The sequence below is a fragment of the Vipera ursinii genome, assembly GCF_947247035.1.
Source record: "Vipera ursinii genome assembly, chromosome: 1".
Lineage (NCBI taxonomy): Eukaryota > Metazoa > Chordata > Lepidosauria > Squamata > Viperidae > Vipera > Vipera ursinii.
In genome coordinates, this window is record NC_139512.1 from 188668219 (window position 1) to 188810556 (window position 142338).

Consider the following 142338-nt stretch of genomic DNA (forward strand, 5'->3'; position numbering starts at 1 on the left):
CAAAATGCTCCTTGTTTCTTTTACAAAGCACTAAGCAAAAGTCCCCTTTGTATCATACATACAACCTCTGCAACCTTCACAATCGTTTTGTGCAAAAGGACTTGCCAGCTAGCCATGCCCACTGGCATTTGGGGGAAAAGAAACAATGCCGGGCAGCTGATTAACCTCAGAGCTGGGCCCTCCTGCTGCGCTCTCTGCAGAAAGAGGCAGCTCTGCAGGAAGTTCACGAGGAGTCAAGTGCTAATCGGACCATGTGATCGCTGTGCCCGATTAGAGGTTTGTTCTGGGGAGCTCCAAGCTAGAAGAGAGGATCGGGGAAGTCTAGCGCGGGAAGCATGTGATAAAGACTTTTTGTGTGCGTGTGTGTTTTTACAGGATTTACAGCAGGAAATGGACAGAGGTCTGGGCAATACCCTGCCAACAGAGCTACTATCACCAGGTAAGAAAGAGAATCGGCCCGCGTCAAGTGAAACTGCTGTTGGTTAAAGATGTTTGCCCAGTAGAACTGAGCCTAGGCGCGGGGGATCGAGCGAAGGACTGGGCGAGGAACTTTCGTATCCTTTTTCCTCGGGAACCGAGGCTAACTCTGAGATCCTCGCACCAACTGCAGTATTACACTTGGCAACTAGTATTGTTCTGTGACTTTAGGATCAGAAAAAGGATTGCCCCCTTTTAAATACAGATTTCAGCCAAACGGGGGCATTGCAAAGAGTATCCAGGAGATCAAAAGTCGCAGATGAAAGAGCACCAGCTCTATCTGCTCATTTTCTTTTCCGGAAATGAAAAACATAAATTAACTATTATTTTGAATGTCCATTGTATCAGTCATTTCCAAAATCACTTGATTGATCAGTGCAAACCATAGAAGCAAGTCTCTCAAAAGCTTTATCTGAAAAACTGGCCAAAGTGCTTAAAAAGGCCATCAGCAGGTCGGCCCTGCCGATTTAGGAATTAAACAAGAAAACTGATAAATTAGATTCACCTTCTGGAAATACTTAATGGCAAACAGAAAACTGAGAGCTAATAAATGTTTGCAAATCTATTCAAATCCAGTTAGTCTGAGCAAATGGCCTGCAGATCTAGTACTTTTTTAAACTATCATAATAACAATAATTAACAGTAAATTATTTTAGTAAAATTCAATAATATTTTATCTTGATTATGTGTTGCAAGTGGAACTCCGCTCTAGAGACTCATTCAAGTAGTTTTCTTGGGAATAAGATGGAAGTGGTGTGCCATTGCCTTCCTATGTGTTGTGGATTTTGTTTTTCCTTCTAGACTTCCCATTGTGGTCTGAGCTGCTATATTTTCTCATGGTCTCCCATCCTAGTACCACCAAGAACAAGTTACATGTTACTGCCCAACTGGGCAGAGGGAATCTGTGGCACTTTGGGTTGAAGTGTCAGTGGCATGGGTTCATTTCTTCTATTCACTTTTGATTAGCAGAGAAATTGAATAAGATGAATGGTTTCTAAGACTCCAACCTAGCTGGCACAGTCTCAGTATGTGCATGCTTTACTAAACATTGCAAGGATCTATCCTGAACATGGTTCATGTGAGAGTAGAAACTTCCTCTGTATAGCTTGGGACAAAAGCAAAGTTCACTGCAAGTTAAAGAAAGAATTCACTGTATTTCAGTTACACTACTAGATTAAATAGAAGTGAGTAACTACATATTTTCCACTGTAGTTACAGGATGATTTGGCAATCCTTGGCAAGGAACAGGGTGTTTGCTTCACTGCATTGAATTATGCACCTGAGCAGTGATGGACCATTGAACTCCTTCTTTTGCATCCATTTATAAATGGATATCTAAACCATCTTTCTGCATGCAAATCCATTAAAATAAATATTGAAGATGAATATAAAACTAATCTTCAATTAGTTTTCAATTGGGTGTTGTAAATAAATTTTGGATTGATCTTTTCCTTAAAAAGAATAGGCATGACAATATTTTTATTGGATATAGAATGATCTGTTAAAGCTCTAAAATGCCATTCTTGGGAATATTGTGTAGAGTATATATTACAAGCATCTGCAAATAATGGCATATTACCCACATTTTTAATATGCATGACAGCTGTACCACCAAAATCATATTTAATATGTTTTGTGGGATTTGGACCCACAAATCTTCTCTTATCCATTATTAACTAATTCTTATGTTCTGTGATGGGTAGGCCCTGGGGGGGAGGGGGGCGCAAGGGACTACTAGACACTGTACTGTTTTTTTTTGAGAGCTTGAAATCCCTCCCCCCCATATACTCCAAACAAGACCAAAGTGTTAAATCTCTTCTGGTAAATTGAATGTCATTGTGGAGCATTTAGAATCTGACAGATGTTAAAAGATGCAAAGGGAAATCTGCAATATATTAAACAAGGTTTCCTCTTTTGAGGAAAGTTCTGTTCTAGGACAAATAAATGCCATTTAGTTATTCCATATAGTTTTCAGGTCCAGAAATGTTCATCAAATTAGGAACAAACTCTTGATATACAGTATATTGTCTGAGGACTGTGGTATTACAAGTCATAATGATTATTTTTTGTTTGTTTGTTTGTATCCCTCCATTATTACTTTTACCAATAGTTCAGGGTGGTGAACATATCCAACACACCTTCCTTTTCCTATTTTCCTCTCAGCAACAACCCTGTGAGGTGGGTTGGGTTAAGAGAGAACGACTGGGCAAAAGTTATCCAGCTGGTTTTCATAGCTACGACGGGACATTGAACTCACAATCTCCCACTTTTTATCCTGGTGCCTTAACCACTAGACCAAACTGGTTCACCTTTGCTGTGAGAATGTATTGATGTAACACACGGACCTGACTGAGAGTTTTAGAGTTTGCCTCATTCTCTTTGGACTGATCATTTTGATATCCAACATTGGATGATGGCAAATGGCTGTTTTCTTTTTGGTTTTATTCAGAAAAAATGGAATTAACTTTGTACAGATAGTCCTCAAATTACAACTGTAATGGAGGCTACCCATAACTGCCATGACACGACTGACCAAATTTTAGGACCTTTTTATGGCAGTTGTTAAGCTATGTATCAGTTTTCCTGAAAAACCGAAACCCCAGTTTTTTGCTAAAAAATTGACCGTGTATGAGGGTAGAAACAGATATAAGAACAGGCTGGTTGCCAAGTGTCCAAAGTGCGATCATGTGACTGTGGTGGGGCAACCATTGGAATTTTAAATTTGGGTTGTTAATACCTTCCCAAGAGATGCATTGGAACTTTGAATGATGCCTAGGTGACTGGTTGTAAATTGAGGGCTACCTGTAGACAGACTTAACTTGTATGAAAGATCCATTAATGGGGTCTTCTGAGCTTCTCACCTCAAAACTTTTTATTAAAGTGTCTTAATTTGGTTATTTCAGGAGAGAATTCAATAAAATGTATGTCAAAGTGTGTATTTATTTTTGTTGTTGTTAGTTGCGAAGTCGTGTCCGACCCATCGCGACCCTATGGACAATGTTCCTCCAGGCTTTCCTGTCCTCTACCATCTTCTGGAGTCCATTTAAGCTCACGCCTACTGCTTCAGTAACTCCATCCAGCCACCTCATTCTCTGTCGTCCCCTTCTTCTATTGCCCTCAATCTTTCCCAGCATTAGAGTCTTCTCCAGTGAGTCCTTCCTCCTCATTAGGTGGCCAAAGTATTTGAGTTTTAGCTTCAGGATGTGGCCTTCTAAAGAGCAGTCAGGGTTGATCTCCTCTAGGACTGACCGGTTTGATCGCCTTGCAGTCCAAGGGACTCGCAGGAGTCTTCTCCAGCACCAGAGTTCAAAGGCCTCAATTCTTTGGCGCTCAGCCTTTCTTATGGTGCAACTTTCACTGCCATACATTGCAACTGGGAAGACCATAGCCTTGACTATACGCACTTTTGTTGACAGGGTGATGTCTCTGCTTTTTAGTGTGCTGTCTAGATTTGCCATGGCTTTCCTCCCGAGGAGCAAGCGTCTTTTAATTTCTTGACTACAGTCCCCATCTGCAGTGATCTTGGAGCCCAGGAAAATAAAATCTGTCACTACCTCCATTTCTTCCCCATCTATTTGCCAGTAATTGAGAGGGCCAGATGCCATGATCTTGGTTTTCTTAATGTTTAGTTTCAACCCAACTTTTGCACTCTCCCTCTTCACTCGCAACAAGAGACTCTTCAGTTCCTCTTCACTTTCTGCCATTAGAGTGGTATCATCTGCATATCTTAGGTTGTTGATATTTCTTCCAGCAATCTTAATTCCAACTTTTGATTCATCTAGCCCTGCCTTTCTCATGATGTGCTCTGCATATAAGTTAAATAGGCAAGGCGACAGTATACAGCCTTGCCGGACTCCTTTCCCAATTTTGAACCAATCACTGGTTCTGTGTCCAGTTCTCACTGTTGCTTCTTGGCCCGCATATAGGTTTCTCAAGAGACAAATAAGATGTTCTGGTACTCCCATCTCCTTAAGAACTTTTGTTATGATCCACACAATCAAAGGCTTTAGCATAGTCAATGAAGCAGAAGTAGATGTTTTTCTGGAACTCTCTAGCTTTCTCCATGATCCAGCGTATGTTGGCAATTTGATCTCTAGTTCCTCTGCCTCTTCGAAATCCTGCCTGTACTTCTGGTAGTTCTCGATCCACATACTGCTGGAATCTAGCTTGTAGGATTTTAAGCATAACTTTACTAGCATGAGAAATGAGTGCAATGGTGCGATAGTTTGAACATTCTTTGGCACTGCCTTTCTTTGGAATTGGAATGTAAACTGATCTTTTCCAATCCTGTGGCCACTGTTGAGTTTTCCAAATTTGCTGGCAAATTGAGTGTAGCACTTTTACTGCATCGTCTTTTAAGATTTTGAATAGCTCAGCTGGAATACTGTCACCTCCACTAGCTTTGTTGTTGCTCAGCTTTTCTAAGGCCCACTTCACTTCACATTCTAGGATGTCTGGCTCAAGGTCAGTGACCACCTCATTGTGATTATCAGGGACGTTAAGCTCATTCTTGTATAGTTCTTCTGTGTAATTTTGCCATCTCTTCTTAATCTCTTCTGCCTCTGTTAGGTCCCTGCCATTTTGGTCCTTTATCATGCCCATTTTTGCATGAAATGTTCCCTTCATCTCTCCAATTTTCTTGAAAAGATCTCTGGTCCTACCTATTCTATTGTTTTCTTCTATTTCTTTGCACTGTTCATTTAAGAAGGCAATCTTATCTCTTCTAGCTATTCTCTGGAATTCTGCATTCAATTGGGCGTATCTTTCTTTTTCTCCCTTGCCTTTTGCTTCCCTTCTTTCCTCAGCTATTTGCAAAGCTTCCTCAGACAGCCATTTTGCTTTCTTGCATTTCTTTTTCTTTGGGATGGTTTTAGTTGCTACCTCTTGTACAATGCTGCGAACCTCTGTCCATAGTTCTTCAGGCACTCTGTCTATCAGATCTAATTCTTTAAATCTATTTGTCACCTCTACTGTATATTCAACAGGGATATGATTTAATTCATACTTGACTGGCCTAGTGCTTTTCCCTACTTTCTTCAGTTTAAGCCTAAACTTTGCAACAAGAAGCTCATGGTCTGAGCCACAGTCAGCTCCTGGTCTTGTTTTTACTGACTGTATAGAGCTTCTCCATCTTTGGCTGCAGAGCATATAGTCAATCTGATTTCTGTGTTGACCGTCTGGTGATGTCCATGTGTAGAGCCGTCTCTTGGGTTGTTGGAAAAGAGTGTTTGGTATGACCATTGTATTCTCTTGACAAAATTCTATCAGCCTGTGCCCTGCTTCATTTTGTACTCCAAGGCCAAACTTGCCTGTTATTCCAGTTATCTTTTGGCTTCCTACTTTAGCATTCCAATCCCCCATGACGATAAGGACATCATTTTTTTATGTTAGTTCTATAAGGTGCTGTAGGGCTTCATAGAACCGGTCAATTTCATCCTCTTCAGCACCGGTGGTTGGGGCATAGACTTGGACTACTGTGATATTTTTTTTTTTATTGAAAAGTTTTAAAAATACAGTTTTCCTTTAAAAAACCCCCTTCCCCCTCCCTCCTCCCCTCCCTACCTCCCCCCTTCCTCCCCCCTCCCCCCCTCCCTCCTCCCCCCCCTACCTCCCCCCAACCCCCCTCCCCCCCGGACTTCCCAGAGCTAAATACAAGGTATATATATATAAAAAAGCAATCATAAACAACCATATGCTAACAACTATAAATTCAAAAATCCATCACTCTCTAACTTATATAGGATCAAACAAAACTTAGCATTATTAAATATATATAGAAGACTAAAATAGAAAAAGAAAAAAGAAAACGAAAGAAGACTTATTCGAATGCTACATAAAACTTCTTAACCCTATACTTGTTCTGGATAAACTCAATCCATTTTCTCCATTCCATAATATAATGTTCTTGCGAGTAATCTTTCAAATAGGCCGAAATCTTCGCCATCTCTGCCAAGTCGGAAACCTTTAAAATCCACTCTTGTATAGTCGGCAGTTCATCTTTCTTCCAATATTGACCTATCAAAAGTCTTGCTGCCGTAACTAAATTCAACATCAACTTAGAGTCCACAACTGTAGCGTCAACAATTATTCCCAACAAAAAAAATTGCGGACAAAACTTTATCCTCCGTTTAAAAATCTTCTGCATATTCCACCAGACTTTTATCCAAAAAGCCTTGACCTTTTTACATGTCCACCATATGTGAAAATATGTTGCCTCTTCATCACCACACCTCCAACATTTAGGCTGATAATTCGGATACATACTTGCAAGCTTTTTAGGATCTAGATGCCATCTATAAAACATTTTATAAAAGTTCTCTCTTAGATTTTGAGCTTGAGTGAATTTTACATTCCTCACCCAGATCTTTTCCCACGTATCCATTGTAATAACTTCCTGAATGTTTTGGGCCCATTTTATCATACAATCCTTAACAAGCTCTGTTTCTGAATCGATCTCTATCAATGCAAGATATATCCGTTTAATATGTGCTGGTCCTTGATTTCTAATTTGCTTTATCAAATTTTCATCAGTCGTTGCAAATCCATTTTTTTGGTCTTCTTTCCACCTGGCCCGTAACTGAATATATTGAAACCAAGTCTGAACAACCTTCTCTTCTCGCAAGAAGCTATATGATTTCAAACACCAAATATTCCTTTCCAAACTTAAAATTTCCTTGTAAGTAGTCTCATCATGTTTGAAACCAGCATGTATATTTTCTATTGCGTGTTTTGGGATTGCCCACAATGGTATCTTGCTGCTTAACTTATGTCTATACTTCTTCCAGACTCTCAGCAGTGCCTGTCTTAAAATATGCATCCTAAACACAGTATCTACCTTCTTATCATACAACAAATATGCATGCCAGCCAAACAACAAATCATGGCCCTCAAGATTTAATAACCTCGATTGTGTCAAATTAATCCAATCACTTATTCCTACTAGTGCAGCAGCTTCATAATATAATTTAAAATTAGGCATTTTAAGGCCACCTCTCTCACGAGTATCCTGCATAATCTTAAGTTTAACTCGTGGCTTTTTCCCTGCCCACACAAATTTATTGATACCACGCTGCCATTCCTCCAAGTTAGAATCTTTCTTAAGAATCGGTATCATTTGAAATAAGAATAAAAATTTGGGCAGGACATTCATTTTCACTGCTGCAATCCGTCCCAACAAAGACAATTGCAATTTTTCCCAACTCTCCAGTTCTTTTTGAATTTTCCCCCATAACTTTTCATAATTATTTTTATATAGCTTTGTATTAGAGGGCGACAAAATCACCCCCAAATATTTAACCCTTTTAACAATCTCAAATCCAGTTAATCCTTCTAGGAGAGCCTTCTGCGAAACTGTCATATTTCTAGCCAAAATTTTAGTTTTCTGTATATTTACTTTAAATCCAGAAACCTTCCCATATTGTGTTATTATCTCCATCAGGTCCACAACAGAGTTCTCTGGCTGGGTCACTGTAACAACCAGATCATCTGCAAATGCTCTCAATCTGTAATCCTGATCTCCAACTTGTATCCCCTTAATTTTTTCCGAATTCCGAATCTTAACCAATAATATCTCTAATGTTAACACAAATAACAAGGGCGATAGCGGACACCCTTGCCTTGTGCCCTTCTCAATATTACATACTGTTGTCAAACTATTGTTAACTATAATTCGGGCAGTTTGTTTTTGATATAATGCCCTAATCGGTTGTAAAAAATTTTCCCCAAAATCCATTTTGTCTAAAACTTTCAACAAAAATTGCCAGTTCAATTGATCAAAAGCCTTTTCAGCATCTAAAAAAATTAGCGCAGCAGAGATCTGGTTGTGCCTTTCCAAAAACTCTAACACATCAACTATATGTCTCACATTAGTTTTCATTTGTCTTCCACTAATAAACCCCGTTTGGTCCCCATGAATCACCTGTTGCAGAACCCTCATCAGTCTATTAGCCAAAACCTTAGCAAATATCTTATAATCTGTATTTAAAAGCGATATCGGTCTGTAATTTTTAACTAAAGTAGCATCCTGGTCTTCCTTCGGAATCAAAGAGATAAAAGCTGTTCTCCAAGACGGGATATTGAATGGTTTGCCTTGGATTCGAACTGAGATCATTCTGTCATTTTGAGGATTGTATCCCAGTATTGCTTTTCCTACTCTTTTATTGACTATGAAGGCTACTCCATTTCTTTTGAGGGATTCTTGCCCGCAGTAGTATACCTGATGGTCATCTGAATTAAATTCACCCATTCCTGTCCATTTTAGTTCGCTGATTCCTAAGATGTCGATGTTCAATCTTGTCATCTCTTGTTTGACCACGTCCAGCTTGCCTTGATTCATGGATCTTACATTCCAGGTTCCTATGGAGAAAAAATCTTTACAGCATCAGACTTTCCTTTCACCACCAGACACATCCACAGCTGAGCGTCCTTTCGGCTTTGGCCCAGTCGCTTCATTCTTTTTGGCGCTACTAGTACTAGCCCTCTGCTCTTCCCCAGTAGCATATTGGACGCCTTCCGACCTGAGGGGCTCATCTTCCAGCGTCATATCGTTTTGCTTTTTGGTATTGTCCATGGGGTTTTCATGGCAAAGATACTGCAGTGGGTTGCCATTTCCTTCTCCAGTGGATCACATTTTGTCAGAACACTCTGCTATGACCTTTCCGTCTTGGGTGGCCCTGCACGGCATAGCTCATAGCTTCATTGAATTACGACAAGGCAGTAATCCATGAAGGGGGTTTATTTATTTAGCCATTTATTTAACCATTTTTTGTTTGACCACTTTGTGACAGGAACCCCCTGTTGTGGGGAATACCCTTGCTATTATTTTAGATAAATTTTGAAGGCTTTGGCAAAATAAATTACAGATAATCCTCAATTTAGAACAGTTCATTTAGTGACCGTTTGAAAGTACAACGACACTGAAAAAAGTCACATGACAATTTTTTATAGTACAAATTGTGGCAACCCTGTGGTCACATTATCAAAATTCAGATGCTTGGCAACTGATTCATGTGTATGATGTGTTACTAACTTAACAATTGCAGTGATTCACTTAACAACTGTGGCCAGAAAAGTCATAAAACGAGGCAAAACTCATTTAACAAATGTGTCACTTAACAAGAGAAATTTTGGGCTCAAATGTTGTTGTAGCTGAGGACCACTTGTACTCATCTGGAGTGATACCTTATCCTGATTGTAATAAATTGTGTATGTACATGACACACCATAAAAGAATAGTTGCACTATCCGAAATTTGGATCACCAACAAATACACATAACACAATAGAAATGATTAAAACTGAAAATGTAATGGAAGCACACAATACTTTAATGATAGATGAGAAGTATTTGCTGGAGGCTAGAAAAATCATTGTGATGATCTTTTGGTCAGCGGCCAGAATTCTTCAGCCCTCATGGCTGGTTGAGGAATTCTGGGAGTTGAAGTCCACAGGTCCTGAGCTAGCTGGTTGGCCCTTCTGAGCTCTTCCACAGTGTAGTAAGAATGCACCCCCAATCCCTTCCCTGTACCCTTAAAGGCACAGGAATCAAGTGCAAAGCAAGAAAATAAAGAAACACAAAACTCCGTTGTTTTTTCTCTAAACTGCCCCAGGCATGTCACATTTCACGATGTTGTTATCCAAGACAGAAATGCTCCAGCAATTCCGAAAAGCTTTAGCTTTAAATTTCTAAAAGCCACAGAGACTCAATTAAAGGAGGTGAAACTAATTACATTTGTTTAAAGGGATTAAACCTTTCCTGTTGTATTTTTCCCCTTCGCCCACTCAAACCATGTTCTTTTATAGCCTCTCCTCTCCCCCCCTCCTTTTCTTCAGTTCACCTCCAGCTCCAAGCTGCTTCTGGAAGCGCCAATCAGCTGGAGCCAATCAGCTGGAGCCCTGCCAGCTCCTGGGGCTTCTGCCGAGCCCAGACATTCCTACAGCTGCCTCTCCCTCTCCCTCAGGCTTGGCTCGCTTAGGCTCATTCCCCTTCCTTGCTACACTTGGCTAGCAATCACGTACCACCTGCCATGTGGCAAAGTACCACAAGTGGTACGCGTACCACCAGTTGAAAAGACCTGGACATAGATTATCACTATCATCTACAATATTTTTTTTAATTTCTTTTGAACAAGCTATATCTTCTAACTGTTGTATTTCAGTTATCCCAAAACCTATATCTAAGAAATCATCTTTGTTTTCCTATAATGATATTTAGGACACATTTTATCTACTTCAGCATTTTTTATACTCTGAGCTGAAAGGCCAGCTGAATAAGCCCAACCAAGCAAACACTAGAGACATGATGAGCTCCAATGTTAACTTTATTAGGCATAAACAATCTGGCAAATTTGAAGAAAAGCTAACTCTGAAACTATGTTGGGAAACAGATAATTAAAAGACTAAAACTTTCCCTCCCCTCTGACATTTCAGTTCACATTGTCCAATAAATCTTCCAGCAATTGTTATGAGAAGAAACTTCGGTCCATCAAAACATTCTCTCAATGGTCTTCAGCTCTCATGCTGATAGGGAGCACCTATGAATCCCAAACTCTTCCCTCCTCCCCCCCCCCCAATAACTGTTGGCAAGCTAGCAGCAGTCCTAAAGACAGTAGAGTTCGTATCTTGACAATTATTATGTAAAGACAAAAGACATGTCTCCCTAATTTTTCATAGAATGTTTAATAGATCCCACTATAGCTTCTCTTTCACTTCCTTTGGTAGTTCACAAGTCCTTATCTGAAGTTTAATTTCCATCCCATGCAGCATTCACTCTTAAAGAAACTCATGTTTTAGTTAACTGTAGTATTTCTGAGAAGTGCATCATATGCTAGCCATCCATCCATCAACCAGGTAATACAGACCTTGGTGCTAGAAATTGAAATCTTTCCTTTCTTTACCATTTCTGTAGCTATTCATTCATCTGCAGCATTCTATTTTTCCTTTTCAATCCTCTTCCATGGACTAGAAGAATGGATGAAGACATCTGAGTTCCTATTTCTTCAACTTCCCTCCTGAATTTCAAAACATAATCAGAAAAGATTTCCAGTCTGTAGACTTTAGATCTCTTTTGCAGTTATTCTGTCATATCCTTGATCCATACTCCCAGAAAACAGTATACTTCCAAGCCCAACCAACATATATTTAATTCTGTTTTTCATACAAAGGAGTCATAGAAAAGAGTCATCAAAAGACTGGACAACCACTTGTCTGGAATGGTACATGGTCTCCTGCTTGAGCAGAGCGTTGGACTACAAGAACTCCAAGGTCCCTTCCAACTCTGTTAATCTGTTACTGATCATTAAAATTCTTGTTTCCTCCCCCCTCCCGGAATGTAACGCCAATTCATCTTATTTCACATTCAGCAGGGGTCTAGTTACTCTCCTTTATTTCTTCTTTAACTAAAAGCTTTCCTTCACTTCCGGTTTGTAAAATAGGTTCTGAATCTGTTTCTTATTTGTATTTGTTGAGACTGTACCTGTGTTTTGCTCTTTTTTGTCACCTATACAGATAGTCCTCGACTTAGGACCACAGTTGAGCCCAACATTTCTGTTGCTAAGAAAGACATTTGTTAAGCATGTTTTATCCCAATTTACAACCTTTCTTGCCACAGTTGTTAAATGAATCACTGCAATTGTTAAGTTAGTAACACGGTTTTTAAGTGAATCTGACTTCCCTATTGACTATGCTTGTCAGAAGGTCACAAAAGGTGATCACATGACCCTGAGACACTGCAACTATCATTTGAATTTTGATCATGGGTTGCTGAAATAGTCATAAGTGTGGAAAACAGTCATAAGTGACTTTTTTCAGTGCCATTGTAACTTCAAATGGTTACTAAATGAATTGTTATAAGTTGAGGACTACCTGTATCTCAATCTTTCTTTGGTCTTAAAGGTCTCTATCCTCATTTATAGCTGATATACAGTCATGGCCGAAATTGTTGGCACCCCAGAAATTTTTCCAGAAATTAAGTATTTCTCACAGAAAAGTATTGCAGGAACATATGTTTTGCTATACACAGGTTTATTCCCTTTGTGTGTATTGAAACACAACAAAAAAAAGGGAGGAAAAAAAGCAAATTGGACATAATGTCAAACAAAACTCCAAAAATGGGTCGGACAAAATTATTGGCACCCTTTCAAAATTGTGGGTAAACAAGATTGTTTCAAGCATGTAATGGTCCTTGAAACTCACCTGGGGCAAGTAACAGGTGTGGGCAATATAAAAATCACACCTGAAAGCAGATAAAAAGGAGAGAAGTTCACTTAGTCTTTGCATTGTGTGTCTGTGTATGCCACACTAAGCATGGACAACAGACCGAGGAGAAGAGAACTGTCTGAGGACTTGAGAACCAAAACTGTGGACAAATATCACCAATCTCAAGGTTACAAGTCCATCTCCAGAGATCTAGATTTGCCTTTGTCCACAGTGCGCAACATTATCAAGAAGTTTGCAACCCATGGCACTGTAGCGAATCTCCCTGGTCGTGGATGGAAGAGAAAAATTGATGAAAGTTTGCAATGCAGGATAGTCCGGATGGTGGATAAGCGGCCCTAAACAAGTTCCAAAGGAATGCAAGCTGTCCTGCAGGCTCAGGGAGCATCAGTGTCAGAGTGAACTATCCGTCGACATTTAAATGAAATGAAACGCTATGGCAGGAGACCCAGGAGGACCCCACTGCTGACACAGAGACATAAAAAAGCAAGATTACAGTTTGCCAAAATGTACTCGAGTAAGCCAAAATCCTTCTGGGAATATGTCTTGTGGACAGATGAGACCAAGATAGAGCTTTTTGGTAAAGCACATCATTCTACTGTTTACCGAAAATGAAATGAGGTGTACAAAGAAAAGAACACAGTATCTACAGTGAAATATGGTGGAGGTTCAATGATGTTTTGGGGTTGTTTTGCTGCCTCTGGCACTGGGTGCCTTGAATGTGTGCAAGGCATCATGAAATCTGAGGATTACCAAAGGATTTTGGGTCGCACTGTAGAGCCCAGTGCCAGAAAGCTGGGTTTGCGTCCGAGATCTTGGGTCTTCCAGCAGGACAATGACCCCAAACATACGTCAAAAAGCACCCAGAAATGGATGGCAAGAAAGCGCTGGAGAGTTCTGAAGTGGCCAGCAATGAGTCCAGATCTGAATCCCATTGAACACCTGTGGAGAGATCTTAAAATTGCTGTTGGGAAAAGGCGCCCTTCCAATAAGAGAGACCTGGAGCAGTTTGCAAAGGAAGAGTGGTCCAAAATTCCGGGTGAGAGGTGTAAGAAGCTTATTGATGGTTATAGGAAGCAACTGATTTCAGTTATTTTTTCCAAAGGGTATGCAACCAAATATTAAGTTAAGGGTGCCAATAATTTTGTCCGGCCCATTTTTGGAGTTTTGTTTGACATTATGTCCAATTTGCTTTTTTTCCTCCCTTTTTTGTTGTGTTCCAATACACACAAAGGGAATAAACCTGTGTATAGCAAAACATGTGTTCCTGCAATACTTTTCTGTGAGAAATACTTGATTTTCTGGAAAAATTTCTGGGGTGCCAACAATTTCGGCCATGACTGTACATATATATACACATACACACACACACACACACACACACACACACACACGTGTGTGTGTGTGTGTGTGTGTGTGAATATTTTTGGATTGCTAACAAAGAATTAAAGGGAAACTTTGTTAGCAAAATTGTTAGCAATCCAAAAAAATTTACACAAATATGAGCTGTCACTGCTGTGACTACTGCCTGTGGATGGCCTTGGGTTAGGCTGAAACAGAAAATAAGATTTGTGGTATGCGACCATCCTAGTAAAGTGGTGGGGAGGGGAATGAGCTGAACCAGTGGCAGCACTGCACAAGCCTGAGCGAGAGATGGCTGGAGCTGTAGGGCTGTCAGGGCTCAGCAGAAGTGCCAGGATCAGTGCCGCTTTCCAGCTGATCAGTGCTTCTTCGGGGCTGTCAGGGCTCAGTGGAAGCGCCAGGATCAGCGCCAGGTTCCAGATGGAGCTTGGTGCTGATCTTGGTGCTTCTGCTTATCGCTGAAGAAGCACCAATTAGCTGGAATGTTGCAGCATCTCCAGGGTCTTGTGATTTACATTCAGATGCTTGGCAACTGATTCATCTTTATGACGGTCACAGTTTCCCAGGATCATGTGAAGTGACCAAAACCTGCTGCAACCACCCAGCAGACGGGAGGAATAAAAACCAAACAACCCCTCCACCCCATCCCCACTGCCAATCTTCAACAGAAATGCTCACAACAGTGAAAACCTTGGACAGGAGGAAGAGTGCCGCTGGGGGCAGGTGTCTTGCTCAGCTGTGGCTTGGGGGGCACTTTTTTCAGTGCCATTGTAACTTCGAACAGTCACTAAGTGAACTTTTGTAAGTTGAGGACTACTTGTACTTTATCACTTTTTTCCTTTTTTTTTGTTCATCAAGTTTTTGATACCTTGCTAGGTGACTGGTGGTACTTCATTCTTTCAAGATAAGAAAAATGTTCCACAAGTTTTATTATAATTATTATTTATTATAATTAAACTTATATACCGCCCTTCTCCCGTAGGACCCAGGGTGGTTCACAAGGCAATTAAAACAACATTACAATACAAAAATTAATAACAATTAAAATAGATTAACTTTTCCTTAATTAAAATCTAAAACCCCTATAACCCTAATTAAAAACCCAATTACGGTACAATAAGTTAAAAAATTAAAAAATCCTCACTCCTGGCCGGAAAGCTCAAAGAGCCAGGTCTTCAGGTCCCGGTGGAACGAACTAAAATCGGGCAGTCCTAAGTTCTACAGGTAACTGGTTCCAGAGGGCAGGCGCCCACAGAGAAGGCCCTCCCCCTGGGTGTTACCTGCCGGCAATTCTTTGCCGGCGGCTCCCTGAGAAGGCCCTCCCTGTGGGAGCGCACAGGACGAAGGGAACTTGATGCCGGCAGCAGGTGGTCCCTCAGATATCCCGGACCCAAGCCATTTAGGGCTTTATAGGTCATCACCAGCACCTTGAATCTCACCCGGAGGGCAACCGGAAGCCAATGCAGCTCGCGGAGCAGAGGTGTTATATGGGAGTATCGGGAAGCCCCCATCACAACTCGCGCAGCTGCATTCTGCACCAGTTGAAGCCTCCGAGTGGTCCTCAAGGGCAGCCCCATGTAGAGAGCATTGCAGTAGTCTAACCGGGAGGTCACGAGCGCATGAGTGACTGTGCGCAAGGCATCTCGGTTCAGATAGGGCCGCAACTGGCGCACCAGGCGAACCTGGGCAAAAGCCCCCATGGTCACGGCTCCTATATGATCTTCAAGGCTGAGCCGTGAGTCCAGGAGGACACCCAAGTTGCGAGCCCTATCAATGGGGGGTAACACCTCACCCCCATCATTAAAGATGGAATAGAATGGTTCACTCGAGATGCCTGTACGCACAGCCACTCAGTCTTGGCAGGATTGAGTCTGAACCTGTTTCTCCCCATCCAAACCCGAACCGCCTCCAGGCAACGGGACATCACGTCGAGGGCATCACTGAGTTGGTTTGGGGTGGAAAGAAAAAGTTGGGTATCATCGGCGTACTAATGATACCCCACCCCAAAACTATGAATGATCTCACCCTGCTTCATATAGATATTGAACAGGAGGGGAGATAGGACCGACCCCTGAGGAACTCCACAAACGAGAGACCTCGGGGCGGACCTCTGCCCTCCCGTCAACACCGACTGCGAACGGCCCAAGAGGTAGGAGGAGAACCACTGCAAAACGGTGCCCCCCACTCCCAACCCCCTGAGACATCGCAGCAGGATACCATGGTTGATGGTATCAAAAGCCGCTGAGAGATCTAATAGGACTAGGACAGAGGAACAATCCCTGTCCCGAGCCTGCCATCAGGGCGACCAATGCCATCTCTGTGCTGTACCCGGGGCCTGAAACCCGATTGGTACGGGTCAAGATAATCAGTTTCCTCCAGGAACAAAGGAAGCTGATGCGCCACCACACTCTCAACAACCTTCGCTAAAAAGCGAAGATTGGAGACTGGACGATAGTTATTCAAAATAGCTGGATCCAGGGCAGGCTTCTTGAGAAGGGGTCTCACCACCGCTTCCTTCAAGGCGGCGGGAAAGACACCTTCACTCAAAGAAGCAGATATCACTGCCTGGAACCAGCCTCGTGTCTCCTCCCGAGCTGAATAAACCAGCCAGGAAGGGCACGGGTCCAATAAACAGGTGGTAGAGCTCAGCCTCCCCATAATCCTGTCCACCCCCTCGGGAGTCACAGGATCAAACTCAGTCCATATAATACTCTCAAGACCGCTCGATTCCTCCCCGTCAGACTTTGCCCAGTCAGAGTCCAAACCGGTCTGAATCTGAGTGATTTTGTCCGCCAGATGCTGGCTAAACTCCTCGGCCTGCCCCTGCAAGGGCTCCTCCCTCACCTCCTGAGAAAGGAGGGAACGAGTTACCCTAAACAGGGCGGCCGGGCGATTATCTGCGGACGCGATGAGGACGGCGAAGTAATTAGACTTCGCCGTCCTCATCGCCACGAGATAAGACCTATTGAAAGATCTTATTCGCAAGCGGTCAGATTCAGACCGGCTGGATTTCCAACAGCTCTCCAGACTCCGTCTCTGACGTTTCATCTCCCATAGCTCCACAGAAAACCATGGAGCCCATTGGGATCTGCGCCGGATCAGGGGTCGCAAGGGTACAACCCGGTCAAGTGCCTTGGTGGCAGCCCTCTCCCAAGCCTCCACCAAGGCATCAGCCGGGCTGTGGGTGAGGGAGATAGGTATAGACCCAAGCGCCGTCTGGAACCATTCTGGATCCATTAGGCGCCTGGGGCGGAACCACCTGGTCGGCTCCGTAGCCCAGTGGCGAGGGGTATTGGAAGACCAGCCGTAGGAGGTGATGATCGGACCATGACAGGGGGACAGTATTTGGCGTACCCCCTCCCAGATCATGAAACCACTGTCGAGATAGGAAAACCAGGGCGAGAGTGTGACTCCCTCCATGGGTCGGGCCCTGAATTATCTGGGTCAGGTCCATGGCTGTCATGGAGGCCATGAACTCCCGAGCTAACTCTGACGACCTGCCCAGGGATGGAAGGTTGAAATCACCCAGAACCATAAGTCTGGGAAATTCAACCACCAGCCCTGAAAGGGTGTCGAGAAGCCCGGGCAGAGCTGTTGCAACACAGCTGGGCGCCAGGTATGTCAGCAACAAACCCAGCTGAACCCCAGAGTCAAACTTCAGGAGGAGCGACTCACTCCCGCCAATCTGTACGACAGTGGTCTCCCAAGGGTATAAGGTCTCCCGTATAACCACCGCCACCCCCCGCCCCTACCCTGAGCCAGTGCAGCACACAGAAACCTGGAGGGCAGAGCTCAGTCAGAGGGACACCTCCCTCTGAGCCCAACCAGGTTTCCGTAATGCATGCTAGATCCGCGCGTTCCTCCTCGATCAAATTTCAGACGAGGGGAGCTTTGTTCACTATGGATCTGGCATTAAAATACACCAGCCTAAGCTCAGGGGCCCGATCTCCCTCAGCCCTGGGTAAACGGGTATCAACCGGAGGGTTGGAGCACGCCACTGCTTGAAGACAGCGGGGGCGTGATCCCGGATGTTGATACGGCCCTCCGTGCAACCACCTGCTACCATTCCCAATCGTCATGGGGATTTGAAACCCCACCCCACAACCGGAGGAACCAGAAATCCCTAACCCCAAGCTCGTCTCGCCGGGAACCATCTCCGGCCTGGACTGACAGCCGGTTGATAAAATACCCTTATCCCTCCCACCCCTATCATTCACTCCCCTCCCTAACCCCCTAAAACAATCGGCTAAAAAACATAGTAGGGGCTTTTTAATCTGCTTCAACCAGCAGCCCCTATCTATGCCCAACCATCTCTCAGGGTCCCAGCAATTGGGCCCGTCCTCAAGGGAGATAGAGCACAAGGCGGCAGGTTGTGCCCAGGCGGCAGGAACTCTCCTGAGGGCATATAAGTCCACAAAAGAGTAGTATAAGCGGGCCATATGCCAGAATGTCCACATTGGGCTATTTGTAGGCAGCTAGATAGTTAAAATAAAGATGTTAAGGAACATTGTTGATGTTATCAAGTCAGGGCGGCAAAACAAAAACTGTTAAGCCAAGCCCGTCCAAGCCAAGTCAAGCCAAGCCAGCTCTACTCTCACCCGAGCTGGCTGCAGATATAAGAGCCATAATAGTTCTCTCACAACGAATGGCAAATTAATCTGGGCAAAACTTGGCTAAAGACAACCGGGATAAATCCACCTCAGCTGATCTCTCACATCAGGGGTGGATTGATAGTTAATTTTGTACATCATAACTGCAGAGTGCCATCCAGTCATTTTCTTTCCTGTCTTCTGTCTTGTTACCTTAAATGGAAATTTCTGAGATATCTCATACTTGAGTTTCCATGCTAATTTTTTTTGTCAAAATCCTATTAGGTCTCCATTTACTCAGTGAGTTTATTCCCAAAAAATTGGCTTCCATATATTTCTTCCAAAGTGTCTGCTTGCTCTGCTAGAAGTAATCACTCACAGCAAGCAAACAGCAACTCTCATTATATACACCTTTTAAAAAGTAGCTACTCAGGAAATTCCCCATATAGAGGAATACAGAGTTCCCTGGAATATACAGCATTTTTGCTCATTCTCTTTGCTTCAGCTTTTTATTCCTGATTGTTATTCCTGATTAACTGAATTACATTTATATATTGCAGCCAAAATTATGGCAAAACCTGCCCAGTGACAACTCAAATTTCTTTTTGGAAAATGTCACCAACTTCGTTTGGAAGGACAGATTCGCTATATTGCTGGAACTAAATATTTTCAATCTTTTTTTCCATTTTCCCATCCATTTTCACTACAAGTGAAAAAGTATATTTCCCCCAAAAAAGTATATTTCCCCGAAAGTAAGACCCAGCCCAAAAGTAAGCCCTACCTTGATTTTTGAGGGTGGGCCTAATATAAGTCCTATTCCCAAAACAAGTCCTAGTTTTGGGGCAAGGGGTATGCCTAAAAATCAAGCTAGGGCAGGGATGGGGGGGTAAAAGTACCCCTCGCACCCTGTACCCATTTGCCTCACCAGTAGGACCGCTGCAGTCAGGCCTCCCATGCCCCAACACTTGTTAAGCTGTGTGATTTGTCATGCCAGTGCCACCGCAAGTGGCAGGAGGTTGCATAGCACTTTGGGTCGTTTCCTCTGCTCACGACAGGATGCCGCATGGTGCTTTGTGCAGTTTCTGCTGCGTGGCTCCTTGGGCTGTTTCTACTGGAAGAAACAGAAGAAATGGCCCAAAGAGCCATGTAGCGTCCTGCCGCGAGCAGCAGAAACAGCCCGAAGAGCCATGTGGCATCCTGCAAGCAGCAGAAATGGCCCAAAGCTGTGAACAGCAGAAACAGCGCAAAGCACTATGCGGCCTCCTGCCATAAGTAGCAGCAACGGCACAATGCGCCACATGGCATCCAGCTGCAAGTGGCAGTAAGCGGCTGCAGAGGTCAAGCAGTGGGGTGACAGCTGTCGGGATGTGGGAGGTCCTAAGGTAAGACATTCTCCGAAATTAAGACCTAGTGCCTCTTTTGGAGGCAAAAAAAATATATATATAAGACCGGGTCTTAATTTTGGGGAAACACAGTAGATTTTGGCAGTCTCTGTCTTAAGAAGACAGTTTTTTCTTTAACTCATCCTAAATAAAAACTAATTTCTGTATTATTCAGAGAAAGCACTGTATGTATCTTTATAGAATGGATGCTTCCTGTAAATCTAAACAGTTCTAAACAAAAAATAAATGTCAGACCTGCCCCAATCTGATCCCTTAGGAAAGAAAGACGCTCGACTCCATTTGATTAAAGCAAAGGGTTCTTCAAAAGTTACAAAAGCCTCACCCGCAGCCTATCCCTCCCCCCCCCGTGACCAGCCCGTTTCCAGCCAACTGAAGCTCGCCAAGACGTTTTGAGAATTCTGAGATGTTTGGGGGTAATCCGCATATTTCTCAGGGTACCTGGCCGTGGTATGCTGGCACAAACAGGATCCAGCTGCTCTAGTCTTTATCACCTGTTATTCCCCCTTCCTGATTTCCCATCACATACACACAAAGTTTTATTGTCCTTCCATCTTCTTCCCCTTCCATCCTCCTTCCCTTCTAGCCTTTGATGGCAGGATGCCTGTGATGCGCCAAGCCAAACCAGATAGAGCTGACACTAAATGTGCCTTGGGAAAAAATATATCTGTAGGTATGTCTGATTTGATTACATTTATCTTCCCTTTATTTCAGTTTTAGGGGTTTTAATTTTCTAAAAATGGGAAAGAAGCTCGATCTTTCCAGATTAACAGATGAAGAGGCCAAACACGTCTGGGAAGTAGTTCAGCGGGACTTTGATCTCCGCAAAACAGAGGAAGACCGTTTAGAGTGAGTATTTAAAACATAGAAATGCTTGGTGACTTGTCAAATGAAAATGCAAAGTGGGTTTTTTAATATGCAATGCTTTCAAGCTGTTTTTTATTTATATTGAACCATATAAAACTTAAGATCACAGAATATAATCCAAATTATATAATCACAATTGTTTATTCAGATTTATAATCTTGCTCATTTAATAGGCTGCTCTCCATCTTTTTTCTTTTCTTTTCTTTTTTTGAGAATATAAGCAGAACTGCCAAGATTGAATGATGAAGTTGGAAATAACTTTTAGCCAAACATGAAATACTCAATTAATACATTTGAATGTTGGAAAGATCTGTGACAGCCATTGCCTTTTTTGTTTGTTTCTGAACCCTTAAAAGAGGAATGTGAGGGAGAGTGGAGAAGAATTTGAATGACTTATAGTAAGGTTTGATGTGTAAAAGCCTTGTTTAGTCTGATAGAGACTTTGCCATACATCACAAAATATATGCTTTTCAGTGCTGGGCTTTGTCTTGAAAAGCTGACATAAGTATGGGAAAGAAGAGGGACAAATATTAAGGAGACAGGAGAGCCCAATTCAGTCTTGTTAAAGGCTTTATTTTGTGGGAAGAGTCTGCAAGTGACTCATCAAAATGGGAGGCTCCTTAAAGTATACATTGATATTAATAGCTCTACAGTATCCATAATCAGAAAAATAATATTTTCCTATGACCATGGTGAACAGACTGTACTCTGAGTGGTTCAGGAAGAGGAACATTTTGGCAAAAATTGAGAGAAACATTATCGTCTAATCACTCTAAATCTTTCCTAGAGGCAATTTAGACTTTGTGTGTTCACATTGCAGGAAAATTCAGAATGGCTTTTTGTACTTGACCTCATAGGCCTTTCTCAAAAACGGATGGATTATTCTACCTATCTGGAACTCTTTGGGCCCCTAGAAAGCTGCCCTGTTTTCTTCTACTGTCCACTGACTTTCAGTGTTAACATAGGCTCCTGCTGTTCCTCACATTTTTTTGAGAAAAGCAGCAAGCTGAATTATAGACCCCAGGTCTTGTATGGAATTCAGCCAATTTATTGATTTACCATATTTTCATTTATAAATAAAATAAATAAATAAACCTTTATTGTCAAAGTACAACATGTGTACGTTGAGATTAGCTGAGCCTCCCCTCATGCTCTCTCCCCCCAACACACAGTGACAACAAACCCTCCATCCTACCACACCATGTGAACCAACTACACCACACACCGGCCTCCCAAGTCAATTCTGCATAAGTTCACAGAGATTATGTCCCATTTAAAAGCCTAACAGCCCACGGATAAAAGCTATTTTTCAGCCTGTTGGTACGGCTGGCTATACTCCTATATCTCCTACCGGATGGTAGGAGAGTAAAGAGATACCGTCCAGGGTATCTCGTACCAGAGCCATCAAAATAGCTTACTCCATAGAATATATGCAATAAAATCATAACCACAATAATGTCACTACACCGTGCTTAGAATGCAGCATTGCAGGCTACTTCTGCTGACTGCTAGCTGCCAGAAATTCGGCAGTTCGAATCTCCCCGGCTCAGAGTGGACTCAGCCTTCCATCCTTCTGAGGTTGGTAAAATGAGGACCCAGATTGTTGGGGGCAATATGTAAACCGCTTAGAGAGGGCTGTAAAGCATGTGAAGCAGTATATAAATCTAAGAACTATTGCTATTACCATGTTTCCCCAAAAGTAAGACCTACCCCCAAAATAAGCCATAGCTTGATTTTGGGGGGTGGGCCTAATATAAGCCCTACCCCAAAAAGAAGCCCTAGTTTTGGGGTGAGGCGCACACCTAGAAATCAAGCTAGGGTGGGGGGGTGCAGCTGCCCCACACGCCCCGCAGCAGCTTACTTTGCAATCAGACCTCCCCTTGCCAGACCACTTTGCAGCATCCCCAAGTAGGCTTTAAACAGAGGCCTTTCTGGAAGGCCACTACAGCTGAGAACCAAGCTATGGGTTGAATGCATAACTCGGTTCTGCAAGGCCTCTGCAGCCTTGAACCAAGCTATGGATTAGCTCGGTTCTCAGCTTCAGTGGCCTTCCAGAATGGCCTTTGATTACGAAATGCAGGTTGGAGTTCCATTCTCAGATGCAGAATGAAACTGGTCCTTCAGCCCCAGAGGAAGTGGGCTGGCTGGGCGGGGCTGTTGGTGCCGGAAATGAGTGGAAAAGTCACCCCCACCCACCCCTGAAAATAAGACCTCGTACCTCTTTTGGAGGGGAAAAAAAGTCCAAGTCTTATTTTTGGGGAAACATGGTAGTATTAAAGAGACAACAATTAATACCAGTGCCACATGTAGAGTGCAAAAGTAAAATAATTCAAAAGTCTGCTGAAATAAGAATCCTTTTAACTGTTGGCCAAATGTCTTGGGATGGCTCTTACACAGGGTCCCCAAAGGCTTCTTTCTTGTGTGAATGGAGCTGCGCGTGCGCCAACCCACCACTCACATGGCCCAGTTCCCCTCTCCCTCTCCCCACCCAGACCACCAAGCCACAAAGGTTGGGGACCGCCATTTTAGGAAATAAGTATCACTTCAGCTGTGCCTCAGAATAGACTAGATATCCACCAAAATCTAGTTCTGATAACTGAGGTTCCCAAATACTTTATGAGGACAGTTCTACTCAGAGTATGTTGCATCCAACCTGAATTAGTGATTGCAGCCAGATCCTCAATTAATTATAAGCATTTAGAGCAGGGGTGTCAAAGTCAATTTCACTGAGGGCCACGTCAGGGTTGTGGTTGACCTCGGGGGATGGGGGGGCGTGGTCAGCTCGACGTTTCTTATGTTGGGGGGGGCACCTGTGTGGTCCGGGCGGGCCTGGGAGGAATCCACTGTCTCTAGTGGAGAAAGGCGAGACCAGGAGGAGCGCCAAACTTTTGTCCAACAGAAGAACCTTTCTGTCCCTCTCAGGCCATGTGGAGGACCCCCAGATGGCAGTGCAGGCTGCCTGGAGCCCTGGACAGTAGAGGGCAAGCGCCCAGCCTAGTCCTCGACCTCCGAGGGCACTGGGACCCCATAGCCCAGCTCAGGCCAGTCCTGCTGTCCCAAGAGGGCGCCCTGCTGCGCTTACCTCCTCCTCAAAGCTGCTGCTGCTGTTCTTGCTCTCCTTGGCCAGATTGCTCATGATGTGTGTGGGAGGGCAAAGGTCAGAGGGAGGCCCACTTCTTCTCCATGCGAGGAAATCTGGCTTTGTAACTAAAGCATCCTCAGCAACAGACCACCAGGAGAGATGAGGAGGAGACAAGAGGATGGCAAAAGGGCAGCAGCGTTGCTGGTGGCCAAGTGCTAAGGCAGAACTTCCCTCAGACCCTCCCTCTCACTCATTGTAATATCCTTCCTTCCTTCCTTCCTTCCTTCCTTCCTTCCTTCCTTCCTTCCTTCCTTCCTTCCTTCCTTCCTTCCTTCCTTCTTCCCTTTTCTTCTTTTTCGTTCCCTCTTTATTCTCTTTTTTCCTTCTTCCTTCCCCTCTTTCCTTCTTTTTCCTTCCTTGCTCTCTTCCCCTCTTTTCTTGTCTTTTCTTTGTCTTTCCTCTTTCCTTTCTCCTTTCCCGTCCCTTCTTGGATACTCAGATGCAAAAGGGGAAACATTTCTCGATGCCTCCTTGCCTTGTGATGAAATGCCACTTTTGCTAGTAGTTTGTGGCCACTTAAAAGACTAAGAACAAACCAGGCTCAGTTTATCCTATGCTTGCTTTTAATGGGGGCGTCCACAGACAACAGTACAGCAAAACTGTCACAATGGTGGCTGTGATAGTTAATCAGAGCACATCTGTTTTTTATGTGAACAGCTTTAGCTTTTATGAGCAGAGGTAGGTTAGTTGTTTTTCTATTAATACATAATACTTAAAAGGGCTGTCCTGTCGGGAGCCTGCCTTGGTCTAATTCAGACTGGAAATATACCAAAGGAAAATATTTTTCCCCACTCTGCTTTGTCCTGCTTTCCCCGCTGGAAATGGCTGTTTGCAACATATAAGGAAGGGATGCTCCCCTTCAATTCTCTCATCTAAGTCATTGATGAAGATATTGAAGAGTACTGGGCCTATACTGTATAAATGCTTCTATAGTCAACTTCTATAGATGACTTGTTGAGCCCCTAAGTTAATCTCCTTTTTTGTCTGTGTACACAATATATTTATTTGGTCATACTTCCAGACATTTGCGAAAACAGAAAAAGCAAACATCTCAGTGCACTATTGCTAGTTAATATACCACAGGAGCAACATTAATAACTATGTATATGAAAATTTTCCAGTTATACTTTCCAGTCCTACCCACCTGGAAATAAGCCATCAAGGACCTATCCTACAATACAAATACTACATTCCTTAATAATTGCCCCAAAGGCAAACAAAAGATGCTGTGTATGTGCTGAAAGCAAACAAAAGTCATATCAGAAACCTGGCAGATCTGTGCTGATAAAATCCAGCTTAAAGTGTATATGAGATATTGATTGGAATATATTTTTAGTTCCTACAAACTGAGATTACTATTCCATATTACTTACAGGGAAACATACTGACTTCAGCCCAAGGCCAGACTGTTAGTTGAATAGATTCCTGTATATAGACTTTTAATAATAAATCAGTTTAATTGAACCTTCATATGTTGACCTGGTCTTTCATGCAAGACCATTCTTCTGGATTTGTGCTGAAAATACTCTACAGATGCCTAAACCACAATAAGAAAGAAACTGAGCTACCCATGTCTAGTGCGTCTAAGTAACATTCAAATTTTGTGACCCAGGCATATTCTCATTTAGCAATTAAAAACCATGAAGAAGAAGCCCCTGATTTGAATCTGATTTCTGCTAATATGGCCTGGGAAGCTGAGTTTCTTTAGCCTTGGCCACCCACCAACCCTCAGTAAACAAGACACAGTTGATGATAACAATGATGATTGATGATGATAATAGTTTATCACATAGGGCTATGATGACATTAAGAAAGTTTATGAACTTCTAAGTATTTGTTTTACAGGGGAAGGTCACAAAAGACAAGATTTGCCAGATTTCTTCAGAGGATGTCTGCTTTATACTTTGAGATTTGTAGTTTAGAGTATGATGTAGATGGTGATCATGTTCCATGGGAAACCCAATTTTTCCCTCCCTTAGTCTAGATGACTAAGCTAAATAATGAACGTCATTTCAAAATAATACCTAAATGCAGTCTCTTGTTCCCACACATTATTTGATGTGCTATAAGCCACATAGTTGACATCTAACAAGTTTAAAAAGCAAACATAAATGTCAGACAAAGTGGAGGGATTGTATATCAATGGCTTCATATACCTAAGTGTTTCTCACTCTTAGCAATTTTAAGAAACATGGACTTCAACTCCCAGAATCCCCCAGCCAGAAGGAATTAAAATCCACATACTTCAAAATTGCCAAGGTTGAGAAATGCTAATCTTTCCCTTCTAGTGTACTGAAGCCAAAGCTTAAAAGTAATTCAAAATCTACACAGAATTACATCTATGCAGATTCTCTGTGATTTTGAGAATTCAGCTTTATATGCGCAGCTTGGTGGTACCTGCCCAACGTTTGCAAATCTTAGAAACTTAAATTGAACAGCAAATGCTGTTGTATCCTTCTTATTCAACGTTGCAAAAGTGAAGATACAGCTAACGGAGCAGGTTTGGAAGGCCTGATGTTATTTGTCATGTGGCAATGGAAGGCCAAGGCACAGAGGTGTTGTGAAAAAATGCCTGACCATAGAAATGCTAATGTTGGAGGGAGGAAGTATGCTTGGACAGTGAATTGGACTGATGGTTTCTAGCATTTGCCCACCCCACCCCCCAGGAGGAGAAGGCAACAGGAAATGGCTAAAGAGCAGGGGCTCAGACAGAAGGATAAGGTGAAGGGGGGGTATTTGGCGAATAAATAAAAGGAGCAATTTGCGGGAAGTAAATTTAATAGAGGGTGGCATGAAATTGATTTTCAGTAGAACTCAAGGAAAGAGGGAGACAACCTTTTCATTCTTCTTTTTTAAAAAAAATCCTTACAAATGTAGATATAATATGCACAGTATAGCTTCATATACAGAGGTCAGAAAATCCTGGTCCTATCAATCTGAAAATTCTGATCTTCTCTATTTAAGGGGAACAAAGAATAAAATTTAAACTGTAGATCACAGACAGCTACCCACTGCTGATCTGTTTCACATAAGGAATTTGAATTTTAAGTGCCCTGTTAAGAATGAATAATTCACTTTCTCTCATATTTTTATCTGATTAAACATGAGAAACCTTTTTTGACACCATTTAATTTAAATATACAATATGGACATTATTAATTTTATATTATTACTGATTATATTTATTACGGCCACTCACTTTAGAGGGCTTGCAGTATTCAGAAATGCATGCATATATATTTGAGTGTGAGCGTGCTGGTGTTTGATAAGCATATGACATGGTTTATTTATTTTTCCCCAAAGGGATCTAAAATGCAAAGTTGAAAAAGAAAGCACTAAGCGGGAGCTACTGTCCAGTCAATCCCACCTCAATGAAACCCTCTGTATCCACTGTCTGCAACCCTTTAAGTTTCTATTAAACAGCAAACGCCAGTGCTTGGACTGTCACTTGTACATATGCAAAAGCTGCAGCCAGTACAACAAAAAGGAGCAAGGTTGGATGTGTGATCCATGCCGCCTAGTTAGGTAAGTGGGCTAGACAAGAGTTTTGTCATCTCCTCTCTTTATTATGTTTCTGACTGGACATTAAACAGTAACATTCTTAAGCTTTTTAATTTCTCATGTGAAGTATCGCTTTCATGACTTAGCACATCTTACAAAGAATATTGTGTTTAGTTTGGTTAGTTTTTGTTCATTTGAATCTACCTCCTGTTAGTAATACCCTAGATCTAGAACTGAAAACAAGTCATGATGAGAGATAAATGATGTAACCTGCATGGTGATGGGTTACAAACCATACCCTTTTATCCTTGTGGCCCAATGCTGAATGCAACTATTTAAATTTATGTCATGCTGTTACAAAGTATGTTTGTTATCTCTTCTCTCTGTGGACATCTATGAGAGTAGAAACTAGAGGAAGGAATGGATTGTGGGTGGGGGGAAGAGAAAGATGCTAATACTGACTTTTTTCATTATTAAAAGAAGGAGACAAACTATAATCCAGAGGGCATAACACATGATATGCTGAAAGATAGTGATTCCTGCAAAGATGACAATAAATTCAGACACCCTTTCTTTCTTTCTTTCTTTCTTTCTTTCTTTCTTTCTTTCTTTCTTTCTTTCTTTCTTTCTTTCTTTCTTCCTTCCTTCCTTCCTTCCTTCCTTCCTTCCTTCCTTCCTTCCTTCCTTCCTTCCTTCCCCATATACTCATCTCTATCAGCTTGAAGCTGCTTTCTTTCAAATTCTTAGAATTCGAGAATTTGATCCACTTTCCAGATTGGCAAATATTTAAGACTATGTTAAAAAAATGTTTAAAAAGATATTATAATGCAGTATTTTTAAAAGTTAAATTTGCAAAAATAAGAGCTGTGCTTTGTCTTTGGTCTTTTAAAATGCTAAAGCAATAAAGGTGTAAACTTTAAAAACCTATTTTTCATGGATTTTCCACTGTTGCTTATGGCCATTACTTCTCTTTTACCTGCATTTTCTGTTATAGCAGAAAAAAGCAGCCATTTTTTGTTTCTTACTTCCTTGATCATCAAAAATTAACAACACTAAGTAACTAGTCAGATTTACCCTAATTCCTACAGCAACATCATTGCCATGATAGTCCTTAATTGATGAGGATTATTCATATGATCTGTATAGAAACACACAGATAATATGAATAATCCTCGTCAGTTAAGGACTATTCCATATGTAAAGAGTCACCAAATGTGGGACATTGTTTAGAACTTTTTGGAACAATGGCTCCTACTTTCTGACACAATACCACATTATCTTATTTCAAAACTAAAGGCAATTCTCTTTACTTAGAATAATTTTGAGAAAATAAAGCCTTATGCTAGCATTATTCATACACAGGTAACTAATGCATTGAATTAAAAATACTTAATATTGATACATGTTTATTGAGCCAAAATTGTGAAGAAAACTGAGTAACTGGTTCTTTAAAGAGGTTTCTCTTCACATGAGAACAGTCAACATGTGAATGTTATATATATATATATATATATATATATATATATATATATATATATATATATATATATATATATATTTCAAATGTTAACTATTTAGATTACCTTGCTAGGCCCCAAACATGGGGCAAATCTTTATTTGATACAATTTTCAGTTGTATTATTCTTAGAGGCAAATAACACTGCCTTGTATGCAATCAGCCCAGGTTCGAATCTCAGAAGGGTATAGCTGGCTGAGGACGACTAAGGAGTCAGAAATGCATCTCAGTTTCCCTTTAATTCTTTGTTAGTAATTTACACACACACACACACACACACACACACACACACACACACACACACACATATATATATATATATATATATATATATATATATATATATATATATATATATATATATATATATATATATATCATATCACCATCTCCCCTATAAGAAAATTCTGGGTGGCTTACAGGTTATGTTGGTGTTAGAACAGCAGAGCCCTGGTTTTTCTATCTAGATGATTATCCTGAATAGGAGTAATGTATCAACAGTGCTCAGATTTATTAGTTATATTTAAAAGCATTATCATTTTATCAGTCTTCCTCACTGAAACCAGTGGGAATATTTTAACTGAATGAAGAATACATCCTGGCTAACGTGTATACTGTCTCTCATCTCTTGGGCAGGACTGTCAAAACTGGATCCTTGGAATGGTATTATGAACATGTCAGAACTCGTTTCAAGCATTTTGGAAGTGCTAAGGTGATTCGATCTCTCTATGCAAGGATGTCGCATGGACAGAAAACGAAATCTACTTTGCTTGGTATGAGCAATGGTCTTAGTAAGATCTTCTCAGTAACTTTCTTTAGAAAGCTTGGAAGATTCTACAAACCACTGGATACTGAGTTAAATAGCACATCACTGTAATTATCTCTGAATAACTGCAGTCTATTTCCACATATTACATTACTCTCAGGCCAAAGAATGTGGTTTTCCAGCTGGTTTGATCCCCATCAACTTTGTTTTAGAAAGTTAATCACCACTGGGAAATGGTTTGGAAAAAGTGAATTGGAATGAGTAACTGGATAGTTATTTCATTCAAAAACTTAGGGATATCCATTTGAAAGTAAAAAAGACCCATTTTTCTAAAGATAATAATATGAAAAATTTGAAAGAATAAGTTGTTTGTAAGAGTGAAGTGTTTGACTTTTATATTTTCCAGCATCCAAATTTGGTATTACGTGCCAGGAGAGGTAATGATAATATATGGAGAGATAATGTAGTAATTATTATATAATGTAACTTTCTTGATTGCATAAAATAAAGCTTTGTGACACAGTCACATTGCCTCCAATATAGTAATTGAGAGTGTCTGTGAGCTTCCAGTGTTGGCTCTTACCTGTCCATTTGATTAGAAAAACTAGGAACATTCTGTTCTAAAGAATCATTGATTTCTACCATCCTTTTTTCGCAATGACCACAGAATACTCACCAGAAATAATACAACTGAAAATTGTATCAAAAATATATTTGATTAATAAGCAGGAGTTTCTAATCAACAACATTGCAAACCATAAGAAGTTATCATTATTATGGTATGCTGTTTTCTTGAAGTGAAATACTTCTGTTGTAAATATAGTAGTCCTGTGTATGGTACTTCAGTTGCCAAGGGAAGAAAATGCTTCAGAGAATATAGCAGTGCTTATATAGCTCCATCGTAGAAGCTGCACAGTCCCAGGGAACTGTATCTTAATATTTAAGAAACTTAAGATAGGTCTGTACATTTGAGAGCATATTTTTCCTTGAATCCAAAGTATTGCACAGCCCAATTGATAATACATATGTTTTTAGAACTATGGTATGGTTTTAGAACTTTATAGATTTAGAACTGGAAATGTCACATTGTTTTACAGTTAATCAGGGTTTAAACTGAGTGATAGGGTGGTAGGGATATGACACTGTTAGAAAGCAACCTAGTATTACGGAATTGGATTTTATTCTTCATATAATGTACTTCATATTATATACTTAAAAAATATCTGCTTCTGAAAATGCCTTAAGGATTTGTACCCTTTTTTTGTTTAAGTAGCCACAAAAGAATTGTCATATATCTGTGTACAAGCATTTATGGAACTTTGCTTGTGGTTATTTTCTTTCCAGTTATGGCTCTTTGGATCCAACTCAGAATTCCATTCTCTTAGTCAGAACGCATTGACTTTCTGCTGGTTTCTTGGGACCCATTAACTTCCAGTCTCTTTCCTTTAACACAGTCTTTAGCATGGCTAGAGTTTTTTCAAAGCTACATATTTGTGTTTAGTGAACATCCTATTTCTTGTTTGGTGCTTGCTTGTTGTACTCACCACCTTTCATGCCACAAATAAGCTTCATGAACATTCTGATAGTTTTCAGATACCATTTATTTTACTATATGTAGTTTTATATATTTATGATCTTAGAAACTCTAAAATGAATTAGAACAAAAATATAAAAAGAGTAGAATCTAAATTCATGATTTGGCAATACCAGTCCTAAGGAAATAAAAATGTCACAAAAAATAAGCAGTTTTTAGAATCCATCAGTATGGAACTGTAGAAAAAAAATAAAAAGTATGATCTGGAAATTGCAGATATGAAATACTGCATCTTTTGAAGAGGGGGGCATACATATTTTACTAACTGAATAACAAACCAATAACTAAATATTACTAAATAAAATAAATGAGACCCAGTTTGGAGTAGTGGTTAAGGTATCAGGCTAGAAACCAGGAGACCGTGAGTTGTAGACCCGCCTTAGGCATAAAGCCAGCTGGGTGACCTTGGGATAGCCATTTTCTCTTTGCCCTCAGATGCAGGCAGTGGCAAACAACTACCAAAAAACCTTGCCAAGGGACTTGACCTGGCAGCTTCTGACAGTGGGATACAATTGAACAGAAGGGTGGGGGGGGGAACCCTACAGACTCAGCCAGGTTTGAAGTTGAGACAGAATATGAAAACCCATATACAAGCATAAGGCTGGTTAAACTGACCCTCTTCCGTTGTCCTGTATCTTCTCCCTCTTTTAGTATCTGTATTAACAAGGATCAGCATTTAGGTCTGATAAGATGCTGTATTCTCATTTACTTGAATGCAGGTAGAACACTGTTATGGTCAAGGTCAGAAAGATGTATACATTCACTTCCTTTCTATATGGGTGAAATTGGTGAAATCACTCCTGCCTTATCGTAGCCATAAGGCAGGAGTGTTGGGAAATTATACTACAGTCTGAATGAAAATTTAGCTGCACTCCACCTTGACAACAAATATTTAGGGAGAGAGAGAGAGACTTAGAAATCTTGAGGAAATTCAGCTAAAATTCAACAAGGTATTCTGATTTGGATTAGATTTACAGCTGTATCCTTTATGACACAGTTCTTAAAAATGACTTCACAATAATTTTATATAACAAACCTGGTGTCATAGCCAAGCCTTAATCATAATCATAATAGTAAAGTTGGAAGGGGCCTTGGAGGTCATCTAGTCCAACCCCCTGCTCAGGCAGGAAACCCTATACCATTTCAGACAAATGGCTGTCCAGTCTCTTCTTAAAAACTTCCAGTGTTGGAGCATTCACCACTTCTGGAGGCAGGTTGTTCCACTGGTTAATTGTTCTAACTGTCAGGAAGTTTCTCCTTAGTCCTTGACTAGTTTCCATCCATTGCTTCTTGTCCTGCTTTCAGGTGCTTTGGAGAATAGCTTGGCTCCCTCTTCTTTGTGGAAGCCCCTGAGATATTGGAACACTGCTATCATGTCACCCCTATTTCTTCTTTTCTTTAGACTAGCCAAACCCAAGTCCTGCAGCCATTCTTCATATGTTTTAGTCTCCAAGCCTTTGATCATCTTAGTTGCTTTTCTCTGATTTTTTTCCAAACTCTCAACATCTTTTTTGTGATATGGTGACCAAAAGTGGCTGCAGTATTCCAGGTATGGTCTTACTAGGCTTTTATAAAGCTGTACTAATATCTCGCATCATCTTGATTCTATGACTTGATTCTTGATTCTATATAACCCAGGATTGTATTGGCAGCCATTCCTTATAAGGCCTTAAAGGCCTTGAACATTAACAGTGGTGAAGGAAACCATAATTTGGAGGGAAAATATTCCATAAGGTGGGCATCAAGCCCTGCTTCCTGGCATCATCAGATGTATGTCCCTCACAGATTCAAGTTTCAAAAACTCAGATATTCTGTCCTTTTGTCATTCTGATAATTTATTGGGTACATTATATTTGTGCTAACTCAGCTTTGAGTAAGACTGTCACAATTACATGAGAGTGTGTAGGAAGGTCACTCTTATTCTTGCACACATTTCATGGTGCAGGGACAATCAATGGAATACAAGGATGTCCCTATCACATTCCAAGTGTGCATAACTTAGTATTGTTAACTATTTAATGCTGTGTACGCCATTTCACAGATACGCAAAAGGGCTGCTATTTTCTATTGCTTTTTGTTGATTAGCTATGAACTCTGATAAATGTAATTAGACTTTGACCCTACATCATGTTTACTATAAAGTCTGATTTAAAATAGCATAATTTCTTTTATGTGTGGCAGAGTACATAGCTTGCCAGATGTCACCAGTAAGTAGCTTTTTTTCATAGTAATTTACAAATTTAATACAGTGCTGTCCTTTTGAAAGAATCTTGAAAATGGAGTCTCTTAATATTCCAAATTTCAGATATTGAGTACATACTGTACGCAGGAATTCATCCATCAAAACAAAACAAAAATCCAAAAATCATACAAATGTGCATCAGATGTTAATGTCCTGAGCAGAAGTGGGACAAAACTGTAACATTGCGTTTGAGTTGATGATTTATATGGACACATCTGTTCAATTTTTTTTTGCATGATACAGAAGTGGTTTGCCATTGGTTACTTCCAAGATGTTTGTTCAGTAGCTTGCTAATGCAAAACAGGACTTTACAGCTTTGGGGAACTCCCGAAAGGGAAACAGTGCTCTTTTAAGAAAATAGCTTCTGCCAGGAAGGGAGGTAACCGTTTGAAAATTGAGCCAAAGGGCCATTCCTTTCACAGCATCTGAAGTACTGATTCCTTGACTGAGATTGTTCCATACCTTTGTTCCTAATTTCTTAATTGTGTCATCGTAAACATGTTGTTTAAGCTATTATCGTACCATTTCCTATTGGTTCTGAGATCTGATTTGTATTTTAAATAGTCTTGTTTTATTTTTAATTGTTTCATTTTCCTTGCAGTTTAGTTCAGCAAATGATTCACTTCATTTTTCTCCCTTTTTTCCCCATTCAAGTTTTCATCTCATTTCCCCATCATATTATTTGAGAATCAGTTCCGTTTCTTGGAGATCCTTTACTTTAGCCACAAATTTACTCATGGATCTGAAATTGGCTACAATGGTTTTTTAGTATGGTTGAAAAAGTCTTTTAAATTCTGTCCTCAAACAACCTGGGTACAGAAACTTTCTGTTAAAACAATCAAAAGTCATAGAAGTATAGCTTAAAATTCCTAAACATGTTTCAATGAATCTTGGCAGGCTGCATTCCCTCATGCATTTTAATGTGTCTGAAAAAAGTCCAAGTCTGTTATAAGATAAAATGTAGAATTGTTTATATTGTTCCATACTTGCCAAGGGAACAAAATACAGCCCAATTTCTGAATCTCATTTTGGATTTGGCTAATGTTTCAAAGTAGGTAGACTGACTCCAACTGAGCCCTAGTCAAATTGAGGCAAACCTCTGAATGAAATCCTGTGGTCTGTTGTGGATCTGCAATTAATTCACCATACTTGGTCAGGAAATTACAGATACAATCACCTTGAGGAATGTCCTGTTTATTTCTGATAAAAGTCCAACAATTAACATAATTAATTTTAGGTGATAAGGTGCAACACTATATTTTAACATACTTACAGTCCATAGAGTCAGTCTGTAATATAACCAGTGGCTATGAATATCATATATCAACAGCAGCATTATGAGATGAACGGGCCTCTTTGTTGGTAGTGTTTAAGGAATACCCACAAGAAGTGGTACAACCAAGAAGGCCTTCTGATTATCCCAGCAGTCTGACTAATCTACAGTGGGAGAAAATGGCATCCCAGGTGCCCTGCCTTCCAAGTTACTTACATTTGTCAGCCTAACTAACCAACAGCAAGGACAAGTTCCTTCAACAGTGTCTTTATATGAGAATATTTTTCACTAGCTGTTGCTAGCAGGGCAGTTGTAAGAAGGGCATTCATGGACCAGATTACAGTAAACGAGAAATGAAGTTACCATTGGGAATGAATATACAGCAATATCAATTTCTAAATCAGTGAAATGAGGTTGGCAGCAATTGAACCTGACATCTTCTGGAATGTAAAATGTGGTCTGTAACTGAGCTGTAGCCCCTCTCCAGTTGCATGATAGGTATGTAATCAGTATGTTTGTTTGCATACATGCATGTGTCTTTCTTATCCAGGTGATTATCACCTGTACAGGAAGAGTGAGGAAGAGGAAACAAGTGATGATGTGGATGGAGCAGAATCTGAGTCTTATGCCAGGGTAAGGATAATTCATGTAACTTTTTTTCCATGCATGTTTTACATAATGTGGAATTTCTATTAAATCATATTGCCCTTTCTTTTCCTCACTGCGTCCCCTCCTCTGAATTTATCTTGAGGAAAGATGCATCTTTCTGACACAAATTTCTTTTGGTTTTGAACAGTCAAAACAAAAGTCCTAGTGAATTTGATACATTTCCAGAAATGTGTTCATTTATGTCTGAATTCTCAAGGAAGGACTCTTTTCCACTGTCTTCTTTCAATATATGTTTTGATTTCTCAGTCTAACCTATAATCCTGATATTCCCAGTTGAGATGAGATCAACCAGGTGTAATCTGCAGAGGCCTGATGAAAATGAGGAGTATCTTGGCTGTCTATACAGAAGGCACTACAGTACATCTACAGTACTAAAATATAAAGAAAATAATTTAAACATTTTGCCATTCCACAACTGCTGAGACTAAGTGTGCAAAAGTATGGTCATATTATTAAATTACTGATCTCTTAACTGAATCTTTGTACCTAATCACAATAGGGTGGCCTCTCCCAGATAAATGAGTTATAAATTTGAAGATAAATCAGTGAGAGTATACTGCATTAATGCTGTTGTTCTGAAATCCCCTTGTCCTTTAGAGTCACTTTTCATTACAGCAACGCTAATTTTAAAAATGGTTCTTTCAAAGTTGGCTAGAAGGTAAGAAAACATAAACATTGTTGGTTTGCACAAGATATTTAAGAGAGGATTTTAAGAAATAAATTATATTTAAAAGATATTTAATAATATTGCTTCCCCCCAGCTGATATATTTATTAGTGTCACAGAGAAATTAATGTGAATTTTTATGTGCCAAAAACCAAGAAATCTGGAACTGTCATAGCAAAATGAGATAGTCAGAACAATCCACTAGATGAGAGATACTCTGCTAGCTAAAGTAAGCAAATGAAGTTTTTTAATGGGAATACCTACCTCTGAGACCCCATCAGGTGACAATCCTGTAAGGACATGTCCTTGAAGAAAGTAACCATATTTGATCTGTTTAGATAGGCAGATGAATACAGAAAATGGCAGTCTGAACCCACATAAGGGCCTTAACAGTGATTACCAGTACCACAAATCAACAAGTGTTCAGTGAAGCTCCCAGAGTAGTGGGTCATTTGAATCCAGACCACTGCATTCTGCACCAAATATAACTTCCATATGTTTCTCAAAGGCAGCTACATCTATAGCTTGTTAAAGTAGCTAAGTAGGAGGTGACTGGGGCATGAGTGACTGACTGTAAGCGGGCCATCTGGATATAGGAAAGGTTGCAATTGGATATAGAAGAAGTATCCACAAGATGTGCAGAAGCCTTTCTAGCTATGAGTGCTACTATCATACAGTAAATACCAGAAGGGATGTTATCTTTTATTAAAAGTCATGTGAAATGTAATATTTTGTGATCTTCTGATGCAGTGAAATTTTAAATCTTTTACTTTTTTGTGCTTCCTAAGATGCGCAAGAAAAAGCGCCTGCTTTCTGTACATTCCTTTGATTTTGAAACCGACTCAGAATATTCTTCCCAATCTCGCCGTCAATCTGTCCAGCTTTCTCCATGTCCTGGGAAAGAAGGCTTTCAGGTATTAGGGTTCTGTTGCTGATTGTGGTGTGAGTCTATCATCCTTTTTTCTTCTTTCAGTTTCTTTTCTACTCAATGAACTTTGTTAACCCAATGTGTAGCCTAAGAGTTTTCAGTGTGAGAAATGTATTCAAACTAAGGCTGTTGAAAATCTATGAGATGCCTGGGGCTCTTGGCTTTTTTCGGGGAAAAAATCAAAATGTTCCATGTACTCAGCAATGTGAGTCTCTCAGCAGAAACTATATCTTTGCAGCACCTCCTGGATTGACTATCTGATCTCATAACCTGGGCAAAAAAGCTTTTTAGATTCTTTCATAATGTGAGAACATAGCTTGGGTTTGTAGTTGCTTACTTCAAAGTTTGGCATCTTGGATCAGTTCAGTTTTGCTGCATTTTCAGAAGGTAGGTAGAGTTGGGTTGAATTTTTGTCAAATATTAAGAAATGTGGCTTGAGTACCAACTTTCAGCTTTAATGTAGTCTTTACCCATTTCAGTGACTTTGACCAGGTTCTACCATGTCTATATGCCATGAAAATGTGTACATATGTTTTTGGCACACAGGGCTTATTATACCACAGCTGATTAAAGCTAGATGGTAATGCTCTTAGATTAAGAAGTTGTTGGAAAAGAACAATTGTAATTGTGCAAATGAGAGAATATGTAGCCTACTTATTAATACCAACAGATGATGATTCTTCTTAGAGCACTGAAGATTTTCCAAATGGTGAGGAAGCCTCCATGCAGAAGGACTCCATGGTAGCAGAAGCAGACTTGGCTGCAGTCTTCCATCATATCTTGCAAGAACAAGGGAAGCACACAGTTCTTCCAGAACAGGAATTCAGTACGGAAGTCCAGTTTATAGACAACTCACATATCAAAAACCTGGAAACAATCCCCAAAGCTGGTAGGTACTTCCAGCATTAGAGGCAATCTTAAATTGCCAGTGTTAGAGGCAGTGTTTACCTAACGATGTATCTTGCATTTTCAGGACAGTTCAAACTTTCAGAAATGTATCCCGTTTTGTTTACATGCAGAGATTTTATATTTCTTTCATAATTCACCGAAAGACAGCCCATCATTAACAGTTTTCTCACAGTCTTTCAAGCAAATTAAAAACTGGCATATAATTGACTACTTAAAGTTTTAAAATTGCAGGTATTTTTATATTGGAATTTATTCTCTGTTATGTCAGAACAATTGACCAAAACCGTAGAGAGAAGGTATTTTTTCAAGATTCAGAATGATTTGTGTGATGGAATTCAGCAATAGCAAATAGAAGGATGAAATAAAAAGGGTGAAATAAACATAGAAAAAAAATACAAATACATCTATTCATATACATATATATGAGAAAACATTTGTTTTCAAAATTACAATTAAAAGCGATCCATTTAATTACCAGGTTGACTGAGAGTAATTTATGAAAGAGAAATAAATGAACTACCAACAACCATTAAATGCAGCTCTCCATGTCATAACAAATATTATTGCTCATTTTCTTTTTGGCCCAGCCTATTGTCCAGGGTTGTGGTTGCAGGGACAGATAGGAAGAGGGAATGTTATATATGCCACATTGAATTCCTGAAAATAATTTTTAAAAATTAATGTGTTCCAATTAAAAAAATGTGGCTGTTCTGTTTGCAAAGAAGGAGTACAAATCCTTCCCAGGCCAAGAGACATTTGCTTTTTTGCACTTTTAGCTTTATTCAGGGACTGCAGATTTTCAGAAATGATGAGCTTATTATCACTTCTTTTCCTGTCAACTATTCTGCAACTTGCAGGAAAGCTGTCTGTTGTTGGGAAAACTCTCTTCCCTAGTTTTCAAGATTTGTATTAGGCTTTCCTGCTGAAGACTGCCTCAGTCAGCCCATTGTGCTTTTAACTGGACATGGGAAATGGATGCCTGAATCCAGATGCATGACAAAGGCAGATGGTGAAAAATAATCACTTTGATGTACCTCATCATAGAACAGGGCAGAAATATTTTCTTATTTTCCCACTGCTGACTACATTGCAGAGTTTTAGGGTATTACATTTTCTATATAATAGGTACAATCTAGTTATGTTTCAAGTCTTTGCTGCGTCAGAGGGCTCAGTGTTTTACCGATACTATAAATATCTAGGAAATGAAATTATCAGAAACCAAGTTATCCCTAATGTTGTTTCTCTTAACAAGGTGACAAACACTGGAAAGTGCATGAGCAGTGATCAGCCATCTGCTTTTCCTCCGGTTACAAATAATGCCTTTTTAAATTTGCTATAGGTTTTCTTAACCTACAGGTGATTTGGATGACTGAGATGCTGAAAACTATTTACAAACCTGGATTAGGGAATAAAGGGGCAAAGTTCCAGAACCTCCAACTTTCTAACAAAAGCTTTCCAGTTTAGCTACAGGGAAAAATTCATGAGATTACTCATATCAAGGTAAAGTATTTGGAGACCCTGGCCCAAACAGATCGCTTCGACATTCCTGTCTCCTATCATAGGATATTTGAGAAGTATAACAGGGAAGGAAGAAGCTACAGCTCAAAGAATAGGTTTTACATGCTGAATACTCAATAAAAGTCAGTATCATATATTGAAAGTATCCTTAAGACTGGAACCCAAAATATAATAATAACAACAACAACAATATAACTTGATAGGTAGACAAAAATGCCAAATCCAGTCTGAACATCTGTCTGATTGTGCGATGATAATAATATAATAATAATAACAATAACAACAACAACAGTAAAGGCGGCCTTACTAGGAACTGCTTCCATCTTGTGACGATATCTGTAATACCATCAAACATCCACATCTGCCTATCCCAGGTCCTTTGTAAGGACTCGATAGATAGACAAAAATGCCAAATCCAATCTGAACATCTGGCTGACTGTGCGATGATCAATAATAATAATAATAATAATAATAATAATAATAATAATAATAATAATAATAATAATAAATAACTTTATTGTCACTTTGAATGTACACCAATTGGCATACATCAAAATGAAATTTCATTGCATACAGCTCTCAAAGGACCACCACCTCCGATATACTCTCCTTGTTTGTGGTCAGCTCAAGTTTCAGATCGACCATTTTAATCTATAGGGAGCGAACGATGGCAAACAGGACAGATGGAAATGGAGCTCCATGTGGATTAGCCTTCAAATTAGCTTGTATTCCTACACGACAATCTCGCCTCGTTTCCTTTTTCTGATCCTGACTCTTCCACCTTTTTCTTAAAGAGGCCTTGCTTCTTTTCACCCCTGGAGCACGCTGCTGCCTCCACCAACTCCTCCAGAAGCCTCTCTCTCTTCCTCTGGGCCTGCTGACAGCCTCATCCAGCTCCTTCTCTCCATAAGCCCTGGGACCTCTCCTCCTCTGCCTCCATCATGCCCTTATTTGCATAATATTTCAAGGTGCATGCTTTCAAACATGCAAATAAATCACCACAGAGCCCCACACAAATAGAACTAAGCAGAAATAAGCATTCAGAATTCTGCATCAAGTTTATGGGCATAGAAATTAGGTGGGGGATTATTCCTAATTTCTTCTGGGAAAGAAGTTATTGAACACAAGATTCTAATAGTGGTAAAATATCGCTGCTGTTGAAACTTTTACAATTTCTTCCATTTGAATTTCATTTAAGCATGGGAATCTAGGGAGCTTTCAGGCAAATAAGAGATGATTGTACAGTAAAAGACAAGATATTCACACACACAAATAACACATCCTGACCACCTTATAATTAAATAACAACCCCAGATTCTACCCAGGAACATTTATCTAAAAGTATTTTTTTCCTCAAAAATATTTCTGAAGCATACTCTTTCATCATACAAACCATAAGAATTGGTAGGAAAAATGCAGTGTTTCATTTTTACTATTCCAGGGTGCAACTCCCCTTCCCCACTTTTTCATATCTTTTGTAATATCCATGATAAGACTCTTTTTTTATTTATTAAATTTTCTTGTGGCCCATGTCACTGCAAGATGTCTCTGGGTGGCTTACAATAAACAATAAAATGATACATACATGCATGCATAGTAGTAATACAAATTTAATTATGATTAAAATTATGGTAAAAAGATGAGGGAGGAAACAGTGCACATGATACATGATACTCCCCCATTGGGGCTTCAAGAAAGAAAATCTTCATCAGTAATGTACTTGTTGCTTTGGAACCTATTGTTATGCCAGATTTGGGGCTGGGGCTGTTTTAAATACAAACTCTTCCTTTATTCAGCCAACACTTAAAAATAATCTAATTACCATGTGCTCTTTTAAAAATTATAATATGAAACTAGCTACAGATCAAGGAAGTAGATCTTTCTCTGTCTCTCGAATTCATTTCTATTACCCAATGCTGCCATCCATCTGTGCATCAACACTTAATTTAGAATTTGCAGGATGGATACAAACAATGAGAACAAGTAGATGCCAGGAGGTCAATACATATTGAAAAAGATTTATTAAGGAATTGTCCCTGATCAGCATTAAAGACCATTAGAGCATCAGATGAATACAACCCCAAACAGCCAGGTAAACCCAAAGGGCATGATTCACAAGCTGGGAAAAAGTAATAAATCTTACAGCCTTCACACACACACACACACAGACTGCTCTTTGGAATCCTGATTTTAGTTCTGGGATAACTAATTGTGGAATTTGTGTACACACTGGAGAGATTACAAGAAAGTAAGCAAACCCACAATAGAGAACATACTGTACATTGAAAAGAAAACCTTAGTGTCAATTGTTGGCTTAGCTTATAGGCAAGCTTTAACCCTTGAGCAACTAGGAAGCAAAAGAAAGTCTTTAGAGTGAAACTGATTAAGGTCTTGCCAGTTTCAGATAACAGGGCCAGCTGAGAGAAGGTGTTAATTAATGAAGGTCACAGAGTTGAGCTTGTTAACCCACTCTTAGCACCTTTTAAGGCTGGGAACAAAAGCAGTTTAAGAGATAGCTTATTTAAGCAATCTTTGCAAGGGGAAAAATTCTGCAAAGGTGGGGAGGAAAAAATATGGGCCAGGTCGTCAGGCATAGGCCATCCAGTAAATTCAGATCTCCAGTCGTACAGGTTTAATCACTCCCTTACAGGAAATAGTCTTGCAAATTTTACATTGCCTTTATTAATTGTACTCCAATTAAAATTGATAGCTCAAAACATATTTCTCTCAATCTTAGTATCTGTAAAGGGTAAAAACATTTCTTCTAACTTGCTTAATGTTTGCAGAGAGTTTTTTTTTTCTTTTGGTGCCTTAAAGCCGCTGTTGACTCGTGGCAATTGCCCAGGCCAAGTACCTGCTGTTTACTTGGCAAGATTTTTGGACGTGGTTTGCCTTTGCCTCCTTCCCAGGTTTGAGGGAGAGGGACTGGCCTGAATTCATTCAACTGGCTTTCTATTTCATAGGCATATAATTTTTTCTTAATTTGCACCATGGTTTGAGTTGTTCCTGTTGAAAAAAGAACCTAAATCTTGAAGGATTTACAATACCAGTTCAAGAATATTTTAAATTTCATGCAAGCCCTAGAATACCATAAAATGCTTTCCCTGGTTTCTGTCAGTGGTCTTCATTCCCCTTTTTTGCCTCAAATTCTTCTGAAAACAGAAAATGTTACTGGTGAATCAGGTAATCACCGTATTTTCCAGTGTATAAGATAACTGGGCGTATAAGACGAACCCCTACATTTCCTGTTAAATTATAGGGTTTGGGCTATACTCGCCGTATAAGACTACCCCTCTTCCAATGCACACCAAATAAAAATTTAAAAACATCAGATTTGATTTTAATATGGTAATTTTCCCCTTCATGGATTACTGCCTTGTTGTGGCGAAGGGGCTTGCGTAATTCAATGAAGCTATGAGCTATGCCGTGCAGGGCCACCCAAGACGGACAGGTCATAGCCGAGAGTTCTGACAAAACGTGATCCACTGGAGAAGGAAATGGCAAACCACTCCAGTATCTTTGCCATGAAAACCTATGGACAGTACCAAAAGGCAAAACGATATGACGCTGGAAGATGAGCCCCTCAGGTCGGAAGGCGTCCAATATGCTACTGGGGAAGAGCAGAGGGCTAGTACTAGTAGCACCAGAAAGAATGAAGCAACTGGACCAAAGCTGAAAGGACACTCAGCTGTGGATATGTCTGGTGGTGAAAGGAAAGTCCGATGCTGTAAAGATTTTTTCTCCATAGGAACCTGGAATGTAAGATCCATGAATCAAGGAAAGCTGGACGTGGTCAAACAAGAGATGACAAGACTAAACATCAACATCTTAGGTATCAGCAAACTAAAATGGACAGGAATGGGTGAATTTAATTCAGATGACCATCAGGTATACTACTGCGGGCAAGAATCCCTCAGAAGAAATGGAGTAGCCTTCATAGTCAATAAAAAAGTAGGAAAAGCAATACTGGGATACAATCCTCAAAATGACAGAATGATCTCAGTTCGAATCCAAGGCAAACCATTCAATATCACAGTAGTCCAAGTCTATGCCCCAACCACCGGTGCTGAAGAGGATGAAATTGACCGGTTCTATGAAGCCCTACAGCACCTTATAGAACTAACACCCCAAAATGATGTCCTTATCATCATGGGGGATTGGAATGCTAAAGTAGGAAGCCAAAAGATAACTGGAATAACAGGCAAGTTTGGCCTTGGAGTACAAAATGAAGCAGGGCACAGGCTGATAGAATTTTGTCAAGAGAATAAGATGGTCATAGCGAACACTCTTTTCCAACAACCCAAGAGACGGCTTTACACATGGACATCACCAGACGGTCAACACAGAAATCAGATTGACTATATGCTCTGCAGCCAAAGATGGAGAAGCTCTATACAGTCAGTAAAAACAAGACCAGGAGCTGACTGTGGCTCAGACCATGAGCTTCTCCTTGCAAAGTTTAGGCTTAAATTAAAGAAAGTAGGGAAAAGCGCTAGGCCAGTCAGGTATGAATTAAATCATATCCCTGTTGAATATACTGTAGAGGTGACAAATAGATTTAAAGAATTAGATCTGATAGACAGAGTGCCTGAAGAACTATGGACAGAGGTTTGCAACATTGTACAACAGGTAGCAACCAAAACCATCCCAAAGAAAAAGAAATGCAAGAAAGCAAAATGGCTGTCTGAGGAAGCTTTGCAAATAGCTGAGGAAAGGAGGGAAGTGAAAGGCAAGGGAGAAAAAGAAAGATATGTCCAATTAAATGCAGACTTCCAAAGAATAGCTAGAAGAGATAAGAATGCCTTCTTAAATGAACAATGCAAAGAAATAGAAGAAAACAATAGAATAGGGAGGACCAGAGATCTTTTCAAGAAAATTGGAGAGATGAAAGCCAGACATCCTAGAATGTGAAGTGAAGTGGGCCTTAGAAAAGCTGAGCAACAACAAAGCTAGTGGAGGTGACAGTATTCCAGCTGAGCTATTCAAAATCTTAAAAGATGATGCAGTAAAAATGCTACACTCAATTTGCCAGCAAATTTGGAAAACTCAACAGTGGCCACAGGATTGGAAAAGATCAGTTTACATTCCAATTCCAAAGAAAGGCAGTGCCAAAGAATTTTCAAACTATCGCACCATTGCACTCATTTCTCATGCTAGTAAAGTTATGCTTAAAATTCTACAAGCTAGACTCCAGCAGTATGTGGATCGAGAACTCCCAGAAGTACAGGCAGGATTTCGAAGAGGCAGAGGAACTAGAGATCAAATTGCTAACATACGCTGGATCATGGAGAAAGCTAGAGAGTTCCAGAAAAACATCTACTTCTGCTTCATTGACTATGCTAAAGCCTTTGATTGTGTGGATCATAACAAACTGTGGCAAGTCCTTAAAGAGATGGGCATACCATACCATCTTATTTGTCTCTTGAGAAACCTATATGCGGGCCAAGAAGCAACAGTGAGAACTGGACAAGGAACCACTGATTGGTTCAAAATTGGGAAAGGAGTCCGGAAAGGCTGTATACTGTCGCCTTGCCTATTTAACTTATATGCAGAGCACATCATGAGAAAGGCAGGGTTAGAGGAATCAAAAGTTGGAATTAAGATTGTCGGAAGAAACATCAACAACCTAAGATATGCAGATGATACCACTCTAATGGCAGAAAGTGAAGAGGAACAAAAGAGCCTCTTGTTGCGAGTGAAGAAGGAGAGTGCAAAACTTGGGTTGAAACTAAACATTAAGAAAACCAAGATCATGGCATCCGGTCCTCTCAATTCCTGGCAAATAGATGGGGAAGAAATGGAGGTAGCGACAGATTTTATTTTCCTGGGCTCCAAGATCACTGCAGATGGGGACTGTAGCCAAGAAATTAAAAGACGCTTGCTCCTTGGGAGGAAAGCCATGGCAAATCTAGACAGCACACTAAAAAGCAGAGACATCACCCTGTCAACAAAAGTGCGTATAGTCAAGGCTATGGTCTTCCCAGTTGCAATGTATGGCAGTGAAAGCTGGACCATAAGAAAGGCTCAGCGCCAAAGAATTGAGGCCTTTGAACTATGGTGCTGGAGAAGACTCCTGCGAGTCCCTTGGACTGCAAGGCAATCAAACCGGTCAGTCCTAGAGGAGATCAGTCCTGACTGCTCTTTAGAAGGCCAGATCCTGAAACTAAAACTCAAATACTTTGGCCACCTAATGAGAAGGAAGGACTCACTGGAGAAGAGCCTAATGCTGGGAAAGATTGAGGGCAATAGAAGAAGGGGACGACAGAGAATGAGGTGGCTGGATGGAGTCACTGAAGCAGTAGGCGTGAGCTTAAATGGACTCCAGAAGATGGTAGAGGACAGGAAGGCCTGGAGGAACATTGTCCATAGGGTCGCGATGGGTCGGACACGACTTCGCAACTAACAACAACAAAAAATGGTAATTTTAATTCAAATGCTTATGACATGCAGGTACTTAGTAGGAAAACTGTCACTTATAAACATAAGGCTGTTTGTCATTAAACATGTAAACATAAAACAGTGCAAGTGGATTAAACTTAATAATAATAATAATAATAATAATAATAATAATAATAATAATAATAATAATAATAATAATAATAATTTGGAAGGGACCTTGGAGGTTGTCTAGTCCAACCCCCTGCTAAGGCAGGAAACCCTATACCATTTCAGACAAATGGCTGTCCAGTCTCTTCTTAAAAACCTCCAGTGTTGGAGCATTCACCACTTCTGGAGGCAGGTTGTTCCACTGGTTAGTTGTTCTAACTGTCAGGAAGTTTCTCCTTAGTTCTAGGTTGCTTCTCTCCTTGACTAGTTTCCATCCATTGCTTCTTGTCCTGCTTTCAGGTGCTTTGGAGAATAGCTTGGCTCCCTCTTTATGTGGCAGCCCCTGAGATATTGGATCACTGCTATCATGTCACCCCTCACCCTTCTCTTCGTTAAAATACACATACCCAATTCCAGCAACCGTTTCCTATTTTCCTAATTCACTTTTTCACTTTTCCTAATTCACTCTAAAGCTTTCCCTGCGCAGAGCCTTAAGTAACACCAGCTGCCTGCAATTAGTGCAGGTTCGCATCCCACCAGGCTCAAGGTTGACTCAGTCTTCCATCCTTCTGAGGTAGGTAAAATGAGGACTCAGATTGTTGGGAGCAATAAGCTGACTTTGTAATAATGTTGCTTGTGTGGGGGGGTGAAAGCTCTAATAAGCAGGCATATACATAGAATGAAGGCTATTGCTAAGCACATTGATTTGTGCTTTAAATTGTAAGCCGCCCTGAGTCTTCGGAGAAGGGCGAGATATAAATGGGATTTTTTTAAAAAAAGACCAAATGGGAGATCCGCTCCAGGTTTTCCAGCCAGCCCACCCAGTTCCTGAGTCAAATGTGACTTTAGAGCTAAGCAGCTGCTCTGGCTGCGGCATTCTCCACCTGCCTTTCAAGTTGGGATAGACTACAGCTGCTCTTCAACTTTAGAAGGAAAGATGGCCAGACCCCAGCCTCTAAAAAATCACAGACTGCAGCTTCTTCTCCAATTGGTCCCGCTTTCCCTGCAGAGACTAAATGGGAGATCCGCTCCAGGTTTTCCAGACAGCCCTGTTCCTAAAGTTCCAGCACCCGGCGTATAAGACGACCCCTGACTTTTGAGAAGATTTTTATGGGTTAAAAAGTCGTCTTATATGCCGGAAACTACGGTAATGAATTGTCCAATCCTCTTCTGTTCCCAAAGACAGTCCATGGAATGTGCAGCCCCAGCTCCAGTGCTCAGCTAAGGTGGATACTTCTGATGAAGATGAAAAAGGGGCTCAAGAAACTTTCATCTATCAGCCAGTGCACACAAAACACAGGAGCCGAGCATCCTCACAGGAAAATGTAAATCTCTCTGGAAATCAGGTAAATTAGATATTGGGTAACTTTTACGTTTACATCCCAGATTTTTCTATTTTGGAGAGTTTGTTATAGGAACTATAGTAAGACTCAAAAGGACACCAAGGTGAAGAAAATAGGGAATAGTAGAACAAAACAATTACAGATAGCAGATAGTCCTCAAGTTAAAACCACAATTGGGATCCAGTATTTCCATTGATAAACAAGGTGGTTGTTAAGGTGAGTTGTGTCCAGTTTTATTCTCTTATTTGCCACAAAGCAAAGCTGATGATAATGTTTTAGTGACTGGAAATGGGAAAGATTTAAGGAACCCTAGTTAAAGATGAAAGTTGTTGTTGTTAGTTGCGAAGTCGTGTCCGACCCATCGCGACCCTATGGACAATGTTCCTCCAGGCCTTCCTGTCCTCTACCATCTTCTGGAGTCCATTTAAGCTCACGCCTACTGCTTCAGTGACTCCATCCAGCCACCTCATTCTCTGTCGTCCCCTTCTTCTATTGCCCTCAATCTTTCCCAGCATTAGGCTCTTCTCCAGTGAGTCCTTCCTTCTCATTAGGTGGCCAAAGTATTTGAGTTTTAGCTTCAGGATGTGGCCTTCTAAAGAGCAGTCAGGGTTGATCTCCTCTAGGACTGACCGGTTTGATCGCCTTGCAGTCCAAGGGACTCGCAGGAGTCTTCTCCAGCACCATAGTTCAAAGGCTTCAATTCTTTGGCGCTCAGCCTTTCTTATGGTCCAGCTTTCACTGCCATACATTGCAACTGGGAAGACCATAGCCTTGACTATACGCACTTTTGTTGACAGGGTGATGTCTCTGCTTTTTAGTGTGCTGTCTAGATTTGCCATGGCTTTCCTCCAAAGGAGCAAGCGTCTTTTAATTTCTTGGCTACAGTCCCCATCTGCAGTGATCTTGGAGCCCAGGAAAATAAAATCTGTCACTACCTCCATTTCTTCCCCATCTATTTGCCAGGAATTGAGAGGGCCAGATGCCATGATCTTGGTTTTCTTAATGTTTAGTTTCAACCCAAGTTTTGCACTCTCCTTCTTCACCCGTAACAAGAGGCTCTTTAGTTCCTCTTCACTTTCTGCCATTAGAGTGGTATCATCTGCATATCTTAGGTTGTTGATGTTTCTTCCGGCAATCTTAATTCCAAATTTTGATTCATCTAGCCCTGCCTTTCTCATGATGTGCTCTGCATATAAGTTAAATAGGCAAGGCGACAGTATACAGCCTTGCCGGACTCCTTTCCCAATTTTGAACCAATCAGTGGTTCCGTGTCCAGTTCTCACTGTTGCTTCTTGGCTCACATATAGGTTTCTCAAGAGACAAATAAGATGGTCTGGTATGCCCATCTCTTTAAGAACTTGCCACAGTTTGTTATGATCCACACAATCAAAGGCTTTAGCATAGTCAATGAAGCAGAAGTAAATGTTTTTCTGGAACTCTCTAGCTTTCTCCATGATCCAGCGTATGTTAGCAATTTGATCTCTAGTTCCTCTGCCTCTTCGAAATCCTGCCTGTACTTCTGGTAGTTCTCGATCCACATACTGCTGGAGCCAAGCTTGTAGGATTTTAAGCATAACTTTACTAGCATGAGAAATGAGTGCAATGGTGCGATAGTTTGAACATTCTTTGGCACTGCCTTTCTTTGGAATTGGAATGTAAACTGATCTTTTCCAATCCTGTGGCCACTGTTGAGTTTTCCAAATTTGCTGGCAAATTGAGTGTAGCACTTTTACTGCATCGTCTTTTAAGATTTTGAATAGTTCAGCTGGAATACTGTTACCTCCACTAGCTTTGTTGTTGCTCAACTTTTCTAAGGCCCACTTCACTTCACATTCTAGGATGTCTGGCTCGAGGTCAGTGACCACCTCATTGTGATTATCAGGGACGTTAAGCTCATTCTTGTATAGTTCTTCTGTGTAATTTTGCCACCTCTTCTTAATCTCTTCTGCCTCTGTTAGGTTCCTGCCATTTTGGTCCTTTATCATGCCCATTTTTGCATGAAACGTTCCCTTCATCTCTCCAATTTTCTTGAAAAGATCTCTGGTCCTCCCTATTCTATTGTTTTCTTCTATTACTTTGCATTGTTCATTTAAGAAGGCATTCTTATCTCTTCTAGCTATTCTTTGGAATTCTGCATTTAATTGGGCATATCTTTCTTTTTCTCCCTTGCCTTTCGCTTCCCTCCTTTCCTCAGCTATTTGCAAAGCTTCCTCAGACAGCCATTTTGCTTTCTTGCATTTCTTTTTCTTTGGGATGGTTTTGGTTGCTACCTGTTGTACAATGTTGCAAACCTCTGTCCATAGTTCTTCAGGCACTCTGTCTATCAGATCTAATTCTTTAAATCTATTTGTCACCTCTACAGTATATTCAACAGGGATATGATTTAATTCATACCTGACTGGCCTAGCGCTTTTCCCTACTTTCTTTAATTTAAGCCTAAACTTTGCAAGGAGAAGCTCATGGTCTGAGCCACAGTCAGCTCCTGGTCTTGTTTTTACTGACTGTATAGAGCTTCTCCATCTTTGGCTGCAGAGCATATAGTCAATCTGATTTCTGTGTTGACCGTCTGGTGATGTCCATGTGTAAAGCCGTCTCTTGGGTTGTTGGAAAAGAGTGTTCGCTATGACCATCTTATTCTCTTGACAAAATTCTATCAGCCTGTGCCCTGCTTCATTTTGTACTCCAAGGCCAAACTTGCCTGTTATTCCAGTTATCTTTTGGCTTCCTACTTTAGCATTCCAATCCCCCATGATGATAAGGACATCATTTTGGGGTGTTAGTTCTATAAGGTGCTGTAGGGCTTCATAGAACCAGTCAATTTCATCCTCTTCAGCACTGGTGGTTAGGGCATAGACTTGGACTACTGTGATATTGAATGGTTTGCCTTGGATTCGAACTGAGATCATTCTGTCATTTTGAGGGTTGTATCCCAGTATTGCTTTTCCTACTCTTTTATTGACTATGAAGGCTACTCCATTTCTTCTGAGGGATTCTTGCCCGCAGTAGTATACCTGATGGTCATCTGAATTAAATTCACCCATTCCTGTCCATTTTAGTTCGCTGATACCTAAGATGTCGATGTCTAGTCTTGTCATCTCTTGTTTGACCACGTCCAGCTTTCCTTGATTCATGGATCTTACATTCCAGGTTCCTATGGAGAAAAAATCTTTACAGCATCGGACTTTCCTTTCACCACCAGACATATACACAGCTGAGCGTCCTTTCGGCTTTGGCCTAGTCGCTTCATTCTTTCTGGCGCTACTAGTACTAGCCCTCTGCTCTTCCCCAGGAGCATATTGGACGCCTTCCGACCTGAAGGGCTCATCTTCCAGCGTCATATCATTTTGCCTTTTGGTACTGTCCATAGGGTTTTCATGGCAAAGATACTGGAGTGGGTTGCCATTTCCTTCTCCAGTGGATCACGTTTTGTCAGAACTCTCTGCTATGACCTTTCCGTCTTGGGTGGCCCTGCACGGCATAGCTCATAGCTTCATTGAATTACGCAAGCCCCTTCGCCACGACAAGGCAGTAATCCATGAAGGGGAAAGATGAAAGACAAAGTACAAAACCAACCTGATGCTCAGTATTACATAATACAAACAACTTTGTCAACAGTTCAGTGCAAATATAAGTAGTCCTTGACTTATGACAGGTTGCTTAGCAACTGTTCCAAGTTACAAAGGCTGCACACAGACATGCCATGGTCATATGATCACGTTTTGGGCCCTTGGCAACTGGCTCACCTTTATGGCCATTTGCAGCGTCTCATTGTCTTTTTTATTAGTTTCTGGCATTTACTTCCAGTTTCTGAGTAAAAATACCCATTGGGGGAATTGATTTCTTTAACAAACACTGCAAAAATTGTCAAAACATTACATGTGATACCTCAACATGTAACCACAATGACCTTCAGAACATAATTCTGGGCTTAGTTACAGTCATTAGTCGAAGAATACCTGTACAATAATTGTATAAGTAGTGGAAATAGTAACAAATGTCATCTAACTGGGCTCAAAAATTCAAAGGGAAGCTAACTTATATCTGAGGGAACACCTGCTGCCGGCATCAAGTTCCCTTCGTCCAGTGCGCTCCTACAGGAAGGGTCTTCTCAGGGTGCCACCGGTAAGAGATTGCCGGCGGATGACACCCAGGGATAGGGCCTTCTCAGTGGGTGCGCCTGCCCTTTGGAACCAGCTGCCAGTGGAGCTGAGGACTGCCCCCGACCTCCGTTCATTCCGCCGGGACCTGAAGACCTGGCTCTTCGAGCTCTCTGGCCCAGGCTGAGAATTAATCTTAATTTTAACTGGGGTTTTATTTATGCAGGGACAAATATAATTTTTTTAATTTGTTTTTAACTTTTGTATCTTGGTTTTTTAATCACCCTGTAAACCGCCCTGAGTCCTTCAGGAAAGGGCGGTATATAAATGTAATAAAATAAATAAATAAATAAATAAACTATAATAAGTACAGATATTATATTGCCAACAAAGATATGTATTACCAAGGCCATGATTGGTTTCTCAGCATGCTTATTCAATATTATGTTCATAATATTTTTTCATATATGGAAAAATATGGAAATACAGGTTGTTCTTGATTTACAGCAGACTTGTGACCTTCTGTGCCGGCTTCCTTGTTGACTTTCTGCAGAAGCCAACAGGGAAGGCTGCAAATGGCAGTTGTGTGCAACCGTTCTGATGCTGCGACTGATCATAAGTATGAACTGGTGGCTAAGAGCCCAGACCATGATTACATGACCATGAAGTTGCTGGTATGGACAGAACTCGGAGGACCAGTCATAACCAAGATATATTTGGTGTTGTAACTTTGAACTGTCACTGAACAAATGGTCATAACTGAAAGACTACCTATATAAAAATTCATTGATTGATTGAGTCCAAGCCATTGCATTATGGACAATGCTAACAGAAAGTATGTTTCTCAGCCACATAAAGAATTAAATAATTTCTGGTGCTTCTCTTCATCACTCAGATGACAAACTTTTTATATATTCAGAGACAAAGAATACAGTTCATAGATTGAAATGGGTACAAGCTATAAAATATTTCATCAGACTTAATATTAATCTTTTTGGTATTCAGTCATTTGTTAAATTTTAATGACAATGCATAATTATATTGTAATTAATCTGCAAGGAAACAGAACATAGATTTAATTGATCAATAAAACTACAAGGTACAATATAAATCTAGTATTTTATTGAAACTACAGGAAATAATCTGCTTTCATTCTGAATGCAACCCAAACTAGAAATGAGATGCAGAATATGTTTGTAAACTAACTTTTAGAGTCAGTATACATTTAAGTGGATACTAGCTCAATGCCATGGAACCAACTCAACTCATATTTTCCATTGTAAAATTAAATTTACAAGTTCTATGCACTGCCAGTGTAATATTATATAATGTTTATTAATTTGCCCACATATGAATTGCAGCTTGCATATGTTAAGATTTCAGAAGTTACAGCTGGTCCAGAATGTGACTGCATAAGCAGTTAGAGGTACACATCATTATTCTAGGCTACACCAATTACTAGTGGGTTTCCAGGATCAGCTCAATGTGCTGGTAGTCATATATGAAGCTCTAGATCAGGCATGTCAAACTCACGACGTCGCATGACATATCACAACTTTTCCCCCCATTGCCGGCAGTGGGGTAAGCGCGGCTTCGGCGTGATTCATCTGGGCCACAGGCCAGCAGTTTGACATGCCTGCTCTAGATGGTTCAGAGCTTGGTTATATATGAGATCACCTTTTTCTTCCACTGCCTCTGCCTAGCCTATTTATTATTATTATTATTATTATTATTATTATTATTATTATTATTATTATTATTATTATTATTATTATTTGGAAGGGACCTTGGAGGTCATCTAGTCCAACCCCCTGCTAAGGCAGGAAACCCTATACCATTTCAGACAAATGGCTGTCCAGTCTCTTCTTAAAAACTTCCAGTGTTGGAGCATTCACCACTTCTGGAGGCAGGTTGTTCCACTTGTTAGTTGTTCTAACTGTCAGGAAGTTTCTCCTTAGTTCTAGGTTGCTTCTCTCCTTGACTAGTTTCCATCCATTGCTTCTTGTCCTGCTTTCAGGTGCTTTGGAGAATAGCTTGACTCCCTCTTCTTTGTGGCAGCCCCTGAGATATTGGAACACTGCTATCATGTCACCCCTCACCCTTCTCTTCATTAAACTACACATACCCAATTCCAGCAACCGTTCCCTATATGTTTTAGCCTCCAGTCCCCCAATCATCTTTGTTGCTCTTCTCTGTTCTCTGTACTCTGTACTCTGTACTCTTTCTAGAGTTTTGACATCTTTTTTACATCGTGGTGACCAAAACTGGATGCAGTATTCCAGGTGTGGCCTTACCAAGGCATTGTAAAGTGGTCCTGACAGGGTAATCCGTGCCATCTTGTGGGATCCTGGAGGCCTTCTGCAATACCATTCTCTCAGATATGCATTCAACACTATACTACTTTGCTTTAGAAATTTATTGAAAATTTGACTTTTCAAAAAGGATATGAGCTGAGGTATTTTGTAATTTTGCATTTGGGATGTATGGCTGAAATAGTTTTTATGTACTTTTCCATAGTGTCATTTCATTTCTACACCTTTTTCATTTATGAATGTTTTATTGAGTTTTTAATGTAAGTTGCCTTGGCTCTTTCTGACTTGGCACCCTACCAGTCAAACAAATCAATAATAGGAGATCAGTGAAATGGGATGGAGAACTCCATTTCTAACTCTTAATCTAGTGCTAGTGGGAAATTCTATTCTGGAACTAACAGCTCTTTGAGAATATACCAAATTCCATCTTTGCTCTTTTCTACTCATAAAAACACACCATATTTCATATTTTCTTTTTCCCCACGTCCATGGATTTTTATAGAAATGCTCATTTTGTGGAAGTCATTAATTTTCTCCATGTGGCCTACTATGGGGAGAACATCTTGAATAGGAGCATGATTTTGGACTAGAAAAGTGGAGCCTCTTGAAAAAAATCTTTCCTCCCCCAGTTACAATACAGTAGCCCATAAAGAGTTTTAATCACCCACATGTTTTAATTTAATCAAATTAGAAAGGGAAAAGAAAAAAAATATTTATCTGCATAATAATATGAAGCAACTTTGAGGAAAAGATGATTCAACAAAGATAGCAAGTCTTGTTTTAATAAAAATTATCAAAAAAAACATAATTCATTTTTTTTATTCTATGGTCCAAAGATCTCCTGAGATTAGTTATCATATATATTTTAAGCATTATTTGGTTAAAATAGCCAACCAAATGAGAACATGTTTTTGACATGAACATCATTGCCCTGAAATATGAAAAGTTCTACAAAGTATATGATCTTTTTCATGAATTCATTTGAGCACACATTAGCTGTGATACAAATGACTCTGGAAAAAGTGCTTCAGTCAGAATCGAGCTTCTATTATGTACTTATTGTACCTCATAATTTAGATTTATGAGGAAAAAAACAACCTTGTTTTTAGCTGCAGAGATATAGATGCTAAGATCTAATGAATTGGGTTGAGGTAAGGCTATAATTCAATTGTTCTTGCTCCTTATAATGTTATTAGTCCTCATAATGCTATTAGTGTTTAGGTGTACGTAATCGTATTATTCACCATGTTCATCATCTAGCTAAAAGAACCACAGGCAATTTTTCACTCCAGATGTTCATCAGGGCCCCTCAACCTACTTAAAACATTCCACATTGAAGTGAAAGAAGAGCCTAAGAACTAATCTTCATGATTTTGGTTAGAGATGCATAACAAATATTCATCTGATTTTTCTCCAGCCTAACAGAATCCATCAATTGGGTGAATGGCAGACTTCTACGGCAGTGGTGGCGAACCTATGGCATGTGTGCCAGAGGTGGCACTCAGAGCCTTCTCTGTGGGCACATGCACCACTGCTGCTCGATGCTTGCGCAGGTCCATTGGGCTGCTGCCCAGAGCAGCAGCCCCACCCAGCACAAAGGAGAAGAAGCGGCCGGCTAGCAAGCCCGAGTAGAGGTGGTAGAGCACGCCCACACCCAGAAAGCCAAAGGCCACCCCGAACAGGGAAGGCTGGATCCCCATCGGGCCATGGCCCCCCAGTCCCGGCTAGGATTGTGTGCCTCCCCCCATGTATGCTGGGCCTCCTGCCCACCATCCCACCCACCAGAGACCCCCTGGATCTCCCCCAACCCTGCCCGGCCCCCACAGGTGTGCCCCCCATGAGCAACATTGAGGTGGCCATGGCCACCCCAGCCACGCCCACCCAGTCTGCCGTGACAACCTCAGCCACACCCACCCAGTGGGCCACGCCCCCATGCTCCCCCTGAGGGCACCACAATGCTTATGCAGCCCTGGCACTTTGCGATAAATAAGTGGGCTTTGGGTTGTGGTTTGGGCACTTCGTCTCTAAAAGGTTCGCCATCGCTGTTCTAGGGAATTGGTACTTTGCAAGTACTCATAGCTCACCCATTGTGTATCTTTATGGCATTCCTTTCATTCTGGGCATGTTCCCTTTACCATGGCAGAATTGTTCCATTTCTCCAACTATCGTTGTCTGAATTCTCCAAACCAGAAAAGAGGAAAAGAAGCCCCCTGTCATAAAAGACAAACTTCTTTCCTAATTCACTTTTGATTTTAAAACTAAATCTGTTAACCTTCCATTTTATGGTATAAATCTGTATGAAGAGCTGAGTTCACGGTGTAAGATTAGTTTGGCCTGAGATCTTGAAAACTTCAGCTCTATAAACTTATAGGGCTTGGTGATGCAGTGGATAGAATGCAGTATTGCAGGCTAATTCTGCTGACTGTTGTCTGACAGCAGTTTGGCAGTTCTAGTCTCACCGGCTCAAGGTTGACTCAGCCTTCCATCCTTCCAGGGTTGGTAAAATGAGGACCCAGATTATTGGGGGCAATATGCTGACTCTGTAAACCACTTAGAGAGGGCTGTAAAGCATTGTGAAGTGGTATATAAGTCTAAGTGCTATTGCTATTATTTAAAATTAAAGTGTGCAAATATAGTCTTAATGTATGTTTCCAGTAGTGTCAGCTAAATATCAAAGGTTGTTTATTGGTGTTTGTAGAGCAAGACCTCTATACAAAGCTGCATGTTACTTGAGAAGTGAGCATGTTATTTCTATCCTGTAAAGGAGAGATCTTAATTCAGAGGTCATGTACCACAAACAAAAGTGGAAGTGCTGGCAAATACATTTAAATGTGTATATTCAGTGAAGCAGTAGGCGTGAGCTTAAATGTACTCCAGAAGATGGTAGAGGACAGGAAGGCCTGGAGGAACGTTGTCCATAGGGTCGCAATGGGTCGGACACGACTTCGCAGCTAACAACAACATTCAGTGTATGCAGCCTTTCTCCTTGACAGTTATCTAATGGCTACATTCTGTTATTGTTAATTAGTATTATAGTGTTCCAGCATTTTCCAAAATGTTTCTTTCCATTTAGTAAAATTGTGATCTTTAGTCCATCAAGGTTATGAGAGCTGGTATTGCTCTGTATTTATTTATTTCTCCTTTAACTGCTAAGAAGTGTGGTGGTGGGCTCTGTCCTTTGCTATCTTCTTTCTTCTCAGATGCTTGAACTGAACAAACGCATTTCTGTTATTGAAAGTATGCTCAGCCGCCTTGAGGAAAAGATCCTAGTTCACTCTGAGAAGGTAAAATCTAGAACAGAGTTATACATACATCCAGGTTGCCATTTACTCACCTATGTTCAATCACCTTGATCAGACATTCTGGGCTGCTCTTTAATAGACCTAGAGCCCAGGTTGCTCTTTATTCCTAGCAGTGCTTCAGCACCTTGCCCACTTAATTAGTGCAAAAGCCTCAAGACAATTGTCTGGTTCCATCTTCCTCTGAAGAGTCCCAGGGCCAACATTCCTCAGTCCTTCTCCCAGGCTTAACTAATTCTTTCAAAAATTTGGGAATTTATTTTTTAAACTGGAAAAATAAGTTTTTCTAGTATAAATAGAACATATCACCATGGGTGGAGGCAAGAGGTTCCAAGTGTAAACAGGTGCTTAAGTCATTAAGATTTTCTTCCTCATTATGGATTTTTCATTTAAAGCAGATGATAGAGAAATACTGTACATTATTGTACAGTAACATTGTGTTATTTTTGCTATTCATAGGAATGGATGTCTAAATATCTTGTGTAGTTAGGACAGTAATACAAACAGTAATGGAGGGTAAATTGATTAGTTAATTCCTACCACATGATGAGATTTAGGTTTCCTTAAACCCATGTTAAAAAGATACATATCTGTTTATTCATATGTATATTGACTTAGAATAAGCCAGTTAGAACAGAGGACCCCAACCTTCTGGGCACCAGAGACCGGTTCCATGGAGAAAGGTTTTTCCATGAACCGGAGAGTGCGTAGTTTTGTGTGCTTCCTTCATCCCATGGATGGGGCTTTGCTTGTTTGTGCGGACCGGTTGCTGGGATGCCGCGGCCTGTTACCGGTCCACGGACCAGGGTTGGGGACCCCTGAGTTAGAATATATGATTGAGAATGACTTGCTTTTATTTTACTAGCCTCTGGCTATTGAATACTACATTGATCGTAGCACAGAAGAGAAGGAACTGAAGAGAAAATTAGAAGAATTGACAAATAGCATAACTAAAACAGCTGTTTCTACTGATGAAGAAAATGCAGGAAAGAAGACTGAAGAATCCAAACCAGAAATGGACTCACCTAATGATGACCTTCCTCCTGAAGCGAAGAAGGTATTGTCCTCTGTTTCATATGGTGGTCTTTATCCTCCTTTCACCAAAGCTCTGTTCAAGCAACCACTATGTAATGTGACCTATTTTCCTGTAAAATCCCACTCATCAAAAAAGGCGTCTATGTGTTCAGTGAGGATGTGTGGACCAAAAAAGTATGAAGACCTCTATTTAAACTTTAAAAAGATAACATTGGAATTTGAAAAGACATATTGTAAAGGGTTGTTTTGTTGCAGATATCCTTGCTGAACATGGGGCTCTTTTTTGTAGATTAAATTTCACAAGCTTAACTTTGAGGAATAGGGCTCAATCCTATTGTGTATATGGTTAATGTTAAGCCTTTTTGTAATGTGTTTGAGTTTATGTGTTTTGCTTGAAGTGTAACCAGCTTGCTTTGATTGTATAATTCAGCTAACTGTGGTAATCTGAGCGTGGATTACTTATAATGTTACTAATAACAATTGAAAAAAATCCATTTTATTTTTATTTGGTATAATAAATTTTATTAAAAGTTTTAAAGAACATAAAAATTAACAAACTAATGATAATGATAACTTTATTTGTACACCAATCAGCATACATCAAAATGAAATTTCGTTGCATACAACTCCTTGTTCGTGGCCCACTCAAATTTCACATTGTCCATTTTAGTCTCTAGGGACTGAACGATGGCAAACAGGACAGATGGAAATGGGGCTCCATGTGGATTAGCCCTCAAGTTAGCTTGCATTCTGACAACGTCGCCTTCTTTCCTTTTTCTGATCCTGACTATTCTACCTTCTCCTTAAAGAGGCCTTGCTTCTTTTCGCCCCTGGAGCACACTGCCGCCCCCACCAACTCCTCCAAAAGCCTCTCTCTCTTCCTCTGGGCCTGCCGACAGCCTCATCCAGTTCCTTCACTCCATAAACTCCTCTGCCTCCTCTGGAAACAGCCCTGATTTGCAATACAGTCCATCACTGGGCCAGCAGTCAGATCTTGTTGCTGGTAGAACAAATTCAAACAGCACCAACGACTTTTAACGGTCTCACCAACAGTTCCAAAACAACTAGAAACTCGCCAGGCCAGCAAAGATTGTCGGTCGTATGTCGTATGTTACCTTAGTTCCACCATGTTGCTCAAACACATTAAAATCTTCCTGATCATGTGGCCTATAGCCCTTACTATCCCTCCCAAAACTATTCGCCTTCAAGAGCCAATGTAGTCGCAGCCATTCCAGGCGCCGCCATCTTAGAACAAAATGCAAAATAGAACAAAGAGAAAGAAGAAGAAACATAGGAAAACAAAAATGCAGTGAGAAAGAATAAAAAAACAGAAATAAGCTTCCAGTTTCCTCTGCTGTGAATATATGTTTGATTACAAAATTATATTTTAGTCTATGATTACAAAAAAGCTCCTTTTTTCTATTATCCACTTTTTCCAGTCAGTAAAACCACAAGTCATACGTGCATTTTTTTCTGCAAATAGTTTATAAGGGGTTTTCATTCAATCATAGATGTAGAGAATGTCTTTTTCTATCCAGGAAGTTAATTTAGCCATCTCTGCAAACTCCCATCAACTTAACCAACCTTGAGAACTTTCTAGTACATCACAATAAGTTAGCCATTAATGTTTACGTATCATTTCTCTTCTATAAAATGCTTCTTAAACTGAAAACCACAAACATGTTTCTGGGCATTTGTATTTGTATTTATTCCTACCTGACATGATTTTTATCTACATTTACCTTAGCTTTGTCATATAATAAATATCCTTGCCACCCAAATCTTAGATCATGTCCTTCTAACTCCAATAACCTTCTATTTCTTAGTACACATTCATTTATCCAAACTAGATATCAGATAGCAAAATATAATTGGTAGGTCCATTTTCCTTTGTATCTGTATGCGTGTGCTTTATATTTAATTTTAGTTTTCCCACCCGCCATACAAATTTCCCCAACAATGACAGTTGTAATTGGTCCCATCTTGACATATATTTTTTAACTTTATTCAGTGCTTAACATTGTCATTTTGAAATAACATACAATTCATATTTGTCATAGTTATATTCAGATATTTTATCTTCTAAATCTTAAAAATCCATTTAATTAATTCTGTTTAATCTTGTATCTTCATATTTTTGTTACCTTCTTTGGCTTTGGTTTATTAATCTTGATACCAACCAATGCAGCAAATTCTTCTAGCTTTCTCATTAAAAGTTCAATTTGTTTTAAAGAGTCTTCCACAATCATCCAATTCATCCACAAAAGTTCTTGTATGACTCTTTTTACAGCTTTACGCCTATAATCCTCTTGTTTGTGTCTCTATTCAATATTTCAAGAACTAAAATAAAAGTGATCATGGGCAACCATGTCTTGTTCAGTTTTGGATCTCACGTGGTTTGTATAAATCTACAATAATTATTTCTGCCATCTGTGAAGTATTAATCAATGTTGCCCATTTTATAAAGAATTCACAACTTCCAAAACCTTAAACAAAAAAGTCCAGTTCATATTGTCAAAAGCTTTTTCTACATCTAGAAAGATCAGTGCTGCTTCTTTGTGATTAGGTTTTCTGCTTTACCAGGAGGTTGGACTAAAAGACCTCCAAGGCCCCTTCCAACTCTGTTAATCTGTTAAATATTCCAAAATATCCAACACAATTCTGATATTATCTTTTTAAAGGCTTTAAGATAAAAACCCACAATAATCCTCATGAATTACCGTATTTTTCAGACCATAAGACACACTTTTCCCCAAAAAAAAGTGGGGGGGGGACGAGGGTGCGTCTTATGGTCCGAAGGTGATCCGTATGGCCAGCCCCAACCTCCGCAAGTGGAAAGCAAGGGAGATTGCCAGGAGCACGAATCGTGCTGAGAAACGCCGATCTCGTGCTCCTGCAATCTCCCTCCCTTGCTTTCAGCTTCCCTTGCTACAAGAGAAAGCAGGCTGAAATGGAACGAGGGAGATTGCCAGGAACGCGAATCGGCCGATCTCGCGCTGCTGCAATCTTCCTTGCTCCGTTTCAGACTGCTTTCTCTTGTAGCAAGGGAAGCTGAAACCGAGCAAGGGAGATTGCAGGAGCACGAGATTGGCCGATTCGCGTTCCTGACAATCTCCCTCGCTCCATTTCAGCTTGCTTTCTGCAAGAGAAAGCAGGGCCGCCTCCGCAGGTACTGCTCTAACGTGGAGAGGGAAGGACAAAGAGTGAGGGAAGGAAGAAAGAAAGGAAGTAAAGAAGGAAGGGACAATGGGAGAGGGAGGGAGAGAGAAAGAGAGAGGGGGAGAGAGGGAGAGAGAAGGAGAAAGAAATAGGGAGGGAGAGAAAGGGAGAGAGAGAAGGAGAAGGGGAGAGAAAGAGGGAGAGAGAAAGGGAGAGGGAGAGAAAGAAAGAGAGAGAGAGAAAGGGAGAGAGACAAGGAGAAAGAAAGAGGGAGGGAAATAGAGGGAGAGAGAGAAAGAGGGAGAAATAGAGGGAAAGAAAAATAGAGGGAGAGAGAGAGAAGGAGAAAGAAAGGGAGGGAAATAGAGTAAGAGGGAGAAATAGAGGGAAAGAGGAAAAATAGGGAAAGAAAGAGGGAGAGGGAAAGAAAGGGAGAGAGAGAAAGAGGGAGAGAGAGGAGAGAGAAAGAAGAGGGAGGGGGAGAGAAGGAGAGAGAGAAATTAAATTAGTAACATGATTGTTAAGTGAATCTGGTTTCCCAACTAACTTTGCTTGTCAGAAGGTTGCAAAAGGCGATCACATGATCCTGGAACAATGTGACCATCTTAAATATAAATTGATTGCCAAGCATCCGAATGTAAATCACATGACCCTGGGGATGCTGCAACGGTCATAAGTGTAAAAAATGGTCAAAAGTCACTTTTTCAGTGCTGTTGTAACTTTGAACAGTCACTAAGTGAATCGTTGTAAGTCGAGGACTACCTGTACTTTATCATTTTTTTCCTTTTTGGGGGGGGTCAAGTTTTTGACACCTTGCTGGGCGACTGGTGGTACTCGGACATTGCCTTGTCCTAAAAGTGGTACAATGGATGAAAAGGTTGAAAAGCCCTGTTTTAGTATACCGGTACAATTTGGTTCAGAATATTTTTTTTCTTGTTTTCCTGCTCTAAAAACTGTGTGTCTTATGGTCAGGTGCGTCTTATGGTCCGAAAAATACGGTAATTCTTGCAAAATTATTTTCAGTCTTTCAAGTAAAATTGTTCTGAACAAGTTATACTCATTATTCAGTAATGATATTTAATATTTAATATAATATTTAATATTTAATATATAATTTAATATATAATATAATGATATGATATATAATTACTTGCTTAAGTCAAACCTTGTCCTTCTATAGGTATTAATTTTATATTAGCATTTTTCCAAGTTTGTGGCATTTTTCCTCCTCCTTAGAATTCATCATATTTGTAAAGGTGGTAAAGGCATCCTCAAAGCATTTACAACAGAAGCTCGATAGGCCATCTGGTCCAGGTACCTTTATTGTTTTACTCTTTTTTAATTGCTTCTCAAATTTCCTTTATCATTATTGTTGTTGTTAGTTGCGAAGTCGTGTCCAACCCATCGTGACCCTATGGACAATGTTCCTCCAGGCCTTCCTGTCCTCTACCATCTTCTGGAGTCCATTTAAGCTCACGCCTACTGCTTCAGTGACTCCATCCAGCCACCTCATTCTCTGTCCTCCCCTTCTTCTATTGCCCTCAATCTTTCCCAGCATTAGGCTCTTCTCCAGTGAGTCCTTCCTTCTCATTAGGTGGCCAAAGTATTTGAGTTTTAGCTTCAGGATGTGGCCTTCTAAAGAGCAGTCAGGGTTGATCTCCTCTAGGACTGACCGGTTTGATCGCCTTGCAGTCCAAGGGACTTGCAGGAGTCTTCTCCAGCACCATAGTTCAAAGGCTTCAATTCTTTGGCGCTCAGCCTTTCTTATGGTCCAGCTTTCACTGCCATACATTGCAACTGGGAAGACCGTAGCCTTGACTATACGCACTTTTGTTGACAGGGTGATGTCTCTGCTTTTTAGTGTGCTGTCTAGATTTGCCATGGCTTTCCTCCAAAGGAGCAAGCGTCTTTTAATTTCTTGGCTACAGTCCCCATCTGCAGTGATCTTGGAGCCCAGGAAAATAAAATCTGTCACTACCTCCATTTCTTCCCCATCTATTTGCCAGGAATTGAGAGGGCCGGATGCCATGATCTTGGTTTTCTTAATGTTTAGTTTCAACTCAACTTTTGCACTCTCCTTCTTCCCTCGCAACAAGAGGCTCTTTTGTTCCTCTTCACTTTCTGCCATTAGAGTGGTATCATCTGCATATCTTAGATTGTTGATGTTTCTTCCGGCAATCTTAATTCCAAATTTTGATTCATCTAGCCCTGCCTTTCTCATGATGTGCTCTGCATATAAGTTAAATAGGCAAGGCGACAGTATACAGCCTTGCCGGACTCCTTTCCCAATTTTGAACCAATCAGTGGTTCCGTGTCCAGTTCTCACTGTTGCTTCTTGGCCTACATATAGGTTTCTCAACAGACAGATAAGATGGTCTGGTATGCCCATCTCTTTAAGAACTTGCCACAGTTTGTTATGATCCACACAATCAAAGGCTTTAGCATAGTCAATGAAGTAGAAGTAGATGTTTTTCTGGAACTTATCATTATAGGTTCATTCATAATTTGTCTTTTGTTCATTATGTTTTCTCAAATATTCATCAATTTTGTCCAATGGACTATCATGCCCCTTATACAAATTAGAATAATATTGACAAAATGTTTTTGGTTTTGTAACTTTGTTCATCAATACAGTATCGCCCTCTTATAATTTTCAATATAATTTTCTTTTTGCCAACAAATTCCTGGTTTATTCACAAATTCAAAATCTTTTTGCTAGGCATAATTCAATTTTATTTGCATTTCTCTTATTGTTAACATACTTATTGCTGTAATCTTGATTTGTCGGGAGATACTTTTATTCCCTGGAGAATTTATTAATCTCATTTTAATCTCATTCAAAGTATTTCAGATTTTTTCTTGCCTCTTTTTAAGTTCAGAATTATGTTGTATCAGATAATCTCCTATAAAGTTTTGCTTACATCCCAAACAATTCTTTATTTAAATTATTATCCAAAAACTTTCCAAAAATTATTCCTAGTTTAATTATTTTCTGTTTACATTCCCCAGTACTTTCTTCTTTCTGTCACATCACATTATTTAGTCTCCATCTGAATCCATTTTCTTTTGCAAACCAGACTTCAAGATTATGGTCTGAAAAGGTCTTTTGTAAAATCTCTACCTTGGAAATTTTAGAAACCAAATCTAAATCATATCCATTATTAAAAAATATCTATGTCTTGTTACAAAATAGGTGTATTCTTTTGAGCTACCATTCTTCTATCTGCATGCTTCAACCGTCACTAAATTAAATAAACCTTTTGGTAATTGACTCTGAATAATTTTAATATTTTTCTCAGAAGTCATTTCCAGTAGAGGAAAAACCACATCATTCCAATCCCCCAACAAACACCAACTTTCATAAAAAAAATCTTTCCATCAGTTGTTTATAGAAAGTCAGTTTATCCTCTTTGGGGCATAAACTCCCAACACCATAGTTTTACTCCCATATAAATTAACTTTTGCCCTAACATATCTCCCACGTTAATCAGTTAGTACTGGATTTAGTTGAAGGTTTTACAACCTTTCCAGCTTTGCGACCAGCTTTGGGGGGAGGGAGACAGGATAGTTGCATGTGAGTGGCTGATAAGCGTGCTCTCACATGCAGCTCCAGGCACAGGCATTGCCCTCGCACAAATGGAGTGCATGTGCCCACATTTGCCTACTGCTCGCATAAGTGAGGAAGTGGGGATGCATGCCCCTGCTCGCCCACCACTTCCTCAGCCTAGTTTCAGAGGGCTCAAGACCTGGTAGTGGGTCACAGCCCAAGGGGTTGGGACCCCTTGATTAATACACAAAACTACTCCATTTCTCTTCTTAATATCTACTGAAATAAATTGTTCACCCAAAGTTTTATAGGTTAAATATTTTATATATATTTTTCATGATATGAACCTTTTGTAGGCAACTCACATTTTGTTTTATTTTTTTCAAATAATGATTGTTTTACTCTTGAGGAGCATTTACTCCATTTATATTTCATATTAAACATTTGCAATTCATATTCAGGCCAAAAATCTATTCCTGTAGTTCCTAATTCAGTATCATCTTTTAATTCTTGTTGCATCTAGTGTGATTGTTGTGTAGATTGATTGTTGTGTAGATCCCTCTGAAACCTCCATTTCCATCTCCTTCAATTCTCCTTTATATCTTTCTAAAAAACTCTCTCCCCTCCAGAACCAAATTCAATTTAAAACCTTTGCTGTTTAAAAGTAAAAATTACATTTTCCAGTTTATTCCATCAAAATGACCTTTTTTCTGTTCTAACCCTTGTTTTGAAAATTTTCTTCTATCTACTCTTAATTATTTTTGTATTTTGGTTATTTTTGTAATCTCATAAGAAGGTTTAAGTCATTGCAAAATTTAATCTTTGCTGCAGAAGAAATCTTTCTTCATCTGTAATTAATTACTTCCTGAAATGATTACGAAATGGGGAAAAGCAAGATTTTAATGTCCATTTCTGCTCTAATGCACTTACGGATTTCCCAGCATCTCATTTCCTGGAATGACTGCAAAACCTTTTCCATTTCTTCAGGTAGCTCTGAAGAAACTACTGTCTGTAGCACACATGGTTTATCTCATGATCTTTCTTTGATTCAGGAATCCTTTGGTGGAATATGCGTCCTAGCCAGAGTTCTCAGCTGTGGGTGCTGTCTATGCAGCAACCCACTGTTATTCCCCAGCAGAAATTCCAAAAATCCATTTTATTTTAATCACCATGTGTACAGTATAGATTGTAAATCTAATTCTTGTGTTCTATGATACATAACAAACAAAATTTAACATTGGGAAATCCATGATAAATTCTCTTGCTGTTTACTTTGTAAAATTTAATAGCAGCCAGGAATGCTCAGGGGATGTCTTTTTATTGTTCTCCTTTGCTTCTTTTGTATTGAAATTGCTTATTCATTGCAGTCCAAGAGTGGAACTTCAAAACTTCTTTGAACCCAGTTAACTTTCTTCTGAGTTAAAATGAACAAGTTTGTGTAAACCCAAAGCAATAGTGGATACATAGAAACCCTTCTACAGCATAATTTTTAAAATGCTAGTCAATTGCCTTGCCTTATCAAGATTTGCCAAAGAAACATTATTTATTATTACTATTTCAAGCAATGATTAATGAGGCATTTCCATCTTTGATTCCAGGAATCTGTAGACATGCCTTGGCACTTTGGCCAGATCTGTCTCTGGTTACAGTAGAATCAAATTTAATTATACGATGGAAGAATCTGTGCATCTCTACTATTTCCTAGCCTCTTAATATATACTCATCTTTTTGAAGTAATCTGTTAACAAAAAATACATAACTCTGTATGCTATACCTTTTAAGTTCTAATGGCTTTTTTCTCCCTATTGCTGATGTTTCTAATGAACAGCTTTAGCATATAGAAATTGGTCTTGACTTAGGCTATCTGCCTATCTAGGAAAGGCTATTGTCTACCCTGTCAATAGGTAGAAGAAACATTTTTCTTCTGTGAGATGTTTTATATTATACCTCTCTTGTGGAAAGATGGTAAGAAATTTGATGGTTTTTTATGTATAAATCCCTTAGAAGATAACGCAGGTCCTGCTGCACAGCACTCACATTATTGCTGCATTCCAGCTTTTTGGGACTCTTGAAGTAGAGGAGAGTGGGAAAATATGTCAAGCAAATGCTAATCTGAATTTAGTTCAAAGTCTTTGGTGAACTCTTCAGCTCGTCTAACTTATTTCTGAATTACAGAGGTGATTAACAAGTCTGTCTCTACTAGCAGTTCATTAAAACTTGCTTTAACTGCTCTCTGACTTGTCTTCTGCTCAAGATTATGGCCAGTTTTGTCAAGTATGTGTCATTCATTCATTCATTCAGTTTATATAGCTAGACATCTTGCATTTGTGACATAACATTGATCCATGTTAACTTAAAGAAATTCTGTAAACTTTTGTGTGATTATTGTATTGTGACTTCTGCATATTCACCTAGTTCATTAATAATGCTTTATTCCCATTGCAGTTGTAGGCTGATGTGAATATGGACAGTGAAAGAGAAAAGGCAATCATTTTTGAAGCATTGAACAAAAAGCCAACAACTATGCTGGCAGTTAAGGCTTTCAGCAGCAACTGTTACAGCCTATATAATCTTCTCAGTGCTTACAGTCTTACAACACAGACAGATTTCAACAATTTATTAACCTTGGTTGTTCATCCCAGTAGAGGCTCTGCACATTGCAAAAACAAGATGGACCTCATTATCTCTATTTTTGTTTCTGTCTCCTTCAAAGGACTTTGTTTGTGAACGGGTGGGCTGCAGCCCTGAAACATGTGTTCTATGAGAACTAGATACTAAAAGGTTCTGAAGAATGAATATAAATTGTTCTGGCTTCCTGAATTCACCCAGAACCTCAAGTTATGGAAAGAAGGCAAAGCAACTAGAAAACAGTGGTTGAATTCCCTTGTTTGAAGATACCTAGATTTTACTTTATTGGCACTCATTAAGTAAATGCTTACATTCAATTTCCTGTAGTTTGGTTTCCTTGCTTTTTGGACACACCAATGCTGTGGACATATACTTGGATTTCAGCAAGGCATTCAACAAAATATACCACAACCTACTTCTTGGTAAGCTAGAAAAATGTGGGATAGACAGCATCACCACCAGATGGATTTGTAGTTGGCTGGCAAAACACACTCAATGAGTAGTCCTTAATGGTATTACATCTACATGGAGAGAAGTAAGCCGTGGGATACCACAAGGTTCCGTCTTAGGCTCAGTACCCTTCAGTATCTTCATAAACGACTTAGATGACTAGACACTAGGTTGGACTAGAAGACCTCCAAGGTCTTTTCCAACTCTATTATTCTGTATTCTTACCATCTTTCCATTCCAGAGAAAGTCCTAAGAATAAGAGGTCAGCAGCACTGCCAATTTCCACAGGTTCCTTTCATTTCAAACTAAACATTAAAAACCTAAATTTGCTAATACTGGCTAGTATTATTGTACAAAATATCAGTAAATAGTATCTTCCAAGGTGTGAGACAATTTAAAATGTTATAGCATAGCAGAAGATGCCTTTGAACAAAGATCATTATTTGCAGTTGGTGTTTCATAACCTACATTGGCCATGTAAAGATCGTAACATTTAAATCATTTTCATCAAAGCTAAAGCCACACTAAGAGTTATCTTGTAGTATAGATGCAAAGCATCTGTCAGTTCAGCATTCATATTGATCATTGGAGGAATGTATTCCCTAATCCAAATTGACAACAGTTCTTAAAAAGCTAGATGGACTAGACACAAGATGTTACCTTCAGCTGAATGATGAGCAGCCACAAATTAAAGCACAGTGAACTTCATCAGAAATCACATCAAGACTGAAGAACACAAGTTTATGCTGAACCCAAAAATCCATCCTTGCCCTAAATAGAAAGGGTGGGACTCAGTCTGATCACAGTTCACATTCTGACACATGATTTCCTAAAAGAAGAACAGGTAATATGCAGATTTGCATGCTGGTAATGGAGTGCTGAATGCTTCTACTGTTTTTTGAAGATGGGAAACACTGCCTCTGACATCAGCTGGTGTGATGCCCCCTTGAGAATGGTTTGGGCATCCCTTCAGATGACTGTTTTCTGAATTATACAAGAAGGAAGCAGGCACTTAGGACATCCTAAGTTTTAGCATTTACCATTTTTTTTTCTCCTGAAGATAAAGCTGGGCCTGTTATGTGTTCATGGTGGTCACTTTTTGCAAACACTGTCCATAATCTGAAAAGTACCCACCCAGAGTTTTTGCAGATTGGAGTAGCCTATAAATCCATTACATAAATGAACGTGTATTCTTTGTGAAAGATAGTCTGTACATATAAAATATTGGATTTGTATTCCTATGAGGATTTAAATGTATTGCAGGAGAACAAGTAACAAATAGCTAGTTAAAGCTTATTTAAAAATAATAATAATAAAGGTAAGGTTTTTTTTTAGAAACATACTAAGACAACCCATGACCCATTGGCTCTTTCTTTCAGAGGTAATTATTTATCTACCACTCACGCACCCTCCCCAATCCTCACTGCACTCCTTAAGATTATCATACACCCTCCCCAATCCACGCTGCAATCCTGCATGCCCTCAGCCATGTTGGCACCGCCCTTGCACATTCATTGACACTCTTCCCAACATGCACTGCACCTCTCAGCAGCTTCTCAAGCCCACGCTGCACCTGCCATGCAGTCTCTTGCACCCCATGCAACTTCCCTGATCCATGTAGCATCTCTCCACCCACCCCCATTACTCTCCCCAACCCAAGTAGCATCTCTTGTACAACCACCTCCCACACATTCCCTCCCTCCCCACTTGCACCATTTACCTGCTTGCCACCCTGGGACTTTGGACTTCCTGCCAACTTCCCCATTAACTTTCATTATAGGAAGCTGACACGGAAGCATTGGAAATGACAATCACATGACTAGCAGCAGGGCAGTAATGAAGTGACTACAATTTCACAATTTTGCGAGATATCAGTCATGGATTTTAGACTCATTCTTTAATTTGGCACATTTGAGCTACCCTGATGCCCCATTTTGCCCAATTGAAGGTTACAACAAGAGACACAAAAGTTTTAGTAGCATGTGCATTTATGTTACTCTGTCACAGTGCATAAGATGAACTCCATATTTAGCAATGTGCATCTTAGGATGGTACTTGATTTCAGCAAACCCTCTGATGTTATTCTGCTAACTTGCCAGCATTTATTAAATTAAAATTTAGGTTATCAATTTCTTGATTCCTGTTGGTATTTGCCCATTAATCTAGTAATGAGGAGCTTTATGTATGTTTCAAATCTGAAAATGGACTGTGCTGCATACATTTTTAGCATGAGAAATTATGGAGCTTGTAACTTTGACGTTTTAACAATCACAGTCATAAAATATAAAATAGATGGAGGAGATAAGTATTATGATGTGATAACTCATTTTCAAAGGCAGTCTTCTGAACCCTGGAGCATTGGCAGTGTTGTGCATTGACCAAAGAAGAGTCCTTAGTATCTCATTCTTCAGTCCTTAGTATCTCAGGCAACGGAATTGATTAAAAAATCCTGTGTGATAACTTTAAGAACTACTGTCAACACACAGAGTCCTGAGCTGAAGAAGCAGCAATATGATATAACAGAAGACAGCCTCCTATGTCCCCATTCTTCAGTGAAAATTCTATTCCTGGTAGAACAAGTTTTGATGTAACCATTTTATCTGTTTTGTAACTAACTGCAGCAGCTAGATTTGGAGCAGGTGTATTTTTTTATTAAAATACAAGAATATATGAAAAGAAGATTTATGTATAGAAGATGAGAATATTTTTTTACTTTACACTGATTTACATTACATATGGTCAAATTGGGGCAAATATGGTTTCTCTATTACTATCTCTACAGGTAGTCCTAAACCTACAACCTACAAATAATTGGGACTGGATTTCTGGTCATAAGTTCTCATGGTCATAGGTTGAGACACACATGTGACTGGACCCATTTTTATGACATTTTTGCAGCAGTTGTTAAGCAAATCACAGTTTTTAAGTAAATCTGTGATTGTAAGTGCAAACCCATTCTTCTGAATGGGAGGATTTTGCCAGAAACTGATTGCAGTCACATGACCACTACAACCATTTGTAAAGGCAAACCAGTTACCAAGTCATCAAAATGCTAGAAGTGTTTTATGCACATGTTCTGGGCCCATCTTAATTTCAAATGGTTGTTAAGTGACCAGTCATAAGTTAAGAATTACCTATACCATTACATTTACTGTTGCTGTCCAACATGACATGTATTGATGGATCATAATGTCCTCTATTTCAGTATCCTTTTCCCTCTTCTTGTTTTGATGACTGACTTTCAATATCTAGTTGCCAAGTGGTGAGAGGATGGTTCCTACTTATTTAAACAGACTTTGGCTATCAAGGGCACCAGATGATCTATGATTTCACCTCCCTTAAAAATAAATTACAATACAAATCCAGCATAAAAGCAAGTTCTTCTGAACAGTCTTAATTCTGATGGGGTCACAGGCTGTAGGCAAGATCATTCCTCTTAATTGTCTTCTTTAACAAGGCTTACTTTTCCTGGCAGATTGGTAGGAGCATAGGTTTGATATGAAATACCCTCTGGGCAGAAAGCTTTTCATGTATTGAATCATCACATGGTGCATCAAGTGAGTTGTTCTGAAAAGAATTTTCACAAAACACTGGTGATTTTGTTGATCCAGAAATATTTATTTCCTCATTCCAAAGATTAATCTGCTAGGACTGTTCCAGCCCAGTTCAAAAGAAAGGCAATGTAAAGTAAGGCAAGATACAGATCATATCTGTACTCCTATCCTTCTCTCCCACTCAACTATTCATGGCATTTTCTAAATGTAATAAGATGAATTTGAATTTTGAGGGAAGAAAATGCTTGGTTTTAAATTCAAATAGTTGGCCAGAAACTAATTGAGTTACAATATAAATTTTAATGTATACTGTTATTCAATATATTAAGACAAATATATAATGAAATAAAAATTCATATTTATGCCACTTACACAAATACAATACTTCAACGTTGAGTTTAAAGTCTAAATGTGTTACATGTGGAATTTGTGAATTCTCATATTCTTTCCCAGTTCCATCCCCCTCCCCCGGACATCTCTTTCCTGAGACCATCTGGCTTTCTAAGAGCAGACTGACCCAAATAAAATGTACTGTACTAAATATGATCACCATGTGAACAGTCCCTTCGTATTTTCTGCTTCTGAGGCAAAAAGTGGTTCCCACACATAAGCCATTACCCTAATGAGAGCTTTTCACTTGCACTTTGAGGTAGTCCCTTTGTCCCTGCTGTGTTCTGTGAAGCATTATCCAGGATCAAGGTGTTATCTGGCTGTTACTCTTCCTCAGGTTAAGAGTCCTCCATAGACAACGAATCTTTAATTAAAGCAACTGCACACCTTCCTGCTTCCCATTTTCTATCATTCCCTCATTTCCCTCTGCTGCACACAAAGTAACTGTAGTTGAGCATAAAACCCAGAAGTCACCAGCCAGGGCTTTTTTTGGCATCACAGCCAAAGCACTTGAGATCCATTAACACAATGTAGAAAGCCTTGAATGTCTTCTTGAAAAGATGAAGATGTTGAATGATGATTCTATCTTCTATGAAGCTTGAGAAATGGGTAGGAGGTGCCTCAAACCTAGGATGTATGAAATGTATGAAAGCACAACTTAGAGGGGTCCAATCTGCATCTCCCTCTTCCTACAAATTGTCACTGAAGTATAAGTTACAACTGATACAACTAATAGCGAATAAGTTGGGAGTTTTAGATCAGCACATTTGAAGAACTAGAGGCGCACTATTCTCTGCACCTCAGAATAGATTGTTACAACAATAAGGACAGTTGGGCTGTGCAAACTACTTTCACCATAAAAGTTGAAAGTTTGTCATGAGAAAGCATCATACAGGAATTGTGTGCTTATACAATATATGTATGTGTACTCCAAATCAATATACTGTTGAATGAAGACCTCTTCATTGAAAGTATGAACTATTTAACGTTGGTCAAGTACAGTTTGGTCAATAGATTTTATTTATTTCATAGTCTAGGACAGAGTGACAGAATGGATCAAAATCAGCCAATTGGCTTCCATGCCTAAGAGAAAACCTAGGTTTCTTCTCTTCTAGTTCAATACCTTATCTACTACATCACAATGTATATGTATCAAATCAATAAAATTAAGTTTGTGGAAAAAGAGGAAGCCAACTGATTTATGGTGGCCAAATTGTCAGGAAATACCAAGTTTTAATCTCAGCTCAGTCTTGAATTTACTAGGTTGCCTTATTTAAACAATTCTCAACACTTATCCCATCCTCTGAAAAATAGATATAATAAAGTTGTCTATCACATAGTTTCTTACCAGATTTTCTGGGATATATAAATTGTTGCAGTGTAGGATGAGTTGGGATTCACAGTTGCCACAAGATTCAAATCAGTTCCTGATACGGCAACTTGGAAAATACTCTGCTTCACTTCAAAGCAAATTGGTAGCCATCCAAAGTTTAGTTGGAAATCCTATTTCTGCTAACTAGAAATTAACAAATGATTGTAAGCTTTTTTTTCTGTTTGATAGAATTGATCATACTCAAAGGCACATTAGCACCTAAAGAAAAGTAATGTTTTTGAGATATCAGAGAAATTAATAGTATACTGAAATATAAACATTTTTATTAGTTTTGAAAAGAAAACTGCTGATAACTATTCTTTGTGAGTACCCAGGCATACACATACGATGATTTTTTCAAGTTTCAGATAGTTTAATGCTAATACTGTGGTTACAATGTGAGAGGGTCTCCAAAACCAGTGGGCATAATCACATGGTGTAAATGAAATGGAATCATATTTAGATCTCAACTGGACTTCACCAGTTTGCTTTGGCTCTGCTGATTTTTCAGGTGTTACTTCCAATATGACACTCAAATGACAAGTGTAAACCACAGATTGGAAAATCCCCTTTATTTTAAATCCCCTTTATTTTACATTTTTATATAATTATTACAAAAAAGACAGCTACATAGAGGAGCCTTTTGTTTTTTAAAATACAAACTTTCTAAAGTCCAATTGGCAGTGGGGTCACAACTGCAATAGAACAGTGAATGTACCTAGTGTGCAATGACAGGGGCAGAAGAATATGAACATCAAACATTTTTTCTGAACAAAATCCTACCAAGATGTCACAATTTCTATTGCAGCTCTCAACATTCCTGCTCTGAACTAGCAAAGTGCACTTAGTCTAAAACAAATCACATCAACATCTTTGTCTCATAACACTTGATTGAGCAATCCTCATGAAACGATTCACTATGAACTGTTTAGTCACATAGACACAGTCCTTTTTTAAAAAAATGACAAGTTGATGACGAAACCCTCTACACAATGTGGCTCAAATTGCCTATGGTTTAACAAAACAAAGTGCAATTCAAATAAAGACAGGTTCTTTGATCAACAGTTAAGCATTGTCATGATTGGGGGAACAGCCTGTTCTGAATAGGATTGGGTTCCTTCTGAAAGACGAGGACTATAATTTTGAACTACCTTCTGAATCCAACATAGTTCATGGAAGATCAAGTGGGTATTGCAGCTAGGAATATTTTTATAGTGTTGGTTAAAATGCCTGGTGTATTTCTTTCTGAAGAAAATGACCTGGTCAAATTCTTAATCACATGAATGAACTATCCACAATTTATTTGGCCTATTGGGCAGGTTTAGAATTCTGGTAAGATTTTACAGAATGTATTTAAGAAGGATAGAATCTGCTTAAAGCACTGCTGTCCTAACAGAAAACCTGTTATGTATTTCTAAACAAAAGTTTACCCACCCATCAAGGTAACAGGGCCCCATCTGCAGTTCAATAATACTTTCCCCCCCATTTGTTTAAATGTTTTAATGCAAATACGACTATTCCCAAACTAGATATGGGGAAGGCAGGTACCATGTTGTGAACTTCAGAGTTATGCTGTACTGATCTATAAAACATTAGAATTATATCTGTTAAAAACATAGCAAGCAAATTAAGTACCGTAAATAATACAATCTTACATTATTTCTATTAGATTTTGTTTCTGAGTCCAGCTGAAGAAGTTGACTTTAAATTACTTAAAAAGCCTTAACCCAGGTTCCCAAACTTTCTCAGTCTAAGGGACCCCTAGCATCTCACCAAGAGTTCCATTTATAAAATAATAAAAATCTTGCAGAGCCCCACATGAGCATAGTTTGAGAACTGCAGTCATACCAGTATGAGGCCAAGAACCTACTTGGACTTGACAGTTTTAGTTGGATACCCTATTATAGGTCCTACAACCAAGAGGTGTTTGGTGATAGGACATGAGAAATATTTTCCATAGCATGCTGTTCTTTCAATCCTTCACTCAGGAGGCAATATTGATTATAGATACTGTTTTATTTAAGAGAGTTTAAATTCCAATCTCTCATCTGACATTAAAAAGTTTCTGGATGTTTCTTTAAGTAGCTTTAATGACAACATTTGTAATAGCCTGGTAAGCCCAACCATCCAGAAATATTTTTATAAGTAAATATCAGAATGTTATTATATATGCAAGAGAGTGAAAATATCCCTCTACCTAGTCTTTCCCCTAGGCTGACTCAAAGCTAATAACAGCTCCTTGGGGACTAGGATCGCTTTCGTTGCCCTCTTTTCTCAGATTCCCAACTTTTTTAATGTATCATAGCATTCTTTACTGGGATGTGATGTTGTTCTGCCTGAAGGCCAAACTTGGCATGGTAGAAATAATATGCCTCAGATTAATGCTTGGAGGCAGAGGCAAAAGGCATTCTGCCACATGAAGCATCTGGTGAGGCTGATATATTTTGACCAGGTGCCTTGCTTCAAAGGATGGGACTTTTGTGCTGAAAATGCACAATTACTAGTGGCTTTGGTTGAAATTTGTATTCAACCCAGAGCTTTCCTTAATAAAGCAAGGCACTCTTTCCAAAGTATTGAACCCTTCAGCTGTTGGTTTTTTTTATAATACTCCTAGTTTAGTAAATGTGTTGAGAAGTCCAATTAGGTCTGGCTGTTTCTATCTGAAATTGGAAAAAGGGATGAGGGAAAACACAAGTTAATTGCCACAAGTTCATTTTTAAGACAGGTTTTATTGATTTTTTAATATTTACATATACATGTATTTGTGAAACAATATGGTGGTTGGGTAGTTAAAATAAGAACCAGTTGTAAATAGTTCAGGATACATCAAAAGAGATGCCCTCTCTACTTCCCTTAGTTATTACATAGTCAAAATAGGCAAGTTAGTATATTTCTAGTTGTAACCTAGTCAATCAACAAAACTTAAAATATATTTTCAGGGACTTCCTGTTTGGCAGCCATCGAGACAACTGGGAAAAGCTGGTGCTCAGCTTTCCAGCTTGGTTTTTCTTCATCTAGCAACCCTTAAAGGGTCGGAAAGTTGCCCTGGAGGGGCAATGGAGGAGGAGGGATACTTCAGGAGCTCAGATCAGGGAGCACCCAATTGGAGTGAACTGTAGGACCCTCTGGAAAAACAAAGGAAAAGGCTGTTAAGGTCTATCAGCCATAGCTGTCTCCAACAGGAAGAAAAAGGACTATTAATCAACGGAATTTCAACTGCGTGCTGAAGCTGGGTGAGCAAGATTTTCTCTTTCTTTCTCCTTGAGGATTATAAATGTTGAGCCCCTGATGGGAAAGGGCTGGAAAGTAAAGACCCCCAGAAGATTTAAGAGCATCGAGTAATTATAAAGGGGGGGAAAGACTCTTTGTTAAAAATATCGGACATTGATAAATAAGCCAAGGAGGACATCTAGTGGTGAAAGAAGAACGAAATTTCTGATATACTGTTGTTGACTGAAGTTAACCTTGACAAAAGACACCTGCAAATGATAAGACTGCCTTGTTGTGAGATTGAGATTCAAAGCTACTTCTATTGAATTTAGCTAAATTTAAACAGACGTTGTTTTGGTTTAGATTGTAAGCTGTAAAATGACTTCATTGAATATTACTAGACTCATGAAGAAAACTTCTTCTGCACCCTCAGTAGGACAATCCAGTCCTACAACACAGGGATCTATAGAAGCAATGTGCAATGTGAAAAGACAAGTACTGCTCAAAGTGAAACACAGACTTCATTAAAATTTCTTCAAGATTTTATGTTAAAGAATCAAGAGACTTTGGAGAGGAACCATTTAGAAATGCAAGAAAATCACAGAAGTACACAAAGTAAACTGGAGAAATTAAATGAAGAAATTTTGGATATAAAGGGAAAATTTGAAACTCAGAATCAAATGATAATAAAAAATCAACAGAAGATACACAAAATTGAAGAAAAAACAGATGAGAATGATAAAAAGATAGAAATGTTACTACAAGAAAATGAAAAATTAGAGAACGCAATTAAGATTTTAGAGATGGAAAAAGCAGAACATTATTTAAGATTTCAAAACATTCCTGAGGATCGAGAAGAAAACATAGCAGAGGTGATTATTGACATCCTGGAGAAGACTTTGAAGGCAGATTGAGGAGAAATTCAACTTGAGTTAGATGACATATTTCGCTTCAATTCAAGCTATGCAAGAAGAAATAAACTGCCAAGAGAAGTACGTGTACGGTTTACAAAGAAGACAACAAGAGATGAAGTACTACGGAAAGTTAGAGATGAACCAATACAATATAAAAATAAAGAAATTGTGGTCTTAAAGCAGATACCTAAGAGAGTTAGAGATACACGAAGACACTACCATTTCTTGACCATGAAATTGATTGCCAATGGCATAAATTTTAGATGGTTGATGCCGGAAGGTATCTTAATAAACTGGAACAATACAAGGTATAGACTGGACTCAATTTGGAAAACAGAAGATTTTGAAGTGAGGAATAGGTCAATTTTAGATGAAGGAGTAAAACTAAGTCAAGGGAAGAGTAATGAGCAGAAACAAACAGAAGAGAGGACTCAAGGTGCAACTGCACAAACAGAAGAACAGAAAGAGGAAGATGACCAAAAGGGTGAGGATGAAGGACTTTCCAGAGAACAAAGGACTACTAGATCTAGTAGACCAAAATATAAATAAATGGAAATGGATAAAGAAAATGGAATCTTTTCAGTAAACATAAATGGACTGAATTCTCCAATTAAAAGAAATAAGATTTTTAGGAAATTACGGAAATTGAATTTGGATATAATTTGTTTGCAAGAAACACACATAAAAGTACAGCATCATAAATTATTGGAATATCCAAAAATTGGAAAACTTTATTATGCATCTGCACAACAGAAAAAAGAGGAGTCGCTTTATATATTAAAGAGACAATAGATTCTAAAATGGTATATTCAGATGAAGAAGGAAGAATTTTAATGGTAGAAATTTATCTGCATCAAAAGCAACTATTATTAGTGGCAATTTATGCACTGAATAAAAATCAAGAAAGTTTTTACAAAACTTACATAGAAAAATAATAGAAATGGAGTATCAAAATGTTTGCTTACTAGGAGATTTCAATGCAATAATAGATGGAAAAAAATGATTATAAAAGTAACAAAACAGGGAAAAATGGAAGAGAAAGATTACCTAAAACATTTTTTATATGGCGGAGGAAATTGGAATTCAAGATGTTTGGAGGGAAGTGAATCCACAAAAATTGCAATATACTTTTTATTCAAATATCCGGAAATCCTGGTCAAGGATTGGTATGATTTGGATGACTGCTGATATGAGAATGAATGTTCAGGACATTGAAATAGAAACAGGCATATGGGCAGATCATAATCCCTTGAAAATGACCTGGAAAGGAATACAAAAAGGGCCAAGATGGACTTTAAATCGTTCCATATTAAAGGAAAAAGAATTTATAGAGTTAACAAAAAAAGAAATGGAATTCTTCTTCAAAGAAAATAAAAAAGAAGATACTACAGTACAAAATCTATGGGATACAGCTAAAGCATATTTCAGAGGTATAGCTATAACGTATATGGCAAGGAAAAATAAACAGAAAACAGCAATATGTATTATTAAAAGAAGAATTTGGAAAGTTAGAAACAGAACTGCAAAGAAATCCACAAAAAAAGACTTTAAAAAGAGAAATGGACATAATAAAACATAAATTAAATTTATTAGACTCAGAAAAAGTGTCAGAACAGATAAAAAGAGCAAAACAATTTTTTTTTAAAATGCTAACAACCTGGGAAGACGGCTAGCTTATAAACTTAAAAAACAGAAAGAAAAAAAAAGATACATAATTTACTTGATGGGAAAGGTTATTTACAATATAAAAATGAAGAAATAAAAAAGATAGTTAAAGAATTTTATAAGGAACTGTATGATAAAGAGGAGACTTCAAGAGAAAAACTGTAAAATACTTGGAAGAAAGTAATCTTCCAAAGATTTCAGAGACATTTAAAAATATGTTAGACGAAGGGGTTAGAATGATGGAAATAACAGAGGCCATAAAGAGAACAAAAAATGGGAAAACTCCTGGTCCAGATGGACTTCCGGCAGAGTTATATAAGAACTTACAAGAGATATTAAGTAAACTGTTGAAAGATGTTTGTAATGGACTTTTATTAGAAGCTAAAATGCCAATGACATGGATTGAAGCAAATATTACTTTAATACCAAAAGAAGATTCGGATTTGACCCAGATTAAGAACTATAGACCGATTTCATTGTTCAATGTGGATTATAAAATTTTTACTTCAATAATGGCGGAGCAATTGAAAAAATACTTGGTTGAATTTATACACCCGGATCAAAATGTCTCTTTACCAAAGAGACAAATTAAAAATAGCTTAAGAGTGATAATAGATGTATTGGAATACTATGAGCTACATCCAGGAAAACAAATGGCATTAATATTTTTAGACGCTCAAAAGGCATTTGATAATCTTTCATGGCAATTTATGATTCATCAATTACAAACAATGGACTTTGTACAGAATTTTATAAATATGGTAAAAACAATATATAATAAACAGCCAAAGTGATTGTGAATTGAGATTGTACTGAGAGCTTTGAAATAAGGAAAGGCACAAGGCAAGGATGCCCTCTATTCCCTCTGTTATTCATTTTCACTTTGGAAGTTTTAAATCGAAATATAAGACAAGATACAGAAATTAGAGGGTTGGGGATAAACGGTGAAACATAAACTACAAGCATTTGCTGATGATTTAGTATTTATCTTGGAAGAACCCTTGGAGACGATCCCAAAATTGTGGGGGGAAATAGAACAATATGGTAAAATAGCAGGACTAAAAATAAAGAAAAAACCAAGATAATAGTTAAGAATCTTACGGATAAGCAAAAAAGCCGAATGTCAAAAGTAACAGAGGTACAGATAGTGAAAAAGGTAAAATATTTGGGTATATATTTATCAGCTAAGTGTTCAACAATAAAAGAAGATAATTACACAAGGTGATTGAAACAAATAAAGCTAGACTTGGAAAAGTGGAAGAATTTAAAACTGTCATTATTAGGAAGAATTGCTACAGTTAAAATGAATATATTGCCTAAGATTTTATTTTTGTTTCAAACAATTCCGATAAAACTTGGGGGGGAATTTTTCAAGAGTTGAATTCATTATTTTTGAAGTTTGTATGGCAAGGAAAGAAAGCTAGAATAAAGATGGAAACCTTGCAAAATACTAAGGAAAATTGAGGTTTTGTCCTACCTGAGTGGGCTTTGTATTATCAAGCATTTGTATTAACATGGGTGAAAGAATGGATAATGCTTAGGAAAAAAGGTTGTTATATTTGGAGGGACATGACTTACAATTGGGGTGGCACGCTTTTTTGTGGTATGGGAAAAACAAAATCCATAAGTATTTTCAAAATCACTGTATTAGAAATGCTTTGATAACAGTATGGGAAAAAATTAAAACGAAAATATATGTAAAAATTCCAGGGTGGTTATCAACAATTGAAGCTTTTTCACACACATATTTGTTGGATTTTGAAAAAACTTGAACATATAGAGATATTTTAAATATTGATGGGACTAATAATAATATTCATAGATTTTCCACCTCCTGAAGAGTTGTATTCAGTGCCAGGTGTTCCCACGCTTATCTTAGTGTCAAGGACAGCTCTGTTATTCAGTGAGCTCTCACAAGAAAAAAAGGAAATTTATTTGCCATACCAGGTTTCACCACAAGATGTCATCAGTAACATAACATGCAATGTAGGAATTTTCTTTTCTTTTTCCAAATTAATATAGAACTTTTGTAGGATTAGTCCAAATTATTTTTAATTCACAGCTTAGAGAAAAGATAGGGCAATGGATTCCCAGCAACAAATAGAAGCTTTTTAGTAAATACAGATGAAATTACTTAATTTCTTTGCTGAATTAAATAAAGTTCTTTTGTAGCTTTGAGGCTTTAAGATTTGTTCCCAGAGTAGATATTTACTGTTTACTCAAAAAATGGGGAAGGAGGTTTTCAAGAAAGTCCCACAGGAAAATGGTTAGGGAATAAGAAAGGTAAAAGCTCACCCAGGTCCTCCAGATTGCTTCTTAGTGCTAGGTAGTGCTTTGGCTTTCGGCAGAGAGCAGCTTAATGATCAGCCATCTTTATGGCCAGTCTCTTCTTCTTCAGGCCAAAGGAGATGTTTCCAGATTCCAGCGGAGGGCTGCCGCACGTCTGCGATCACAGGAAAGTCCTCCTCTCAGTAATCGCCCCTCCAGTGTGATTTTTGACCCTTTTCAGGGTCCTCCAAAAAAGAAAGAAACGGACGGCAGGAAGCAGGCTGTTTCTTCACATCCAGAAGCCCCACGGGTGCAAACCGGAAGCCACAAATTCATTTTTATATGTGATGTTGGAATGGTATCTAGTTTACCCCACTATTGCTCTTCAACATTTGAATCACTGTCATACACAGTTCACCACCATCACTTTTTTCTAACTAAAAAGTAATCTTTTTCCTTTCAGCTTTCTTACATCCTTGAAACTAGCCTAATCCACATTATTCCAAATGTAATTATAGACTTGATTTTGGAAAGAGTGATACGGTGCTGACAATTTTAATGTCATTTCCTAATAATATGTAGCAGAGAAAATACCCTTTTCACTATTGCTGAACTGAGATCATGTTGCTGTAGAGTTTAGAGAGATCATTGACAATAATCTTGCTGGAAAGTAACTAATACTGTTGGTTGCAGGTGCCTACTCCTAGGGAGAGCATCTATGGATTGCAGAAAAGAGTAAGAGAATTAGAGGACCATCACAGTGCAACAACAAATTCAGAACTGTCAGAGTTGGAAGACAAAATGGCTTTTACTGTGGTTGAAGTACAGCACAGAAAGACTAGGGTAAATTCCTTTTCTTTTCTTAAAAGGATGCTTGGGTTGATTCCTAAGCAAGAATTCCCCAGATAATTACCCCATACAAAAATTGAACCCATAGAATAGTTTTAAATATTTTAACCATAGTTGAAATGTGCCTACCTAAACTTTTTCATGAGTCTAAAAAACTATTTCTTTATATTTCTCAGATAAGTGATATCTACAAACCTACCAGTCACTAATATTCTCTCAGTGTTTCAGATAACTATAATCTGCCTAATACAGAACAAACAATTTTGAATGAGTTAATTGGGGTAAATATATAGATAGCCATATATTTTCATACAAATTGACTGAAATGTTTTTATACTGACTCAATAAAAAGGAGCAGGAGGAGGAGACATTTATTAATAGAATAGAAGCAACTTTGGCCCAAGTTTATAAAAGGGAATTAAAATAAAATATAGTTCCCTAAACAAAAAAAATAGCATATAATCTCTTTCCTTTCTTAATATCTTTCTCTCTCAATTAAGAGAGAAGATAAGTCACAATAGGAATTGACCTTGCCTAAACTATATTCTGTTACCTTCCCACCGTAGTGGTCCTTATTTTTCTACTTGCATTTTTACGTGCTTTCGAACTGCTAGGTTGGCGTCTAGTCATGCCGGTCACATGACCACGGAGACGTTCTCGGACAAGCGCTGGCTCTTCAGCTTTGAAATGGAGATGAGCACCAGCCCCTAGAGTTGGAAACGACTAGCACGCATGTGCTGGGGAACCTTTACCTTTACCTTTAAACTATATTCTGCAGGCTAGTTCAGCACAGCTAAGGGCAAAGCAATTTTGCCTCAGAAATCTGGGAACTCATTAATGAAGGCAGAGAATAATTGGTTCTGAGAAAAGTACTTTTTTTTTCACTGCTAGGACCTGACTTGTACATTGTTATGAAATAAGGGTGTAGTCTGTTTTAAAAAAGCCTGAGAAAGTCTGGAAAGCTGTGGTCATGTTTCATAAAGCATGCCATGCTTGTTCCATTTATTATTTTTTATAGCACTGAAATAACTGAAGACAATTATCCCCAGATTCCAGTTCATTGGCACGTCAAGTGCCAAATGAAATAGTGCTATTGCTCCACTGATTTAAATTAGGGATAGATGCTTCCCTCTCCATGTGTACATATACGATGTACATACAACCATGTGTTGGCTTTATGCTAGGAAAAAGTTCAGTTGCCTTTATGATGGAATAAGAGTAACTCTTTACTCTCCTACCATCAGGTAGGAGATATAGAAGTGTAGCCAGCTGTACCAACAAGCTGAAGAACAGCTTCTATCCATGGCTCCTGAACAGGAAATAACTCTATGTATGATTGCTGTTGTGCAATTAGCTCACATGGTGTAACAAGATGGTGGGTTTGTTATCATTGTGAGTTGTGGGGGGGGCACGAAAGGAGGCTCAGCTAGTCTCACTGTATACATGTTGTACTTTGATAATAAAGGTTCATTCATTCATAATGTGCTACTTCCTATATAAAGGTGTCTGATATTGAATCTCGAATCGCTGCACTGAGTGCTGCTGGGTTGACAGTTAAACCAGTGAAAAGGCCTAAGAAACAAAGAAGCATCCAGGTGAGCATACCTGAATTTTACAAAGAAAAGCAATGATGTGCCATAATGAAATTGTATGATCTCTGAATTCAAGTTTATAATTATAAAAAGTTGAGGAGATACAAATGCTATCGTTCCTAGCAAAGCAGGAATATTAGCACTTTTAGTAGGCAGCAAAACTCATTTGTTGACTGCGTTATTTTATTATTTCTATGTTTGTTGTCTGGTAACTATGTCTTAAAAAGGGACGCGGTGGCTCAGTGGGTTAGGACGCTGAGCTTGTCGATCAGAAGGTCGGCAGTTTGGCGGGTCGAATCCCAAGTGACGCATAACAGAGTGAGCGCCTGTTACTCGTTCCAGCTTCTACCAACCTAGCAGTTCGAAAGCACGTAAAAATGCAAGTAGAAAAATAGGGACCACTCCGGTGGGAAGGTAACAGCATTCCGTGCGCCTTTGGCATCCAGTCATGCCGGCCACATGACCACGGAGACGTCCTCGGACAAGCGCTGGCTCTTTGGCTTTGAAACGGAGATGAGCACCGGCTCCTAGAGTCGGAAACGACTAGCACGCATGTGCAGGGGAACCTTTACCTTTACCTTTAACTATGTCTTAAGGTTATAATAAAGGAAGAATGCCCCGGACTCTCCTCTTTCTTGAGCCTTTGTTTGCTTTTTTAATAGTTTGTAGACTAGATTTTTTTTCCTGTGTATCTGATCTGTTAGAATGCCAGGCCTCAAGGAACTTCCTTATATTTTTGGATTTCACTTGATAAAAAATGGCTATAGTCAACTTGGTGGTTAAATTGGTCCATGTATCCAGTAAAATATTTCCAGCATGACTTCTGGCTGCCAACTAAGTGTGTTCTGTAATCCTTTGCCTGTTTATCCTACACAGTAGCTTTCTCAGTCAGCTCACTATATGTTGTAAATAATTTCATTTCATTTTTGTTTAAGATATTTTGGAAGGATTTTGTTGGTTTGTGGGCTACTTTGATACTTTGCAGTTGACATAATCTGCTGGTGGTTTTTGAGATATTTTCAATGTATGGAAGATTTATTCTTTTTTATGGGTTGTGGTGGTGGTGTTCTAGTTGGTTGCATTGAAAAGCACTTGTAATGATGTGGATAGCCAATGAAATGGGTACTCATTTCATTGAAGGATACTATAAAGGTTGTCTTATTCCTTCTCTTTGAAGTTCTTGGAATATACAGACAAGCCTGGATATTCAGGCTTGTCTGAAAGCCCTCTTATATTGGGCAGTTGGATTGTTACTGCATCACTTGGTTTATATTGCTTTTCAAAATACCTGAATACGAAGTCTGCCTTTATTACCTTGGTTGATGAGAATATCTAGGAATGGTAGTCTGTTATTCTTTTCTTCCCTTATAAATTTGATTCTGTTAAACACTGATTTTGTTGTAAATATTTGGTTATGACAAAAATAATGTCTGCCTAACAGATTCACATTTGAAGTTGTTTATAGAGGACTATTATTTCCAGACACTGCTTAATTGTTTCTGATTTGAATCCTGAAATTGGTGATTCCATGGATGTTCCTCTGATTTCTTTGTATATGTGTCCATTAAACTGAAAATAAATGGTGAGGCAGTAATCTATAAGTTCCATATTTCTAAATAATTTCCATTTTTGTTTCCTTCACTTGATGTGGAGCTTTGTATAGTAAAGTTTAAGAGGCTTTTGCCAGTTTTGGATCTGTGGGTGTGAAGAATGTTGTGCTATCAATCAGTTAATGAATTAATCTTCTTCAGCTATTAAGTCTTTGATTTTTTAAAAGCACTGTAATACTGAATTGATAGCATGTTTGCTCCCATCAGAATACTCACATTTTTAATGAGTTCTTTGGAAAATTTGTATGTTGGGGTTTCCAATAGTGACACAATTAAATAGAATGGTGTGTCTAGTCAGTGTATTTTTATGTGTCCATACAAGCATGGGAGATGGATCCATAGCTTTTTGAACATGCTTGTTGTTTGTAATTTGTCCATCTTGGCTAGATCATTGAGACTTTCTTGATTTGATTGTCTATTTTCTATATTGAGCTTGTATTTAGAGAGATGTAAGCATCTTTGTTGTTCAACATTTCATTAATTTTTTTATGTGTTGTGCTCTGTCCACGAGAACTGTCATTCAACCTTTGTCTGCTGGTTTTTGGCTCTTCTGTAATATTTTTTACGACTAGAGAAGAGCAGTTTGCTTTAAGATCATTCTGTTTAGGTGTTGCTTTGATCAGAGGTAGGATTTTGGATACATTTTCTTGGATCTCATTTGAGAGTTTAGGTATTCTGAATGCTGTTCCAATGCTGTGAAAAATTACAACAATGTGCTTTATGTTACTTTACAAAGTGACAAAACAAAACATGTATATGCCCTGGAATGACAACACTATGAATTCAGGAAGGATTGGGGTAGAAGGAAATGGAAAACAAGGAGGAATGCAAACCTCGTGAGTATCCTGCAGTTAAAGGGAGCAAAGGAGATGGAGAAGAGTCCTGGCAGTTGGAAGGTTTCATGGGTAAAAATAAAATCAGTTAGCATGAATTGATCTGAAGCAGTTTTTTAAAGCACTGCAATACTCCAGCTAACAATTCATGGATCACTTCTGAGCCATGAATCTTAAAGCGTTACATGTGATATATGGTAGGAATTAGTACAAAATTGTAGTAAACTAGTAAAACTTTGTCACTGAACTGAACAGCAGAGAAAATTGGGAGGTAAAGAGATTAGATAATGGGTCCGTGCCATAGAATTCTGGTAGAGTAGCCTCAAATATTCTTTCTTCTTCATTATAAATTCGTCAGTTGTATCTTACATTTAGCCTTTGTAAATGGCTATTTTGTCACTTTTGAATGAACTAGCCCTAGAGCAGGTAAAGATATGTAAACTGGGTGCCTACTCAACCAACAATTTTCCTACCACTTGATTATCATAAATCAAAATCAATGTTCTTCATATCCTTCATTCCAAGGCATTTAACCTTCAGCCTCCCAGAAATGCATATAATAAACTTCCCTCATACAAATTCACCAGATGGTTTGAAAGTACATGACAGTACAAGATGAGAAATGGCAAAGATGCCGCCTTCTTGTGCAAGTGGAAACTGCCATTTTTTTAAAAAATTCCATTTATATCCCGCCCTTCTCCGAAGACTCAGGGCGGCTTACAAGCTTAGCAGTAGCCTTCATTCTATGTATATGCCTGCTTATTAGGGCTTTCACACACACCCCAAGTGGCATTATTACAAAGTCAGCTTAATTGCCCCCAACAATCTGGGTCCTCATTTTACCTACCTCGGAAGGATGGAAGGCTGAGTCAACCTTGAGCCTGGTGGGATGCGAACCTGCACTAATTTCAGGCAGCTGGTGTTACTTAAGGAGGCATTAGCCCACTGCTCCACCAAGGCTGCTCATTGACATTTAGCCAAAGAAGATTTTCCCCAATTTTAAAATCTAATCTTGGATGACTTCAGGACAAGAGACAAGCACATTTCTTCCTAGCTTTATTTTTTGAAGCAAATATTCTACTTGCTCCAAAATCTACCAAGGATTGCCTAGTTAATTTTGAAGGTATCATCATAAAGATTTAAATTTAGATAACCATAGCTTTTACAATTTTTAAAATTCCATTGCTTGATTTTTCCAACATCACCATGATAGTAGTGAAAATGCTGATCATGTATCATGTATGCCAATAGACAGTGTTTAATTAAGACTGCATACTTAAAGAAGGATACATATGGAAAAATAACATTTACAAAGTGAAATTGACAAAAGATCAAAACACAAATCTTGCTTTTTGTTTTAAATTTTTACATACCTTTACATGAAGTTGAAACAAAAGCTGGAGAAGCAGAAGCATATAAATCTCTGAAACTGGGATCTACAAATCAAACTGTGTTCTAGAAATTCAAAAACTACTTTTCAAAACCTCTCTTTCAATACTTATTGGTGGTGCTTAGTGGTAGACATGATCCTGTAGTCCTAAGAGATATTTCTCTTGGCCTTTCTGATATGCCATTCATGACTACATATTGCAAATGACATTTTGATGCAAAGAATTGGGGCTAAGTGGTGTACATTGGAGAGTTGTGAGGAGAAACAGGATATTCAGCTTCTTTAAAAAGTCTAATCCAAATAGAAGAAATATTTTATTCAACTTATTTTACTTAATGAATAAATACTGGCAAATGAGTACATCAGCAAAATTGATTAATTACTCACAAAATAAATGAGTGGACTGACATTTATTTATGGGCCAAAATGCTGTCTTGCTGAGGAAAGTTAGGCGTAAGTTGCAAAGGGGAAAATACAGCCAACTCTTATTTAGATGCTAACAAGATTTTATTCCTTTTAGGTCATGTCTGTGTCCCATGTGTTGAGGAGGAAATTCAGTATTTCCCATGAAACTTCAAGTAAGACATTTGCTCATTTATGCAAGGAGGAAAATGCTCAGTTGATTGGCAGCTTCTGCCTAATAATTGTTGCCTTGGTTAAAAGCAGTATTGAGTTACTTTCCACATGTGTGTGTACCTGGAATGTATGGATCAATTTCACAATGTCATTTTCATACATATTCAGCTATTACTCTGACAGACTTTCTGCACCATGCTGAAAGGGCCTTGAAGACAATTTCTTTTATTTTGGGCACTCTGCTGTCACTCACCCCTGCCTCCACCTGCTGCCCCCAACTGACCTTTGCTGTTTTTTTTCCTCCCATTGCTTTTGAGGCCCACTGGCAGTGCAAGCTACTGGATCTTTACATGGCCTCCTCAGCAGTGGGAGAAAGAACAATTGGGGATGGGGGGGCAGCAGGGGTAGGCAGCAGTGGCCAAGTGCAGGGCAGTTGAAAGAGCAGAGTTGATGGGGCCGAGTCAAGCAACTCTGTGATCATAAATGAGGGCAGGCTGCCAAGTGCCCAAATTTTAATCATTTGTCTACAGGGATGCTGCAACAACCATAATTTCAAGGACCACCTTCATTCAGTGCTGCTGTAACTTTGGTCATTGATCAAGTGGTCAGTAAGTGAGGATCTCTTGTTCTTCCAGGTGTATTTTCAACAGATGTTAATATTTAGGCAGAAAGCTATATAGATAATCTTCTTTCAGTAACTATTTGCAGTAATGACGGAGATGAAAAAGTAACTTGTACGGTCACATGATGTTTTGTCTAACAACTGTTTCACTTAGCAATAGAAATTCCAGTCCAGTTTAGGGTCATTGAGTGAGGACTACCTGTGGTGGGTTCAGACTTTGCCTCTACTATGAATTGAGAGGGAGGGAGGACTTAAAAAATATTATTGATCACTCATTCAGCTGCTACAGTATGGAGGCAATAATTCTTACTTACATTGTAGAGCTATTGCAAAGTTCACTATCAAAACATAGTGAAACACACTGAACATGGAGATTTAAAAGAAAAAGAAAAATTTAATAGAAATCAAGAGTCATCAATGTAATTCTTATGTTAATACAATTTTTAATAACAAGCATTGGTCATTAAAGCAAAACGCTATAATTTAATGGTTTAGATATAATATTTTGTCCCAACTAGGAGTTAATGGAAATAAATGATAATGTGGGGAATGTCAAGTAATTCATAGAGATAAATTCTCTTACATATGGAAAAAGATCTTTGACTAACTTGTACATTAAAAGTCTTGCAAGAAACTTACTTTTTACCTGCTGATTTAATTATTGTCCTAGAAGAGGTTTTGGACTTACAAATTCTCTCTCCATTTAAACACTGGATGTATACTTTGGTCCTTTTCCCATTCTTACCTTTCAATATTAGCTAAACATGAATAATTTTACTCCAGCATCTTGCCATCCATATCATTTTCTTTAACTTTTTAAGGCAATGCTGAATCCTTTGCTCGGAATTCTTATTATAGAGGATCCCTGACCCAGCGAAATCCAAATGGAAGAAATAAAAAAACAGATAACTTCTTTGCGGCAAGTATTCAGAATTTACTTCACGGCTTTCATCCCGACTGAGAATAGATGCCTTTAAATGCTAAATTCCAATAGAAGGCCACATTTTTTTGTAAAGATATGTAGCCAGTTATAAAGAGGAGGCTACTATTAATATGAAAACATGCAAATTAGACAGAATCCAGAATCAGACAAATGGAATATAATAACAGTATAGGATGCTTTTGCAATCAGTAATCAGTCATATGATCTTATATGTTATAATAATCATATATAATTATATAATCCCAATCAATTCATGCAAGCATATAACTGCATAAATAAAAGCTTTATCTTTTGGCTGATTTCTTATTTTAAAATCGAAATATAAAACTAGCTAGCTATGGTAGAGCTAGCCTATTTGATAGGCAATTTCACATTTTGTGGTGTCCATGTAAAGGCTAGAAAACTCAACAGGATTTCTTTCTTTCTGTCTTCCTTCCTTCCTTTCTTTCTTTCTTTTTCTTTCTTTCTTTCTTTCTTTCTCTCTCTCTCTCTCTCTCTCTCTCTCTCTATTTTATTTTATTTTATTTTATTTTATTTATTTCCAAGAGGCTGTTCTCTCAGTCACAAAAATATTCCTGCTCCTGCTTTCTTTGCTGCTGCTTTTCCATGGCAGCATAAGACTGTGTTAAGTCTTCATTTGCACTCTTATTTTTTAAAAGATGTGTAAGAATTGGAATTATATTTCCATTTCCAACCACATAAAAAAGCCTGTTTTTCAGTAGGCATATATAATTCACATTTGAAACTGGAAACATGAAAAATCATAACAAAACTAGTTGGCTCTGGATTCTGTGAATTGTTGGGTGGGAGTGCACTGGCTTGAGGGGCAGGCATGGTAGCTGGCCTTTGGGGAATAAATGAGGGAGTTTGTCTTATCCTTGAGAAAAAGTCTGGGTTGGAAATACTCTTGAATTACAATCCAAAATAATGGTCCCAAATCTTTCTATTGTCTTTTATTATTGAGGAATATTTTTAAAATGTTAACAGATAAAACAACCACTATCAGATTAATTTCTACAGATAAATGTATTGTTTGTACTTTTCTTCCAACAGAATACATATACTGTGTGTAAGAATCTCTGAAATCTCCTTATCCTCTTTTTTCCCTATTGTTACTCTGGCAGTTCTTTGGAATATCTTAGGGGTGAGCAGCAATCATCTCTTTTTTCCACAAGACATCTGCAGCTAGAAAATGTTAACCTCATACTCTTTAGTTTCATGACAACATTTTTCATTTTTCTGAAGTTAGTCAAAAGGAGAACAGTGATTGCTATGAGCAATAGGAGCATCTAGCAGCATTTGTGCTCTATCTGCACTGAAAGTCCTAAACTTTTAATTCTGTTCTTGTGCCATTTTACACCAAATAGCTAACACAAACTCAGCTATGTTACTGTGTGTACTTACTCTCAGTACAGGCCTGGGCCCATAACCAGTGTTAGGTATTGTTGTGCAGAGGTCTCCTTGTGCTACCAAGGAGTTGCACAGACAAGGAAGGGTATTGAGAGCAGTAAGAGATCACAGTAACCACAAGATACACTGAGTTGTGAAAATAGAAAGTAGTTTACTTTAAGGTGGTGTAAAATCAAAAATGCACAGTCAAAAATAATGTCCAGGTCATACACAAAAATAACAGTCCAAGTAAAAATCCTAATACAAAGTCTTCTTACCAGTCCAGAGGTCAAAAACACAGTTATGCAGATACAGAGCAAAAAAGCAATAATAGAGCAATCAGCAAATTCAGATATTTAGAGAGATCCAGTGAGAGAGAGAATCTACGTTTCTAGCTCCCTCTAATGGCCATGAGCAACCTCACACGCCCATGGATCAATTACCTTCTTAAAGTTACAACATCATCATGGCTTATATATTTCCAACCCAATATGTAGGCTATCATCATATGCCTAACAAATTCCAAAAATGGTATACAGAAAATGTATGTGCAATCTTATTTTAGCAATTTTTAATTTGTGATATTACTTTTAAAAGGGAGGAATTCTATGATGGCGGCCACAGAGGAAGCTTGATTACATTGTGGGAAGAGAAGTTGGTATTAAACTAAGTTATCTTAAACTAAGACAAAATGGTAGGAGAAAAGGAAAAGAGAGAAAGATAAGTCAGAAAAATAAAAAAGACTTAAGAAGAGAAAAGGAGAAGAAAGATCTGCAGAGCAGAGGAGAGAATCAGCTGTGGGGCAGAGAGGAAAGCTGACTGAAGGCAGTGCAATGACTGGCAGAGAGAAGAAACAGGAGAGCTGGTGAGATAGTGGAGAAGGGAGGACAGCCAACTAGGGAGAGAAGAGGAGTGCTTACTGTGAACTATCCAGGCAGCCCTGTTTGCTGAAGGAAACAGAACACTGGCGCGACGGACAAGCAAATGGGAGCCACATGGCTGTGGAGCTGTTGGGGGTGATGGAACATTGCAGCACAGTAGACCAGGGCCTAAACCCAGCAGCAGACCAAGTGCTACAGACGGCAGTAGACCAGGGCCTACAGCCAGCAGCAGTCCAGGTGCTACAGACAGCGGTAGACCAGATGCTACAGACAGCAGCAGATCAGGTACTACAAATGGCAGACCAGGACCTACAGCTGGCAGCAGACCAGGTGCTACAGACAGTGATAGACCAAGTGCTATAGATGGCAGTAGATCAGGGCCTACAGACGGTGGCAGACCAGGTGCTACAAATGGCGGTAGACCAGGGCCTACAGACAGCAGCAGACCAAGTGCTATGGATGGCAGTATACGAGGGCCAACAGATGGCAAAAACCAAAAAGAGAGATTTTCAAACAATAAACTTATGGAACAGGTGGCTGATACTATTGTGGTATGCAATACATGTTCCATCTATGTGCTTCTGCCCAAAGAACACTCAAAATATACATGCATTAGATGTAAACTATGTAAACTACTGGAGGAAAAAGTGAAGGAACTTAGAGGCAACTCTAGCCAAGCCCCAATCTACGAAAGAAAGCTATACCCCAACCGAACCAATTAATAAACAAATGACTCCCAGAGGATTTGACCCTACTGATAAACCCTTGGAGGAAAACAGGAAGGAAACACAATACTTAAAGAAAGAAGCAGCATACAACTAACAAACCCCATCTGCCCAATCCAACCCAACCAGAAACAGCCCACTAAAACTGAAAAATCGATTTCTCCCCTTAGATGGAAACACACAGACTCACAACCTCCCCCCTCAAAGAAAACATGCAGATGCCTAACAAAGAAACAACTTCAAATATCCCTTAAAAAGTCACTTCAAATATCCCTAAAAAAGTCACATCAACAAACACACCAGAGATAAACAGAAAATACCCCAGATTGCAGCCCCCAAAAAAGGAAGGCAAGTGTTGGGAATAGGAGATTCTATCCTCAAAGGAACGGAATCATCCATCTGCAGATCGGACATACAATCCAGGGAGGTATGTTGTCTCCCTGGAGCAAAAATAAAGATGTGGCTGAGAACCTAGCCAAAATAATTAAACCTACTGATTACTACCCTTTCCACCTCCTCCACATTGGGATGAATGACACAACAAAGAACCTGAGTCCAATAGTGAGAGATTACAAACAACTAGGCAATAAAGTTATGAAGCTAGGAGCACAAGTTGTCTTCTCATCCATACTCCGAACAAAAGGCCAACACCCATTGAGGGGAAAAAGATTTCTAGAAATAAAACATTGGCTAAAGGTTTGGTGTCACCAAGAAAACTTTGGTTTCCTGGATCGTGGTCTACATTTCCTATGCGAAGGACTCCTGACAAGGGATGGGCTGCACCTCACGAAAACAGGGAAAAATGTACTCAGAAAAAGACTGCCCCAACTCATCATGAGGGCTTTAAACTAAAATTGAGGGGGGAGGGTGACCAATTTTTAGAATCTCCAGAACCCAAAACCAATCATAAATCCCAAGAAAACAAATCAAACAATAAGGTAGGCAGAGACGAGAAAAAAGAAAAACCCAAACAACAATGAGGAGATGCAGGAAACATGCCCATGAACAGGCATAAAAGTCTTAAATGCTTATGTACAAATGCTCAAATCTTGGAGAACAAACAGGGTGAACTAGAAGCAATAGTACACGAGGGTGGGTATGACATAGTTGGCATTACAGAAACCTGGTGGAACGAAACCCATGACTGGAATGGACTGATGGATGGATACAAATTGTTCAAAAGAAACAGGTCTACAAAAAGAGGAGGGGGAAATGCACTATATGTAAGAGAACGCTACATATCTACAGAAATGTACATGATCCAAGATAAAATCCCTCCAGGGTCAATATAAAAGAGAAAAAAAGTGACCTTGCCATAGGGGTATACTACAGGCCACCCAACCAATCAGCAGAAATAAATGAACTCTTTGCCAACCAGTTAACAAATGTATGTAGGAAGCATACCACAGTACTAATGGGAGACTTCAACTATCCAGATATCAACTGGGAGACCAAATCTGCAGCGAGTAAGAGATCAAACAGTTTCCTAACCAACCTAGCCAACAACTTTGTCATCCAAAAGGTGGAGGAGGGAACTAGATGCAAAGCTACACTGGAGAATAGAGAAGAAGTGATAGAGGAAGTTGAAGTTGCCAGAACCTTGGGCGAAAGTGACCATATCATACTGAAATTTAATATAATGCAAACACTAGCAACAGAAAACAATCCAACCGGTGTCTTGAACTTCAAAAGAGCTGACTTTAACAAAGTCAGAGAGAACCTAGGAAAAATTCCATGGATGAAAATCCTTAAGGATTCCCAAGAAGCATGGGAAACTCTGAAAAATGCAATCATAAAAACACAATACCACTGAAAAAGAAAAACAAGAAATTCAAGAAGAAACCAGCATGGCTGCACAAAGTTCTCTCTGACAAACTGAAAAACAAAAAAGACAAAAACAAAAAAAATGGAAAGAGGGACACATTACTAAGGCCAATTATCAGGAGACAGCCAGAACATGCAAAGATGAAGTCAAGAAAGCAAAGGCTCAGAACCAACAAAGACTTGCAACAGAAATCATGGATAATAAAAAAAAGTTTCTTCCAACATATTAACAACAAGAAAAAAGTCAAGGAAACTGTAGGTCCACTAAAGACAAAAGATGGCAAGGAAATAACAGGCAACAGGGAGAAAGCAGAGCTACTTAACTCATACTTTGCATCAGTTTTCACACAAAAAGAAACTATAGCCCAACATACCCAAAAAACCACTGCAAAAGATAAATTAGAAACAAAAATTAAAATAAGCAAGAAAATTGTAAGACAACACCTATCCAACCTTGACGAATATAAATCTCCAGGGCCTGACAGATTACATCCCAGAGTTCTGAAGAAGGTGGCAGATGTTATCTCAGAACCATTGGACCACATCTTTCAAAAATCCTGGAGCACCAGGGAAGTACCTGAGGATTGGAAAGGGGCTAATGTGGGTAATTCCCATTTTCAAGAAAGGGGGGAAAAATGGATCCAGGAAACTACAGACCAATCAGTCTAACATCAATACCTGGGAATATTCTAGAAACAATAATTAAAAAAGATCTACAAACAACTAGAAGCAAACAAAATTATAACTAATAGCCAGCACGGGTTTGTTAAAAACAGATCATGCCAAACCAATCTTATTTCATTCTTCAACAAAGTGACTAAACTAACAGACCAGTGAAATACTGTGGATGTAGTATACTTAGACTTCAGTAAGGTGTTTGATAAAGTAGAGCACAACCTACTCCTTGGTAAGCTAGAAAAAGGTGGAATAGACAACATCACCACCAGATGGATCTGTAGCTGGCTGGCAAACTGTACTCAACAAGTAGTCCTCAATGGCACTACATCCACATGGAGAGAAGTAAGCAGTGGGGTACCACAAGGTTCCATCTTAGGCCCACTACTCTTCAATATCTTCATAACTGACTTAGATGAGGGAAATGAAGGGGAAACTCATCAAATTTGCACATGACACCAAACTGGCAGGAGTACTCAACACCCCAGAAGACAAATTCAGGATCCAAAAAGATCTAGACAAACTTGAACAATGGGCCAATGAGTTTTAATATGGAGAAAAGCAAAGATTTACATTTAGGCAGGAAAAATCAAAGATATAAATATAGATTAGGTGAGACCTGGCTCAAAAAACGTAACTGTGAGAGGGACCTTGGAATCCTAGTGGACAATCATTTGACTATGAGCCAGCAGTGTGCAGCAGCAGCCAAAAATGCTAATACAATCCTCGTTTGTTCAAACAGAGGCATAGAATCAAGATCACATGAAGTATTAGTACCGCTTTGTACAACCCTAGTAAGACCACACCTGGAATACTGCAGCCAATTTTCGTCATCATATCACAAAAAAAATGTTGAGAATTTGGAAAAAATTCAGAGAAGAGCAACTAAGATGATCAAAGGCCTGGAGACTAAAACATACGAAGAATGGCTGCGGGACTTGGGTTTGGCTAGTCTAAAGAAAAGAAGAAATAAGGGAGACATGATAGCAGTATTCCAATATTTGAGGGGCTGCCACAAAGAAGAGGGGGTCAGGTTATTCACCAAAGCACCAGAAGGCAGGACAAGAAACAATGGTTGGAAACTGACCAAGGAGAGAAGCAACCTGGAATTAAGGAGAAACTTCCTGACAGTGAGGACAATTAACCAGTGGAATAGCTTGCCCCCAGAAATCGTGGGTGCTCCATCAACTGGAAATTTTTTAAAAGGCTAGACAGTCACTTGTCTGAGATGGTATAGGTTCTCCTGCTTGAGCAAGGGGCTGGACTAGAAGACCTCCAAGGTTCTGTTCTATTCTATTCTATTCTATTCTATTCTATTCTATTCTATTCTATTCTATTCTATTCTATTCTATTCTATTCTATTCTCTGATTTTGATTGGGATCCACCCAGGCTTGATTGTAAGATGAGCAGCTATATAAATGTTTTTAATAAAGAAAACTCCAAACGCTCACATTGGTGTTTTGCTACTTTACAGAAACCTGTGATGACCCATCAGTCTTGAAAACAATGGAATCTTCTAAGATCAGTACTGCAAAGTCCTGGCTCAAGTTTTCATTTTTGTTGTTTTTCTCTCTCTTACTGGTCTACTTGATTTATGAAAGAAGGAAAAGGAACAAATTACATCTGAACAGAAATCTCTGAGCAAGAATCTTATGAAATTTGGGCTCCTCTCTAGCAGAGCAGCAGGTGTCAATGTATGTTATGGAGTCCCTTCCTCAGTTTCGTCACATATGTTAAACAGAACTTTGGCTCAAGCATTTTTCTTTCTCATTAATATATGTCTGTAATCTATATGGTCAGATGGATTGAAGAGATGTTTTCTAAGCCACTAAACCCATTGTTTAGCTGTATGGGTCCCATATAGACATTTTCTATTTTCAGTGCTTGGAATTGCCCAAGATTCATGTCATGTTGCTATTACTAAATCATTGGGTGGTAAGGAGAAGGGTTTGATTGTTTAGTTTACAATATAGAAAAATCAATAATTCTTTCAGGTAGCTTCCCCTTTTTGAATTAAATCTTCATATTCTGTTTGTAAATTATGTAATATGTCCCCAAAACCTTGTATAAAAAGTGAAACACTAAATCAGTGGGAAAAGGGGTTTTTGAGTATGGTGTCAAATTTTATAACCCAAATTGTCAACCATGGAAGCATTTGTACATCCAAATTTGGTGGACTTTGAAAAATTCTGGACATATAGAGATATTCTAAATGCTGAAGGGAATTTAAAATCCAAACAAGAACTGGAGAATCAGGGTATCAACTTGTGATGGGCACATTTGCAAATGCAAACTAGATATGAAAAAGATGTAAAACTGTATGGATTTTATAAAGAACAAACAGCATTTGATAAGACTTTGTTAACTTCAGATGAGAAACTAATTAAGAAAATGTATAATTTTTTATTAATACTGGAAATGGAGAGCGAACAAGTTAAAGAAACGGTAAGATGGGCGAAAAATGGCAAAATTTATGGGAAAGAAATTATAAATTGACAATGTCAACTTCTTATAAAGAAAATTTATACAAAATGTTTTATAGATGGCACTTGCCACCAGCAAGACTAGCAAAAATGTTTAAAAATATGTCAGATAGACATTGGAAATGTAAACATAACTCAGGCAGGTATTATCATGTTTGGTGGACATGTGACAAAGCAAACAGTTATTGGAAAAAGATACTGTACATGCTTGGTTAGAAAAGATGTTGGGAGAATATGTAGACTTTAAACCTGAACTTTTTTTACTAGGTATAATGCCAGAAAAGATTAACAAACAAAGCCTATATTTGCTTTTACACGCCATAACAGCAGCAAGAATAATATTTGCGCAATTTGGAAAAATGAAGGAATACCACCAGATGGAGAAATAAAAAAATACTGGAATGTGCAGAGATGGACAGACAGACTATGAGACTAAAAGAAAAAGAAGAAACAGAATATTACCAAACATGGGACTTACTTTACCAACGGTTAGAGGAAAGAATAAAGGATTAGGAATTAAATATGTATTAGCATTTTGAAATCCAGAGAGTATGTTGGTTGAAAAATTATCGTTGTAAGTAAAGAAAAATTAATAAAATCTTATTAAAAAACAAATTTTATAACCCAAGTGCACGAGTAAGGAAGAGATTTGCAGGATCTGTTGCCTAGGGAAAAGGGACTGAAGCATTTTTAAAGCCTAGAACAAGATAGCATTGGAAAATGGCTCAGGCAGACATCTTCTTAATTCAAGGAGGAGAAGGAGCAGGCACAATGCAATCAGACTTGCAAGGTTCTGCTACTATAGCCAATTTCAATAAAAATCATTGTAGCCTTTCTGTGGACTTGATATCCTGGTTTGGCTTACCTAGTGGGGTTGACATGCACCGATAAATATGCTCATAAATATTTACATCCTTCTTCTTAAGTACCACATTACTTAAAAGTGTTTTCTTTCTTTGTGTTCTATGTACAATGGAAGCATATTCTGCATCTTTCTTACAGCTGGATTTCATAGCAAATCAAAGGGTAGAATGCATTACAATTTTTGTAAGCATTCTTTGTAATTTTATACACAGTAGATTAGTCCACGTTAAAAGCTTGTCCTATGACTGAGGGTCCTTCATCCATTTCAGGACAACATAATAAAGATAGTCCTTGTGATACAACAGGCCACAATGAACATTCAAAGTTACAACAGATATCCCAAAACTATATATGACCCTTTTTTAAAGTTACAGTGGCTACAGTAACCCCATGGTCTTTCATCCTTATGAAACATCATGGAGATTCTTCAGTGCCCTCCACCTCTCTTCCCTCTTCATATTGTATTTTAAATCTAGAATTATGTTTTCAAACTCTAAAATTTGAATTTCTATGCAAGTTGTGTGTACCAAATATTTATCATGGTGTGTCTCACATATAACATCAAACATTGTGTCATGTATGAGCACAGTCCTTCAGAAAATTAAGATATTACTGAATTCTCTGAAATGAAAAGTTCAAACTCTTGTTGGCAACAGTGACCTATATATCCAACAGCCATTGAACTGTAAAGTCATTACTGTTCAATATTCTTAGAATTTGTTTCATTTTAGAAATACAAAGTTCAGGCAACTTCTACCACAAGTGGTTGTGTGTCTTTATTCCAACATGCCCAAGTGGCATTATTTTGACCCTAATATAATTGTATCCAAGTTGTATATGCAACATGTTTATTTAGGGTTGTGCAGTGCTTCAAATATGATTTCCAAGGTATTTTGGACCACATGGGAATGCAAATACAGCAGCTTTCTGCAACAAACAGCCATAGTTTTTTTCTTGGATCACATGACTGCTTTAAACAGTTGCCTTTGGCCACATAGCTTTTTGAAATCAAATCTAAAGTGTTGATGGCCCATATTTATGTTTTTGGCAATCAATTACAATACATACCCATTTTCTTACATAGCTAAAGATGCACAAAGAAAATGACAATGTAAGTTCCTATATCTGTTTCTCTGATTAATGTTTTTCCAAGCTGAGAAAGAATCTTGAGTTCAGATCAAAATTCTTAGTTTTAATGCTAATAAATCTTTGCTGAATTATTTGCAGTAAGTAAGTAACCAAATTAGAAGGCATTTTCCAGTTACAGCTGTGATTTTTCAGTATACTGAACTTTTAATGCCTCCTGTAAGCTATCTTTCATTACTATGTTCTCATCAACCGTTCTGTGTCCAAATCTCTTCCAGTTAATGTAAATTAATTTCATTGATGCGATCAGGAAGAGAAGTCTGTGTTATGTGTAGTTTCATTATTCTTCTTTAAGGACTGTATTTTCTCAAATAAAGCAATTTTGAGACAAGGGATTCTGAAGAAAAAGATACCCACACTCCATATCCATACATATTGACAGAACTTCATTCTAAAATAATCCCAGCTACTGGACCCCTTAACCAAAAAAATTGGGTAATCCCACCTAATGCACCCCTTTTGCCCTAAAGCAGACATTATGCTCACTCTACATCTTATGCATCAGCTTTTATCTTGATTCAGAAATACAGCCAGATAGGCTGCATTATAAATGGATGGTGTTGTGTTCCCCACAGCAAAATACCCTGTTTTCCTTGCTTGCTTGGAGAGAGAGGGGCTTTTCTATCACTCTGATTGTCTGATTATCAAGCTAAAACCTTGAGATCAATGCTGCCTCAGGCCCACTTCTTTAGGATGTGGAAAGCAGAGCCAATTAGCTCACTGCTCAGTCCTCGATGAGAGCAAATGTTAGGGAGCTTTTCCAACATTTTCTCTGAAACTGCAAGACAGATTTCCCAGGGTGGGGGAATTACTGCCTCCATGTTCTTGGCACTTTCCCTCCTGCCAAGGGATAGAGGTTTGCTGTTTTCCTATAGAATGCAAATGTGGGCAATTAATGGAGGGGGAGGTAAGGTCCCTTTCTGAACACTGGGAAAATCTTAAGTTTGGGGAGCATTAAAGCCACAGCCCATGGAAAGGACCTTAACCAGAAAAGAAGGTAAGACTGTAACACCAAATGCAAATGTTTAAAAATATATCATTTATTAGATGTTTATCTATTTCATGACAGGTTAAATGAACAGTGAAGGAGACCATTTCAAAAGATTTAGAACATTTCAAAAATAAGGTGGCTCTAATTAGAAGCCCCTCAAGGTGAGGATAGTATTTCTGGAGTTTTCTAATTTGCTTTGGAGAGTGGTTGCTGTCATTATCACGTGTACTTAATTAAACCTCTTGTTATTAATCTTTTCATAGAAAATATTATGAATCTTTTCATAGAAAGAAAACACCAGGTAGGAGGGATAAGATGCTGTTTTGTGATTAATAGCTCTAGCTTCCCACAAAAAATTACATTAAAATAGCTCTCCTGGATCTTTCAAATCTAGAGGTTAATAGAGATGTAGAAATGCAAAAACAGAGAAGATTAGGTAATGAATTCTCACATGCAAAGTTCTGGAGTGCTTTTCATCCTACATCTTGATCACAGTACTTGTCTTTCCAAAAATCTGCTGGCCCTTAAGTTATGTTCCTTCACTACTTCATTAATGCTAATTGCTAAAGAAAACTCAAGAAAGAACAGGATATCTTCTCTTTTTCTTTTTTTTAAAAATGCTCAGTTCTAAATGTTCAAAGTTTCAAGCCAATGCTTTAATTGATTTTCTTTATTGGGCAATGCCCTATCCTGATGTGGATGCTGAATTATTTTTGAATCCCCAAGACCAAATAATGGTATTTTCAAATGAATTTAATTATTCCTATTGTTTACACTGATAAATGTAATAGAGTCAAAGGTGGTCAACAATTCTTAAATACCAGAAGGTGGTGCTTAGATCAAGTAAATCTGAATGAATCCCTCCACATTTCAACTCTGTTTCCAGCATCCTGAAAGACTAGAGGTTTCTGCTTCTATTTGCCTGAGTGCTTGTGGAATCCTTGGAGGATCAGGACCTTTGATATCACAGGTCTGCATGCATACTACCTGCCCCACTCAGCTCTGCAAGGCTGGGCTCAGGAAGAGCAAGGCTAGAAACACTATGGGGCAGAATCATTTTTCATGGTGTTGTGCCCCTTACCCACTTTCATGAGACTTAGTTGGAGCATCATAGATAAACAAAGCTCTAGCGAAATAGCGGAAAGACCAGATACCCTAATGTTTGTTTGTTTGCTTGTTTACACTTATAGCCAACTTAGAACAATAGCACTTAGATTTATATACTGCTCCATAGTGCTTTAAAACACACTCTGGGCAGTTTACAATGTTAGCATATTACCCTCAACAAACAGGGCCCTTATTTCACCAAACTCAGAAGGATGGACAGCTGAGTCAACCTCGAACCCCATCAGGATCAAACTCTAGGCTGTGGGCAGAGTTAGCCTGCAATATTGCATTTTAACCACTGCGTCACAAAGGCTCTTCTTTATAAGCCACTATGTGTTCAGTGACTAGGGTTATCTGAAGCATAATAGATTCCCTAACCCCAAGAGAAAGCCTTCTCAATCACTAATCTATTTTCTAATGAGAGGTTATTGTAGATGCAGCTTAAGCTTCTTCCAAATACTGAAGTTATATAGGAAACAGATCATTTTCCGATGTGTTACATAATACACACATATGTATTAGCTGAATTGCAAATTCATATGCATTGGAACTGCAATAACTGGATCATGGAAAATTACAAGTTTTGTATACTACAAAAATGCCTCCTTTTCTTCTGTGTCTTTATTTACAGTGGTCCTGTGTTATATATATACTATGAGGCTTACAAGTTAATTTGTCCAAGGCAAATCAGTGAACCATAAAACTGAACAGGAATTTCATTGAAGGATCCAAGCCACAGCTCTAGCACCTCATCACAGAAAGTTGTCTGTAAGGGAATCCATAAGATGATGGGCAGCTGGACATTTTTTGGTATATTCTGATTTTCTGGATATTTGCAAGTAATTAGCTGCAATGGTAATAGGAGGAGCCCATGTTAGTGCAGATGAATGGACATCATTTTCACTTCTTTGTACATATTGTATCAGCTGTTATTTTAGGGTAGAACTGAAATGTAAATTTCACTATTACATATTGACCAAATTGTTTATTTGTCAATCACTGACAAACTAGCCTTTTACATTTTTTAAAAAATGAGATTTTTTTGTCATACTGGTATATGAAAAAAATGCTGGTATAAAAGGCAAACACTGGAAACTGAGGGGAAATATTTATGTCTTTTATGATAAGGGAAATTTGGAATACCCTTATATTTAGTTATGCACATATACTATCCACCATCACAACAAACAGGAAGAGGGAGGCGTATAGCCCCTTCATATAACCCCCCATGCCGGATGAAGAGGAATGGAAATATTTTCCCATTTGAAGCACAAAAGGAGTTTCTCAAGTTGAAGATAAGGCAGCCATTCTGAGAAAGAAGTCATATGTGGAATCCTGTATTACATTGGAAGAGAAACCAGAATGTATTTCTCTCTGTTATGTTTCATTAGTGACTACGGAACCATAAGAATTTTTCAGTTTCTAGGATATGAACTGTCCTCACCTACAGTTGGAGGATGCACATCTACCTACCAGCCCAAGACCCCTAGGAAGAAAGGTGACCCTGGACTCTTGCATATGGGTCTTCCATCCAAAAGAACAGCTCTGAGCCCCACACATGCAGAGCTGAAAATCAAGTAGGGGAAAGCTACCCATGATCCCACCAGGCATCCTGTGGGACCAACTGCCCAGGGAACCACAGTTAAATCAGAACCAAAAATGTTGAAATCCAGAGCAAGATGTGCCATGTTTTATTTATTTATTTTATTTATACGGTGTAACTTATTTTATTTATATGGTGTAACTTAGCCGGATGTAAAATACAAATAGATTGGCATTAGTGGCTCATATGTTAAATTAAGTCAGATGCCAAATCAATAGAGTCAGAAGAAAGGGAGAGAGGTTGAAAATTTGAGATTTAAAATTTAAATGTTTTTAATTGTTTTAGAATTGTACATCCCCCAGAGGCACTGGGTTGAAACAGGTGGCTTTACAATTAAAATAAATGTCAACATTTTCTTTTGATAATCAAAATGATCTTTCACAATATCTCAAACTTAAAGGAGGAAAGTAATTCAAAGTAAGTCCTTCCTTGACTTGATGAAAAAAGCTGAAGTTGTAAAGGGAGGAGGGGAGAACTTGTTGAGATGCCCTGTCCCAATGCTGATGTCAGAGGCTGCCATGCATATACAAAAAGAAGACATAAAAGAGGGGAAAGGACCACCAGCTTGCACTGAGCCTGGCCACTGAAGGCATAGCCTGGCTGTGCCACTCTCCAGTCCCCTTGGAAGACAAGTGAGTATTGCCTTTAGTGCGGTCTATCAGCTCTATGAATGTCTGCTTTTGGAAAAGGTGGGAATAAGGAAGGCAAAACAAAGGATGGCATGCATGTTCTCAGTAGCCCATTCAAGTTATTGGGGGAAATGCTAAATAAAGTAATCTTCCAGATCCATTTTTCCCACTGCATTGTCTAGTTTTTTAAGGTTTGTGTGTGTTTGTATCTTTTGTGTGCTTTGTAAGCAATTTCATTTGACTATTACCATTTGTAATTAGTATTCTACTAATGTATTAATTACCTGTTTTCAAATTCCATTTGTTTTTAAACAAAATAGTGGTATTCCTTATAAAGAATGTTGTAGATGAAACAATTTCCAGTATGCTTATTTCAGAGACACAATGCAAAAGACAACTTGAATTCAATAAGTAAAAAATATAGAGCATATTATCCCAGCTTTCCAGTTTGGAAACTAAAGCTTAAAATAACCAGCTTAACTCTAGCTTGCCAGTGAACTCCATCATGAAACTGAGACTGAAACTTTGCATTCATTTCACTTCTTCTTAAAGGAGACAAATTTACCTCAGCTACTGTAGGAACTATTTATTTAATTAATTTAGATAATGATGCTCCAAAAAGATTTAATTAATTCTGAGATAGTTTTCTAAGTTTTTTTAGAGTACAGATGTATTTTATTTTATATTATGCATTTATTTTATTTTAATCTGTTTTATTATAAGCCGTGTATGTTGGATATAAGATATATATATATATATATATATATATATATATATATATATATATATATATATATATATATATATATATATATATATATATATATATATATATATAACAAATTTAAAGTTATTTCTTCCTTTTTGGAAAACAGTTACCTTTGATCCTGAATGGGATGAATTAGTTCAAACAATAAGGAACTATTTGGTTAATAAATATTTACATTTACAAATGGTGGGCGGTGATTAGCTCAGGCAAATATTAAACATGTTGTACATAATTTTTTCTTGTGCCAGCAAAGAGAAGAGCATGAGAAGCAATCAGTCAAACTACAAAAGATAAAATGTTCAGCCTAGATGTAGATCCCTTAGTAGGTGGTCAAACACTTTCATGTTTGATATAACGACAGGAAGGGGTGGAAGGAGAGATACAGCCAAAGATGACACTAGGCAAACAGCAAGATGGGCGGCTGGTTGGGCACAGGCGAAAATGATTGATATTGAAAATGAAGAAGTCTTTGAAGTACATGAAAAAATGGGACTTGGACAAAATTATCCAGCCAGTTATTGACAAAATCAAGTCCACTATTTATTACCACACCTAATGGGGTCCATGGGTAAATGGACAGGTGAGATTTAGATTTGGTTTTGTATTTCAACATTCAGTTACCCATGGGTTCAATTCAAACTGCTTTAAGGATGAGACTGAATTTGAAAAAAGATTTGGTCATAGACTATAATAAGAAGTACTGGAATTATTGCTACTGTTTTATTTCTTAAACACAACAGAATGAGAATAGCAGAAACAATACATATTAGAGAACACTAAATCTGGCAAGTTTCATCCACAATATGTATCTTCAAAGGTTTCCAGAGAATAAAACTTTAAAATATTACCTCTTCACCTCTTTTAAAGCAGAAATAAAGAAAGAACCAGTCACAACCCTTAAATGATTTAGCAAAGAACCTATTGAGAAGTTGCATTGAACACATGCAAAAAAAGTGTTTCACTGCAACTGCAAAACAATTACAAAAATTGCTTAAAGGGTAAACTCTAACTTGTTTCTCTGGTATTTGGTATTTGGCTTGGCATGATAGATGCTGAGAAAGTTAATTGAGTTATCCTGGGATGGTGATGTCCTCCTGCACTCTATCATCCTGGGGTGTTATAGCTTCTAATGGAGACAGCATAGTTGATTGGCAAGCTTGACCTCTTGTCATCCTGAGATGGTTTATAATTAGGAGGCAAGCATGGCAGCCAGGAAGAGAGGACTCTTGAGGTTTCCAGAACTAAGAAATGAAGCCATGCTTTAAACCTCTGATCACTTGCTCTATTGGCTGCTGTTAGGAATTGTTGTGCAGAGGTCTCCTTGTGCTACCAAAGAGTTGCACAGACAAGGAAGGGTACTGAGAGCAGTAAGAGTCACACAGTAACTACAAGAGTACACTGAGTTGTAAAATCAAAAAGTATTTTACTTTGAGGTGGTGTAAGAACAAAAATGCACGGTCAAAAATAAACAGTCCAGGTCATACACAATAGCAACAGTCCAAGGAGTAATCCAAAATACAAAGTCTTCTTACCAGTCCAGAGGTCAATACACAGTTGTACAGCTTTATCACAGTAGTAAACCAACAGTACAGCAAAACAGAACAAAAACAGTAATAGTAGAGAGCAGTGAATTCAGAGAGAGAGAAGCTACGTTCCTAGCTCCCTCTTATGGCCATGAGAACACTTACACACCCATTGGCCAATTAACATCTTAAAGTCACAACATCATAGTTTATATATTTTCAACCCAACTATGTAGGCTATCACCATATGCCTAACAGCTGCCAGGCTGACATGGCTCCTTTATGCAGAACAAACATATTTCCTTATGAATATAGCCCAGAAGGATGTCTAGTGGTCTCATTCCCAGTGTGGAAGGTAAGGTCAAAGGTACTAGAGATGCTCACAGACTGGCTAGCTTTGGTGAAGGTAGGCAGTGGACACAAGAAATTGCCTGGTAGCACAGATGGTAGACAGATGGGTACGCTGACCATGGAAATGGCAATGACTGGCCACTGGTGGAGCAGATGGGGAGGTCTCTGGTGTGCTGGACAGATAGGTTGACACAAGACTACAAAGGTAAGTCCTGAGAACTGATAAATGGAAAGATAGAAGAACACATATCTTTAAATTTTTGTCCTTATTCAATGAGACTGTTTGTAATAAGTAAAAGACTACCAATTTGAAGAAGTGTGGACTTTCAAAGAGCAAGTTTTCCTCAACCTAATTTTTGCTCCCTTTTCCTCAGTGAGTGAGGAAAGTTAAGTGAGCCAAGTTAATTCTGATGAAAAAATGGCAGGGCCAAGGAGCTTTCCAATGCTGGGCCAAAATAGACATAATATGAATTCTGTTTCTAAAAGTGTAACTTGGAACACTGAAGGAGACTCATACAGCAATGGAATTTAGGGTGGAGTGGAATAAAGTTGCTTTGATTATCTATTTTCTTCCTAAGGTTTTCCGTGAAAATCATTTTCAAAACTGCCTTTTGTATTCTAGGTTTGTGGGTCAACAGAATCTCTCATTTCCATAAGCTCATTTTCAGCAAACGGGGTGAAAGTTGAAAATCCACCCTCTGTTTTTATTTCTAAAAATTCCACACGAGTGTGAAGGTTATTTTGGCTCTAAGAAACCACACAGCAAATTCAGATGGAAATACAATAATTAAACAGTGATATTTAGAATATGAATCTAAAAAAGAAACAACCCAAAGCAGCAAAAGCAACTTAGTTAAGCAATCAAAACAATGGACCAATGCTTTTTCTATCAGTCTGATGGCAATTTTGGTGACAAACACATCTGAGTACAAAGATGTAATTTTTCAGGGAGCAATTTTTTTCTTGAAATTCAACATTCACACTTGTTTTGCTGTTGTAGAATTTTGCAGTCTACTTTACTAAAGCTATCTTTTCTTGTATCAGGCGAGTAACACACATTTTGTTCCCTGTTGCTATAGGTCATCTATTTTTTTTCTTTGTTTAAAATCAGATATCAAAGTGCTTTGAGTGGGAGAAAAAACCTGAAAGGAATGAGACTGCTAGTTGTCTGCCTTCTGCTGCTGGCCTTTATACCTGAAACTAAATGCCGAATCCTTGAACGATTCATGGAGATCAGAAGTAAGTTCCCACAGCCAGGTGTTTGTGTGGATAGAGATATTTTTCATGCACAAAATGTCCAGCATATATACAGACCTACACCCCAGCTGAAGGTAAAATCTGGAATGGTACCTGATGCATGTTGGCTTTGTCTCATTTCCTTCTCAAGACCTTCTAAAGGGAATGTAGTGATACTGTATTTGGCAGCAAAAATCTAGAAGACCACTAGAAAGCATAAACAGTTAGATTTGATCCAGATCTAGTGGTCGTCCAGATTTTTGCCACCTAGATATGCCTCATATATGTTACTCTGGAATATGTTGATCTTGCTATGCAACACCGGCAAAAAAAAAATCACTTAATCTAGATTAACTTGTTCCAGACTCTGGAAATCAACCAAAGATGTACCCTAGAGTCTTCTTTTGCAGCTCTTAAAAATCATATTGCTAAAATCTAACAGCAAAACCCTTAAATATGATGAAGATGTTTTCCAGGCACTTTAAAAACATCTGTTTCCCTTCCTCCCTCCCCCCCTTTCTTCCTCTCTCATTGATTTTTACTTTTATTAATTCAAAAGCCTGAAAAACTCTACTGCCACCATTGTTTTAGTGAAGTTGCTGCCATGTCACCTGAAGATCTCAAGTGCTGGGAAACAAAATAGTGTCCCTGGTAGAAAAAGAACTTTGTCCACCCTTGCCCTACACTAGTGTTTTTAAACTTTGCAAGACCAAAACAACCAAACAGAATACAAACATATGTTTCTCATGTGTCTTTTCATCATTTACCTATGTGCAACAGCAGCTGTGCATACATATAATATTATTTTCTCCAGAACTACATTCTGGCATTCAATGATCTCAAGATACAAAGCATATGCTATGATCCATCAATTAATCCCTGACTCCTCCCTTAATTTACATACTTTGATGTTGCAAATACAGCAACACTAGCTAGCAAATGCAACTTTGGAAAGGAACATTTTGAATTCTAATCTCGTCCTTGTCAAACTGTTGCTTAGTGTCCAAGCTGACCAGTGTACAAAGACAGTTTCCTGAGCAGAGGATCCTATTGGTGTTCATTTCCAGAGAGGCAAAAGACAGGCTGGAGGTTAGAAAGAGAGCGTGCAGAAGATGATGAGCCTTGGCTTTTGAAAGTCAATCTGCACTCTCCAACACATTTCATTTATTATTCTATTGTCCTTATATATTTGACACATGCTGCCCAGAGCTTCCTCAGACTGTTTTCTTTCTTTGTGCTGTCTTTCATTTTTGAGGAACAAATTGTGCAACTTGACCTAAAGATATTAGAGCAGGGGTCCCAACCCTTGGACCGTGGCATGATACTGGGCCGCAGTTGGTTGGAAATCGAGCTGCACAAGCAGCAGGTGAGCGTGCAAAGCACGTGTGCAAAACCATCCCCTCTTCCCCCCTCTCTCTGCTGCCACTGGCAATCTGCAGAGCCAGAAAGGTTGGGGACCACTGCTTTAGTAGAGCACCTAGATGCAAATATGGAAACATTCAGTTTTTAAAGCTACTGCACTTTCCATCCTGGAGTCTAGTTTGGCCTTTTTCACAGACAATTGGGACCAAAGTTCCCCAAAGTGGTTGGTACTGACCGCCAAGAGTTGATGGAACTATCCATTAAAGATGGTCCTCAACTTATGACCATTCACTTAATGACAGTTCAAAATTACAATGGCTTCAGAAAAATGATTTACAACCTGTCCTTACAACTTGTGATTTACAATAGACCATTGCACACCCTGAAATCATGTGATCGCAATTCAGCCACTTGGCAATCGGCTCACAATTACAACTGATTGCATGATTGTCCTGCAATCATGTGATCATGATATTGACCTTCCCACTAGTTTCTAACAAAAAATGTCAGTTGAGAAAGCTGGATTCATTTAGTGACCACTTAACAACCACTGTAATTTACTTAACAAACATGGTAAAAATGGCAATAAAATCAGGTCCCATCACATGTTAACTCATTACGACAGAAATTCTGGTCCCAGCTGAGGTCATGCTGAGAACTACCTGTACTGTTCTTATTATTTCTAGTGCTATTAGATAAAGTCGTATTTATTACCTTCATTTCATACAATACATGTTGGGGGATTGACAAACAATCTAAAACTTCATGGAAGGAACAATGAGATTAAGAGGTTGGAGACTCCTGATTTAGACCAACTTCTCTTATTGAAGTTCTAAAGCCTAGTCAATGAAATATTATTCATTTAGAAATATTATTTCTAGTGACTGCACTGCTTAAAATACAGTTCATAACATAGTAGTAAAATTATGCAAATGATACATACTTGAAAAAACATGCATATCTTTGAACAAGTTTGAAGAGCCCTGGGATCAAAATAGAACATGAGGAAATGTTTCTCCTAATTCTTTTTTTCTCCAGACATAACAATGGCTGCATTTTAGCACTGCATAATGATCACAGAAGAATACAGTTCACACTTATGGATATGCCCGTTTTAAAGTTCTTTCCTTTCATCAGTTATGATGACTATTAGCATTATTACATACAATAACCATCTTTATACAGGTTATTTTATGAAACTGATCTGATAAAAAGAGTCCCACCCACCTACCAAAATTGAGAAGCTTTTCAGAAGACTGAATTGCTAATAGTATTTCTTCTAATGAGCGCCTCCATGTTTTACAACGTGCTAGGACCAATGCAGCTATTTCAATACACTTTCCCTTTCCACTCAGTTCTCACTGTCTTTTGTGTTTGAATTCCAGATCCTGATATTGATCCTTCCTGGTACACTGGGCGAGGGATCCGACCTGTGGGGCGGTTTGGCAGACGAAGAGCAGCTGCAGAAAATGTCCAGAAGTCTGGCGACAGGCATCTGCAAGCTTGTTTCCCTATAGAAGAAAACAGTGAATCTCTGCAAGATGAATGAAGCTACATAAATGTTTATATATATATATGTTTGTGTGTGTGTGTATATATATATGTATGTATATGTATGTATATATATGTATACATATATATATAATGCACATGTGCACAGACATAATCCATCTTGATCTTTTATCCTTTTTTTGAACCTTAATAAATATGTTGGACCTTGCTTCAATCTTTGTTATTGTACAAATCAAATGGAATGTCTTTTAGCTAAAGAATTTCATTAGATCATATTTCTCACAGATACATTTGTATTATTTGCAAGGCGTACAATTCATTTTTGGATTACTAGACCTATACCAAGCAGTGTAATTCCTCAGTGAACAGATATTTTTGTAAATAGTTTTGATTTCTTTACTTTGCATAGCTTATCCTTCCTTTTCAATTCCAATATGCCATCTTGTCTATTAAAACATAAGACTCACCTGCATCCAGGAGTTTACAATGTAAAATACATTTTTAGTCCATTATATACAATTATACAATTTCAATTCTCAGCCACCCCAGAAACATGCTGTTGCCATTTTAGTTTCTGACTACCAAATAAACAGCACCTGCCTTCATTTTATTTCCAGCATCTTTCTCCCTGCTTGGAACCGGGCCCCATTTTTCTTCCCACACTAGGCATATGAACCGAAAGAGCTGAATCTAGAAACCAAAAAAGCCGAAATAAAATACACATTATATACTCTGATTCACAAATGCCAAACAAAATCCTGGTTGCCACATTTTCAACTACAGAATCTTCTAGATTCATTTCAAAAGCTGTGCTATTTATTAGTCCATTCTGGAACTGACAGATTTGATAGATACATGAAACCAATTCTGCTGAAAGTGAAGGCTCCAGGAAATTTCCACAGTGAATCTGCTTTTTAAGAAATTAAACCACTTCTCAATGATTATTCAGATTATTCAGTAAATTTTGTCTGTATTGGGCTTCTGCTTATTAGCTCCCATAAGGATATTTCAACCCTTCCCCTGGTATCAAATGATAAAACTGAAATGTAGAGCTTTGTCATTATCATGCTTGTAACATCTCAGATTATCACTTTCTCCAACACCACATTCTGAGTGCAACTTCCCAGACAGAAATAATACAACTTTACAGCAATAGCATATGCCTCTCTCCAATAGTGGGAATTAGAAACTAATGAGTTTCTAGTAAAAAGAGCAGAGTACTCTTCCCCTTGTCACATCCTGTTGCTGGACATATAGAGAAGTATTTTAGGCAGCTTTTCTTTCAGAATCACTCCTAATAACAGGATGATTCATGCAGATAATTACTTTCCCACAGAAAACCCAGAAACCAAAGTATAACCATGCACTTGAAAGTTATGAAGAGTTGAACACAAGAGAATTTTGGGAAATGTTATTTAAAAAATAAAGCTTTCATTTTAATGTCTTTCAAAATTATGAGAACCTTTCTAAGGAGGCATTGACTATCAAAGAGATGTCTAAATAGACAAGCAGTTAAGATAGTTTCATTTATCCAAGAAATCAATCCATATATTTAAGAACAACTGCTGATCAAATTTCTAAACTGTAATTCACATTTTCATAGAAATAAGGAATTTTATCTATAAATTGCTATAGGTAAGGAGATCACTAATGATTCTGCGTTGGACAAATTAAAAAGATATGCTGAGTAAAATTCACTAGAGCACGCGTGTCAAACTCGATCGTGTCACTTGACGTATTGTGATTTTATCGCGACATTTTTTTCCCTTTTGTTGTGTCTGTAAATAGTTGCAAACAAGGAAAATAGTAGATTGCAATAAAGCAGGGTTTAGAGCGGGAGATTCCGGTGCAATCATTGGTCACAATAAGCAAGAAGCGGGAAAAGAGACTCTGATGATTGGTTACAGTTCAAACAGTTCCACTATAAAAGCTTGCAACATTTGACAGTTGACAGTTGACTTATGTGTATTCAATAAACTCGTTCATTGTAAAACCACTCTGAGTCCTCGTCTATCAGAACCAAACAATTGGCGACGAAGGTGGGATAGACAGAAGACCAGAGAATTGGCGAATTGTTGCGCAAAGGCGGCAATTTCGAAAGCGTGTCACAGTCAACCGAGCGGCCGCGGCGGAATAAAGAAAAATTCTCCGAATGGCGCAAATAGGGTCATTGAAAGAATTCGACCCAAACTTTCCAGAAGATTGGGAAGAATACATCGGTCAAGTCGAAGGGTTCCTGCTAGTGAACGGAATCACAGACGACCGGAAAAAAGCGGCAGCGTTATTGACAATCTGCGGCACACCGGTTTATCGAATCGCTGTCGGACTGTGTCAACCGCAGCCGGTCTCGAGTGTGCCTTATGCTGATCTCCTAGCCAAACTAAAGGTTCACTTCACACCTAGAAGATCTGAACTCTTCTGGCGGCGCATCTTTGAGAAAAGGAACCAGAGACCGGGCGAATCCATACAAAAGTTCGTCGCTGCCATCAGGGAAGCCGCAGTACGATGTAAATACGACAATTTAGAAATAAGAATTCGGGACCGAGTAGTACTGGGCTTGCGAGACGAGCAGCTGCAAAACATAATAATCGCCAAACCCACCGGCGATCTACAGGAAGTGCTGGATGAACTTTTAACGTACGAATCCACCGGGTATCGCGACCCCCCCCCCCGCAGTAGCATGGCAATGTCGGCCGAGATCAACCAAGAAGGCAATGTGGACTGCGGGGAGGTGGACCAGCAGTGGGAAGAAGACATCGCTGAAGTCTCCAGACGATTCGGAAAATTGGCGCCAAAAACATCCCGAAGTGAGGGGCCTGAACCTAACCGCCGTCACCAATCCGCAACACCGCAAAGACAAGCGACAGGGGCCCAACGACCATGGAGGGACACCACAACCAGACCGCGTGACAACGATAATCAAAACCGGTGTGGCAGCTGCGGAGGCAACCATCCCCGCGCCTCTTGCCGATTCCGTACCGCAAAGTGTAGAGCGTGTGGGAAGACCGGCAACATCCAGGCCATCTGTAGGAGCCGTGCTCGCGACAACCGCCTTCACGAAGTCGATGTGTGGCCCGAAGATAAGGTAACCCCTTACTTTAGTGGCAAAGAGACCCCTAGACCCAAGGTTAAAATTCCAAACCAAGGGGAGGTGGCGCGTGTCAATCGCAGTAGAAAGGGAAAAAATAGCAATTTTCCAGAAGGAAAATTAAAAATCATAGTCCATCTGCAAGGGGTTCCTTGCAGAATGGAAATAGACTCAGGGGCTTCAGTGTCAATAATATCCAGTGAAACCCTTGAGAGAATTGAACAAATAAGTGGAAGGAAAATTCCACTTAGTTCAACAAAAATTCAATTAACCGATTTTCAAAAAACCCCAATAAAAATAAAAGGAAAGATTAGCCTCAGTGTTAAATTTAAGGGATTTAAAGGGGTTTAAGATTTAATAGTCACTGAGGGACAAAGAACTAGCTTAATTGGCCTTAACTGGTTTCCAGCCCTGGGCATTTGGATAGGGGGAATAAACTCAGTGATTAAAAATAAGACCCTCGAATCAGTCTGCAATGAATTTGCAGACGTATTCGATGGATCTCTAGGTAAGTACAAGGGGCCCCCAATTAAATTTAATCTTGACCCCTCCGTTAAACCTATCAGGCTTAAGGCCCGAAGGGTGCCTTTCGCCCTGAAGGAAAAAATCGAGGCCGAGCTCGACAAGCTTGTAGGCCAAGGCGTCTTAGAACCTGTTGAGGGTGGTTTGTGGGAAACGCCGATTGTCACACCCCTCAAACCCAACGGGGATGTGAGAATCTGCGCTGACTACAAGGCCACCCTGAACATTGGAATGAAAAAACATGCTTACCCAGTCCCGACGGTGAAGCAGGTCCTCGCCACGATCCAGGACGGCGCCATGTTTGCCAAGCTAGACTTGGCGCATGCGTACTTACAATTGACTGTTTCTGAAGAGGCTGCTGAAGCACAAACGATTGTTACCCACAAGGGGGCGTTCCGAGTCCACAGACTGCAATTTGGTATTGCAGCAGCTCCAGGCATCTTTCAAGAAGTGATGGAGAGGACCTTAAAGGGCATACCAGGTGTATGCCCTTACTTTGATGATGTCTTGATTGCTGGAAAAAATGAGGAAATGTTAGTGGAGCGGCTTGAACAGGTACTGGGAAGATTTAGGAGGGCTGGATTGAAACTAAAAAGGGAAAAATGTTGCATTGGGGTTAAGTCCACTGATTTCTTGGGGTTCAGGATAGACAAAAATGGAATCCATCCTACCCCTGATAAAATTAATGCAATCAAATTAGCTCCTGAACCAAGGAACAAGGCTGAACTACAAGCCTTCCTTGGCTTAGTAAACTTCTACCATACATTTGTGCCACACAAGGCTGCCATTGCAGAACCCCTCCATAGACTCTTAGATAAAAAGACTCCTTGGCAGTGGCTGAATAAACATAGAGTTAGCTTCCAAACTTTAAAGGACATTCTGTCCAGCCAATCAACAGTAACCCATTTTATCGAAAATAAACCAATTTATCTAGCATGTGATGCTTCACCTTATGGTGTGGGGGCTGTTATCAGCCACTTAGACAACCAAGGTATACAAAGACCAATCGCATATTATTCCCGGACGCTAACCAAAGCAGAGCAGAATTATGCTCAGATAGACAGGGAAGCATTAGCAATCGTGGCAGGAGTAAAAAAGTTCCGTGACTACCTTTATGGTAGGAACTTTACCATACTGACTGACCACAAACCCCTATTGGGACTGTTTACCACGGATAAACAGACTCCCCAAATCATGTCACCCAGAATGCTGAGGTGGTCCATTTTCCTCTCAGCATATTCATTTTCTCTCCAATACAGACCGGGCAAGGACATGGGACATGCAGACGCCCTCAGCAGACTGCCATTAAATATAACCGAGGAAGACCCTGCCCCTGTGGGACAAATAATGTCCATCCTGGACATTCAGGAATGGCCTTTAATCGCTAAAGATATAGCTGTGGCAACAAACAATGACCATACTCTAAAAAGAATAATGGCCTGGGTCCTGAGTGGGTGGCCAAATGCCAACCCTGATGCCAAGTACATTCCTTATTTTAGAAGGAAAGATGAACTGTCAGTTCATTTGGGTTGCTTACTGTGGGGAAACCGTGTGGTCATTCCCGAAATCCACAGACCAGCTATTTTATTAGAGTTACATGAAGGGCACCCAGGAATAGTACGTATGAAGGCGTTGGCTAGGAGCCACTTGTGGTGGCCAAGACTAGACAATGACATTGAGGAATGCGTTGCCAACTGCTATTTGTGCCAACGTTCCAGGCCGGAACAACAACACACTCGGACGCATAAGTGGGAATTAGCCAGGAATCCTTGGTCCAGGATTCATATAGACTTCGCTGGACCTTTCCAAGGGTTAACCTCCTTGGTAGTAGTGGACAGCTTCTCTAGATGGCTAGAGGTAGTACCAGTCAGTTCATTAACCTCAGGTAAAACAATACAGGTATTAAGGGGCCTCTTTGCCACTCATGGGTTACCTGATGTAATTGTGTCTGATAACGGGCCCCAATTCACCTCTGTTGAATTCCAGGATTTCCTCAGGGCCAACTCGATTAAACACAAGACATCAGCACCCTTCCACCCATCCACCAACGGCTTGGATGAACGAAATGTGAGGACCACCAAAGACGCTTTAAAAAGAATCATCCGGGGCGACTGGCATCAAAGACTGGCTGAATTTTTGCTGACCCAACATACGACCCCTTGTACAGCTACCGGCAAAAGCCCTGCAGAAATGAGGTGGGGAAAGAGACTAACCACCAAATTGGACAGATTACACCCTGACAGACTGCTTCCAAGTGCTGAACAGGACATTCCAAATAGAACATTCAAAGTGGGGGATTTAATCTGGGCTAGGAACTATGCACAAGGGGACAAATGGATTCCTGGGGTGGTTACGGAAATATTGGGCCCCCTGTCTTACACTATTGAGGGGGAAGGGAATAGGATCAGCAAAAGACACATAGATCAGCTGAGAAAGAGAACTATAGGCTGTTTGCCAGCAGATGGGGATCAAAGCATATTCGGGGGGATCAGTACACTTAGGTCCAGTGATAACAACACGCCAGATAGTGGGGTAGCAGAAACACAAAATAACTCATTCCCTGGTAACCAACAACAACAATTTAGTCAAATTGATTGGGAAATACCCCTTCGGAGTAGGCCAGCGACAGCTAATCTTCAAACACAACCAAATCCACAAAACAGCAACAGGGAAGCCTCAGAGTCAGGTAGCCAAGAGTCCAGGCCCAACAGAGGCAATCAGCCAAGCAAACAACCAGAAAGAAGTGTCCCTAGCAGCCAGAGCAATAGATACCCTTCAAGAGTCCATAGGCCACCAAAATATTTAATGGATTTTGTACATAAATAACAACAACTGGGGGGTAAGGGGTGTTGTGTCTGTAAATAGTTGCAAACAAGGAAAATAGTAGATTGCAATAAAGCAGGGTTTAGAGCGGGAGATTCCGGTGCAATCATTGGTCACAATAAGCAAGAAACGGGAAAAGAGACTCTGATGATTGGTTACAGTTCAAACAGTTCCACTATAAAAGCTTGCAACATTTGACAGTTGACAGTTGACTTATGTGTATTCAATAAATTCGTTCATTGTAAAACCACTCTGAGTCCTCGTCTATCAGAACCAAACACCTTTGCAGAGCCGGGGTGGGCATGACCTGCACGTGACACATCCAGCCTGCGGGCTGCCAGCTTGACACCCCTGCACTACAGCCCAAATCCTTATAAACTAGCATATATTTCTCTCTTGCTCTTTCCACATTTTGCTCCAATTCCAAGGGTACTCTCTGCCAAATGCTTCACAATATTTAAAAACTGTGTTTTTAATGGCTGCATTTGTTGGTTCTTTTTCTCTATCATTTGACTTTTGTCTGCATGCATGTCTGAAAATCTACAAAGATACATTTAAACAAATTATCTTTGGAGCTTATGAATATCCTCTCCAAATAAAATGTGTGTATGTACAGTATGTATGTAGCTATGTATGCATGTGTGTATGTTCCTCAGAATTTCAAAATACCAGGATTTTCTGCCATTCTAAATACTGTGAAATGTAACCAACACATAAAGAGAACATACGTAAGGAGGACTAGGGTAAAGCAGAACATTGCGCTGGGGAATGTAGAACAGAGTGGATTTTTGTCCCAAGGCAAAGGACTCAACCACAGCAAACTATTTTGGCACTTGAAGGAAAAAGCCTCACCTCTCCCATCCCAGAATCTAAATATGTAGTAATAACAAATTCAATAACAAACAACTTGCTGTCCTTCCATAATTCTGCTAAGAAACAACTTTCGGCTTGGAGCCTTCCCAGGGACAACTAGACAGACTTCTGTAGAGTTAAGGCCTGCCCCATGTATGCTGGCATGGAAATATTTGTAGTTTGACTTAGGAGAGTTCTCCTTTCATTCCTATAATACTGCTCAAGATATTTTTTTCTTCTTATTTACTTCAATAATCTATACTGCATCTTGATAAAAGAGCCATTGGATAGATTTGCCAGTTATTTTGAATATATATATTGCTACAAACAGGAGCATAATATAGCATAAAACATTCAATAAAACATATGAAGAAATGTTTTCCTAAATTGCAGGAATGAAGAGAAGGACTAGGGATGACATGATAGTGCTCTTCCAATATTTGAGGGGCTGTCACAGTGAAGACGGATTCAACCTAAAGCATCTGAGGGCAGGACAAGAAGTAACAGATGGAAACCTATCAAGGAGAGATCCAACCTACTTGGTATATGTCTCCTGCTTGAGCAGGGAGTTGGACTAGAAAACCTCCAAGGTCCTTTTCAACTCTGTTATTATTCTAAAAAAGGCCTTATCACAATAATTAAACACTGCAATCCCAAAACACCCAGTATTGCAGGTTTGGCAGACTTTCTGGCAACATTTCATGTGATGAAAAGTTGTTTCTTACAGATCTTCCAGTCTGCAGACTGTTTTATCACTTTCTCTTGCACTTCATGAACTTGTGAGAGAAGGGAAAACAGGATTTTCCTTTGAGATTTTTTATTTGTTTTTAAAACACATCTTCATGGATAAAAGTTCTAATTAAAGCACATATTGCTTTTTATTTGTTTCCCCTGGTACTAATTGCAAATTGATAATTGCCTCTGGTAAATCTTACCATTTTCTGGTAACATCTCACCATTTTCAGAACATGAATATTTATAGAATTCAAAATGTTATTGGAATAGGGAAAAATGCTTTTTTCAGAAAACTTTATTCTTCAAACCCTGGAAGACACAGTAAGAAAGACCATGTAGTTGTGGGGCAGCCCACTTCTTAACTTTTAATTTCACAAGTGTGTATGTTATGGAGAAGAATGATTTCAGTTTATTGTTTGTTAAGTAACACTCTTCACTGATACTTTGAAGCCAAAAAACAAAGATGACAGCTAGAGATAAGTCCTGCAAAAAAGTTGAAAGTTCTGTCATTCTTGTACTTGACACTGAGGAGGAATTTCCTGAGAGTGAGAATAATTAGTCAATGGAACAGCTTGCCTCCCAGAATTGGGGGAGGGTGGTCTCCATTCCTGGAGATTTTCAAGACAAGACAGTTATTTGTTTGAGATGATATAAGGACTCCTGCCTTGGGCAGAAGGTTGGACTAGAAGACCTCTAAGATCCCTTTCAGCCCTATGATTGTATGCATCCTTGATTACACATGTGAAGACTATCTATTCAGCCTGTGTCCTTGGACACCCAATATCAACAGTAAAATTTAGAGACAGGAGGGGTTGCTTTCCATTCCTTAAATTGGCAATATTACCTGAGTGGGAGTCAGCTGTTCTAAGAAAGCAAAGCTCTATATTACATTGTATGCATAGTAAAGAAGCCTAAAGAAGGCAAGCAGGACTGCTGTGGCTACAGTGCTGTTTCCAACAGATATTCATTAAGTTCCAATTTTTATTTTCTCAGAAAGTTTGACATATTTCAGAATAAAACTTTTTTATCTATATATATTGTGCCAATTGCTTGAGAGCTTCATTTCAGGTTAACCTTTATGGAGATTTTTTTAGGTTCTCAACTGCTATTGTGAACATGTCTCTGTGTAAGAAATTTTATGAACTGGAATAGCCATAGCAACAAACCAGCCAACGAGAACTGTTTTTGATTAAGACACAGCATTGGCTGTGTAAGGCATGTGATCCAGCCTAGGTCTGGGCATGTCTTAGTCTCTCCCTGTATCCTGATCTCCTGAGTTAATTGCTGATGTTCCCCAGAGCTGAATGAAACTGTTATGTATCATGTTTATATATATTTTATAAAGTTTTTCTAAACTGCCTCCTGCTCATTTTGAATGTGTGCTTATTTGGGGGGCTTACTTTTGCGCTGGAAAGCTGTAAAACTCTAACAGGTTATGGGCCCAGATCCCAGCCACCCCTTGCACACAGTTCGGACTGAACATTGAGGCTCAACATGGAGCTGTAAAAATCAGATGAGGGACTGCCTGAATTAAGAAAGAAAAAAGCTGCTCAGCTGAAGACTTGCAGGATGGCTCATTTAAAGGAGAGTTCTCTGCCTCGACTGGGACAAAAGAATTACCTTATTTGGACTGCAAAAATGGAATGCTTCCTGAAGGCTGGGATATGGTGATTAATCCACCCCAGGGACAATTAGCAGCTGCAGATCAATGGAGGCATGATAAGGCACTGGCTTACATCATCTTAAGTGTGGAAGATGAATAATTCTTAAATGCAGCTGACTTAAAAACTTCAAAAGAATTTTGGTTGAAGTTGAAAAGCGTGCACGTGAGTGCTTCAGCATGCAATATAGTATAATTATCAAGGCAATTGTACAGACCCTGTCTGCTGCCACGAGAGCATGGAAGAGCATTGGTTCCACATGCAGAAACTATTTGTTGAATTAGAACAATGAAGAATGCAGATTCCTGAATCTCAAAAGGTGCTGTTGGTACTAAATAGTCTTGATGAAACGTGGGCCATTGTTTCAGCTGTTTTGGAATGCAGACCAGAACAGGAATTAAGTATGGACCGGTTACAAACAGTGAGGGTTGGATCTGCTTTGTCCACCCCCCAGAAGCTTTGCACCGGCTCGCCACAAGGCTGCGTGCTTAGCCCCTACCTGTACTGTTTATACACATATGACTCTGTATCATCTGACCCATCCGCTGTGATAATTAAGTTCGCAGATGATACGACTGTGGTGGGTCTTATTACAGGTGGGGATGAGACAGTATACAGGGTGGAGGTACAAAAACTATCCATATGGTGTAGTAACAAGAAGTTGCACCTGAACATCGGCAAAATGAAAGAGATGGTGCTAGACTTCCGGAGAAAAAAGGAGGAACCTGCCCCACTTTACATCAGGGAGGACTGTGTGGAGAGTTTCCTCCTTTAAATTTCTGGGAGTCTACCTCTGTGAAGATCTGACCTGGAAAGTTAATACAACCCAGGTGGCTAGAAAGGCCCAACAGAGGCTTCACTTTCTCAGGGTCTTGCGGAGGAACAGGGTAGAACAACGGCTAATGACCCTCTTTTACCGGTCTACTATAGAGAGCGTCCTCTCATATGGTATTGTGGTTTGGTATGCTGGTCTGACAGCCGCGGATAGGAAAGTATTACAGAGGGTGGTGAGTACAGCACAAGACATTGTGGGCTGTCCCCTGACACCACTGGATGACATCACCAGGGCTCGTTGCCTTGGAAGAGTGAGGAAAATTCTCAGGGATGACTCACACCCTGGACGGTATCTCTTTACTCTCCTACCATCCGGTAGGAGATATAGGAGTATAGCCAGCCGTACCAACAGGCTGAAAAATAGCTTTTATCCGTGGGCTGTTAGGCTTTTAAATGGGACATAATCTTATGCAGAATTGACTTGGGAGGCCGGTGTGTGGTGTAGTTGGTTCACATAGTGTGGTGGGATGGAGGGTTTGTTGTCACTGTGTGTTGGGGGGAGAGAGCACGGGGGGAGGCTCAGCTAATCTCAATGTACACCTGTTCTACTTTGACAATAAGGTTTATTATTATTATTATTATTCATTTCCTCAGACTTTACTGATACTTTGAACTGTTTTTATTTTTGTTATTCTAAGCACTTTGTCATAAAGACCATCTCTTTACCCGGGAGAGAAGAAGGCCTCCTCCTCTCATCTTCCCACTGCCAGCAGGTGTAGGGAAGGGTGTATGGAGATAAGCCACACACTGGTTCACTGTGTACTATGTTGATTATATCACTGGGTGTCACTCTGTTCCCACAATTTTAACAATAGAGACAGTGTTTCATCTTATGAGCTGGACTTGGATATGGTTGTTATGGAAACATCCAGATAAAATACAGACAGCTAAGTTATGAGTGCTGGAATAATTTTTAAACTATATTTGTTCATTCTTGCACCAATCTCTTCTTGGGGTTGACATTTTATAGGACAGAGGTCAGCCTTCCCTAACCAAGTGTCGTATATTGATTGTGTGCCAAGTTGTGTCAACTCTTAGCAACACCACTGATATATTTTCTCCATGACAATCTATTCCCAAATCTGATTTTTCCAATGGTGCACCAATCAATATTGTAACTGGATGCAATTGCTCTACTGTTGGTGCTTCTCTTTCCCAGCATCAGAGCCTTCTCCAGAGAATTATCTTCGCATAAGGCAGACATGTCAAACACAAGGCCCGGGGGCCGGATCCGGCCCGCAAAGTGGTTTCATGCGGCCCGTGAAGCCATCCTGGAAACAGTGAGGGACCGGCCCCCACTGCCTTGGCCCTGACCCAGAGGCCCTCCTTCTGCCAGAGACCCTCAGATCTGTCCCACTCCTGCCCAGGCCCCCACAGGCACCCTTGATGCGAATGAGGTAGAGCTGGCCACGCCCACCCAGTAGGCCATACGCACTCTAGCCACGCCCACCCAGTAGGCCACGCCCACTCTGGCCATACCCACCCGGCCCCTTGAGGGCAACCGCAATGCTGATGCGGCCCTCAATGAAATTGAGTTTGACACCCCTGGCATAAGGTGTCTGAAGTAGAACCTTATTATTTGTGCCTTCAGTGACATCTCTGCACTGATTTTCTTCAGTGATCCCTTTCCTTGTTTTTTTTGGCTATGTCTTCTCAGGAATTTTCTCCAACTCCAAAATTTGAAACTATCAATATTTTTTCTACTTTTGTTTTTCAAAGTCCAACTTTTGCTTCCATAGAGCGTCAGAGGGAATGCCATGGCTTGCATAGTTCTGTTCTTTGTAAGTATAAAAACAGTAAGGGGTTTGAATGTCTTTTCTAGGCCTTCATGGCTACTCTACCAAGTTCTAGTCTGTGGTGTATTTCTTGACTGGTGGCTTCTTTACTGTTGACAGTTGATGCTAAAAGACAGTGTCACATATTTGTGTGTGTGTGTGTGTGTATGTGTGTGTGCATAAGTGTATAAGGTTTTATATTTAGAGCAGGAAAAACCAAATGTACAGGTACAGATTAGGTGAAACCTGGCTCAATAGCAGTAACTGTGAGAGGGATCTTGGAGTCCTAGTGGACAATCACATAAATATGTGCCAGAAATGTCTGGCAGCAGCCAAAAAAGCCAATGCAATCCGAGGTTGCATTAACAAAGGGATAGAATCAAGATCAAATGAAGTATTAGTACCATTTATAAAGCCTTAGTAAGACCACACTTGGAATACTGCATCCAGTTTTGTCATCATATTATAAAAAGATGTTGAGAGTGGAAAGAGTGCAGAAAAGAGCAACAAAGTTGATTAGTGGTCTAGAGGCTAAAACATATGAAGAATGGTTACAGGTATTGGCATGTCTGGTCTAGTGAAAAGAAGGACTGGGGTGACAATATTTGAGGGACTACCACAAAGAATAGGCAATAGATCTATTTTCCAAAGCACCAGAAGGCAAGACAAGAAACAATGGATGAAAACTCATCAAGGAGAGAAGCATCCTAGAGCTAAGGAGAAATTTCCTAACAGTGAGAACAATTAACCAGTGAAATAGCTTGCCTTCAGAAGTTGTGGGTGCTCAATCACTGGAGGTTTTTAAGAAGAGACTGGACAGCCACTTGTATGAAATGGTATAAGGTCTCCTATTTGAGCAGGAGTTGGATTAGAACAAGGGTGTCAAACTGCTGGCCCGTGGGGAGGACGCATCATCCGGAAGCTGCAACCACCCCATTGTCAGCAATGACAAAACAGTCCTGATACGTCTTGCAACGTCATGTGATGTCGCAAGTTTGACATGTCTGGATTAGAAGACTTCCAAGGTCCCTTCCAACTCTGTTATTCTCTTTGTGTGTGTATCCTGCAATCTTCAACAGTTCTTGTGGTTGGAAGACTGCATGACTGGAGAGAAAAAATTATAAAAACCCTGATGTGGGCCTATCCCAGAAAAAATACCTTCTGTAGGCCCTCCTCACTTACCACCCACCATATACCACCCACTTCATGGCTTTATGGAGATAATTGTGTCCATCTCTAGACAAACACAGAAAAGGGCAAACTAAAATTTGACATAACCAAGTCCTGTTTTTTTCGAAAGTTACAAATCCTAATAATTACTGTTTACTAGAGTATATTTCAAATAGATGTTAATTGCAATAATTGTAATAAGATTGTAAACAGGAAGCTAAGAAATAGCTGCTACCTAAAGTCACAGTGAGGTTTCAGGAAAGATTTCAATCAGAAATTTTCAAAACTATAGTTTAATGTCAGACAGCCCAATTCTACCTGTTTTGTCAGAAATAAATCCTGCTAATTTTTTTTTAAAAAAAACTTACTTTCCAGTGGACAAGCTTAGGAAATTGCACTGTTAAACTTTATAAAATCTTATGTGTACCAGGCAATATTTTGGATTTTTTTGCTATTTTTCTCTGAATCATTTATCTTTTGAAATCTTTCTGTTGTGCTTGCTTCTTTTCAAGCTCATTTATTCAGTAGTGGCTTAGACAGGACATGTGTCACTGGCACCATTACATCCTTCCATGAAGATTTCTTTCAACTTTCTACTAATGAACATAGAATAATAGTGTTGAAAGGGACCTTGCAAGTCTTCTACTCCAACCCCGTTTGAACAAGAGACCCTGTATTATTTCAAATAAATAGTTGTCCAGGGTCTTTTTGAAAGAGTGATGGAGCACCCACAACATCTGACGGCAAGTTGTTCCATTGGTTTATTGCTCTTACCATTAGAAAATTTCTCATTAGTTATAGGTTGCTTCTCTCCTTGGTTAGTTTCCATCCATTGTTTCTCATCTTGCCTTTTGGTTCATTGGAAAATAGTTTGACCCCTTCATCTTTGTAGGAGCCCCTCAAATATTGGAATACTGCTATCATGTCTCCCCCAATGGGTGATTTTTTTTTAACAAAGGTGCGAACTCCAAAGTTTAAGCTTCCCTGATTTCTTCCTTGGGAAATTAAGTTTACATCTCTTCTGTAAAGATTTCAAAACCATAATGCTTTGGTATCAAACTGAACTTTGACTGACACAAACAGGAGTTTATCGCATGGTGGGACTTTCTGCACAACTCAAAGAATATCTCAGCAAAAATTCTCTGTCTTCCCATTCCCAGTGGTTTTCCCTATTCCCCTTTCCAATAATACTTTATCATTTTGATTTTCTTACAAATTTTCTATTTTCTGAATTTCGTTAAGAATCATCAATAACACCAATTGCAAGTAGAAAAATAGGGACCACTACGGTGGGAAGGTAACAGCGTTCCGTGCGCCTTTGGCATCCAGTCATGCCGGCCACATGACCTTGCCTTGATTTTCTGCTATAAGCAGGTCAAAAATTCTGCCAGGCTTTTGAGATTGTTATTATACCCTACAACAATAAAGTAGTATTCTAAGAATCCTGGTAAGGTCTGTTTGACCTGGTTTATCTGTCTTAGTTTGACTGCAAGTATTCAAGCTGTGTTTTGCAATCATAACAAGGTTATAAAACTCGATTACTCACTTTTCTATTGTATATACATTTAGCATTAGTTTCCTGTTGCATGACTTGGAAAAAAAACCCCTTGTTCAGAGTTGCTTTTGTGAGGTGGGTGGCTATATAAAGCTGATTAATAAAAGGAATTCTTATATCTATTTTGATAATCCTTATTTCAAGTAAAATAGGAATTTTCATAAAATGTCAATGGATTTTCTTAAAAACCATAGCTCATACACAGTGAAGAACATATGAAGACCATACAAACGCATGAGCCAAAACATACTTGTGTATTGCTCCTTGTACATGCAAAAGCAGAACCATCCCCATCAAGTGTTTTGTAAAGCAAATGAACACAGCTTGTTAAAAAGCAGACTGGCTAAATGCTTTTGAATTGTACACGGAAAAAAACATTTCTTGTTCCATCCTCTGTCTAACCTAGATATCCTTCAGTAATGCTTTTTCCCAATGCATCTTCATTTTTATTTTGCATTTTGTATGTTGCGCATTTCTGCTGATGAGTGCATCCTTCTACGGAAAAGAAACTGAAGGTTATTGGCAAAGAAGAGGTTTTCTGGGATGGTTCTTTTGTCTAACAGCGTTGTTTGTTTTTGTAGTTGTGATATACACTTCTATTAAAAGTTGCAACCTCAGTGCTGGCTGCACAGTGGAGGAAGGCTGATCTGTTTATGGAACAAACTTGGTGGCACATCTGAATATGAAATCCCAGGAGGTTGCAGAAATGACAGTGAACGATGTTACAAGATTGCCTGGCGTGTCTGGGAAAAGCGGCTGTTGTTTCCCAGTTATGCCACAACTGCTCTCACTTCTTCCCCTCCCCCCTGAAGGCCTGACCTACATTTGATGCTCTTAATTTCTTTCCTTTTTCGGGACCAACTAAAGCCTCACAATACAGGCTTTCGAATAAAGGTAGAACCTTTGGAAAATGATGCTTTTCCTCACTCTTCCAAAGGCCTCATTTGACAAAGAACATAATAAACCAATGTCTAATTACAAGAGCTGTGATATCCCAACATTATTTTTTCAGATGGACCAGTGATGCAATGTCCTTATTTCTGCCAGGATTTGCAGTAACGTTGGAGAAATTCCTGAGACGGGATGGGGAGGGGGGGGGAAGTCAGCTTGCCATTAGCCTGCTTGGCCTTTGCTCGCGCGCTTTAACACGTGTCCAGTTCTTAAGCCAACGAAAGGAACGCCGATGGAAATACGTGACCGCCCAGAACGCACTACTATAATTTAAAACTGTTCGAAAGGCGTAGTGCAGGGGTCTTCAAACTTGGCCCTTTTATGACTTGTGGACTTCAGGACTTACAGGACTCTCCAAGCAGACCTAGCCAGACCCGATCCGGTGTTCGCCAGCGCTAAAAATGGTTCTTCGCAATTAGCCTCTTTGAAGCCTCTCCGTGACGTCCGACCGTTTCTTACGTTACGAAGCATGATTGATTGCAAGCTCCTCCTTCTTCAAAGGGCCTCTGAATGTTAAACTAAAACCAAGGCTGAAGTTGCGGTAACTAGGGCCCTAGGCAAATCCTTTTCCCAAATTGTATCTTCAGCGCAGAAACCGGATATTTTGAATGTTTGCCTATTAGGTTACCTGTACTGGCATTAAAAAAACTTAATGGGAAAAAAAACCTAGGTCAATGTAACATAATTTTTTTTCTACTTATTGGAGATGGGGTCTCACTCTCCCACACATATACAGCATGCATATGAAAAGGGCTCTGAACTCCACCTGCCCTTTTCCTGGATACTCCATTTTCCCCATCAGGAGAAACTATTATATTGCATATAGAATAATCAAGGTATGTTTCTGCCCACTGGACTGTAGAATAAAGATACCCTATTATTTTCTCTTTCACAAATGCACTGAACACAGCCTGAACTTGCACAATATGTTAGGTGAAATTAAATTAAAATAAAATACAGTAACATGGTTAAGCATCTTGTATGAAACGAGCCATTATCTTAAAATGTGTGCATCACTTTGAGCTACCTATTGTTTATGGACATTACATGTTATGTTCAGTGATCCCAAGCTTTGTATTAATGTAAGGAGATCACAAAAAATATCATCTGTAGCTTGCTCACCTACAGAGTGAGGTGTGAGTAAGAGGAGCTAAATCCTGTCTCTATGATCCATTGCTTTCTACACCTCCATGTCAAACTGCCGGCTCATGTTGTGATTCAGGGTCAGCCTGTGGGTTCTGCAGTTGGGTCGGACGACTCAGAGGAGGAGGAGGGGGGTGTTGAAGACCTTGCTGAGGGGGTTGAAGATCTTGCTGATGAGAGCCCTCAGCCAGGCCCCTCCCACTTGGTCACGACGGAGACCCAGCTGTGTGAGCCTGACAGCGTGGATGAAGATGACCCACAGCTGGCCCTGTTCAAGGACGCCCAACGCAGGAGGCAGTCAATTAGGAGTAAACAGAGGAAGGCAATGGGGCTTCTCAGAAGGAGGCAGAGAGAAGCCACGCCCTGAACTCTATATAAGGGGAATGTGTGGGGAGGGCTGGTTTGCTGAAGGCAACCGCTTGGATAGTTCGTGTTTCTTAAAGCTCCTGTTTCTTGGTTCGTGTCTTGTTTGTTTTTGTAGCTATAAATTTGGCAGGCGTAATTCCAGCCTCTTGCAGTTTGTAAAGGGGTTGTCCGTGCGTTTTCTGCAGGGCCAGTAGCAGGCTGGTACAGAACAGCTCACAGGCCGGATGCATCACGCCAAAACTGCGCCCACCCCATTGCCAGCAACAGGAAAAAGTCACGATATGTCACATGATGTCACATGACATCACAACTTTGACATGCCTGTAATAAATAAACAACATTGCAGTGGACAATGGGCCAGTTGAGGCAAACAACATTCACTTACTTCATCTTCTCACTCCCTACATCATTTGAACTTTGTCTCCTTATAGGTGAATTGATTGGACATGGGTTTGACGGTGCAGCTGCCTCTAATTTAGCAGATTTTCATTTCTTTAAATGAGAAATTCATATACTGTGGTTGAATCATAGCTTTTAAAAAAAAATCCAGGGGTCTATTTAACTGGATTGTTGTAAGCTCTGTCCATAAAGTACTTCATTTTGTGTGAAGTTTGTTAGTGAAATTTGCATCTGTCAGTTAAGTGCAAGACTATACTAAAAGCAAACCCTTTCTAGAATATTTTAAGCAATTTGTATGTAGAATTTTATTTTCCTGTTTATTTTTTAATTTAGTTTATCTGGCTATATTATTTTATTTAAATATATTGAAAATAGCTGCTTGGTGTCTGGCCATGTTATTACTGTAAATGTAACAAGGAAAATAGAAGTAAACTTCAACACTAACCAAATCATTTAATAACTGAATAGTTTAATGTTAAAACATTTTTATAAGTTTCCATTGGGATTTTTTGAAAAGTAAGAACTGCTCAGAGTGCTTTAAAGCAGGAGTTGCCAACCTTTTTGGCTTGGAGGTGTTATGTATTCACATGTTATTGTAACGTTAAACATACTTTAATATATAAACCAACGAGGCTGAGGTAAACCGCAGCAGCTTTTGGCAGCTGTCAAAAGCTGCCGGAGAGAACTACGCAGGCGCTAACCAACTGACAGCTCTCGGCTGTCAAAGTTGCTGGCTACAGCGCACGCGCCACCAGATGACAGCTCCGAGCTGTCAAACCAGCCTGACTCCGATTGGTGGAAGCGAACGAAGCAGGAAACCGGCACAGCCCCGATTGGTCAGACATCTGACAGCTGCAAGTATAAATAGAGCGATGTTCTTCTGTTTTTTGCCTGGTTCCTAATAAAGTTAAGTTTGCTTAACTTCGCTGTCCTGCCTGCTCCTTCAAAGCACTGGCGACGAAGGTGGGATGCCTGCTTGCGTAGCTGAAGTCACCGCCTAAGGGGAGAAGAGATTTTTTTCCCTTAGCCCGAGCTAGTCACTCGCTGAAGTCACTAACTGGAAGCATAGCTTCCACAACAACGCAAGCAGCACCCACGACCGGACAGCATGACGAACCACGGCCATATTCGTGAATTCAACACCCGCCACCCAGAATGCTGGGAATCACACCTAGGCCAGGTAGAAGGGTACCTGGTGGTTAAGAAGATAACCGACGATCGGGCCAAAGCAGCTGCACTCCTCTGGCTCAGCGGGCCGGCCGTTTACGATGCCGCTGTGGGACTTTTCAGTCCAGAACCCATCGCAACGATATCCTATGCAGAACTCACCGACGGACTGAGCAAACACTTCATGCCGACGAAGTCAGAGCTGTTCTGGAGAGTGAATTTTGCCCAACGCGTACAACTTCCTGACAAACCCGCTAATGACTTCATAACCCGAGTCAGACACGCTGCACGGCGGTGTCGGTTCCCCGACCTGGAGGACCAGATCCATGACCAAATCGTCATCGGGCTTAAAGACAAGCGCCTGCGGAGGAAACTGATCGCCAAACCCGCTCTAACGCTGGCAGAAGTGGCCATGGAAGTCATCGCCTATGAAGATAGCCATGGCGACAACCCCCGACCCCCTGATAGCGGACCCAGTGGGTCCATGCACCAGGAGGACAGCACCTTCAGCGGGCCAGAGGACGATGACATCTCCATGGACATCGATGCCGTTCAGCGGCGATTCGAGAGACTCAAGTCCCAGCGCAACAACCGAGGGGGCCCTTCCAACAACAACAAGAGCACTAGCTACCAGCCTAGCAGAGCCAAATCTGCCAGCTGCGGTGGAAACCACCCGAGGGCATCATGCCGGTTCCGCAGTGCCAAATGCCACGGATGCGGAAAAACAGGTCACCTCAAAGCCATGTGCCATAGCCGGAGCCGAGAAAACCTACATGAATTGGAGGTGACGTCTGCAGGTACGAACCGACCCACATCCAGGGAAAAACAAAAATTTAAACCCCTAGTTCAAAATGTTAAGGGAAAAGCAAGGGAAAATATGGTCCACAGCATCCTTAAGCCCAAAGTTAAGGTGGACGTCCTAATCCACGGAGTCCCTTGCGAGATGGAAGTTGACTCAGGGTCCTCCGTCTCTCTCATCTCTTGGCAAACTTACAAGAACATTTGTAGCCGCAGCCGGCAACAACCTGCCTTACGTCCCACTAAACTCCGCCTAGTGGATTTTCAAAAAACACCCATTAAGCTCAGGGGAAAAGCCTCAGTCCCAATGGAGTTTAGGCAATTTAAGGGACCCCTTACTATACTAGTCACCCAAGAAAACAGGACCAGCCTGCTGGGGCTGGACTGGTTTGAGGCACTAGGAATAGCACTAACAGGCGTCAACGCCACTCAGCTGTCAAACTTAGACTCCATCTGCCTTCAATTTGCGGACGTTTTTGACGGCTCGCTAGGGAAATATACAGGACCCCCGGTGTCACTAAAACTGAACCCTAACGTAATGCCCATAAGAATCAAGGCTAGGAGAGTTCCCTTCGCTTTAAGAGAAAAAATAGAAAACGAACTAGACCGGCTAGTTAAATTGGGAGTTTTAGAACCAGTCGAAGGCGCCGAATGGGAAACACCTATAGTGACCCCAATCAAGCCCAATGGCCAAATCAGACTATGTGCTGATTATAAAGCCACCCTGAACCGTGCATTAAATGCCCATGCTTACCCGGTCCCGGCTGTCAAAGACATCCTCGCGGCCATTAAGTCAGGCACCATTTTTGCTAAATTAGACTTGGCGCAGGCGTACTTACAGCTGCCTGTCACCCCTGACACCGCCCTAGCACAGACAATTGTCACGCACAAGGGAGCCTTCAAAATTAACCGCCTTCAATTCGGCATCTCTGCAGCCCCAGGGATCTTTCAAGAAATCATGGAGAAAACACTAAAGGGAATCCCTGGGGTCTGCCCATATTTTGACGACATTCTAATTGCAGGGGAATCGGAAAGGGACTTAGCAACCAAGCTGGCAAATGTGCTCCTTAGTTTCAGAACAGCAGGGCTCAAATTAAGGCGAGACAAATGCTCCATAGGGGTACCCTCAGCGGAATTCCTAGGGTTCAAAATTGATGCAAAAGGGATTCACCCCACTGAGTCTAAGATAAAAGCCATCAAAACAGCACCTACCCCAAAGAATAAACAAGAACTGCAAGCCTTTCTGGGGTTAGTTAATTTCTACCATACCTTCCTGCCACATAAAGCCTCAATTGCAGAACCCCTCCATAGGCTTTTAGATAAGGGCAACCCCTGGTCTTGGTCCCCACAGCACGATGAAAGTTTCAGGCTTCTAAAAAACTTACTGACCAGCAACGCCACGGTAGCACTGTTCAACGAACAGCTACCCCTGTGTTTGGCATGCGACGCCTCTCCCTACGGCATAGGAGCGGTCCTAAGTCACTTAACCAGGGAAGGAACCCAAACTCCTATAGCGTTCTATTCCAGAACGCTGTCAAAACCTGAGCGCAATTACGCTCAAATCGATAAAGAGGTTTTAGCCATAGTGGCCAGCGTGAAAAAGTTTCACGACTACCTCTATGGTCACCAATTTACCATTTTTACAGATCACAAGCCCCTGTTAGGGATTTTTACAGTAAATAAACAAACACCCCAAATTTTATCTCCCCGCATCCTCAGATGGTCCACCTTCTTGTCAGCCTATTCTTTCACGTTAGAACACAAACCAGGGAAAAGCATGGGTCACGCAGATGGGCTTAGCAGGCTGCCCCTACCAGAGATAGACCCAGACCCCGCACCAGCTGGAAAAATACTAGCTATATCCGAACTGCCAGAATGCCCATTATCAGTCAGGGACATTTCTGCAGCCACAGTTGCGGACAAAATCCTGGGCAGAGTCTTAGGCTACGTCACTTCAGGGTGGCAAACCACACCCCCAGAGCCAAAATTCCAACCCTACTTTCTAAAACAAAAAGAATTATCCTCCCACCAGGGATGCATATTATGGGGCAGCAGGGTAATAATACCTGAAAAACACAGAATAGAAGTCCTAGAAAGCCTCCACGAGGGTCACCCGGGAACTGTCAAAATGAAAGCTTTAGCCAGAAGCTACGTCTGGGGGCCTGGCCTCGACAAACAAATAGAAACACATGTGGCTGGGTGTTACCCCTGCCAACTTGTCAGAGCAGCCCAACCCCAAGCTCCTGTACACAGATGGGAAACAACAAAAACACCCTGGTCCCGTGTCCATTTAGACTTCGCAGGTCCCTTCCAGGGACAAATGTTCCTAATAGTGGTAGATAGTTATTCTAAGTGGTTAGAGGTGGCCCCAGTCACAAGCACGACCTCAGCAGCCACAATACAAGTATTAAGGGGGTTGTTTGCCACACATGGGCTTCCGGATGTGTTAGTCTCCGATAACGGCCCCCAATTTACTTCCCACGAATTCCAGGGTTTCACAACGGCGAACTCTATTAGGCACACCACCATGGCTCCGTTTCACCCCTCGACGAACGGCTTGGCTGAGGTGATGGTGAAATCAACTAAAGAGGCACTGCGGAAAATCATCACCGGCAATTGGCACCGCAGATTTGCTCAATTTCTATTAGCGCAACACACCACCCCCTGCACGACTACCGGGAAGTCCCTGGCAGAACTCCACTGGGGCAAACGACTTACAACCAGATTGGATCGTTTACATCCAGACAGAACCCCAGCAGACCCAGAACTTCCCCTCCGGCACAGGACTCTCAGTACCGGGCAAGCCGTCTGGGCTAGAAACTACGGAGGCGGGAATAAGTGGACACAGGGGATCATCATAGAACAGACGGGTCCCCTGTCATACATCGTCGATACCGGAAACAACACCCACCTCCGTAGACACATCGACCAGTTACGGCAACGCAGCCCACAAAATATGGGGGAAAGGGGGAACTACAAAATGCTATCAGAACCACCACCCCCCGCAAAAACTGTCACACCAAAACCTCCCCGAACAAATGTCACCACAGCAAAACCCTGCACAGAATGACTTTCTCCCACAACACGAAAGGGACTCAGAAACGACAGAGCCAAACCCCCTGCCCCCCGAGCCAGACTCTAATAGAAGCAATACACCTAGGGGCAAGGAACAACCAGAGGAAACACCCCCCCGACGCTCTGAAAGAACAAAAAGACCCCCCGCCTACTTAGAAGACTTTGAATGGGGAAACCCGAAAAAGAAACAGTCGGGGAAACGTCAACTCAATCAGAGGGAGGGGTAAGGGGTGTTATGTATTCACATGTTATTGTAACGTTAAACATACTTTAATATATAAACCAACGGGGCTGAGGTAAACCGCGGCAGCTTTTGACAGCTGTCAAAAGCTGCCGGAGAGAACTACGCAGGCGCTAACCGACTGACAGCTCTCGGCTGTCAAAGTCGCCGGCTACAGCGCACGCGCCACCAGATGACAGCTCCAAGCTGTCAAACCAGCCCAACTCCGATTGGCGGAAGTGAACGAAGCGGGAAACCGGCACAGCCCCGATTGGTCAGACATCTGACAGCTGCAAGTATAAATAAATAAATAAATAAATAGAGCAATGTTCTTCTGTTTTTTGCCTGGTTCCTAATAAAGTTAAGTTTGCTTAACTTCGCTGTCCTGCCTGCTCCTTCAAAGCAGGAGGCCCAATGGGGAAGAGGGCATAGTAGTTCTTTGTGAGTGGCAGGTAGGTGGCATGAGCACATGCGCTCACCTGCCGCTCGCACTACCCAGTTCCAAACAGGTCACAGTCTGTGGGTTGGAGACCCCTGCTGTAAAGCACTGTAAAGCGGTATATATGTCTAAGTGCTATTGCTATTTTACTTCTTTTCTTTTTTGGATCATTGTCATCCGTCCCACTCAGTCATCTAGCAAAGAAAGACTCTTGGCCATTTGTTTTGCCAAGAATATAGATTATTAAAGCTTTAATGGTTACAGAAGTACGTAGCATAACTGAATCTGAAGTTTTCCCATGTAAACAACACAAAGGAAAGTTCCCTCTTACCCCCCTCCTCGGCATCCTCTGGTTATCTGCAAATGTTCAATCAGGTGGTTGTATATTGTTCAGGAAACAGGTGCTCAGTTCCCAGCTCTGCATAATGTTAGTGACCTTGGCTGGATATGAGCTTCTCACAGGGCTCAGCTGGGCTTCCATCCCCCCCTTTCTTCACATTCCAATCATTTCTTTTCTTTCCCCTAAACCCATGCTAATCTCTTGCTGCCAGCTCATGAAGCTTGGATAGGTGAGATGCTGCCCCCCTGACAACAAGTTAGTCCTGCAAAACAAAATACAATAACAGCACATCATATGCAAATGGGTCATTTAGGTTTATTAGGGTACGTAGCATGGAATTGGTGGGTGAGGTGGGGGGGAGCGCACATGGGATGCCTCAATCCACTCACTGTCAGAGGGGGGGGAAAGTCCTTCCACAAAATTAGGTACTGCAACTTTCCCTTATAGCGGCAAGAATCAAGGATTTATTTAACCTTGAAATGGGGTGGTGGATTTGTGGCAGGATGTAAGGGTGAGTCAGTGACAGGTTTCAGAGACTGCAATGGAAAACTTGGATAGGTGAGGTGTAACCATGACAGATACAGTGGTTAGAATGCAGTATTGCAGGCAAACTCTGCCTATTGCCAGGAGATTGACCCTGACCAGCTCAAGGTTGACTCAGCCTTCCATCCTGCCAAGGTCAGTAAAATGAGAAGCCAGATTGTTGGAGGAATATTCTGACATAGTAAACCACTCAGTGCTGTAAAGTACTATGAAGTGGTATATAAGCCTAACTGCTATTGCTGTTGCTATATTATGTGTTTGCATGTGCTACTTCCTTTTAAAGTTGTAAATAATTTTGCAATTATGCCGGAATAATTTGGTAGTAGAGTAGAAGATATATAAAATGCACACATACTGTGAATTTAATTTGTGTATTAAGAGTATAATTTAAAATGTTTTATAAATCATATAGAAAATATTTGTTTTGAAGGGTAGAATATGAATTTTTAAAATAAAAATAATTGAAAGAACCCAAGTTATTACAAATCAGCCAACTTACTATCAATGGACAAAACTGGAACAGATTTTTAAGGAGTTGGTTTGTACTATTTTGTTGGAGCCAACCTGAAAAAATAAAAGTAAATAATGCCAAACCAAGTTGATCTCTTTCTTTGATAAAGTGTAGGAAGAAAAGTCTCCATTATGGTTCCTCCAAGCGGGGAATAAACATGGCAACTGCTTTGGGAAGAAGGTTGTAGTTTATTGCAGAGGAAAGACACACAGAAAGATGGATCCAACAGGAAAAGAAGGGCTGAGCACATGTGGGTAGTGGGTTTTTATACCCCCTGGACTCTATTGTCTGGAGTTATTACCTGTTTCAAGCTTTGTATTTCCTTTGTCTTGTATTCTGTCCTGAGCCTAGGTGTGCCACTCTAGGATTCTTGCTGGTTGTCTGTCCCAGCCCACCCTCCTGAGGCAGGGGTATGTAGATTTTAGTCTTCTTAGCTTCAACTTCCCTGAATGGTTTACATCTGCATTTCTATAGAGTTGGTTTCCGTTTGGGGGAGGGAGACTTGGGTTGCTTTTCTGTCTCTTTAAGATCCTTTTAGGAAATATATTTTCCTGCCCTTTTAATATTTCCTTCTCTGGGGAGCTGACTTCCCACAAAAGATAGTGTATCTTGATTTCAGAAAAGCATATGAAAAATTCTCATTGCAAATCCTTGTAGAGGAGATGGCAAAATGAGGACTAGATTATTGTTCCCATTAGGAAGATACAAAGCTGATTAAATTGTTGTACCAAATAAGTGGACATAAATTTGTGTCAGGCTGAAAATGCCATACCACAGGGCTTTCTTCTATACACCCAGTGTTGTTCTTCAGAAAATCCTGGATGAAAGGTTAGAAAATAGGATTATCAAATTTGTAAACCACATAATCCTAGATGGAATTGCAGAACTTAGAGGAAAGTGTTCTTAGAGAATGACACATTGAGCAAGGTCCGACAGTGTGATGTAGCTGCAAAAGAAAAGAGTGCCATTGTCGGCTGCATTAACAGAAGTATAATGTCAAGACCAAAGAGGTTAACATTGCTGTTTATTTTGTATTGGTCACACCAGACCCACAAATACTACCTCCAGTTTGGGGCACCACAGATTAGGAAAATCTCACAGACTGGAAGAGAGCACCAAGATGAAGAAAAATACTTATGAAGAATAAGTCATTGGGTATGTTTAGCCTGGCCAAGAGACAGTTCAGGGAGACATGATAGCATTCTTTTAGTATCTGTACATAAAAAAACAGCAGAATTGTTTAGAAACATTTCAGAAATCAGGACAATAGGTTTAAATTCAAGGAACTAGATTTTGGTTAGACATCAGGAAAAGCTTTAATGGTAAATGTAATGAAAATGTTGAATAACGGATTAGATTGCCTCAGAAAGTAATGAATTTTTCTGGAGACGTTTCAGCAGAACTTGGATGGCCATCTTCTGCAGATGCTGTAACACTGGATGATTTGACTAGTACCTTCCCACTCTTACATTTTAATAGAGTACAGGTAGCCCTTAGTTAATGATTGCAGTTAGGAATGGAATTACTGCTGCTAATGAAGAGGTCATAAACTGTGATCTCACAGGACACCTGCCATTTAGCAATAGTTATTCCAGTATTCACAATTGTCATTGTTAAGCAAATCACCATATGTTGTTAAAGGAAGATGACCTGTAGTTGCCATTTACAACCTTCTGTTGGCTTCCTCATTGATGTTGCTTGTTGAAAACCAGCAACAGAGGCAATTAGTCACGTGACCACGAGGATGCTGTGATAGTCAGAACTCCAAGGATTGGCTGTAAATACGACTTGCTCAATGCCATCACAAGTTTGCTGGATCATTCATTCATTAAATGAGGACCACCTCTAATTAGATTAGGCTCAAATATATGCAAGCAGACTTCTAAACAAAGAACTAATAAGGCTTTTCTTGCATATTTTAAAAATAAGAACTAGGCAATGTTGATTGGTTTCATATGTGTGAGAAAAAGAGAAGTATGGTTTTATTTGTTTATTTATCTGACATTAAGACTAGACTAGACTAGACTAGACTAGACTAGACTAGACTAGACTAGACTAGACTAGACTAGACTAGAATAGAATAGAATAGAATAGAATAGAATAGAATAGAATAGAATAGAATAGAATAGAATAGAGCTGGAAGGGACCATGGACATCTTCTAATCCAGCAGTACTAATACTTTATGTGATCTTGATTCTGTTTATACAGCCCAGGATTGTATTAGTTTTTTGGCTGCTGCTGCAGACTGCTGGCTCATATTCAAGTGATCATCCACTAGGATTCCAAGGTTCCTCTCACAGTTACTGCTTTTGAGCCAGGTCTCGCCTAATCTGTACTTAAGCCTTTGATTTTTTTTCTGCCTAAATGTAAAACTTTACTTTTCTCCACTTTAAAAGTCATTTTGTTGGATAGGGCCCATTGTTCAACTTTGTCAAGATCTTTTTGGATTCTGAGCTTGTCTTCTGGAGTGTTGGCTATTCCTGCCAGTTTAGTGTCATCTGTAAATTTGATGAGTTCCCCATGTATTACCTCATCTAAGTCATTTATGAAGATATTGAAGAGTAGAAGGAGCCTTGTGGTACCCCACTGCTTCCTTCTCTCCATGTGGATGTAGTACCACTGAGGACTACTTGCTGAGTACAGTTTGTCAGCCAGCTACAAATCCATCCAGCTATTTCACATTTTTCTAGCTTACCAAGAGGTAGATTGTGGTCTACTTTGTCAAATGCCTTACTGAAGTCTAAGTATACTATGTCCACAGCATTTCGCTGGTCTACTAATTTAGTCACTTTATCAAAGAATAAAATAACAATGGTTTGGCACAATCTGTTTTTAACAAGCCCATGGTGGCTTCTAGTTGTTCACAGATCTATTTTTTTATTATCTTTTCCAGGATCTTCCTAGGTATTGATGTTAGGCTGATTGGTCTGTAGTTTCCTGGGTCTGTTTTTTTCCCCTTTCTTGAAGATGGGAACTCTTCCCACCTTTTTTCCAATCCTCTGGTACTTCCCCTGTGCTCCAGGATTTTTGAAAGATGTGGTGCAATGGTTTTGAGATAACATCTGCCAGCTCCTTCAGAACTCTGGGATGTAATCTGTTAGGTCCCAGAGATTTATATTCATCAAGGTCAGATAGATGTTCTCTTACCATTTTCTTGCTTATATTAAATTTTGTTTCAAATTTGTCTTTTGCAGTAGTTTTGGGGGTATGTTGGGCTATAATATCTTTTGTATGAAGACTGATGCAAAAATGAGTTAAGCAGCTCTGCTTTCTCCCTACTGCCTGTTACTTCTTTGCCATCTTCTCTCTTCTCTTCTCTCTACAGTTTCCTTGACTTTTTTTCCCTGTTATTAATACGTTTTATTATCCTTGATTTCTGTTGAATGTGTTGTTCATTCTGAGCCTTTACTTTCTTGACTTCATCTTTGCATGTTCTGGCTATCTGCTGATAATCAGCCTTAGTAATGTGTCCCTCTTTCCATTTTTTGTACTTGTCCTTTTTGTCTTTCAGTTTGTCTGAGAGATCTTTGTGCAGCCATGCTGATTTCTTCTTGAATTTCTTGTTTTTCTTTTTCATTGGTATTGTGCTGGACTGGGCTTTTATGATCATACTTTTCAGAGTTTCCCACATTTCTTGAGTTGTTTTCCCCATTAGGATTTTCATCCATGGAATCTTTACTAGGTTCTCTCTGAGTTTGTTAAAATCGGCTCTTTTGAAGTTCAAGATACTGGTTGGACTGTTTTCTATTGCTTGTGTTTGCATTATATTGAATTCCGGTATGACGTGGTCACTTTCGCCCAAGGTTCCAGCAACTTCAATTTCCTCTATCACTTCTTCTCTAATAGTAAGAATTAGGTCCAGTGTAGCTTTACTTCTGGTTCCCTCCTCCACCTTTTGGATGACAAAGTTATTGGCTAGGTTGGTTAAGAATCTGTTGGATCTTCTACTCACTGCAGAGTTTGTCTCCCAGCTGATATCTGGATAGTTGAAGTCTCCCATTACTACTGTGGTATGCTTCCTACATACATTTGTTAACTGGTTGGCAAACAGTTCATCTATTTCTTCTGATTAGTTGGCTGGCCTGTAATATACACCTATGGCAAAGTCACCTTTTTCCTTTTATATTGTGTATTTATGTATTGCACATTCCAAGCAAAGCTGAAAAATAATTTCAAGTGATGCTGAGTATTATCATTTAGTGGTTGGGTGATATCCGTAACCATTGCCCTTGTCTAAATAATAGTATGAGAGCTTGATCCTAGCTTCCCTCTCATATATATAGTTTTGACTCTCAGCATGATTTTTGCTTAAATTTTAATGGTGTCCTACTTTCTATGTTGGGGTTGTGGAAGGAGGAAGAAGAGGAAGAATATATTATCTTATAATTTTTACTTTTTTATTTATTTTTTTAAATAAATAAATAAGTTCCCAGTCAAGAAGAGAAGTCAGCTCGGCTCACATAGATACACAGCTTTTCTGAGCTCGTCATTTAGAGATTGTGTTGATTTCAGCCTTTTCATCCTCTGTGATTGCCTATTTGCTTTGCACCCTTCCTTTGTGTCTTCCTGGAGGAATGTTTACATCAAGGCATGTGTGTTTGAGAGACTATTTTTTATATTATTCTTGCCTCACACAAAGATTTAATACAAGAATACTTTGTAGAAAGGAAAAAGAAAATATATGAATGTATGCATGCAGCAGCTGAATTGGTTTTCCTACCCTGGCTGTGCCTTAGAGGCAATGTGGCATAATTGAAGTCTGCACTTCGAAGCTGATCTGTTCTGATAGCATGTTCACCAGAACCTTAAAATCATTGCCTCTCTCTGTTAAATACACAGTAGGAGAAGGGGTGGGAGCACAGGTCATGGAAGGATTGCACAATCTATTATGGTTGCAAAAAATACACTCCATGTTAATACTTTCTTTTCTTTTTTTTCCAACTCTCATTAAAATTTATTTCGAGTAAAAATTGTTATAAAATATAAATTCCTTATTATTTATACAGAGACGCCTCTTCTTAACACAGATAATTGCTCTGACATGCCTTTTACAAGTTTATACGATTACTTAAATGGAAGAGGAAAACTGAGAGCAAACTCCTCTGATGATGTTACCTGGTTTGGGGTAAGGAAACCTCTGCAAACAAACAAACTCAGAGCATTTTAGAAAGCTTTCCTCTAAAATGGAAAGGGAACTCGGGAATTCTTTTTTTCCCTGAAGAATTTGGAAAAATGTTGCTGTAATTCAGATAGTGGGGGAAGATACAGTTAATGTATTTGTGTTGGGGAGTTCAGTGCTGGGGAACCACTAACTTCCTTTAAGCATCCCCAAAGGCCAAATATTTTATTATTTTATAGCTACACATGTTGCTAAATGTGACTCTGGGTGGCCTTACAACCAACATGTAAGCCCAGTGTGATTTTAGACCACTTTTCTTTCAATACTAGTCCATCCTTTTGTTTTCACCTGCCACAAGACATGGGGAAGGTGGCTGAAGGAGGTTGCAGCTTAAAAAATAAGACTTGTTTCTTGGAATTTGACTTCCAACTAGTATTATTTCCATTTACCTTTGGGACAAAATATCTCAGAGCAGAGATTACACACACACACACACACAGAGAGAGAGAGAGAGAGAGAGAGAGAGAGAGAGGGAGTATAAATTTTCTCCAACTAGTCAGGGACAGAATTTAGTTGGTATAAATTTATTTTTCTTGCCTTAGGATACAAAATACAAACCCAAGAACCCTTAGTCTTTCTGTTTATTTTCAGCATCAAGTGCAGAATAGAGAGAGAAGAAGGATAAAGGATAAATGGAGCCTTGGTGGAGCAGTGGGCTAATGCCTCCTTAAGTAACACCAGCTGCCTGCAATTAGTGCAGGTTCGCATCCCACCAGGCTCAAGGTTGACTCAGCCTTCCATCCTTCTGAGGTAGGGAAAATGAGGACCCAGATTGTTGGGGGCAATTAAGCTGACTTTGTAATAATGCCGCTTGGGGGGGGGAAAGCCCTAATAAGCAGGCATATACATAGAATGAAGGCTACTGCTAAGCTTGTAAGCCGCCCTGAGTCTTCGGAGAAGGGCGGGATATAAATGGAATTAAAATAAATAAATAAAAATAAATAAATAAAGGGATTACACAAAAAGAGCACCTGACAATGATTTTCAGACAGTTGAAAACTGTTGACCACAACTTTCTGGTTACAGCTTTACAGTGAAATTGATGTAATCCTCACTTCCTCTCCTCCCAGTCCCACCTTTCCAGAGAGCCCATTGATTCTCAGGTTGCTTCCATTCTGTCCCAGCAGACAATAACTTCCATTTTGCGTGTGAACTGGCAAACAAGTAGGCATTTTGCATTTGCCATGCTGATAGCCAGTGCTTTTTTTTGTAAAAGAAAAAGGTGCCGGAACTCACACATGTCTTACAACCCGCCTTGCCTGCCCTACAAGGTTCCATCCAAAAA

The 142338-nt window shown here is 39.6% G+C and overlaps 1 protein-coding gene across 1 annotated transcript; it reads left to right on the forward strand.

The window, feature by feature from the left end:
• The first annotated feature begins 305 nt into the window (after positions 1–305).
• On the forward strand, positions 306–97581 carry MLPH (melanophilin). The gene is made up of 16 exons (XM_083350863.1): positions 306–439; positions 20755–20889; positions 27353–27574; positions 29703–29857; positions 33610–33633; positions 35492–35574; positions 37065–37190; positions 37892–38097; positions 47364–47523; positions 57130–57213; positions 58094–58285; positions 82114–82263; positions 83772–83864; positions 88215–88272; positions 89714–89811; positions 96805–97581. The coding sequence occupies exons 2-16, from the start codon at positions 20780–20782 to the stop codon at positions 96829–96831; spliced, it is 1788 nt and encodes a 595-aa protein (XP_083206989.1). The 5' UTR covers positions 306–439; positions 20755–20779; the 3' UTR covers positions 96832–97581.
• Positions 97582–142338: the final 44757 nt, after the last annotated feature.

What these genes read in the sequence shown, in the direction of transcription:
- MLPH (XM_083350863.1), top strand. Translation starts at nt 20,780, where the DNA reads ATGGGAAAGAAGCTCGATCTTTCCAGATTAACAGATGAAGAGGCCAAA. An exon ending in AATCTGAGTCTTATGCCAGG is followed by an intron (nt 35,575 to 37,064) that starts GTAAGGATAATT and finishes GTGCTTCCTAAG; the next exon opens with ATGCGCAAGAAAAAGCGCCT. An exon ending in TCCTAGTTCACTCTGAGAAG is followed by an intron (nt 57,214 to 58,093) that starts GTAAAATCTAGA and finishes TTATTTTACTAG; the next exon opens with CCTCTGGCTATTGAATACTA.